Source organism: Bos taurus, chromosome 12 (assembly GCF_002263795.3).
Source record: "Bos taurus isolate L1 Dominette 01449 registration number 42190680 breed Hereford chromosome 12, ARS-UCD2.0, whole genome shotgun sequence".
Taxonomy (NCBI): Eukaryota; Metazoa; Chordata; class Mammalia; order Artiodactyla; family Bovidae; genus Bos; species Bos taurus.
In genome coordinates this window covers 15,804,967-15,917,493 of record NC_037339.1, presented here as the reverse complement: position 1 = coordinate 15,917,493, position 112,527 = coordinate 15,804,967, and the positions used below count along the sequence as shown (strand labels likewise).

The window sequence follows — 112,527 nt, the reverse complement described above, 5'->3', positions numbered from 1 at the left end:
ATCAGGGAGTTTCGGTAGAGGAGGCATTTGTTATTGGCTGTCTCTGCACCTCAAGGATAACATTTCTGTCCTTTTGATTGGCCGCCTCACTGCTGCAAGATTCTAACCGTCTTATTTTGATGATGAATATGAAGGCATGCTAAGCCGGGCTGGAGCGAGTGTCTCAGAGGCTGCGCGCCTTCCAGAGCCCAAGGACTTAACGGCTTCCTCCGCCACCTTCCTGTGCCAATCATCACCCAAAAAAAGTTGTGATGCTTTTCTTCACCCAGTGCTTTGGGGCTGTGTTAGATCTCATTCACCTCCGCTTTCAGCACAACAAGGCTAAACGGGTGTTCTCCGCCGCCGGGCAACTTGTCTGCGTTGTAAACCCCACGCACGACCTAAAGGTGAGTGGCTGGCTACCGTTTGATGTTCCCGTGGCCCGTGGCTCGGGTTCAAGTCCTTCCTCGGCAGGGGAGGGGGGCGGGGGCGGGGGAGTGGCGTCAGGGACCCTCCCACGGAGCCCGGGGCGCTCCAGGCAAAGGTCATCCCTCTGCTACATAAGACGGTGTTGGGCACCCGGAGCCCGCGCTGGGCTCCTTCTCCCTCTCTGGGTGTGTGGATGCTCTCGCGACGGCGTATTTCCCTGCCTGGCGGGGGAGACTAGAGTCAGCGTCTATTTCTTTTACCCCACGCTGTCAGCCTAGGAGTCGGAGGTGGGGGTGTGTGTGTGTCAGAAGTGAGGGTGTTGGAGGGAGTAGGGGGCGTCCCCCTCCCTCTCCCAAATACTTGTGAGCAAGTGTTTAGGAGAGGGTTTGAAAAGTTACCCACATTGCAGGCTGTCCCGTGTGCTGGAAAGGCAGGCAGGAAGCACACGGATTTCTGAAGCCCCCTCTGCTCCTGAAGTAGCTGGGCTGGGCGGTCGCGAGACGGGACCCAACCCTCCCACACCAGACAGGGGTCTGGGAGCTGGGGAGGGGGCGCTTTCTGCAAAGTGTGTTTTCCCTGTGCTCAGACTCAGCCTGGGGGGCGCGGGGCGGGGGTGTCGGTAGGAGCTCGTCTTCTTTGCATCCTGAGAGCTGGATGCGCGATGCGCCTGGTGTATCGAGGACCGGAGCAGGCAGATTGTTTCAGTAGCATTGTAATGAACCCCGCTCGGAGCCGCCACTGCTGGGATCACTGCAGGCGCTGCAGCCCTCTCATCTCTTTAGGTCAGCCTCAACACGGGCTCGAGGGACCGCTCTGCATCCCCAGCCAAGATGACGGGGAAATGAACCGAGAGCCGCTTGGCTAGGGGAGGAGGGAAGATGGGCAGTGGGGGCGGTAGGGGGCAGTGCGAGGATGCAGCTGAACTCCCCCGCACCCCAGTGTGAAAGTCGCAGCCGCCTGGGCTCCGTCCCAGAATAAACGATGGACTCGTTTGGGAGTTGCTCTCATTATCGGGGCTGAGAGAAGAAGGGGAGGTGGGGGGAAAGGGCATCTGTGCCGCTAAGCAAAGGAACAGTCTCTGCGAGCATAGATCTGTCATTCTGACCACTGCTGTGGGGCAGGTCTTATTGCTTGTTGCTCATCACTTTATATACTCCTGCAGTCAGACTCTCTTCAACTAGAGCCCTGCAGGCCAGTGCTAATGGGTACCTCCTCGCACCCCTACCCCAACAATTCCTGGAAGTCCCCAGGAGGGCCAGCGGCCTGGAGCCCCTGGGGCCATATGCCAAGGCCCTTCCTGGATGGAAGGGTGATGGCCTACCTTGAGAGCACCATGGTGCTCCGGACCTAGGAAGTGATTTTCTGCAGGATCCAAGCTGTGATGAACACCATCTCAACTGCTCTGCCTGTCTCCTGCTCTGTCTCTCCCCATCTCTCGCTCCACCCTCCCCTCTCCCCCTCATTCCCCTGTTTCTTTTTCCCTTCATGGCTTACTTTTATAAATGGGAATTCATCCCCAGTCATCCTTGGCAAAGTGAGTGTATGATGTACGTATTAAAATATGATTCTGAATTCCATTTTATGACTACTTTTGAGACCGCCTTCAAATTCCCATTATTTTGTCACTTTACATTTGTTTCTTCCCTGTGGCAAGAAATTCTGTTTATTCCTGCTTTGCATTTTAAAACTTTTACAAATTGTTTATGAGAGTGTTTCCAAAGTTTCGATTTATATGGTTCGTTGGCTACAGCTGATGATGGAGGGGAAACAGGGTGCTAAGATCTTGGTAGGGGGTGGACTGAAAGTCATCTGTGCTTGTTTCTGTGATGTCAGCCTGGATTTTGACAGGCAGTCCTGCTGCCCAAACCCAGGAGTCCAGAGTCAGGGTTGGAGACCTTAGGTCAGTGCTGACCAGCTCTGTGACCTTGAATGACTCAGTGTCTCTGAGCCTTCCCTTCTTCATCTTCAGAATGAACCAATGAATCTCTAGCCTGCCTCCTCTGTGGCTCTGTGAGGCTGTGAAGGGATACTCAGGGTAGATGAGCTTTATTAACACTCCCCTCCACCCCCCAAATTATATTATTGCATGTCATTTGTAGGGTTCCATTAGGAATTTCAAAAGTTATTACTTAAAGCCTTCAGCCAGCTTAGAAACTATATAAGCATGAATATAAAAATAGGTGACACGTGCTTTTAGAAGCTGTTTTCCATGGCTCACTTTGTCATGTACATACTCATTTGACTTTTTATTTCCCATAAAAAGCCACTTAGAGATTCTGCTCAGATGAGTGTCCTCACAGATAAACAAATCAAACTGAGGGATGCTTATGTTACCAGGGGGTACGACAGGACACACAGCATTTACAGAGGCTGTGCCAGGTACAGACAGACCTCTGCAGCCCAGGATGCCTCTGTGAAAGTCTCATCCATGCTCCAGGTGGCCCAGCAGGTAAGTTCTACCTGCTTCTCCAACCTGAGAGCTAACAGCTTGGAGCTTTTTTTGGAGCTTTTAAAGGCACAATTCTCTAGGAACACTGCTGCTCCATCATGAATATTAAGAAGTGTATAAAACCTCAAAAGAAAGTGCTCCTTCCAACCATTCCTTTCCAAAGACAGGCCACGGAAATATGCCTTGGATGTAAAAAGCTGCAATCCACATAGGAAGAAAAAGTCTTTTTTTAAAGAAAAAAAAAATAGTTGTGGCCATGTTAAACCAGAATGGCTATTGATCTGCGGTGCTTCCCTGCACTTTGTACGACAGGCCGGCACATGATGTGGTGACCACGGACACAGAGACCGCAGTCCCGCTTTCAAGTTTCTAGGTTGTGTGTTGCTTCCAAGAGGAACTGGGAAGCCTGTGTTTTTCTTTGTGGAAGCATTTTTGCACTTTGTCCTTTCCTATTCTTTCCTGAGAATGCTAGCAGTACTTCGGGATCTGAGGCAAGTGCTGAGTTATAATCAAAAATCACTTACTGAGCAGAGAAAACCGTGTATTTACCATGCTTCTATAGGTCACCTTCATTCTCAATCTCATTATGGCGCTTTACTCAGCAACCTGGGATTCCTTCAAGCAAGCTTGTTCTAGAAGCTTGCTTCTAAGTGGAGGCAAAGGCCTTCCCAGGGAATGCAGACAACCCAGTTAAACCCATTACACTCCTTAAGCCCACCCTTCTTAAAAGGGGTGTTTAGAGTTGCTGGCCTGAAATAAGAGGTTCTCCTTCTTCAAGAAGAATCCACTGCAGAGCTGGCTCCATGGACTGCAGACGGCATCCTGTGTTGTCCTGTGTCTGTCTGTCTCTGCCTGTAGAAGTGGCTCCTTGAAGGGATCAGGCCCCCCAGTTCCCCGTCCCAGCCTGTGGAAAGCGACCGCCAAGGAGCTGGTGATCTTGCCTGGCTGCCGTCTGCTTCCTTGCTCATGGAGGTCACTGAAATGTGGCCCAGGGGCTGCACCGAGCAGGGTGCAGGCTCATGTCCTGATTTAGCACCACTTTCTCCCTCCTGTCCTTCGCTTGTTTACAAACCAAGAAAGCCTTTCTCTCCCGGCTCCTCTCCCATCCACACTCGCTGCTTGGACAATGCCCTGCCCCGGCAGCCCTCTCTGCTCCTGCCCCATCTCCAGCGGTGCCCTTTGAAGAGTGGACTGGCCAGTCTGTGCACCCCGGCCTCTCCAGGGAAGGGTCTGCAGTGTCCGCTGGAGCCCCTCTGGGGTCAGAGCTCAGCACTTCCCAAGCAGACTGGCGCTGAGCCGGGGCTGGCTAGGAGACTTCCTCCCTGTAACCACAGCGCTTGATAAACCAGGTTCTGAAACAAGTCTTGCAAAAGGCTTTCTGGCAAACTTCCCAAAGGCCCTAACCTCCCTACCGCTCCTGGGAGGCCATTCATGCCTCCATCCAGTGGGTCCAATCCCCAGAGCCCTTTTCTGTTGTAACCCGTTAACCTTGAGTCTATAGACAGACACACACATACACACACTCAGAGCCATGCGCACACACACAGTGGGCGGGACATGCGGGACAGTGTGGGCTTTAAGTGCCCATGCATGCTAAGCTGCTTCAGTTGTGTCCAACTCTTTTGTGACCCCACCAGGCTCCTCTGCCCATGGAATTCTCCAGACAAGAATACTGGAGTGGGTTGCCATGCCCTCCTCCAGGGTCTCTTCCCGACCCAGGGATCAAACCCAGATCTCTTGCATCTCCTGCACAGGCAGGTGGATCCTTTACCACTGGCACCACCTGGGAAGCCTAGCAGACACTAAACCCAAAATGAGGGCATTTTAGTACCAGGACTTGCAGCATCCACCTGCCTCTCATTCTGAGACCAAGCCATCTGGATGGATGTGTGCTGAGTGACGGTGGGGATGGGGTAGGGGCTGCATGGAGTTGGGGGAGGGGATGATTAAGGGAGAACCAAGGCAAACCTCACCTCAAGCGCCTCCACTGTTCAGGAAACCTTTGGAAATCCCATTCCAGCCTCAGGGCTTTCACTAACTGACACAGCACGGCAGGCAGCCGAAGGGAAGCTAAAGACCTGGATGTTGTTTTTAGAGATGTAAAGGCGGCCTTGGAGTGTTCAGCCTGAATGCCTAGTTTCCGGCAGTTCAAGATGGTTTAGTAGCCGGCGTGTCAGCTCTTCCTGACACAGCCACCTCTGAGGGTCCCATCCCCCATTCCCTGGACATGTCAGCATCTTCCTTTGCTGTCCAGGCTGGAGGCTCTATTAGCGCCTTAGATGGGGGTGGTAGGGAGGGAATGGGGGTGGGGGATGGGGAGACCAGTGGAGGAGGATAAGGGGGGCTGAAGATGGTCCCTGAGTCACTCTCTGAGCTTCAGTCTAAAGGCTTTCCCGTGTCGCCGCCTCCAGCCCTTTGGTTTCTGTGAATACTGTATGACACTTGGCTCTGCAGGCACAGAGCAGTCATGCGGCTTTTCTGGTTAATGGTGATTGTAAATGAGGCTCCCGAGTCACATAACTGGAGGCTCCGGGCGGCCATTCGGGTAGCGGTGTGCTGTGATGGGGAGGGCAGAGGAGGCTGAAGCCGGTGTGGAGGTGAGGTAAGCCCACGACCTCGGCACTGCCTTTCTCTGGTAGCCCCCTGAAGCAAATTTTGTGGCCCTCCCTTCACCACGGTCCCTCAAGCAGCAGGGACTGTTTGGAAGCAAGGAGAAAACAGGGACTGAACGCTTTCTTTGAAATCCACAGAGAGGTCAGAATTATTTTGATGGCTTCCCTGAGGTTAAGGCAGAATATTTTTCTAGCAATTGACAATAAGAGAAAAATGAACTGTCTTGGGGTGGTATTTGACTCTTGGCAAAGTCACAGAGGATGAGATGGTTGGATGGCATCACCGATTCAATGGACATGAACTTGGGCAAAATTCCCAGAGATGGTGAGGGATTGGGAGTGCTGCAGTCCTTGGGGTCGCAAAGAGTCGGACACGACTTGGCGGCTGAGCAACAACAAAAAAGTCATCTGGATTCAACCAGCTGTGCTCCCCAGAGGGAAAAGCCGGCCTGTTTAGACACAAGGTGTCACGTGGAAAGGGTCCCACCCCAGAGAATGGAGCCCCACCCTCCCACGGGGATCGCCAGCTCAGAGAATGATGGGGAGAATGTCAGAACTGGGAGGCTGAATCTTCTTAGTCTACAGTCAAGGAAACTGAGGTGAGAGAGGGAAATGACTTGTATTTCCTACAGCTGCTGTAACAAATTACCACAAATGGGGAGGCACAAAATCAGAGAAATCTATTTCTCAAAGAAATCAGGAGGCTGTAGGTCCAAAATCAAGGTGCCAACAAGGCCAGGCTCCCTCCAAAGTTCCAGGAAAGAATCTGTTCCTTGCTCATCCGGCTTCTGAGGGTTCCCTATGTTCCTTGGCTTGTGGCCTCATCTCTCCACCTCTGCCTCTGGGGTCACATGGGCTCCTTCTCACCTCTGTGTGTCCATATCATAAGGACACAGGTGACTGTATTGAGGGCCTATCTGGATTATCCCTACCTGGACAATCCAGGATTAGTTTTCATTGCAAGATCCTTAATTTAATCACACTTTGAAAGCTTTAGTCCCTCAGTCATGTCCAACTCTGGAACCCCATGGACTGTAGCCTGCCATGCTCCTCTGTCCATGGAATTCCCCAGGCAAGAATACTGAAATGGGTTGCCATTTCCTTCTTTAGGGAATCTTTCCTGACCCAGGGATCAAACCTGGGTCTCCTATATTGCAGGCGGATTCTTTGCCATCTGAGCCACAAGGCAAGGCTAATCACACCTTTGGTCATATAATATTCACTCTGTTGCTCTTTAAGGTAATTCAGAAGTTCCAGGCACTAAGATGTGAATATCTTTATTCAACCCACTACTTCCCTCTTGCAGACTCAATCTATTTTGTGACAGAATTGGAACTGGAAGTTAGGTCGCCAAAGGTCAGACCTAGATCCCCGGCTGCCCCAGGCTGCCTTCCAGTTAGTCCAAACTAAACACCCCTTGCTTGAGTGCGTGCTGTGGGAGCAGGAAATTGCGGGGACCCCCTTCCTGCACCCCATCAGCCCTAGACCAGCCAGTGTGACCCTATGGGCTGCACCACACACCCTGTCATCTCTCCTTTATCAGAGCCACATTTCCTTAGCAAATCAGGCCCTCTTCATCACCGCACGGAGTGCTAAGTCAATTCATTTGTGTTTGACTCTCTGCAACCCCATGGACTGCAGCCCACCAGGCTCCTCTGTCCATAAGATTCTCCGGGCAAGAATACTGGAGAGGATTGCCATTCCCTTCCCTAGGAGATCTTCCTGACCCAGGGATCAAATCCACATCTCATTATGTTTCCTGCATCGGCAGGCAGGTTCTTTACCACTAGCACCAGCTGGGAAGTCCTCTTTATCACCATCCTTCCTTATTCTCCTATCCCTTCCATAAATTTTCTTTCCCGTTTCAAATTCTTTTAAAAATAATATAATCTATGTGGATGCCTGCACATCAGACTTTAAAAATCAAATGATAAAGAGATACACTGTCAGAAGCATAGAGCATTAGATCTTGCCCTTGGCACACAGTTTGTAAATCTACCAGATCAATACGGGGGTGAAGCAGTGGGTGTAGCGAAAACACACAGGCTTTGGGGCAGAAAGAGCTGAGCTCAAATCCAGACTGTTCCAGTGGCCGATGGGTGACTTTGAACAAATGACTTCGCCTCTCAGAGGCTTCATTTCCTTCTCTATAAAAAGCAGGAAAGAACGCCCACCTTCGATGGGGCTGCAAGGAGTAAATGAGCTCACAGAAGGAAAACGTCTGCCGTGGAGGAGAGAGTCGGTAAACAGCAGCCGTTATTGTCAACACGGGTCATTATGATAAAAGCTAAAAGCCGCTCCTCGGAAGCTGGAGTCAGTCTCCCCACCACTCCACCTTCTGTCTTCCTCCACCGCCCCTCCCTTCCTTCGAGCCTCGGGCCTGCTGTTCCTTAGTACTTGTGAATTGCCCTTGGCCTTCAAGAGAGTTTGGAATAGAACAATTTCTTGCCCTAGGTAAAAGTCAGATTTGTCCTTATTGCCTAACTTCATAGAAAACCCTGAGCCCTGCTTGAGTTCCGAGCCTGGAAGTGCAGTGGGCGAGGGGCTGGATTGGGGGAGGATGAGCGTGCCAGGTGGGACACGGGCTGGCACGTGTGCCCTGGTGCCCAACATCCGCAGAGCCAGGAGCCCTGCCACAAGGTCCCCTCTCCTCCTGCCAGAGAAGGGTCCTCATGATGTATGCATGCTTTCTTTTCATTAGCGGCAGCCGAGTAAGCACAAGGGCCAGCGGGTCTGTGAGGGACATCTGATCGGGGTGAGGGTGTGAGGCTGAGTGACACCATTGAGAGACGCAACAGGGCGGGGAGAGGTAAGCGGGCAAAACCTGCAGGCTCCCTGGGAAACTGGACATTCATTTTCTCTCTGCCTGCAGTTCATTTTGCCCTGAGGAAGTCCCTTGCCTCTGAGCTAGTTGGGATGGTTGATGCTTAACGGAAGCTTGGTGTTCTTATTGAGCTGCTAAGTCGTGTCCGGCTCTTTGAGACCCTGTGGACTTGTAGGCCGCCAGACTCCTCTGTCCATGGGGTTCTCCAGGCAAGGATACTGGAGTGGGTTGCCATTTCCTCCTCCAGGGGATCTTCCTGACCCAGGGATGGAAACTGAGTCTCCTGCATTGGCAGGCTGAGCCACCAGCCACCATAGAGCCACCACTGGCAAGCTGATTTACCACTGAGCCACCTGTAGCCCCTGAAATCAAGGGAGAGAGAGGCTCTGGCCTTTCTAAGCCAAGAAAGAATTTCCTGGATCCTATGTTCAGGCAAGTCTATAAAAAGCACCGAGAAAGGCCACAGGGCTGGGCTCTTCCTTACTCTACCTGAGTTTCTACACACACACAGACACACACACACACACACACACACACACACAGACACACACACACACAGACACACACACACACAGACACACACACACACACACAGGGTCCATGGCGATTCTGAGATGCCAGACTTTTTGGACCCTGAGTGGTCTCTGAATAGCAGTGCAAGATCAGAGGGTGTAAAGCCCAGTGGATGGGGTCCCCAGCACCCCCGTGGAGGAAAGAAGGGATCTTTCTTCCCCACCCAAACTGTCACTGACCTCCAGCCTCAGGAAAGAGGTAAAGGGAGAGATGGGAGAGAAAAGAGGAACATTCTAGTTGAGGCTTTAGACTCAGACCTAGCTGGGTTTGGATCCAGTGATGTCAGTTCCCTTGAGTAACCTCTTTGACCTCCCAGAACCCGCATTTCCTCAACTATTAAAATGCTTGTCATGAAGGTGAAATATAATGTAGATAAACTGCTTAGTACAGCACCCAGCACCTTGTACATACTCCATAAATGGTAGCTGTCATCACTAGCAAGTGGAGCTCCTTAGAGATGTTCCTGATGCGCAAGATGTACCAAGATTCTTCTGCCCAACTTGGACAAGTGATCAAACTTCTCAGACTGGATGTTGGGGGAGAGAGAGGGAAGGGTCAGCAGTAAAAGGACCTGACCAAGATTTTGAAGCATAGTAGGTTCAAGCTCGGGCTTCCCAGGTGGCTCAGTGGTAAAGAATCCGCCTGCCAATGCAGGAGACGTGGTTTGACCCCTGGGTTGGGAAGATACCCTGGAGAAGGGAATGGCAGCCCACCCCAGCATTCTTGCCTGGAGAATCCGATGGACAGAGGAGCCTGGTGGGCTACAGTCCATGGAGTCGAAGAGAGTCAGACACGACTTAGTGACTAAACGACAACAGGTTCAAGCTCAGGGAACCAGACAGAGTCCAGGTCCTGGTTCAAACAGATGAGACCCAAAGGGGTGATGCCCAGGGTCACAACTGAGGCAGGGCAGGGCCCGCTGCTCTATCTATGCTACCACACTGCTGGGGGCTGGGGCGTTGGATAAAGATGCTGCCTCTCTAATGTGAGCCACACATGCTGGGCATCTTCCCAGGGGGTCCTTGTCCTTAGGACCTTGGCAAGGTAACAACTAGCCAGGAAAACATGGGGCATTAAAAAGGCAGTGTTCCTCGCATCTCTACTGTTGGCATAAATACATAGCAAAGGACTGGGATGAGGCTGCAAGTGAAATCACCCAAGACACAAAGCCATAACCCCAGACTTTCAGATAGCAGGGTGGGTCAAGTTCTGCTACAAAAGGTGACGTTTTCATCTTGACCTGGGGCCCGGGATGAAAGCACCATCAGAAACCAATCTGTGATCAGCCCGATGTTTTTAGCAGACGAATAGGGTCCCTGTGGATCATTTAGAATTGTGGTCTAACTGGAAATGTCAGTTTTACTTGCAAGACGCTGTATCTCTTAATCATTTCTCGGTCCTTTAATGTATTTTTAATCACGAACCTGTGATTAGGAGGGAGCTGTGTGCTGCAGGGCTGTCTCCAGGCAGTACCAGGAACTCCAGCTGGAAGAAACTGGACTGTGGAAGGGGCAGGGCCCCCCAGGACAAAACTGGAGAGTGTCCTCTATGGAGGGGAAAGGCCACTGCGACCATTTTGGGGAGGGTGAGCATGGCATTAGGAAGGCTCCACAGAGACTGAACCGAATCCAGATCAATACAAGATTTTACAAAAGATGGGCCAGCTAGTCTAGCCATCTGCCCAGCTTTGTAGCCAGACGCCACGGTCCCTCAGATCTAATTCCTACGACTTCGCCAAGGATGTACCAGGAAGTCCAAGGCAGAAAGCCACTGAGAACCTTGTGTTCCCTTTCTATAAATTACAGGTATATTGTGACTTAGGCTAAGCTGGCTGCATATCCTGAAACCCACAGGCTGTGCTTTTCTGCTGTCCCAGTTATGCATACAATAATAACAATAATGATCAGAACAACCACAAAATAGCTACCATTTATGGCAGGCATGCTATGTCCAGGAACTGTGTTAAATGCTATGCATTTAAGAGGAAAGGAAAAAAGCTTGCTCAGTGATACACAACTCTGTGCAGTGAAACCATTTAAAATTAAAATCCTGTGCTTGGGGGCTTCCCTGGTGGTTCAGTGGTAAAGAATCCACCTGCCAAAGCAGGAGGTTCAGGTTTGATTCCTGATCAGGGAAGATCCGACATGTCATGGAGCAGCTAAGCCCGTGCACCACAGCTATTGATCCTGTGCTCTAGAGCCTGGGAGCCACAACCACTGAGCCCATGCGCTGCAGCTGCTGAAGCTACGAGCCCCAGAGCCATGCTCTGCAGCAAGAGAAGCCACCGTGATGAGAACCCTCGCACGTCAACTGGAGAGTAGCCCCCGGTCACTGCAACTGGAGAGAAGCCTGCGCGACAACTAAGACCCAGCTCACTCCAAAATAAATTATAAAAAAAGGAATCCTTTAAAAAAATCCTGTGCTTTAAAAAATTTCTTCGTATGTCATCCCTCAGCATTCCTATTTCACAACAAACAACTGGCCATAAGACTAATGTTGAGTGTATTATATTTCATTTAAAAATACTGAGCTGAGATCCTGGCTCATTCACTCTGTATGTACAGACATTAAACACACACAGATGCCCCAGCTCTTGGGGGACGATCCTGGGAGGCTTGCTCTAGGATTCCCTGGGCTGCCCCATGGGATGGACCCTGTGGCCAATGGCAGCGACTTTGTCCCTTCCTCCTGCCTCCTGGAATCTCTTCCCAAAGAAACCACTGTATGAAGTCCTTCTCTCAGGCTCTTCTTTGGGGAACCCAAGTTAAAACTACATATGTGTGTAGTAGTAGTGTTAGTCGCTCAGTCATGTCCTACTCTTTGTGACCCCATGGACTGTAGCCTGCCAGGGTCCTCTGTCCATGGGATTCTCCAGGCAAGAATACTGCAATGGGTTGACATTCCGTTCTCCAGGGGATCTTTCCAACCCCAGGGATCAAACCCAGATCTCCTGCATTGCAGGCAGATTCTCTACTGTCTGAGCCGCAGGGAAGTCCACATATGTGTATATGTTTCCTAATTAACATGTATTTATTGAGCATTTCCTAAGTGCCAAGTGCCATGCTAAGTGATTTACCGAAATTGCCTTTTTAAAAATTCTCAGAACAATGCCGACAGTCTATCTCCAAATCACGTGGGGGGAAGCTAAGGTACAGAGAAATTAAGTAATTTGGCCAAGGGTGCATCCAATGAGTGGTAGAGTTTAACTGGTGCTTTTAACCTCTGTGTTAAGCTGTCTCTCCGGCTCCATCACAGACCACCTACTTGGAAGCTTCTACAAAGAGCCTAGCCTTCCAAATCAGGCTTGATAACAACTATGATTTTGGGGGACTTCCCTAGTGGTCCAGTGGTTAAGAATCTGCCTTCCAATGCAGGAGATGCAGGTTCGATCCCTGGTCAGGAAACTAAGATCCCGCATGCCGAGGAATAACTAAGCCCCAGCCCCTTCAACTACTGAAGCCCGAGCACCACAACTAGAGAGCCCATGTGCTGCCTCAAAAGATTCCACATGACGCAGTGAAGATCCAGCACGCTGCAGCTAAGACTCCACGTGGCCAAATAAATAATAAATATACACAGATTTTAAAAAATTACGATTTGCATAAAATACTTGAAGGAAATCTTGGCAACAACTTTACCTGAGTGCTTGACTCAAAATTATCTGCAGAAAAGGAAGTTCGTGTCCCATGATCATTTTTTTCAAATGGATTACATGATTGGAGGAGGACAGAGTGTCTAAAACTGGCATGCGTGCTCAGTGGCTCAGTCTTGTCCGACTCTTCCTGACCCTATGGACTATTTGATATTAGGTCAGACAAACCAGGATAGCAATTTGAGTCTCACGAAACAATGACTATGCTTTCTTTGTTATGTGTGTGTGTTTGTGTGCTCAGTCACTAAGCCGTGTCCGACTCTGCAATCCCATAGACTGTAGCCCGCCAGGCTCCTCTGTCCATGGGATTTTCCAGGCAAGAATACTGGAGTTGATTGCCATTTCCTTCTCCAGGGGATCCTCTCTGACACAGGGACTGAACCCGTGTCTCCTGCATTGGCAGGCCCTAGCACTGACCCCTAAATCCAGGCCACGTGATTGTCTTGTCAATACCTCAATTGCTTCTCAATGACAATGGGAACTACTTGACCGCGTCAGAATGCAAACACTCCTTAAGCACTCGGATATCATTAAACAGGGCACTTTTTCTCTGAGAAGAAAGGAAAGAAAGCTTTTTATTCAAAATCAAAAACATACTTCAAGAGAATGAGGCTCTTACCCTGTCACACCTGCTCTCTCAGAGATCCACAGAACTTTGAAATTTTCTTTCCCATTAGCAGCCATACTTTATTATCAAATTTATTTTTTTAAACTCAAATCAAAGAGGAGCGAACTTTTAATGACCATTTTCTACCTAATTTAACTCAGCCTCTACCTTGACTTCTGGTCAGCCCTTTTCCTGATGCTCTTCAAACGTTTCTTCTTTCCAAAGCTGCTGTGAGAAGAACTGAGTTGAGGGAGGCATCGGGTTAGAGGTGGGCTTATGGCAGAAGGGCGGAGTGATGCTTGCGGTCTTTGTTCCCAGTATACAAGCTGGAGCCGTGCAGGGCAGCGTCTATACTGACTTCTGAGGAAAACGCTCAGCCAGGCACCGTGGAGGGAGGTCACCAAGGTAGTCAACCCCAGAGTCACCTCAAGCAGCAGCCCTGACATCTGGGGAAACTCACAGAGGCTGCAGAGGGCTCACGGGGGAAGCTGACATGAAGGAGCTAAAGGAATTCTGGGAGGAAAGTGCCTCGGACTGGAGCCATGTGCCATCACCGCCATTCCCAGCCCCCGTGATGCCTATGCATCTCTGTGGCCCTCGGGCTGACCACCTGGAGGACCACAGTGCGCAGGGGCCTGGCCCTGAAGCACCTCTGCTGCCCCCAGCCCTGCACACCCCCACCCCCACCCCCATCCCCCCGTAAGCAGGAGGGCTGATGAGCACGTGAAGAAGCTGCCCCACTGAAAAGTCAGCTCTCTTCAAGACTTCCCCTGTGGTCCAGTGGTTAAGACTCTGCACCTCTACTGCAGGGCACAGGTTTGATCCCTGGTCGGAGAACTGAGATCCCACAAGCTGCACAGTGGAGCCAAAAAAAAGACAGTCTCTTTACCAAGTGATGCTGGGAAACCTAGACAACCTCATGTAGCCCAATGAAGTTAGAATAACCCACATACTATACACACAAATAAACTCAACGTGGCTTACATTTAACCATGACGTCTTAAAAGTCCTAGAACACAAAGCTTTCTCTGACATAAATTGTACCAATATTTTCTTACATAAGTCTCTTTTTACTTGCAAAAGTAAAAGCAACAAATGAGACCTAATCACACTTAAAAGCTTTTGCATAGCAAAAGAAACCATCCACAAAACAAAAAGACAACTCATGGATGGGGAGAAAATATTTGCAAACAGTGTAACTGACAAGCGCTTAATTCCTAAAATATATGAACAGTTCATACAACTGTATCAAAAAAACAAACAACCCAATCAAAAAATAGGCAGATGACCTAAATAGACATTTCTCCAAAAAAGACATACAGATGGCCAAGAGGCACATGAAAAGATGGTCCACAATGCTAGTCATTAGAGAAACGGAATTCAAAACTACCATGAGGTACGATGTCACACCAGTCAGAATGGCCATCATGGGAAAGTCTAGATCAATAAATACCAGATAGGGTGTGGAAAAAAGGGAACTCTCTTACACTGTTGGTAGGAATGTAAATTGGTACAACTACTATAGAAAATAGTATGGAAGTTCCTTAAAAAACTAAAACTAGAATTGCCATAGAATCCAGCAATCCCACTCCTGAATATATAGTATCTGGAAAAGACAAAAACTCTAATTTGAAAAGATATACACACCCCAATGTTCAGAGCAGCACTGTTTACAGGATCCAAGACATGTAAGCAACCTAAGTGTCCATCAACAGATGAGTGGATAAAGTAGATGTGGTATATATAGGCAATAGAATATTCAGTTAGTTCAGTTTCTCAGTCATGTCTGACTCTTTGTGACCCCATGAATCGCAGCACGCCAGGCCTCCCTGTCCATCACCAACTCCCGGAATTCACTCAGACTCACGTCCATCGAGTCAGTGATGCCATCCAGCCATCTCATCCTCTGTCGTCCCCCTTTCCTCCTGCCCCCAATCCCTCCCAGCATCAGAGTCTTTTCCAATGAGTCAACTCTTCGCATGAGGTGGCCAAAGTACTGGAGTTTCAGCTTTAGCATCATTCCTTCCAAAGAACACCCAGGGCTGATCTCCTTTAGAATGGACTGGTTGGATCTCCTTGCAGTCCGTGGGACTCTCAAGACTCTTCTCCAACACCACAGCTCAAAAGCATCATTACTCAGCCATAAAAAAACAATGAAATACTACCATTTACAGCAACATGGATGGACCTAGAGGTGGTCATACTGAATGCCAAGTCAGACAAAGACAATATTACTATTATATGATATCATTTATGTGTGGGATCTAGCAAACACCCTGTTCCAACAAAACCAGAGAAGATTCTATACATGGACATCACCGATGGTCAATACCGAAATCAGATGGATTATATTCTTTGCAGCCAAAGATGGAGAAGCTCTACACAGTCAGCAAAAACAAGACTGGGAGCTGACAGTGGCTCAGATCATGAACTCCTTATTGCCAAATTCAGACTTAAATTGAAGAAAGTAGGGAAAACCACTAGACCATTCAGGTATGACCTAAATCAAATCCCTATGATTATAAAGTGGAAGTGGGAAATAGAGTCAAGGGATTAGGCTTGATAGACAGAGTGCCAGAAGAACTATGGACAGAGGTTCATGACATTGTACAGAAGGCAGGGACCAAGACCATCCCCAAGAAAAAGAAATGCAAAAAGGCAAAATGGTTGTCTGAGGAGGCCTTACAAATAGCTGTGAAAAGAAGAGAAGGGAAAAGCAAAGGAGAAAAGGAAAGGTATACCCATTTGAATGCAGAGTTCCAAAGGACAGCAAGGAGAGATAAGAAAGCCTTCCTCAGTGATCAATGCAAAGAAATAGAGGAAAACAATAGAATGGGAAAGATAGAGATCTCTTCAAGAAAATTAGAGACACCAAGGGAAAATTTCATGTACAGATGGGCACAATAAAGGACAGAAATGGTATGGACCTAACAGAAGGAGAAGATATTAAGAGGAGGTGGCAAGAATACACAGAAGAACTATACAAAAAAGATCTTCATGACCCAGATAATCATGATGGTGTGATCATCAACCTAGAGCCAGACATTCTGGAATGCGAGGTCAAGTGGGCCTTAGGAAGCATCACTACGAACAAAGCTAGTGGAGGTCATGGAATTCCAGATGAGCTATTTCAAATCCTGAAAGATGATGCTGTGAAAGTGCTGCACTCAATACGCCAGCAAATGTGGAAAACTCAGCAGTGGCCACAGGGCTGGAAAAGGTCAGTTTTCATTCCAATCCCAAAGAAAGGCAATGCCAGAGAATGCTCAAACTACTGCACAATTGCACTCATCTCACATGCTAGTAAAGTAATGCTCAAAATTCTCCAAGCCAGGCTTCAGCAATATGTGAACCGTGAACTTCCAGATGTTCAAGCTGGTTTTAGAAAAGGCAGAGGAACCAGAGATCAAATTGCCAACATCTGTTGTATCATCAAAAAAGCAAGAGAGTTCCAGAAAAATATCTACTTCTGCTTTATTGACTATGCCAAAGCCTTTGATTGTGTGGACCACAACAAACTCTGGAAAATTCTTAAAGAGATAGGAATACCAGACCACCTGACCTGCACCTGTTCTTGAGAAATCTGTATGCAGGTCAGGAAGCAACAGTTAGAACTGGACATGGAAAAACAAACTGGTTCCAAACAGGGAAAGGAGTACGTCAAGGCTGTATATTGTCACCCTGCTTATTTAACTTATATGCAGAGTACATCATGAGAAACGCTGGGCTCAGATATGCAGATGACACCACCCTTATGGCAGAAAGTGAAGAAGAACTAAAGAGCCTCTTGATAAAAGTGGAAGAGGAGAGTGAAAACTTGGCTTAACACTCAACATTCAGAAAACTAAGATCATGGCATCTTATCCCACCACTTCATGGCAAATAGATGGGGAAACAGTGGAAACAGTGGCTGACTTTATTTTTGGGGGGCTCCAAAATCACTGCAGATGGTGATTGTAGCCATGAAATTAAAAGACGCTTGTTCCTTGGAAGAAAAGTTATGACCAACCTAGACAGCATATTAAAAAGCAGAGACATTACTTTGCCAACAAAGGTCCATGTAATCAAAGCTAAGGTTTTTCCAGTAGTCATGTATGGATGTGAGAGTTGGACTATAAAGAAAGCTGAGTGCCGAAGATTTGATGCTTTTGAACTGTGGTGTTGGAGAAGACTCTTGAGACTCTCTTGGACTGCAAGGAGATCCAACTAGTCCATCCTAAAGGAGATCAGTCCTGAATAGTCATTGGAAGGACTGATGCTGAAGCTGAAACTCCAGTACTTTGGCCACCTGATTCGAAGAATTGAGTCGTTTGAAAAGATCCTGATGCTGGGAAAGATTGAAGGCAGGAGGAGAAGGGGACGACAGAGGATGAGATGGTTGGATGGCATCACCAATGCAATGGACATGAGTTTGGGTAAACTCTGGGAGTTGGCAATGGACAGGGAGGCCTGGTGTGCTGCAGTCCATGGGGTCACAAAGAGTCAGACATGACTGAGTGACTGAACTGGACTGAAATGTGGAATCTAAAAAGTAATAGAAACAAATGTATTTATAAAATGGCAATAGACTCAGACATAGAAAACAAGCAAATTTATGGTAACCAAAGGGGAAAGGAGATGGATAGGGATAAATTAGGGGTATGGGAATAACAGGGCTTCCCAGGCAGCACCAGTGGTAAAGAACCTGCCTGCCAATGCAGGAGACATAAGAGACACAAACTGGATCCCTGGGTCAGGAATGTCCCCTGGAGGAGGGCATGGCAGCTCACCCCAGTATTCTTGCCTGGAGGATCCTCATGGACTGGATTCCTGGATTCCTTCCAGAGAAGCCTGGCAGGCTACAGTCCATGGGGTCGAAGAGAGTCGATCATGACTGAATGGACTTAGCACACAAGCATGCATGGGATTAACACAACTGTATATAAAATAGATAAAGAACAAGGATTTACTGTATAGCACAGGGAACTATACGCATTACCTTGTAATAAGCTATAATTGAAAAAGAATTTGAAAAAGAATATATATATATATGTAACTGAGTCACTTTGCTGTATACCTGAAGCTAACACAATACTGTAAATCAACTACAGTTCAGTTAAAATAAACAAATAAATAATAAAAGACAAAAAAAAGCCAGAAGCTGCCTCTTGAGGCCCAAGTGCTACATCTGTTTATGGTAATTAAAGAAATGCCAATTGGACCCTTCTCGGTGCACCTGCCGAAGCCAGTGCTAGACACCTGAGGCCCTCCAAGAACCCACAAGAAATGAGAGTACAAAGGGGCGCTCCCAGGCACTCACCAGGGCTCCTGAAAATGCTCGGCCGAGGAGGTTTCCTCAGAGCTGAGAAGCTGCGCCAGTGGTCGGGCTCCGTGACCATGGGGTCTTGCACGAGTCACTTAACCTTGGTGTTGCCATCTGGCAGGTGAGAGGTGACACTTGCCCAGTGCCTCCCTGCTGGGCAGCCCTGGTGTGCAGAGACGGTTCTGTACCGCTGACCTCATCCACACGTGGCCTCTTTTCCAAGGGGTTTGAGACAGTTTAAGCCAAATGGTGGCATGAACAGGTGAATAAGACAGAAGTAAAATGGAGGATGTGAATAGTTAACCGTACAAGCTTAACCCATTTATCGTGAGTGACGGAAATTTAGTAGAAAAGTGAAATTCTACCGATGTGTCTTAAGCACCTCTCAGTGTACTAGAAAGATCGTGGCCTTTGGACTCAGATATGGCTTCAAATTTAGTTCCAATATTCATACCTAAGTGACTCTAGGCAAGTGACTATTAGAAGACAAACAATGTGAAGCTGGTGGAGGATTAAATGTGTCGAAAACACGCAAAAGCACCTAGATCAGTGCCCAACACATAGGAGTATCCTCTTGGAGGTTGATTTCTTTTGCCTTCTTCCCTTCCTCTTTTCATGTTTTTCTATGTATTTAACATGGAAATAGTTCATATTTGAATAATAGGTTAGAGGGAACTCTCTAGGATTGAGAAAGAGCTTGAGATTATGAAAGGGAGAGACTTGTCCTGCAGGAAAGGCAGAAATTTTCAAGATGGGAATGACTCAGCTAACTTATCCAAAGTCAACGGATGAGTCCTTCACATTCTCTGCGTCTCCATTTTGTTATCTGGGTATGGAATTATTATGATGGGTTCTCTGACACCTGAGAGCTCCCAAGGGTTTGTGGGCACAGAACAGGGAATGCTAGGAGGATGTTTTTTGCACATTGAAGCGAGAAGACCCCAGGCAGAGCCACTATTAGGAGGGCAAGGGGCACAGCTCCACACAGACACGAAGCTTTGCAACATCAGGATGCCTGGGTGGTCCAGGGGGCACTAGAATCTGCTGTTCCTCTGTTCCTGAAGCAGGCATTGGGACAGCAGTGTGTGTGTGTGTGTGTGTGTGTGTGTGTGTGTGTGTGCGTGTGCTTAGTCATGTCTGGCTCTTTGTGACCCCACAGACTGTAGCCCACCAGGCTCCTCTATCCACGGGATTTTCCAGGCAAGAATACTGGAGTGGGTTGCCATGCCCTTCTCCAGGGGATCTTCCCGACCCAGTGATCAAACCTGCATCTCTTGCATCTCCTGCATTGGCTGGAGGATTCTTTACCACTGTAGCAACTGGGAAGACCCTTGGAATAGCAGCTGTCTGCACATTTTCTACTAAACAATTAAAAAGGAAAGATGACAAATGCAATTTTTTCTTGCTCTCTGAGGTCATGTGGGTATATGTGGGCAGGCAAAGAGACAACCAGCAAAATTCCAGGCAACTGGCTGGTATCAGGGACACACAGCAGCAGGGAGCAGCCCACACCACCTCTCCCCAGGGAGAATCAAACCTGCCTCCCCCACCTCACTGATATACAATGGAATATTACTCAGCCATACAAAGGAATGAAATTGGGTTAGTTGTAGAGATATGGATGGACCTAGAGTCTGTCATACAGAGTGAAGTAAGTCAGGAAAAGAAAAAGAAATACCGTGTATTAACGCATATATGTGGAATCTAGAAAAAAAAGGGTATAGATGAACCTATTTGCAGGGCAGGAATAGAGATGTAGATGCAGAAAAGAGACTTGTGGACATGGCAGGGAAGGGGAGGGTGGGACGGAGTGGGAGGGTATCACCGACATATATACATATCGTGTGTAAGACAGCTAGTAGGAGCCTGAGATACAGCACAGGGAGCGCAGCGCAGTGCTCTGTGAGGACCCAGATGGGTGGGGCAGGGAGGTCCCTGAGGGAGGGGATGTCTGTATACATATAACTGATGCACTTCGTTGTACAGCAGAAACTAATACAACTTTGTATTACACTCCAATTGAAAAAAAAAAAAGACCATAAGTTTAGGGTTGGTTTGTTGGTGCATTCAAATGCAACCAGTGGGCCTTGTGGTTTAGGCTGTCTGTCTTTATATTCTGTCTAAAGAGGACAAAAGAACATTAAAAATCTCCTTTAGATGTTAAAGGAAAATTCCTTTTTGTTTTTAAATGCACACTTAATAGCTATTTACTATGAGCCAGGCATGCTGTTCTAATGACAAATATTAACTCACTTAACCTGCAAAATTTCCCTGTGAAATACAGTGATAACCATCACTGCTTAACAGATGAGGAATGAGGCAGGGAGAGGGTAAGCAGTGTGCCCACAGTCATGCAGCAGTGAGGGGTGGAGCCAGGAGCATGACCTCAGAACCCGGCCCCAGGGCTGCCCCAGTGTCTCCCATCACGCCACCCTCCAGAATACCTAAGTGTGGGTCAGTGCACAGGAAGGTAAGCAGGCCTCTCCCAGTCCAGGGTGGGCTGAGCTCCCTGATGGTCCCAGTATAGCTCTGTCTGTCCTACTGGACAGGGGAATCCCACAGACCCCATCAGACTCCCAGGTTGACTCCAAGTGGCCCAGCTTTAGAAGGCAAGCTTCCTCAGAAAAGAATCTGAGAACCCAAGCAGACAGTCCCCACGAGCTCTAGGACACTGTCTACCGGCCATGGGCCCTGAGTTCCCACATAACCTGAGAGCATAGCCCTGTAACCTGAGACCTCAGAGGTAGACCACCTCTCCCCCTTGGTTTTCTGTTACCTCTCAGATGGGCCCAGACTCAGGCACAGGGCCTAGGGCCTGAGGGGCTTCCTCCTGCATCTGAGCAAGTGAAGGGAGCTGCACAGATACCGGTAAACAGGTCTATGTGATTGCCAGAACTTCGTAACTGGACAGCCTTCCCTTTCCCCTGATAGAGATAAATGTTGATAACTCAATGATGATGAAAACATTGTAAAGTGCCAAGCACAGCATGTTGAGTTACAAAAGCCAGGAATAATTGCTTCTGCCTTGCTGCTAAGAAAACTAGTTGTTGAGTCCAGGATAATTCTAGTAAGAAACTGGCATTCAGGGATTAATTGTTTAGGATGTAATGACCACTACAACCCAAACTAATGAGAACAGAAGGCAGTTTCCAATTTGAATCTCAGAAATGAAATAGGCCTTGCCAGGCTGGCTGGTGCAGAAAAAGAGAATGGAAGGGCCTTTTTTTTTTTTAAAACCTCACTACTGATTGGGCGAAAAATCAGAAAGCATTTTGTGAGAACAGCTTCTGAGAAGACTAGCCAAAAGTCTGTGTGGATGCCTCAGGAAAACTCTTGATTGATTATTAAAAGCCTGGCTGAGCTCCTTCCTGAAGCCCTGAGCAGGTTGAGGGCAGCAAGGCAGGGGAGAGTCACCACCGTGTGGGGGAAGAGGGAGCGGGCGCCTGGCCTGGAGACAGGCCATCCCTGGTGCTTCAGCTTGACCTTCAGCGGGTCTCTTTTTTCTCAATCTGTCCCTTCCTGCAAATCTTGGGATGGACTGCAGTACTCACCCCGCCAAACTCAATGGCTTAGGTGAGGAGCAAACAAGAAAATACCTGGCAAAGGGTTTTTTGATCTTTAAATCACAATGTGGGTGGACAGTATTATTGGGATGAATTAGCCCCGTCCTCATCCTTTTATTTGTCTGCTTAGCTCTCTTTGTTTTAAACAGGACTCAAGGCAACCTACCTATCTTGTCCTAATTTCTCGCAGAGCTATAAGCACCCTGTAGAATCATGGTCATGGCAGGCAATGTTCAGTTCCAGAAAAGACCCAGGATGGTTTGCTGGACCCACTGGACAAGAGCCTGAGGGCCCTGGTGGGAGTGGAACCCTTGGCAGGTCTTCAGAGCCTCGAACGCACTCCCTACTCCCTCCTTCATCTCTAGCTCATGATTCATCATCCACAGCACTTAAGTCTGTCTGAAATAATTTGAAGTATTTATTTCTTTATGTATCTATGGTATCCATACCTTCTTGTTAGAATGTAAACCCCTTGAGAGCAGAGACTATTTCTGCCTTGTCCATTGCTGTTGTGCTATGCTTAGTCCCTCAGTCATGTCCAACTCTTTGCGACCCCATAGACTGTAGCCTGCCAGGCTCCTCTGTCCATGAGGATTCTCCAGGCAAGAATACTAGAGTGGGTTGTCATGCCCTCCTCCAAGGGATTGTCCCAACCCAGGGATCGAACCCAGGTATCCTGCATTGCAAGTAGATTCTTTGCTGTCTGAGCCACCAGGGAAGCCCGAGAATACTGGAGTGGGTAGCCGATCCCTTCTCCAGGGGTTCTTCCCAACCCAGGATCAAACTGGGGTCTCCTGCATTGCAGGCAGATTCTTTACCAGCTGAGCCACCAGGGAAGCCCTTGTCCACAGTGCCTGCTATCGATATCCATTTCAAGGACTTCCCTGGTGGTCCAGTGGCTAAAAACCCAACTATTCAGAGTGAATTTGAGAAGGACAAGAACTATTTCTTGATTGAGACAAATGGCCTTGATTTTGTAGAACCACCCTGGGACTAGACAAAAGGGCATTTTAAGCTCTGAGTTCTGCAGGTTCCACCTGGCCCTCCCCAGGCTGTGTCCAGACCTGTGGGGGTGAGGGAGTTGCAGCCCCAAATGAATGCTCCTCCTTGAAGCTCGTATCTTCCCTTCCAGGCCTCTCTCTGGACGTCCAGAGCTGGTCTCTCACAGACTGTCTTTCCAAAGATGCCCCATGCCACCAGCATGCTTGAGGGTAGGCCAGGTGGCCCGGTCAAGGCTTCCTTTTTGTGCACAGAACTTAGGTGGACCGGCTGGGTGGCCACATACATACATCAGATATGGGATAGAGCCAGAAATAGGAAAAGAGCTGGCAGGCTGCCCAGCCTAGTCACAGCTGACACTCTACTGCCACGTTTCAGAATTCCAAGGAGTCTGGGTGCTCTAAATTCAAGCCTGGTGTTATGAAAAGTTTTACTTATTAAGATGGGGGGAGGGGAGTACTCTAACAGGCTTAGCTGTAACTCTGAAACATCTAGTCAAATGACTGGGACTTCCCTGGTGGTGCAGTGGTTAAGAATCCACCTTGAAATGCAGGGGATTCGGGTTTGATCCCTGGTTGGAGAACTAGATGTCACATGCTGCAGGGCAACTAAGCCTGCACGCTGAAACTACCGAGCCCAAGCTGCAACTAAGCCCCAACACAGCCGAAAACGAAAGGTCTGGGGGCCTCTCCTTGACCCTTGCCCAGGGTCTCCCTGATGTCAAGGGTAGGCCTGTGCCTCAGCAAGACAGGAAGGAAGTCCTTACCACCGGGATATGGGCATCATGAAGTGCGGGGCTCTGACTTGGATACAGAAGCCTCTAGAAATACAAGGTACTTTTTTACTCTGGGGATTTTACATATAACTGAATACATGTGACCCTGAGTCAGGAAGATCCCCTGGAGAAGAGAATGGCAACCCACTCCAATATTCTTGCCTGGAGAATCCCATGGACAGAGGAATCTGGAGGGCTACAGTCCATAGGGTCGCAGAGTCAGACACGATTGAAGTGGCTTAGCACGAACACATATGATAACATATGGATTTTATTAGCAGGGCTAAGAGACAGAAGCACCTCTTGCTTCTCTGAGGACCAAATGCAGGCAAAGTAACCAGCAAGACTGTTTTGCCTCCAACTAATTTATATCAGAGGAGGAATTACTGGGAGCAGTGGGGGTGAGGGGTATTGACAGAAGCTTCCAGAATGCTGGAAGTGTTCCACATCTTGATTAGAATGGCGGTTACTGGGTCCTGCGCATATTAACATTCCCCAAGCTTCACACTTGAGATGAATGTACTTCACACAGGAGCAGTTGGGGAGTCAGGCAGCCTGGGGCTAGCCGGCTCCATGCCCTCCGGCAATTTACTTATCCTCTTAAATCTGAGTTTACTGGGGCTTCCCTGGTGGCTTAGATGGTAAAGCGTCTGCCTACAATGCAGGAGACTCAGGTTCAATCCCTGGGTCGGGAAGATCCCCTGGAGAAGGAAATGGTAACCCACTCCAGTATTCTTGCCTGGAAAATCCCATGGATGGAAGAGCCTGGTAGGCTACAGTCCATGGGGTCGCAAAGAGTCAGACACGACTGAGCGACTTTTCTTTCTTTCCCTGGTAGTCCAGAGGTTAAGACTGTATGCCCCCACTGCAGGGGGCATGGGTTCGATCCCTGGTTGGGGAACTAAGATCCTGCTTGTTATGCAGCCAAAAAGAGGAAAAGAAAATGTGTTGACTAAAAATCAAAATAAGGCATATCAACTTTCAAAAACTTAAATGGGAAAAGTAACACATACAAAAACAAAAACCTTAATTCACTCACTGCGTAGTGGGTAAGGTCAACTCCTTACCTCACAACGCTGTGGGGGAGGGCAGAGGTGCGCCTCAAGAGAGCTTCATCGCTGGTGGTTATCAAATTATATCAACTCCATTAACTGCTTGTGCATCAGCTATGTCAGCTGGTGCTTATTAAAATGCTTAAAACTTTAAACAGATTTGTTGAAGGTATATTTTTTCTAAATGCAACAAAATGTGTTATCTCTGTCCAAAACTCTCCTTCGTCTAACTAGTCTGTCAATACCACTCATTTTCACTGACTGATTTCTTGGAAACCACACTTGCGGCTAGGTGCCGACTCTTCTGCCTGGCAAGCAGGTTGCCCCTTGGCCATCAGGCATCTGGGACACGACTGGAATTCAATCCTCAGGGAAACTAGAGCCCGCTATGGAAACGGGATTATTGACAAAGACCTTCATTGCTCTTGTGGTGGAACTCACCCCGGCCCGAAAGAGGCCTGGTCCTGGCCGCATTTCATTCCTTGTGGTAATGTCTCAGCTCTGATCTAATTCCACTCGGAAGCTCAGAGGAGGTAGAGAGGAGATTCTGACTGTTTTATATTAGGTCAGCCAAGCGAGGACAGCAGTTGGAGTCTCACAAAATACCAACTATGCCTTCTTTGTTGTGTGTGTGTGTGTGTGTGTGCTCAGTCACTAAGTCGTGTCCAAATCTGTGATCCCACAGACGGTAGCCTGCCAGGCTCCTCTGTTCCTGGAATTCCCCAAGCAAGAATACTGGAGTGGGTTGACATTTCTCTCTTCAGGGTATCTTCCCAACCCAGAGACTGAACCCACGTCTCCTCCATTGGCATGTGGGTTCTTTACCACTGAGCCACCGGAGAAGCCACTTCTTTGTAATACTGCTGTTAAATTCTGCTCTTCTCTAAATTCAACTTCTAAAGGAGAAGTAGGCTTCTCCTAGAGTCCTAGAAGCTTCCAGAACAGCACCTATACATCATCAAAACCTTACCAGGTGATGCCAAGGACAAGGGACCATCCCAGGTGCCATGGAGGAAATAAAGAGGGTCTCAACCCTCAAAGAGCTTACCTGGCATCAAACTCCTAAATGACGAACCCGGAAAGTGAACTTCAGCATTGGAGACGGACACGGGTGCAATCAACCCCAGTAGGAACTACAACCCCAGTAGTTCCTCAGGCAGACGAGGAACTAGAACAGGGCACTTGAGCAGGCCAGGCATGGTGGAGCTGCTCCACTAATGTCTCATAAAGTCCACCAACAACCAGGCAAAGGAGTGAGGATTATTCTCATTGTACAGATGAGGAAAATGAGGCTCAGAGAGCTAAGACATGGCCCAAAGTCGAAGACTGTAAGCGGAGGCAGGACTGGTTACATCACGTTCGAGACACAGATCTAAGTCAAAATCTAGAACCCTATGTTAAAAAATTAAGAATTTCTATTTTTTACATTTTATTATTGGAGTGTAGTTGCTTTACCATGTTCTGTTAGTTTCTGCTGTACAACAAAGTGAATCAGCTCTAGGTGTACATACAGTCCCTCTCTCCTGTGCCTCCCTCCCACACAAGCAACAAAGATTCATAAGAGGGGGGAATTATTGCCATTATCTTGCAATAAATTTTAATCAAGTATAATCTGTAAATAAAAAAAATACTGGAGCACCATGCACTACACCTGAAACCAATATTATATTGTAAATAAACCGTACTTTAAAAATAAATATTAATAGAATAAAAAAAATTTAATTTAAGAATTCACAGTAGTGACAGTAGTGCATTAAATCAAGGCCGAGACCATTTTAAGTGCAGAGCCCTGTGTACCTGGACATTTCTGATGCCCATGAAGCCAGCCTTGAGTGAAGGGGTGGCAAAGAACTGTGGAAGGAAAGAGGGCTTTATCACGGTTGGGAAGACTGATAAAACAAAAAGTTGTATTTACAGAGGTGGCAATGAGTTGGAAGGGGAATATCACTTTGGTTTCAGGTAGTCAGACCCGAGAGCACCCTACTGGTGCTTTTTAACCAGAGCAAGATGTAGCCAGGAGCTTAGGTATCTCCTGAAGCCAACGGGACTTGGGTATCTGTCCCAGGAGCAAGCTGCCAGTTCTTGGCTTCATCCTCTGCTGTCTAGTACTTTCCCCAATCCCTCTGAGAATTCCGTGACCTTCTGGATCATCTCCAGGCCTGGACTAGACATGTCTGTATAGTTCCCTACCCATTAACAAATAACAGAATAATTAAACATCAGTAAGTAGCCTGACTGGTTTGATCATCTTGCAGTCCAGGGGACTCTCAAACCAGTCAATTGTAAAGGCAATCAGTCCTGAATATTCATTGGAAGGACTGATGCTGAAGCTGAAGCTCTAGTACTTTGGCCACCTGATGCGAAGAACTGACTCATTGGAAAAACCCTGATGCTGGGAAAGATTGAAGGCAGGAGGAGAAGCGGGGTGACAGAGGATGAGATGGTTGGATGGCATCACTGACTCGATGGACATGAGTTTGAGCAGGCTCCGGGAGTTGGTGATGGACAGGGAAGCCTGGTGTGCTGCAGCCCATGGGGTCACAAACAGTCAGACACAACTGAGCGACTGAACTGAACTGAAGTAGCTTGAAGAAATATAGGTCTATTTTTCTCACAAAACAAAGCCTAAGAGTAGGTAGTTTGCAGGATTAGTTTTGGTTCTCAAATGTCAGTTTTGGTCTCTCTGTGATTCTCTTGCCCTTTGTCTCAGGGTATCGCCTCATAGTTGCAATATGCTTGCTGTAGCTCCAGCCATCTTGACTTCACTCAAGACAAATAGAAGAAGGGGTAACAGTGCACCCAGAAGGGAAAGCGAAAGCTTTCTCAGAATGCCCCCCTCCAAACAGCGGCCCTTGAATTTCATTGACCAGAGCTGGTCACACAGCCGCCCAGAACTGCCAGGGCATGGAGACAAGAACAGTACTTGGCTCCGAGCTGTAAATGGCCATTCAGCTGCCATGAATTGCTATTAACCATGAAGAAAACAAACTAGTATTATGTCTTAAGGCTGCTGGTTACTCCATGGACAAATCTAGTGCCCGGAGTTCATCCCAGTCCACATGTATGTCTCCCAGAAACAGTTTGAGGGAACCTTGAGACTATGGTTGGCCTGGGTATCAATCTGGGGGCGTCCGTTACCCCAGGACTGTGGGCAGCTAGACAGACTTTGAAGCCCAGGCATGGCCTGTGGCCCTGTGTCCCCTCACCTCTTCCCTTTAGGGCACTTACAACTCACACAGTGGACTGAGGTCTTTCTGAGGATGCCTCTCCCCTCCTGTGGGACGGTAAACTCCTGGAAGGCAAATCCATTGTTCCGATTTGAGCAAGTGTATTTAAGGATGTCAATGGCTAAGAACTCTGATTTTGGTACAGTCCACTAATGGCTAATAAAGGCTGCAACACAGACAGGAGGAGAGTGATAAGAGAAAGCATAGAGTTCCTGTAATAACATAACTTGGAGAGCCAAGGAGGGCTTGCAGAGAAGGCGGTTGATTGAGCCATCCATCCATCCATCCATTAAAATATTTATTTAACACATAGAATGTACCAAGCATTGTCCTAGGCTCTGGGGACATATTAATGAATAAGATAAACAGGTTCTTGATCTCACGAGGCTGATCTCAATCTAGTCCAGGGAGGAAGAAAAATAAAATTCAAGTAAATAAACAAATGTATTAACTTGAGCAGCAAGGAGATCAAACCAGTCCATCCTAGAGGAAATCAACCCTGAATACTCATTGGAAGGACTGATGCTGAAGCTGAAGCTCCAATACTTTAGCCACCTGATTTGGAGAGTTGACTCATTGGAAAAGACCTTGATGCTGGGAAAGATTAAGGGCAAGAACAGAAGTGGGTGACAGAGGATAAGATGGTAGGATGGCATCATCAACTCAGTGAACATGAGTCTGAACAAACTCCAGGAGAGATGAAGAACAGGGAAGCCTGGTGTGCCGCAGTCCATGGGGTCACAGAGTCAGACACGACTTAGAGATTGAACAACAACAATGAACTGAGTCACCCCTTCTTTAAACAAATAGCTGCTGCTGCTGCTGCTAAGTCGCTTCAGTCATGTCCGACTCTTAGCAACCCCATGGACTGTAGCCCACCAGGCTCCTCCATCCATGGGATTTTCCAGGCAAGGGTACTGGAGTCGGGTGCCATTGCCTTTTCTGAAACAAATAGCATGTGTGTTCAAATTTAAATGAAGAGCAAGTTTCCAGAACCAGCTCTGCAAGGCTTGGGGGAAAACATCTTTGGGGGAAAGACTGAGATGAAACCAAGCAAGAAAGCTTCAGGGCTGGGGTGTTGGGAGCCTGAGCGAGGAAGGCAGGGACCCCTGAGTGTCCTGGGTCTTGTCTGCGTGTGTGGGGAGCCTCTGGAGGAAAGCTGGGTCTTAGAGGATGAGTCCAGAAGTGAGGAGGGAGCAGCGGGGAGGGCCATCCTATGAACAAACCAGGATAATGACAAAGCCCAGAGGCTGTGTGTGGCTGGGGCAGGTGTGACCTGGGGGAAGAAGAAGGTTCTCCAATAACTGTCTCTGGGTGGGGGGCCAGGAGTGGAAAGAGATGTCTTCAACTCAGGAAAGAGAATGCTGGCAGAAGGCCCTCTAGAAGCATCAAAAATATCCAGAAAAGAAATGTTGAGGATACACACTTGGGAAGGGGCTGGGTGGTGGGAAACTCAGTCTACCTGGGAAATAAGTAGGATCTTCAGATGCTCCGCAGGGTCTACCTGGTACTTCACCTGTGACAGGTGTGCATTGATGGTAGTGGAATGAATGGACAGGTGATGAGAGGCTGAGAAGCTCCAGAAAGCAGCAACAGGGAAAGTTATTGCCCCAACAGAAAGGGCTGCCTCCTAAGTCACTTACTGTTCACCAAGATGTTTCACAAAAGACACTGACTTTTTCTTTTCCCCCTACCATTACCTTCCCAGGTGGTGCTAGTGATAAAGACCCTGCCTGAAAATGCAGGAGACATCAGAGACTAGGGTTCGATAGCTGGGTTGGGAAGATCCCCTGGAAGAGGGCGTGGTAACCCACTCCAGTAGTCTTGCCTGGAGAATCCCATGGACAGAGGAGCCTGGTGGGCTACAGTCCATAGGGTTGCACAGAGTCGGACATAACTGAAGTGATTTAGCACGCACACACCATAACCTTCAGTAGGAAAGTGAACTGGGAGAAGCGAGTCAGCTAGAGCACTAATTTACAAAGGTGTGAAAAGGTCAGTTCAGATTTAGCGCTAAGCACATCACTGTGACTTGGCTGGGAGCGAGGCTACGGGCTTTGGTGAAATCAGTTCCCCTTCCTGTGTTTAATGATGAGCAGTGTGATGTGAGGCTCTGTTATGGAGGCTGCAATCCCTTCTCTGCCTTTCTCCATCATCTTCCTTCCCATTTATTAATGTGATGCTCCTAGAGTTGAGATAATGATTTAAAAGCTCTAATTTTGTTACATTCTGAAGCCTGTCTGCCATCAAGGCTGATTGTAATGAGATTTGGGAAGGAGCTGGGCTCTTAGCTGGGGTCAATTCATCTCTGGGAGAAAGTGCTACCATCAAAACGCCCAGGAATTATTAGCACTTAGACGACAGCAGAAGAGACCTATTAATGCGAGCTGCCTGGGGAGTCCTGAAGTGTGAGACGCAATTATATTTCTTATTTATTTCTCCTGGCTTCATCTTTAAGGGTGAAGAATAGATGGGTAGGCAAGATCTTGTGAAATCACTAAATAGTTAGTGATGCTATCCTAGCGCCCAACCGGGTACCACATACTGGCACTCAAGGATGTGAGCACACCTGCATGGGCTAAGTCTCCCAGTTTCTCAGCCCAGCCCTACAGACACGAGAGGACAGCCTGTTTTCTATTTTTGTTTTTTTAAATTGAGGAATCTGAGGCTCAGAGAGAATAAGTCCTTTTCTCTAATAAGTGGTAGAGCAGGATTTAAAACTGGATTTTCCAGTTCCAGTGTACTATTTTTACAAATCCACAACCCCACTTTCTTTACATTCCAGGCTCTGTGTGATGTAGTCTAGGGGTCCAGAGAGATTTTATCAAGTGGTTTCCAACCCTGCCTGCATGGTAGACTCAGCTAGCAACCTTTAAAAGAAGGGGGGAAACATGCCCAAACCTGGGCACCACCCCCAGAGATTCTGCTTTAATTAGATGACATCAGGCCCAGAACCTTTGACAATATAGAGATGAGAGAGAAGGAAGGTGTGGGAAAGACAATGCATGGCGTGGGGCCATGGTCACTGTTGATCTTTTTATTAATAACAATGCTTTAGTGACTGCAAGAAGGGCCAGGTGCCTTGCCTGCTCCTGGGTCTTATCACACTCAATCCCACTGACAACCCTCGGGGGCGGAGAACATAATTGACGTGTTCAGGGAACTTAATATGGCACAGTGAGATGAATTAAGGGCTTGGAACTAATAGGAATTGACTTCAAAACCAAGTTCTGCCGGTTTCTATTTGTGTGATTTTGAACAAGTCACTTAAACCTCTTTAAGTCAAATTTGCCTGGTTCGTAAAACGGGATGTAAAAATTGTCCTAAGTTACAGCGAGCGGAGATGAAACGGAACAAAACGTGTCTTTGAACTTTGTAGGGTCTTCTATGTAGGCCGGCAAAACAACATCCTGATGACATTTCAGAGGGATAGACTGAGGCTCAGAGCAAGAAGCGAGGCACCCAAGATGACAGGTGGGGCGGACACACTCCTGATACAAACCAGTGTCACACACCCCTCTCCCCTCGCCACTGTGGGTCGATGGGATTAAACCACCAGACGAACATTTTCATGGTATCTGCTTGTGCTGAAGGCATGTGCATCTGAGGACCTCTTGTCTTAAGGGTAGGGAAGGATAATGTGGGTGGAGGGGAGTAGGAAAAGCTTCCTGGTGTCTTTGGATAGTAAAAGTTGTAGTTCAGTTGCTTAGTCATGTCTGACTCTCTGTGATCCCATGGACTGCAGCACGCCAGGCTTCCTTGTCCTTCACTATCTCCCGGAGTTTGCTCAAATTCATGTTCACTGAGTTGGTGATGCCATCCAACCATGTCATCCTCTGTTGCCCCCTTCTCCTCCCTCCTTAAGTCTTTCCCAGCATCAGGGTCTTTTCCCGTGAGCCAGTTCTTCGCATCAGGTGGCCAAAGTTTTGGAGCTTCAACTTCAGCATCAGTCCTTCCAATGAATATTCAGGGTTGATTCCCTTTAGGATGGACTGGTTGGATCTCCTTGCAGTACAAGGGACTCTCAAGAGTCTTCTCCAGCACCACAATTTGAAAACATCTTCACTCAGCCTTCTTTATAGTCCAACTCTAACATCTGTACATGACTATTGGAAAAACCACCTTTGTTGGCAAAGTGATGTCTCTGCTTTTGAATATGTTATCTAGGTTTGTCATAGCTTTTCTTCCAAGGAGCAAGTATCTTTTAATTTCATGGACAGTAAAAGACTGAGGCTAAATTCTTGCCAGTGCTTGAGGGGAATCACAGAACAGACCAAGCTCTCTAGAGCTGAGAGTTAACATTCAGGTAATTGGAGTATTTTAAAGCTGAAGGCATATCAGCCGTAGGTTTCACAAAAGAAAAAAAAAAAATTGGAAAAACTCCAGAGGTAGAACACGAGACTTAAGGTTTCTAAAGTAGTGGCTATAAAAAGACTTACCTCAGAAACTAGGGCAGACTTGCCTTGCCTCTAGCGGTTCTGAGGATCAGCTAAAATAGTAGACCAGTGTTTTAAAAACTTGGAGGCAGCACTTCTTAGCACTGGCTGTCTATCAGAATCACCTAGGGAGCCTTCACAAGCCTCCAGAAGTGGGGGGGGGGCCACCCCAGACTGATTAAGTCAGCAGGCGGGGGTGGGTGGGGCAGTAAAAGCTCCCCAGGCAAATCATCTGAGCAAAGAGAAACCGCCACTCAGAAGCTTCCTGCAAATATGAGTTGTGATTCTGTTATTATGCAAGTAGACCCAACACTATTACGGACTATGGTGCCCACCTTCAACTGAGCTTCAAAGAAGAGCTAATAGCTTGAAGCTACAGCAGCAGGGCTTCTTTGGTGGCTCTGTGGTAAAGAATCCACCCGCTGATGCAGGAGATGAGGGTTTAATCCCTGAGTCAGGAAGACCCCCTGGAAGAAGAAATGGCAGCCCAGTCCAGTATTCTTGCCTGGGGAATCCCATGGACAGAGGAGCCTGGTGGGCTACAGTCCATAGGGTCACAAAGAGTTGGACACAAGTCAGCGACTGAACATCAACAGCAGAAGGGACCAGTTAAACCAAAGGAGAAGCTGTCTGCCCTGAGGATTAAAAGAATCCCTCAGGCTTCTCGAGCATAGACGTCCACGAGGACCAGGTGACCTGCAGCCTCCATATGCTCTTTAATAAAGCAAATAAACAGAACTGCACGGAGGTAATATTTAAGGCTGGGATAGAGGCCATGGGGGCAGGAGGTGGAGAGCACAGTAGCTTTCAGAGCAGCTCCTCTTGTTTCAGAGTAAGGATGAGTGTCCATCCCCCATGTCTGTGCATACCCCGCTCTCACACAACAAATATGTGTCAACTGTACTGAGGATACTGACTCTTCTAAAAATAACATTTTCCTGATTGTATGAAAAATACACGTTCATTTTCAAAATCTGGCAATAAAAATATTAAAAATTTAAATGGCCCATAACCTTACATCCCAGAGGCAATTCTTATAAATGTTAATTAATAAATTTTGCTCCCCCCCATTCTCTCTCTTTCTTTCTGTGTGCACACTTGATAATGAAAACTTTAGCTCACTTTTCCATGGCATTAATCACTCTTGAGTAATAATTCAGATTTAAAGCTTAGATCAGAAAAGATTCAAGTTCAAATGCAGTTTATTTAGTTATAAGACAAACCCATTTAACTCAGGGTGTTTCCATGTGATCTAATATGCTGCCTACTATACAGGCATGCCTCGTTTTAGTATGCTGCACAAATATTGTGTTGTTTACAAATGGAAGGTTTGAAGCTTTGTGGCAACCCTGAATTATCAGAGGATGGTTGGTACTTTTTAGGCAATAAATCACTTTTTAAATTAAGGTATGTACATTGCTTTTTTAGATATAATGCTAATGCACACTTAATAGACTACAGTATAGTGTAAACTTTTATGTGCACTAGGAAATTTAAAACTGTGTGTGACTTGCTTTATTGCAATATTCTCTTTATCATGCCTGCCTGGAACTGAACTTGCAATCTCTCTGAGGTCTGCCTACACTTTGAAAAAGTAATGAGTGATTATGGGGTAATATATTTAAAAAATCTCTGGGCTTCCCAGGTGGTGTTATTGGCAAAGAACCCATCTGCCAATGCAGGAGACTTAAGAGACGTGGGTTTGATCCCTGGGTTGGGAAGATCCCCCAGAGGAGGGCATGGCAACCCACTCCAGTAATCCTGCCTGGAGAATCCCAGGGACATAGGAGCCTGGTGGGCCACAGTCCATAGGGTTGCAAAGAGTCAGACATGACTGAAGCGACTTAGCACAAATACACATATTCCCCTCTAAGAAATTTACAACAGAGTTGAAAAACAAGTCCCCAAATCACATTCCGAAAAGACTGCAATTTTTCCGCCCATGGTTCCCCAATTACAGGAGCAGGATAATAGATCTGAGTCAAGACCTCAGTGTCTTCAGAAAGTAGTGAGTAGCTGGAAGGCTCTTAGGACTAACGCCGGGGAGCCTGGACTGGCAACTCCAGGACCCAGACTGCTCCAAGATGCCCTGGGTCCCACACGTCCCCTGTAGCTGGGGACAGATGCTCCAAGAGCAGAAGCAGGTAGTCCCAGCAAAGAGCACACAGGTATGATGCATTCCCTGTAACCACTGCTGATGGCCCCCATAAATCACTCTGCCCCCTCCCCAGGCCCTCAGCCCGGCATCCTGGAGGGTGGTGCTGAAAGATAAGAACCAGACATCAATCTAGCACGTGAAGAAGAACCTCCAGGCATCTCACAGGGCACATTTGTTCTGCTCTCTCTTCTACCCAGCTTGCTGAGCTGCAAATCCTCCCCTTCGTTGCCTTTCTGCCCCACTTCATTGATTATGAACCGAATCATCACAAACAGGTATTTCCTGGGGGTCCTATCTAGGTGATGATAAAATTAAGAGGGCTATGGAGCCACTAAAATAAGGCATGCTTGTAATTTGCATCTTTGTGTCATTAATTAGAGGGCTTCCCTGGTGGCTCATGGTAGAGAATCCGCCTGCCAATGCAGAAGAAGAGAGTTTGATCCCTGAGCCAGGAAAATCCCCTGGAGGAGGACAAGGCAACCCATTCCAGTATTCTTGCCTGGAGAATCCCCATGGACAGAGGAGCCTGGAGGGCTACAGTCCATGGGGTCACAAAGCGGTAGAATATGACTGAGCGACTGAACGCGCATGCACGCATCTGTGTACAAGGCACAGAGGGGAACACACAGGAGGAGCAACAGAGCCTGGCTGGGAGAGTTTGGGGATGAGAGGACTTTCCAGGAAGACAGGATATGTGGTGCAAAGGCCCAGGGGGCAGGGATGGGCCCCCCAGGAAACAGGATAGGCAGCAGCATGTTAGGAGAAAGCCCCACAGCTGGCTATTCCCCAGTGAGGCTGCTCTAAGGACCCCAGGATCTGGGAAAGAAGGGGAAAGAGAAGCTTCAGGGAACTCAGAGACTCACAGAAGCGGCCCTGGTGGAGAGTCTGTTCTCCCCAGGTTACTCAGGGAAAGAGGTGAGAAGTAGGGAAGTGGCTATGCGGAAGGACTTGAGAATCACTAGGCACCATCGCCATTGAGCAGACCTGCCCCTAATATCTGTGGGCCTGGGGCAGGTGGAAGCCCACATCCCATACCTCTATGCTTTGAGGAGAGCAGCCCCATGAGCCTTCAGCATCTCGGTGAGGTGAGGCAAGCAAAGGTGAGGAGGTGCTCCGTGACTGCTCAGAGCAAGAGTAATCAGAGGGTGCACCCCAGAGGGCTGCTGTCCTGGGGGTTTTGTTGAAATTTACATCCGGATGAATGCTGTTCCTGCAGGGCTTTTATGACTCGGCTGTTCTAATTTATAACACTTAAAAAAAATAGATGCATACACATAATTTCCCACTCCACATGTTAGTGGAAATACGGGGCTCCCTTCCTTCTGCTGGGATATGAACACTAGATAAGCCTCACTTCACTGTCTTTATGCCAGTCTTGTCTGGTCACCAGGATCCTGAGATAAAGAGGCTGGTGGAACCAGGGGCCGGCAGGTTGCCAGACCTCAGGGCACCCTTCCTTTGGCCTTTCTTTCCCCTGGAGCAGAGTGATGGGACGGTGCAGAATAGACACAAACCAGAGGGGGCTTCCCAGGTGGTGTAGTGGTAAAGAACCCGCCTGCCAGTGCAGGAGACATAAGAGACTCGGGTTCGATTCCTGGGTCGGGAAGTTCCAATGGAGAAAGGACAGGCTACCCACTCCAGTATTCTCGGGTTTCCCTGGTGGCTCAGATGGCAAAGAATCCGCCTGCAATGTGGGAGACCTGGGTTTGATCCCTGGGTTGGGAAGATCCCTTGGAAGAGGGCATGGCAACCCACTCCAGTATTCTGGCCTGGAGAATCCCATGGACAGAAGAGCCTGGCGGGCTATGATCCGTGACTGAAGTGACCTAACATGCACAGACGGGGTTCCAACCGCGGTCCTTGGTCTCAATGCAGGTCTAGCAGGAAGGTCTAGCTGGGCTTCACTCCTGCCTCCAACCTCCTGTGTGAACCTGGGCGATGCAGCTACATTTCTCTGTGCCCCAGTTTCCTCATCTCTAGAACGGGGTTGATGATGATTCCTAACCTGTGGCTTTGTTGTGAGAATGAAATGAGAGGATGCATATGGCATGCTTCATGGGAGGCCTGGCTCCTGGAAAGAGTTCTCTTAAGTAGTACCTGTTTTCGTTCTTATTATGAAACTCCTTGAGCTGCCATGGCACCTTAACTGCTGATGTCAGCTATGTGACAGATGAAGACACTGATTCCCAGGAAGTTAATTGACTTGTCTAGACTCTAGAAACTCAGCGGGCTGGGGCAGGCATGGAATTCAGGGCTGTACTTTTTATTCCTACCAAGCCCTCTGGGATCATACTGTGAGCACCTGTGATCAACAGAAAAAGCCAGAACACATGGTGTTTCCTGGTAGATAAGATGTAACACTTTCAAATGAACCTAAAGATAATGATATTTTATCATTATAAAAATACACCACATATATTAATCAGGGTTCTCCAGAGAACAGAACCAATCAGTTTTGTTCAGTTGCTCAGTCATGTCTGACTCTTTGCAACCCCATGGACTGCAGCATAGGCTTCCCTGTCCATCACCAAACTCATCTCCATCAAGTCAGTGATGCCATCCACCCATCTCATCCTCTGTCGTCCCCTTCTCCTCCCTCCTTCAATCTTTCCCAGCACTGGGGTCTTTTTCAGTGAGTCAGTTCTTTGCATCCAGTGACCAAAGTACTGGAGTTTCAGCTTCAGCATCAGTCCTTCCAATGAACATTCAGGACTGATTTCCTTTAGGATTGACTGGTTGGATCTCCTTGAAGAATCAACAGGACCTACCTATCTATGTATCGATACATCTATACATATACGGGGGCTTCCCAGGTGGCACCAGTGGTAAAGAATCTGCCTGCCAATGCAGGAGATGTAAGAGACACAGGCTCGATGCCCGGGTCGGGAAGATCCCCTGGAGGAGGGGAAGGCAACTCATTCCAGTCTTCTTGCCTGGAGAGTCCCATGGACAGAGGAGCTTGGACTGTATGGGCTACAGTCCATAGGGCCACAAAGAGTAGGATACAACTGAGCAGCTTAGCACGCACGCATGCATACATATACATACACACACTTGTGCCCCCAATACGTGCCACAGAAAAGTATGGCAGTAATGCCGCAGGTTCCCGGAGATTCTATGTCAGGATAATGATCATTATAATCATGTAATATTAGCCACCCACTGCTCCAGAATGACTGTGAAGAGTAATGGGATGCGGTTAACAAAGTCCTTGAGGAATTCATCAGCAGGCACTGTTTTTAACCTCTTTCAGGTGAAAAAAAAAAAGGATGAACTAGGAATGGGACCATCACTGTGCCCTGTCCAGGTTGTGTAAAATGGGCTCGGGGGTTGTCCGTCCTCTTTTCTGGGGTGTTACTGTTATTCAGTTGCTCAGTCATGTCTGACTCTTCACAACCCCTTGGGCTGCAGCATGCCAGGCTTCCTGGTCCTCCACTATCTCCCAGAATTTGCTCAAACTCATGTCCATTGAATCAACAATCCTGGGGCATAGGTGAGGACAAAAAGAGATCCTGAAAGTGAACGTCCTGGGAAAACTAGCGAGCTTGGGACCCATCTCCAGCCTGGCCTGCACGATCAACCTCAGGTCACGCTTCTGCACTGAGCAGCTTGGGAGCCCATTGGCAGCTCCTCCTCAAAGTCCTTGGTCTGCTCGATGTGGCCCACTTGCTTCTTCTCATCTCCACCTGTGCTGGGAGCTGTGCTCTGGTTGACTCCAGGCTAAAAAGAGCGCACAGCATGAGCCTGGCTCCTGTTCTCTGAATGTGTCCCTGGCATCCATGCCCAGATGATCCATCTCTCCCAGGAGATCTAGCCCTTCCCAGGTGAGCTGTCCCTCTCCAAATGATCTCTCTCTCCCAAACTGACAGCTGAGGAATCTCTGAAAGTCCAGACAGAGCCTTCCCATAGGATCCCAATGCAGAGCCATCCTCACAGCAGGACCAGCTTAGACCTTCCCTGGTTCCCCAGAGACAGAGCACCTTCCATTTGCATGATCTTCCCCTAAACGACCTCCGAGTCCTACGTAAGTAGAGGCTGATGGACATGAGAAACGGAAGTTAAACCAAGAACAGCAAGCTCGAGGATAGGATGGCCCAGGGAACCCTTGGAAGGAGAAATTGGAGCAGGTGACAACAGAAGCAGTTATTTCCTGTCTGCAAGGAACGTCAGGACAGGGAGTATGCCAGGACCACAGTTTCATAGCCCTAAGACTCTGATAGTGGTTTCCTGAAATTAAGAAAAGTCACCCATAGGAGGTGTCATTTAGAAGGCTCTAAAAATACTTCCAGAACATCTATTTGTCCTATAAACAAAGCACAATTACAGAGTTTTCAAAATCTAGTTAGGCTGAAAACATTAATTTCTCTCCTGTTCATTGCCTCCCTCCTGGCCAGAGTACCCCCTACCACCACCCTTCACCCCCTCCAATTAGTCCTGCCTTTAAGTTCCAAAAACCTTCACCACAAGCACCATCGCTATCATCATCACCACTACCAATACTGACTAGCAACTCTTCTGTCCCAGATAATGTGCTATGGTACAGGACTTTCTCTTTTTCTTAAAATCACCCTATGACAGAATTCTCTTACTGTCTTGGTTTTACATAGGAAGCTCAGAGAGGTTAAGTAACTTTCCCTAGGTTGCACAGCAAATGAACAGCTAAACCAGGACTCAAATCCGTGTCTCCAAAATTCATGCTTTTAACTTCCTTCCCTATTTTACTGCCCCTAAGCATAATAGAATAGTTCCTCACTGTATTCCTGCAAAAGCCAAGCAGAAAGATACGGACAAGTGAGCTGCTGGTTTTCTTTCTTTCTGACTCTGTGCCTGGTTTCCAGAGAGTCTGTTCTAGGCTCTTTCAGGCTGTACATGCAGACCCTCACCTAAAGACAATGAACCAGGGAGCCCAGGGAAGTTTGTAAAGTTTGTTGCTTCACATCTCCAGAGATGCCTGTAAGTGATTCAGTAGTGACAACTCACAGTCAAATTTTAGCAGAAGAATCTGTTCAAAATAATCATTTTGGAAGAGCATCAACTCTAGATTTCTATCATCCACATGAATAGAGCAGCACATAGTTCTCTAAATGTTGGCCTCCGACTCTGAGCCTAGAAGTAAGAAATTGACAGGCTCCATGCAAACGCTGGGCTAAAATTCCAGTCCTTCATGGGTTTCAGTACTTTTCTATTTTCTGAGAGCGATTTACTCTGATTCCAGGACACATCAATACCCCGTGTCTGAGCCCCCAAATACCAGCCACTGGAAGCAGAGTTTGAAAAATGCCTCCTGGATTTTAAGTATCCAGAGTGGTTTGCAGCAGCAGTACATCAGCCCGACAACACGTGCAAGAGCCAAGATATATGTGCAATTCTGGTGCAAACCATTCCTCACCCACGCCCTGAGTGGAAGCAGTCTCCTCTCCTGTGCAAAACAGAAGTGCATCCACCCATTCAGCCAGCTAGCCTCGGCAGAGCATCCCTAATGGACATGGGACACGGCTGAAGCTGGTGGTCTCTTTCTTTCGTTGAAAGGAGGGTGTTGAGTTGAGCAACCGGAGGGGCTGGCATCTCTACCAGCTATTCTTGTAGAGCCTGGTCTCCTGGGAGGTCTAGAACGCTGGCTGTGGGCCACTGTGATGCAAGCTGATGGCTTCTTAGTCACCCTTGTGAATTGCGCCTTCAGTCATCACCCCAGGACTTTGCAGTGGTTTAGGAACTTTGGGCTATGGGTCAGAACTGGCTCCAACAGGGGGCTCACAGCTAAGTGACTGCCCTGGACCTAGCTGCTGAAAGGAGTTCTAAATGGATGCGGGTTTGTTTTTTTTTTTCCTGTTTATGTTTTGTTTCATTTCTCTCCCTCTTTTTCTCTTTCTCCTTCTTTCCCTGCGACATACATTTTTTAAAAAATAGCATTTATTTTTCTAATGACAAAACCAGCACATGCTCTGTAAGGATGCTTATAAAATATAGAAAACCACCAAGAGAAAAAAAATTGCCTATAGTCAATCCCACCCAGTGATCACCACAATTCTATTATTTGTGCTTCCAGTAAAATATTAATGCAACATGTTTGACTGTATTTTTACAAGAAGAGCATTAAATAGCATTATCCATATATGGTCTTACCTTGCTTTTTAAAAAATTAATATATTTTAAACATTTTACAAGGTCAGTATGAAGGTAGGACTCTTTCAGGGAAGCCCCTTGGGCACTTTTAAGTCCAGTGTCTCCCAACTTGAGTCTCACCCAGGGTAGAGGAACATGGCCCAAAAGGACTGATGCTCTTGGCTGAGACTTTCCTTGCAGTCTTGAAGCAGCTGAACTGCCCACAATCAGGAGTCATGCCTGGCAAAACCCCTGAGAGACATGGCTCTCCGTCTCTACTGGGCACATCTGATTTATCTAGGGCATTTGTTAGAACATTCAGAGATGTTCATTCCACTGATCTGCAGGCACAAAAAAACATGTCCAGTACTTGTAATGATTTCCAAACCATAGTCTATAAATTTCCAGGGCAGCCTTAAGTGTGGAATGGAAATTATGGAGTCCATTTAAAGGTCTCGGTTCTATAGAGCCCCCAGCATCCCCAATTCCCTCCACCCTCACTCCCGACAACTCAGCCAATTACTTTAAGGCAGCAGCTGCTGAAAGTTCAAGGGTTATATGAGGCAGCCTCGGGATTTATGTCCGCTTCAGGACTCACTGACCCTCATCGACTTCTCTTATGTATCAGGACCGAGAGTAGACCATCAATATTGTTCCAACGGGGTTGGAAGCCAGCTCATCCCCCGTATGGGGACATGCCACTGAAGGCAGAAACTCAGGGCACTGCAGCCTCAGAAGCTTCTTAATCAACTAAGACCTTTGAGATGAGAAATAGGTCCAAATTGTAAACATGTTCATAATTTGAGAAGTGTAAGAAATACAACATTCTTTTCTCTATAACTGAATTTACGTCTTGGCTTCCCATTCCACCAAGAGTGGAAACAATCTTAGCCAAGTTGAAGATTCCCCACTTTTGCCCAGAGTTTTGTCCACATTTTGAGGGGCCTAAGAAATGGTGTCCTTTTTTTCTTTTTTTGACCACATAGAATGGCTTGTAACATCTTAGATCCCTGACCAGGGATTGAACCGTGCCCCCTGCAGGGGCTTCTAACCACTGGACTGCCATGGAATTCCCTGACATGATGTTCTGATCAAAGTTTAGCAATCAGCTCTCTGGGGTAAAAAGTATATATACACACATACATAAGTTTACTATAAACTTTACTGATATGAACTACCTGCGACCAGTCTAAAAAAATAGTAAAATACACAATATTCTTAATCTTAAATTCCATATAGCCACACAGAATGCCTTCATAGGTTTTGCTGGACTCTTATACCCATAGCCAACTTATAGTTACAATTTGAGCATCACTTGACAAGACCAGGTCATCATGAGACATCGCCACTGAGCTGATGAATGTGTGTGATTTCCCTGTGAGTGCTGGTCGAGAGTTTCTTTCATGTTAACAAGATGAAAGTGAACCAGCAAAGGTACATGTCAGAGTATCACTCACACTTCAGTGTGTGAATGACCCCTTGGCTTAATCAGATAACAATCTTAGAACACACTAAAAGAGTGTTTCCTCAATTTTTTGCACTATTTAACACAAACGAACAGCTCTATATCCAATGAATTTTTAAATGTAATTTGCCTTATTAACATTTTCTTGGGAAAGAAAGGATGGGACAAACTGAGAGAGTGGCATTAACATATATACAGTATCATGTATAAAATAGCCAGCTAGTGGAAAGCTGCTGTACAGCACAGGGAACTCAGCTTGGTGCCCTGTGATGACCCAAGGGGGTGGGAGGGAGGCCCAAGAGAGAGGGGCTATATGGATACACAGAGCTGATTTATGTTATTGTACAGCAGGAACTAACACCACACTGTAAAGCAATTAATTTAAAAAGAAAAACATGTTCTCCATTATTTTCTTCAATCTCCTCTAGACAATCAAAAAATTTGAAAAACCGAAACAGAGAATCAAACCCTGATTTCTAGTACTTGAGAATTTCCTAAATACTCCTACCACGTGTCCTGATTTGTCTACACACGCTGTCTTCTCCAGGTCCATAGCTCTCTGCTCACTCCTGTGCCTCTATGGATGAACGTAGATGCAGAGTCTAAAACTTACGGGATTTCCCTGGTGGTCCAGTGGTTAAGAATCCACCTGCCAATGCAGGGGCCATGGGTTTGATTTCTGGTGAGGGAACTAAGATCCCACATGCCTCAGTGCAACTAAGCCTGCCCTTCATAACGAGACAGTCTGTGTGCCACCAACGAAGAGCCCACGTGCCACCAGATAAATAAATAACTCATTAGAAGAGTTGGGAGATCCTTATCTCTAAAGACACACAATGGTAACTTTCCGCTCAACTAAATCCACTAAAGCAATCCATATGTGTTTGGGTCATGTGGTTATTGTACGTTTAACGCTCTGAGGAGCAGCCAGAATGTTTTCTGGCTGTACCATTCTACATTTCCACCCACAGTGTATGAGGATTCCAGTTTCTCCACATCCTCAGCAATTCTTGTTACCTTTTTTGTTTGTTTTTTAATTTTAGCCATCTTAGGGGGTATGAAGAGGTATCTCATTGTGGTTTAGAACTGTATTTCCCTAAAAGCTCATGACATTGAACATCTTTTTACTTGCTTGTTGGCTATATAACTTCTTTTGAGAAATTCATCTTCAAAAGAAAGTGAAAGTGAAACATGTTAAGTTGTACCTGACTCTTTGCCACCCTATACAGTCCATTGAATTCTCCACGCCAGAATACTGGAGTGGGTAGCCTTTATCTTTTCCAGGGGATCTTCCCAGGGATCGAACCCAACTCTTCCACATGGCAGGCGGATTCTTTACCAGCCGAGCCACAAGGGAAGCCCTTCAAAGCCTTAACCCATTTCTTAGTTGGGTTACTTGTCTTCTTGTTACATTGTAAGAGTTCCTTATATATTCTGGATATAAGCCCCTTATTGGATATATGATTTGTAGATAGTGTCTCTCATTTTTTTTTGCTTTATCAAATATCTTTACAACATCAAGGAATATAGTTACATGATTCCTTTTGATCTACTTATATGGTAAATCATATTAATGGCTTTCTAATATTGCCATCAGTCTTGCATCCCTGGTATGAACCCTTCTTAGCCAAGGGTTATTATTCTTTCAATATGCTGCTGCCATACTCTAGTTGTATCATTTTATTACAATTTTACATCAGTATTCATAAGTGAGATTAGTCTAAGCTCTCTTTTTATGTTGTCTTAATTAAGTTTTATAATTAGTATTTTGGTGGGCTTTTAAAAAAAAATCAGATTTCTTTTTGGACTGCTTAACCATTTAGATATGCTGAGGATCATCTGTTTGGTACAGATTTGGCAGCAGTCGTGTGTGGAGCCGTCTGGGCCTGGGGGTTATATTTTTGGAGGGTGTGAGAGAGGAACAGCAGCTTCCTCTACTGCTTTTCAGATTTGCCATCTCTGAGGTTCACTTGTGTGAACTCATCTCTTCCAGGGAACGTACACATACATCGCTCAGTCGTGTCCGACTCTCTGTGACTCCCGTGGACTATAGCCCTCCAGGCTCCTCTGTCCATGGGATTTCCCAGGCAGAAATACTGGAGTGGGTTGCCATTTCCTCCTCCAGGGGATCTTCCTGACTCAGGGATCGAACCTGAATCTCCTGCTTGGCAGGCAGATTCTTAACCACAAGCCACCTGGAACTCCCCTATATTTGCATAGACTGAAGTAATTTTATAATTTTTACAAATTTCCTGAGTTTATTCTCATTTCATATTTGTACACGGTCCTTAGTAATGACTCACGGTGTTCCTGGGAGAAAGGAGAGCCCTCTGTGTGTCTCACCTTTGGACTCTAGCCCTGGTGGATCAATTTGAATGTGAAACAAGAAGTTAGACCCTGCTCGCTCAATCCAGGGTCTCCACACAGGACACGATCCGTGTCCCATCAAGTCAAGAGCCATTTTCCTCTCATTCTTGTGAATGTTCTTCTCATTTCCCCTCATTCCCTGTGAACAATTCCCTGAACAAACACATGGCAATCAAGACTTAGGAAGTATTAATAACGTATTCCTAAATTTGAAAAAGATCTGTAAGTGGTTAAGAGTATTGCACCAATTTTATTTGCCTGATTTTGATCACTGCAAGATGGTTGTATGAGTTGTTAGCAATAGATGAAGCTGCATTCATGTACATGGGAAATCTCTGAAATTTTTTTGCAACTTGGTTCTCTACATCTAGAGAAATGGTACTGATAAACCTAGCGGAGAATGGACTTGGGGACGTGGCAGAGGAAGGTGAAGTTCGGTGAACTGAGAAAGTGGCATTGACATATATACACTACCATGTGTGAAAATGATAACCAGTGGGAAGCTGCTATGCGGCACAGGGAGCTCAGCTCAGTGTTCCGTGATGACCTGTGCAGTGGGATGGCAGGAGGGGAGGGGTTCAGGAGGGAAGGGATATATATATATATATATATATATATAAATTATGACTGATTACACTGTTGTATGGCAGAAACCAACACAAATAATAAAGCAATTTTCCACCAATTAAAAAATAAAAATTTTTAAAAATGAGTTTAAAAGAAAAAAATGCACCACCTGGGAAGCCCACAAAAAATATTTTTAAAAAATAAAATGAGTTCAAAAGAAAAACTATAAAAAAATAATACCTGATATTGTACATAAAACTTAAATGTATGACATCACAGCCTTAGAGTATATGCAGTGGAAAAGCAGTCTTTGTATTTTAGAGATAGATTTGTTTTAATTCATATATACTTATAACAACATTAATATAGTAATATAGGAATGGTAATAATGAACTCACCTAAATAACATGTAAAGTGATTTTATTTTTAAAGATATAATATGTAAGACCATTCTATTTGTAAAAGTTTCAACCACAGTTTACTTTATAGGAATCCATCTGTTTTCAGTGTCCAACTATATGCATCTCCAAAAAGGGATTGTGTAACTGATAAAAATACACATTTTTAATTGCTACTAACCTTATATCCCTCTTCACATCCCAACCCACCCACCTGGCAAAGTTTTAGTAAGAAATTAGTTTATGTCAGCCTCTTCCCCTCTCTTTTAAAATCCTTTAGTGGCCCCACCAAAGCCTTCATGATGAGATCCAAACTCCTTAGCAGGGTACCCACGTGTTCCAAGGACTCTTCTGTGTCACTTCTCACCATCTCCAATCACCTTGACCACCTCCACCTCCCAGACTGGCGGAACTGTCTGTAGCCTTGAACTCTGTTGACATGTCCTAGCTTCTTGTCTACCTGAATGTCCTTGCTGTCTCCTCATAGCCTGCCCTTTGCCAGGACAGTCCCCACTTGTCAATCAAGGCTGGGCTCAGCTGTCACCTCCTCCATGAGACGTTCCCTGGCTGGACCTCTCTCCCTGTCTCCCCTCTGCTCCCACTCCTCCCTCGGCTTCTTTCTAACACAGCACTGCCCATGGATGTATTGCCATGTCTGTTTTCCAGCCTGTCCCTCCATCAAACTGTGCTCTCTTTAGGGGCAGACATAAATGATGATAGACATATCATCAGGATATATCACAACTCCTAGCTCATGGAAGATGGCTGATAAAGTGTGATGAATAAATGAAGAAAACAAAATCCATACACTCCAGCTTTAGGCAAACCAACAGACACTCTTTGATCACTTCTACATACCTTCTAGGAGAAGGCAATTGCACCCCACTCCAGTACTCTTGCCTGGAAAATCCCATGGATGGAGGAGCCTGGTGGGCTGCAGTCCATGGGGTCACTGAGGGTTGGGCACGACTGAGCGACTTCACTTTCACTTTTCACTTTCCTGCATTGGAGAAGGAAATGGCAACCCACTCCAGTGTTCTTGCCTGGAGAATCCCAGGGATGGGGGAGCCTAGCGGGCTGCCGTCTATGGGGTCACACAGAGTTTGGACACAACTGAAGTGACTTAGCATATACCTTCTACATGGCAAACACCCTCTTCCAACACAAGAGAAGACTCTACACATGGACATGATCAGATGGTCAACACCAAAATCAGACTGATTATGTTTTTGCAGCCAAAGATGGAAAAGCTCTATACAGTCAGCAAAAACAAGAAAAGAAGCTAACTGTGGCTCAGATCACAAACTCCTTATTGCCAAATTCAGACTTATATTGAAGAAAGTAGGGAAAAACCACTAGACCATTCAGGTATGACCTAAATCAAATCCCTTACACTTTTACAGTAAACATGACAAATAGATTCAAGGGATTAAACCTGATAGACACAGTGCCTAAAGAACTATGGACAAAGGTTCATGACATAGTAAAGGAGGCAATGATCAAGATGATCCCCAAGAAAAAGAAATGCAAAAAGGCAAAATGGCTGTCTGAGGAGGCCTTACAAATAGCTGTGAAAAGAAGAGGAGCTAAAGGCAAAGGAGAAAAGAAAAGATACACCCATTTGAATACAGAGTTCCAAAGAATAGCAAGGAGAGATAAGAAAGCCTTCCTCAGTGATCAATGCAAAGAAACAGAGGAAAACAATAGAATAGAAAAGACTAGAGATCTCTTCAAAAATTTTCGAGATACCAAGGGAACATTTCATGCAAAGATAGGCTCAATAAAGGACAGAAATGGCATGGACCTAACAGAAGCAGAAGATATTAAGAAGAGATGGCAAGAATACACAGAAGAACTATATGAAAGAGATCTTCATGATATAGACAACCACGATGATGTAATCACTCACCTAGAGCCAGACATCCTGGAATGAGAAGTCAAGTGGGCCTTAGAAAGCATCACTACGAACAAAGCTAGTGGAGGTGATGGAATTCAAGTTAAGGTATTTCAAATCCTAAAAGATGATGCTGTGAAAGTGCTGCACTCAATATGCCAGCAAATTTGGAAAACTCAGTAGTGGCCACAGGACTGGAAAAGGTCAGTTTTCATCCCAATCCCAAAGAAGGGCAATGCCAAAGAAAGTTGAAACTACTGCATGATCACACTCATCTCACACGCTGGCAAAGTAATGCTCAAAATTCTCCAAGCCAGGCTTCAGCAATATGTGAACCGTGAACTTCCTGATGTTCAAGCTGGATTTAGAAAAGGCAGAGGAACCAGAGATCAAATTGCCAACATCCGTTGGATCATACAAAAAGCAAAAGAGTTCCAGAAAAAGATCTACTTCTGCTTTATTGATTATGCCAAAACCTTTGATTGTGTAAATCACAACAAACTGTGGAAAATTCTGAGAGATGGGAATACCAGACCACCTGACCTGCTTCCTGAGAAATCTGTATGCAGGTCAAGAAGCAACAGTTAGAACCAGACATGGAACAACAGACTGGTTCCAAATTGGGAAAGGAGTACGTCAAGGCTGTATATTGTCACCCTATTTATTTAACTTATATGCAGAGTACATCATGAGAAATGCTGGACTGGAAGAAGCACAAGCTGGAATCAAGATTGCCGGGAGAAATATCAATAACCTCAGATATGCAGATGACACCACCCTTATGGCAGAAAGTGACGAGGAACTCAAAAGCCTGTTGATGAAAGTGAAAGAGGAGAGTGAAAAAGTTGGCTTAAAGCTCAACATTCAGAAAACGAAGATCATGGCATCCGGTCCCATCACTTCATGGGAAATAGATGGGGAAACAGTGGAAACAGTGTCAGACTTTATTTTTCTGGGCTCCAAAATCACTGCAGATGGTGACTGCAGCCATGAAATTAAAAGACGCTTACTCCTTGGAAGGAAAGTTATGACCAACCTAGATAGCATATTCAAAAGCAGAGACATTACTTTGCCAACAAAGGTCCGTCTAGTCAAGTTATGGTTTTTCCTGTGGTCATGTATGGATGTGAGAGTTGGACTGTGAAGAAGGCTGAGCACCGAAGAATTGATGCTTTTGAAGTGTGGTGTTGGAGAAGACTCTTGAGAGTCCCTTGGACTGCAAGGAGATCCAACAAATCCATTCTGAAAGAGATCAGCCCTGGGATTTCTTTGGAAGGAATGATGCTAAAGCTGAAACTCCAGTACTTTGGCCACCTCATGTGAAGAGTTGACTCATTGGAAAAGACTCTAATGCTGGGAGGGATTGGGGGCAGGAGGAGCAGGGGATGACAGAGGATGGGATGGCTGGATGGCATCACTGACTCGATGGACGTGAGTCTGAGTGAACTCCGGGAGTTGGTGATGGACAGGGAGGCCTGGTGTGCTGCGATTCATGGTGTCACAAAGAGTCAGACATGACTGAGAGACTGAACTGAACTGAACTGAAAATTCGACATTCAGAAAAGTAAGATCATGGCATCTGGTCCCATCACTTCGTGGGAAATAGATGGGGAAACAATGGAAACAGTGACAGACTTTATTTTCTTGGGCTCCAAAATCACTGCAGATGGTGACTACAACCATGAAATTAAAAGATGCTTGGTCCTTGGCAGAAAAGCTATGACCAAACTAGACAGCATATTACAAAGCAGAGACATTACTTTGCCAACAAAGGTCCATCTAGTCAAAGCTATGGTTTTTCCAGTAGTCATGCATGGAAAGAGAACTGGACCATAAAGAAAACTGAGTGCCGAAGAAGTGATGCTTTTGAACTGTGGCGTTGGAGAAGACTCTTGAGAGTCCCTTGGACTGCAAGGAAATCAAACCTATCAATCCTAAAGGAAATCAATCCTAAATATTCATTGGAAGGACTGATGCTGAAGCTGAAACTCCAATACTTTGGCCACCTGATGTGAAGAACTGAGTCATTTTAAAATACCCTGATGCTGGGAAAGATTGAAGGTGGGAGGAGAAGGGGATGACAGAGAATGAGATGGTTGGATGGCCTCATCAACTTGAGGGACATGAGTCTGAGTAAACTCTGGGAGTTGGTGATGGACAGGGAGGCCTGGCAGGCTGCAGTCCATGGGGTCGCAAAGAGTCTGAAACAACTGAGCGACTGAAATGCACCAAACTGAACATACCTATCAGTGACCCAAGCAAGTCAGAGTTGTATAAAGCACAGTCCCCACTTTCAAACTACTTAGGAGAGTACATTACTGTGGCTCACACGCTAGTGAGCAAGCTTTCTGGTGCAAGGCTGCTTCAACCCAGAACTCCTGGTTCTGTCTTCCTTCGCTTGCTTCGATGCAAACAATTGGGGACAGCACGCATGCTCAGTCATGTCCGACTCTTTGGGAGCCTATGGATTGTCACCCACCAGGAGCCTCTGTCCGTGGGATTTTCCAGGCAAGAATACTAGAATGGGTTGCCATGCCCTCTTCCAGGGGATCTTCCCAACCCGGGGATCGAACCCATGTCTCTTGCATCTCCTTCACTGCAGGTGGATTCTTTACCCACTGCACCATGTGGGACAGCATGTGTGAATGCACAACTAGAGCTAGCGTGGCACTTGCGTGAGGCTCACCGAGGCCACTGCTCTGTTCTAAAATAGTGCATCCTCCTAGAGCATCCCCACTCCCTCTCCTAAAGCACGAACGGTGGCAGCCAAAGTGACCCCTCAGTCTAGTGTATGGATATTTGGCTGAGAATTACCCTAATAATGCTGAAGATTTTCCCACCCTCCTTCTAGCTCAAGGACCATAATCCAAGAGGCAAAGTTCCTCAACAGTTCCTGCCCTGGCTCACCCCACTTCGCTCTGTAAACTCACCACCTGCGTCACTGGGCCATGGGAAAAAAACTATACCCCTGTCATTCTGCCACTTCATCGAACCTTAAACTCCTTGTGTTTTAAAACCCATTTTCTGGTTGATTCTTTTACATATCCCAATTTCCATTTAAAGCATCTTCCCCTCCCGCTCCCCGTCTCTTCCAGAGTCAGCATAAACTGGCAGAATCTCCACCAAAGCTCAGCCTCTCTGACACTTACTGTCGAGACCAATGCCTGGAACATACAGAATACCAGCAAATGTCATCAATGGGGTGACAAGTGCACCTGACCTTCCGTATATTCAGGACTGCATGAGACACTAAGTATGAAAACACTTTTAAAATGCGAAAGTGATGGTTCGGGGTGATAGTTCTTCACTGAAGAGACGGCAAAGCAATGCATAATGTAACACGTTATTAAATATCTGTTGAGCCCCTGCTGGGTGAAAAGCCCTACACACACAATTTATTTCCATCATGATTTCCAGTCACTTATAGTAGAAAGCATGCCACACTCAGTCTACCCTGTGTATCCTGATCATGTATCCAGGATACGGAACCAATCCAACGTGAACCCCCATGCCACCCCTCCCAACCCCCAACTTACTTCCAAAGCTCTTGGTAATGTTGTCACACCTTTATTTCTCATTATTCTGCTAAGGCCTCACCCGCCCATGAAAAGACTAGCTCCTCACTGAGCTCAAGCTGTTCCCTGGCCTCCAGGAGTTCTCTCTTCCCACCTCTCCACCACCCAGCTCTCACCTCTTGTTTCTGGCCCATTTTAAGGGTCACCCCCTGCACAAGGCTTTTCCTACAACTCAAGCCATTTGATCCTGCAGGGAAGGCAGCCTGCATCACTCCACGCTGTCTTATATTGTAGAAACATATGGCTTCACATATGGCTTGTGCTGGCGAACCCCCTGATGGTTGAAACAGCAACATCTCTGTCTACGTTCCATTCAACTCATCACACCGTGTCTAGCACACCCTACCTGTGCTGGCTGATAAGGACCCTGGGGGGAAATGGCCCTGAGCCTACAGGCAGAAGTGGGTACAGGCAGAGTCAGCCCTTCTCGTGGGATGGTTGCGGAAGCAAGGCCCGAGTTTCCCCACCCCACCCCCGCTGTGATCATGGCACTGGAAGAGGTCACCCACAAAGACAACGTTCTACCTCATTACCAATTCAGTCCCCGTGGAAACCCTTGCCAGGGCCCTTAATTTCTTGTGTTAAAACAACAAACGAGGTGACCCCAGCACAATCTCTAATAGGTAGCATGGGTCACCAATTATTCATTTTGTGCTGGAGCTTTTCGCATGACGGGCTGAGATGAAAATTTGTCCTCTTCCTGGCAAGAGCCATAAATTAGTTTTATGCTACTGTTAAACCCAGAGGCAAAAGGGGGGAAGGGAAAGGAGTAGGGGGAAGGGCAATGAATAAGGCCTGGCTGCTTCCAGGGACAGAGCTACTTCTTGGACTCTGTGGACAAGGACAGAGGGGACAACAGAGGACAAGCAGGTTGGGCCACAAAAGAGAAAGATCCAGAGACTCTGAGACAAGACAGTGAACTCTCAGAGGATCTGAACTGAATCTTAGTTTTCTTTTTATGCCAGGATCTACCAGGTCTGCTGAATGAATGACTCAGTCACGATTGAATACATGCAACTGTGTCTCTCTTAGCCAGATCTGTACGAAACCAATTATGCCACCTCCACATGAGTTCTCCATGAGTTCTCTGAGATCACTGGAGCCAGTAAAAATGATGGTGTCAATCAGCATATTTTGACATGTATCGTTCCATAAGCTCTCAAATGGGAAAAAAAAATGTGTACAAGATCATACACACAATACGTGCATGCTCTGTTGCTAAGTCATGTCCAACTCTTCAAGATCCAGTGAACTTTAGCCCACCAGGCATACATACAATGTTTAGGTATTTACGTTTAAAAGGCATTGAAAAAAAGCACCACCAAAATATTAATAGTGCTATTGACAGGACGGTGGTCTTCTGAGTTTTCTATTTTCTTCTTTATACTGTACAGAATTTTCTGAAATTTCTTTGACCAGGATACATTTCCTTTTCATCAGAAAAAAAAAATCCATTAAAAAAAAAAGATCCATGATCAACCCATAGTTATCTGGGCTAGAAAAAGAGGACAGTGGTGAGCCATGTAGATCATCTAGAAGATGGGAAAAAGCACCCAGGTTTGACTCTGGAATATGTTGCATACATTTTTTTCCCCAGAAGATTTATCTTCCTAATTAGGCTTTGCTCTTTACTTAATATTAGGATTACTTTTAAGTCCCTAAGCTCCCCTGCCAACTAATGAGCTGAACTGGATGGCGAGAAAGAGTCAGCTTGGAATAAAATGAAATATGAGCTGCAGATAATCCAGAGGCAGATAATTGAGCTTCAGTTGCACACCAAGAGGGCAGGAACCCCTGGGTGGGCTCAGTTCCCCTGCTCGGAAGCCGGATTCCCAAGGATCGAAACCCAGCTTCACTACTGCTAACCCCAGAGTCTTGAAAGATCCTTCTTTCTGCTGCTCTAGTTTCCCGGGATGCAAATTGCCATTGATAATGGTTCCCACGTCCTGGAGCCCAGAGGAGGATTCAGTGAGGTGATGCATGTAAGGCGCTTTATACAGGTCCTTGGCAGATGTCTGCCAGAATAATTAAGTGGGGGCACGCCCCTGCCTGATTTGCATTCATATAATACTTTCTTCCAAATGGATTTCACTGTTTAAAACACATTCTAACATAACATCTCCTTCACATCCTCCAGTTAAGGGGCAGGTGCCAACTTTCTCATTTTACAGTCATGGAAATGAAGGCCTGGAAAAAAAAAAACAAAAAGAGTTGCTTCTGGTTTCAGAAGGAGTGGAAGAGTTGGGACCACATCGCATTTCTGCAGGAGTCTTGATGGCTACCCACTCCCCATCACACATGGTGGGCAGAGGGGGTGGGGTGGGGTTTCCACTCTACACCTCGGTTCCTTTCTAAGCCCTCACAAGGACATTTAAGTTTCACTTCAAGATCTGTCTGCAAAGATTTGTGACGATTAGCCAGGAAATTACTGTTAACTGCTTGGCCAAGTTCAAATGCTGTGGATATGCCAAGTTCCGGTAATGGGGAGAAACTGAAGAGACTTTCGCTCACTCCGACTCTTCATCACGAGGCTGGCACGTTGGCAGGGCTAGGATCGAGGACTTGTCATTCCTATGTTTTATGAAGGAAGGCCTTCCTGCCATCATCAACTTATCTCCCTTCTGAAATATTCTTGGATGTTAGATTCGTGGAAGAATTTTTTGGCCATGGTGGTATAGGGAAAGGGCTGGGGAGGATAAAGTCCTTCCAAACCTGGCTTCCTGCAAGGAATTTATACAGAGATCAGACCTTAGAGTCTACATGGATTCTAGCTCCTTCCTCATCCCCACCCAAGCCACGTTCCTTGCCCTCTTTGCTTTTCTTACCCGCACCCCCATTCTCTCAGCGTGTGCATGCTCAATAGCTCAGTGGTGTCTGACTCTTTGCGACCCCATGGAATGTAGCCCACCAGGCTTGTCTGTCCATGGGATTCTCCAGGCAAGAATACTGGAGTGGGTTGTCATGCCTTCCTCCAGGGAATCTTCCCCACCCAGGGATCGAACCCAAGTTTCTTGCATTTTCTGCATTGCAGGGAGATTCTTTACTGCTTGAGCCATCAGGGAAGCACCCCACCCCCACCATTGGGTTTGACATTAACAGAGGAGGACGCAGAAAGGACAGAGCAGTTTGCCCTCAGCTTCTGTCTACAAGACACCACACAGAGCACACCCTGATCATTCTACAAATCCCTGCCTGACACCTATGAGCACGTGGTCCCATTGCTCAGAAAGTCAGCTCTGAGAAGATGGGGACTCATTGCCCTGTGCACCTCCCACGGCACATACTAATTGCTTAATATAGATTTGCTGAATGACTGAGTGAATAAATGAATTCACTATGTGACAGCAGCAAGCTCTGGGAATTGGTGATGGACAGGGAAGCCTGGCGTGTTGCAGCTTATGAGGCTGCAAAGAGTCAGACACGACTTAGCAACTGAACAACAAGAAATGTGACAGCAGAACAGCATGGAAATCAACGGACGCTGCTGGAGAGGGTGATATTTGTTTGTTTATGTTTTACTACTTTAAACTCGGAGGAGGAAGCTGCTTCTAAATTCCGAACATGAAAACCCAATTAAATTAAATAGTGGGAAATTACAGGCAGCTATAAAAAAAATGAAGAATTTATTAATTAAAGCTAAACTCGCTCCTAAAAAATGAATTTAAATACTGTGAAAATAAAGAAGATAAACCAACTTCCCACTCTGTGCTTAAAAAGTCCCTCAGTGCTCTGCCTTCCCTTCTTCCCCCTCTGCCCCTCCTGGGAAGCAAGTCCATGTTACCAGGCTCTGCCTGGATACCGGGGACCCCACACGACTGACAGATCAAGTCGTTATCCTGCAGAAGAGGGGAGCCTGTTATGAAGGTGCCCTTGAAGTTTGTTAAAGAACCAGAGAGTTAAGAGAAATGTCTGAGACCATTGAGAACCATCTATTTGAGTCCAGGAGATGCCCAGTAGGATCTAAGCTGACAGGAAGAGTGCGTCTAGCCCCTTGCTCCTCAAACTGTGGTCCATGACCCAGCAGCTTTGAAATCCAGGAATCTCAGTCCCACACATGCTGGCTGAGTCAGAGTCTGCTTTTTCACAAGATGCCCAGGTCATTCGCATGCACGCTGCGGTGTTTGAGCTAGACAGGTCTAGCCCCCTCTCAGTGGATTAGTGAAAGGGGAGTTTTTCTGCTGATGGAACTGCTGGGGATGCTATGGAAGATTCACATGAGTGCAGGGCATGCGCTTGCCCTTCTAGAATATCCCCTAAGAGCGAGGGGAATGATGGGGTGATAGAAAGCCAGCCTAGCCCCCTTCCTGGGGTGACCCTAGAGGGGACCCACACTGCAGGTGCTGTGCAGGGTTCAACCAGCATAGCCTGCAGAGGGCCCAGCTGGAGTCTGGGGCCCCATGATCATCTTCCCTTTAGGAGATGGAGTGTTTGGGACTCTGGGAGGAAGTGAAGGAAATGGGACCAAAACGGGACCAATGTTGAAATGCAGCCACAGTGAATTCTAGAAAGAAATACAATTATGGGGATGCTTTCAACCGCCTTGAAGTATATTGGACTAATTATCTTAGTGGACACTAATAATCATGTTCCTTAGAGACGCATGGTGACCGTAATAACTCAGAGATGAATATTGGATGAAGGAGTTATTAGGGACTGGCTGGACTGCTCACCCTCCAAGCCCAGCAGGCAGCAATTCTCCTTCCTGCCTTCCCAAGTCGCCCCCTTAAGCCTGAAATTTTTATTAAATATGTACCCAGCGACTGGGAGAGCTTTAGAGTCAATAAAACACCTGCCCCTACCTTGCTCAAGGGGATTGAGTCTGAGCCGTCAGCAGGGGTGAGGGGGGCCTTGCCCCAGAGAGAGGAGACACACAGCTCTCGTCCCACAGCCAGAGGCGGGTCTCCTCTAGTTCTCGGTCCTGCCCTGGTGTTAGTCTCAGTCCTTAGCCCCTCATCTAGACTCAAAAAAGTGTCTTCTGCTCCCACGACCAAAGGGCTGGCCCTGCCCCATTCCAGGCATGGCTGTGCATCCCTTCAATCCTTTCCTCAAATTTCCAGTCTCCCCGGAAGTGTCAGTCTGACCCCATCTTCCAAGCCCAAGGGACTCTCACTCTCCGTGGATGCCCAGTGCCTGGCCCTTCTCTAACTCCCACCCTTGTCCTCCAGTCACCCTAGTTACTAGCATCACAGGGCACCAAGATCCACAGAGGAGCAAATGAACACATGGGAACATAAAAAAAAAAGTTTTCTGCCTTAAGGACCGTACAGTATGCCCATTTAACAGTGACCTGGAGACAAGAGCCATCCACCCCCATTCCCCCAGTCTCCTTCTTTATTCTTTTTTAATACGGATTAAAAATCCGTATTAAAAATCTTAACGGTAAGATTCTTTTTTTAAAAACTGTATTAATTTATTTATTTCTGGCTGAGCTGGGTCTTCATTGCTGCGCACGGGCTTTCTCTAGCGGCAGCGAGCGAGGGCTACTCTCCAGTTGCGGTGGGCGGGCTTCTCTTGCTGCAGAGCTTGGGCTCCAGGGCGCAGGCTCAGGAGTTGTGGCGCCACGGGCTTAGTTGCTCTGCAGCGTGTGGGATCTTCCTGGACCGGAGATGGAACCCATGGCCCCTGTGTTGGCAGGCGGATTCTCAACCACTGGACTACCAGGGAAGTCCTTCTTTCTTCTTTTCTATGTGTTGTTTGGTTTATGTTTTTTCATGTATAGCGTGCAGTAAAGTACACAAATCTCTAGTACATAACAGATTTTGATCCACCTAACTACTAACGGAGAAGGCAATGGCACCCCACTCCAGTACTCTTGCCTGGAAAATCCCATGGGCGGAGGAGCCTGGTAGGCTGCAGTCCATGGGGTCACAAAGAGTCGGACACGAATGAGCGACTTCACTTTCACTTTCCTGCATTGGAGAAGGAAATGGCAACCCACTCTAGTGTTCTTGCCTGGAGAATCCCAGGGACAGAGGAGCCTGGTGGGCTGCCGTCTATGGGGTCGCACAGAGTCGGACACGACTGAAGCGACTTAGCAGCAGCAGCAGCAACTGCTGAAACATTTCCAGCCCCGCCCCCTCGCAGAGATTCCCTCACGTCTCTTCCTAGTCGATGCGCCCCCACACAAACCTCTCACCATAGGTCAACTGTACGTGTTTTTCAACTTCATACACATGGCATCGTTCAGGATGTACTCCTCTGTGTCTAGCTTCTGTTAACCAAGACGTTTCTGAAATGGATCCATATGTGTAGCAGTCGTTCACTCTCCTGTGACAGCCAGATAGCATCCCAGCTTAGACAGTAGTGTATCCATTGAAAGCACACTTAGTGGTTTTTAGATTTCTAGCTACTGTGAATTAATCCTTCTATAAATATCTGTGTGTATGTTTGCTGATCTTACTTTGCTCACTTCTGTCAGGGGCTCAATGTAACCAAAAGGAGTCTGAGATTTTACTCAACTGGTTGGCTCACAAAGTAGCCTACCTGTTTCACTGAAGCTGGCAGAAGACACAACACTCCTGGCTCAGAGAGGTCAGGCAATTTCCCACTCACAGCAACAGCAGCAGCCAGAATATTTGCATTTTTGCACCAGTTCCTTGAGACTCAATCCTCAAAGAGTAATTAACACAGAGAAGGCCAAATGACACCCACCCACAGTAGGGTGCCTTACAAATGCTCGGGGAGTTCTAATTTTTAAAAAAAATAATTATTTTTATTGATTTATTTGGCTGTAGCAGGACTTTGTTGTGGCACGTGGGATCTCTGATTGTTGCAGATGCAAGATCTTTAGTTGCGGCACGTGAACTCTCAGTTGTGGCACGTGGGATCTAGTTCCCTGACCAGGGATCAAACCCAGGCCCCCTGCATTGGATGAGCACAGAGTCTTTCTGGACCACCAGGAAGTATTCCCAACCAATTTTTTATAATGGACAGTAAGTATGCTTGCCCTTAGTTCTAGAGGGAGATACAATATCTGAGTCCCAAAGAACGTGAAAGTTGCTCAGTGGTGTCTGACTTTTTGTGACCCCATATACTATACAGTCCATGGAATTCTCCAGGCCAGAATACTGGAGTGGGTAGCCTTTCCCTTTTCCAGGGAATCTTCCCAACCCAGGGATCGAACCCAGGTCTCCCACGTTGTAGGTGGATTCTTTACCAACTGAGCTATCAGGGAAGCCCCATCTGAGTCCCAAGGCTGTAAGCAAATCTTTCTTTTGCTCCAGAGTGAAACAGTATCTCTCTATCTCAAGGCTGTTCAATATGCAAACATCCTTGAAAACATAATCTGAAACAACAGACATTGAATGCCTGGCTTGCCAGGTGTACAGAAATGCAAGAGTTGAACAGAGAACTGTTTCCCAACAGATGAATGCTGAGGGATCAAGGTGCTGAGTCAAAGTGGCTGGCTTGTATTTAGCTGCAGCAGATATTGCCCCAAAAGTGGCCCAACATGACTGTACCAATTTATACTCCCATTAGCAGTGTCTGAGGTTTTACCCGCTCCACTTCCTTGCCCACACATGGTACTGTTGATCTGTTTCATTTAAGCCATCCCAGTGTGGGCATGCCTTTGTTTATTCAGGAACTCTTCCACATAGCAGATGCTTAGAGGTCATTTAAAATGATGGTTCAGATCAACATGAATATTATTGCCTTTACCAAATTTTCATTTGTCAACTATATATTAATAGCCATATACCAGGTAAGCCGTGGGTAGTGTAGGCATGAGGCTCCAGGAAGCAGACACACAGGGCAATCTTCTCTCAGGAAACATATTTTAAAGACGTAGAAAGGGACTTCCTTGGCAGTCCAGTAGTTAAGATTCCACGCTTCTGATGTAGGGGTTGTGGGTTTGATCCCTGGTCGAGGGACTAAGATCCCACATGCCTCATGGTGCAGCCAAAAAAAAAAAGACACAGAAAGGGCGGAAGAGGCTCTCTTAAGCAGGGAGAGCCTGTCTTAGGGGAGGGCACTGCATTACGTAATGCCACTTAGGCCTGGCCACCATGGGTAAGAGGCCCTAGGAGAAATGCTCGATCAATGGAGGAGAAAGGGATGAGCTTCTAAGAAGCTGGGGGGACCAATGCACACCTGCTCATAGAATTGCCTGAACTTTCCAGCAGCTTTGCAGTGCCCAAAATGCTAGTAGATGATGATGTTCAGTCGCTCAGTCATGTCGGGCTCTTTGCAAACCCATGGACCAGAGCACACCAGGCTTCCCTGTCCTTCCCCATCTCCCAGAGTCTACTCAAACTCATGTCCACTGAGTCAGTGATGCCATCCAACCATCTCATCTTCTGTCGCCCCCTTCTCCTCCTACCCTCAATCTTTTCCAGCATCAGGGTCTTTTCCAATGAGTCAGCTCTTCGCATCAGGTGGCCAAAGTATTGGAGCTTCAGCTTCAGCATCAGGCCTTCTAATGAATATTCAGGGTGGATTTCCTTTAGATGGACTGGTTTGATCTCCTTACTGTCCAAGTAGATGATGATAATGAAGATAATAACGATCAGTTATTGAGTACCTCCTATGTTTCAGGCACTAAACTAGGCTCTCTACATGGATTAAGTTACTCTGTACCTTGCAGCCAGCATCCATTGGCTAGTGACGAGATGAAAATATTGAGTAAAAGGCTTTCTACGAGTGCAAACACTGGTCTGGAGTGAGAGCTATCAGGGAGGTTTGAGGGGGTGTCTGGAAAGGTTTTGGTGTTTTTATGATTCCATCCAATTCAGTTATGAATCTAGAAATTATGTAGAGTGAATTTCCTTAGCTTATATCTTCAGCAGCTAGCTATTCAATAACCATGATAATAATAGTGATGATGGCAATAATGACAATAATATCTTCTTACTCTGGCTTAGGCACTATACAATGTGTTGAGTTGGCCAGAAAATTCACTTGGATTTTTCTGTAACAGCTTATGGAGAAAACCGAACGAACTTTTGGGCCAACCCAATATTTTGTATTTCATTCAGTCCTTACTCCAACCTTATGAGATATTACAATTCCCAACTTATAAAGGAAGAAACAAGAATGGAGAGGTTAATTAATGAGCCCACAGCCTCAGAGCTTTTAATAGCAAAGCCAGGATTCATACCCTGGCGGGTCTGCCTTCAAAAATGTTTTCTTTTTCCCCGCAGCACTATCTTCCCATCCACCCTTGGTCAAACGACACACTTCCTATTTTAGGGGCAGGCTTATCGGAAGGCCCAATTTGCTAAAATGATTATTGGGAATTAAGTGTGCTGTTGGAAGATGGATTTTTTTTTTTTTTGTATGTGAAATGACCTGGTTCTCTGCTCTAGATTTATGCAGCTCTGGTGTTAGCCCAGGGATACTGAGCTGACAATCATTCTGGGAAAGACTGGCTACATCCACGTCTGGCTGTAGACGTTTCCTGACAGCGAGGCCATTCCCTGTCCCAGTCATCCTAAAGCAAGCCTCAGGGAGGAAACCAGAATTTTGAGCAGAGGTCCTAAGCAGACAGAGAGGAAACCCTTGCTTCTATCATCTTGGACCTGGAAGATTCAGAGGAATGCAGATGTGTAGGCATGAATTCCTCAGTGCTGGGAGATTTGGAGACGGACTGGGAGCCAGGATGAGACAGGCCTGAAAGTCATCATTGTTGTTGTTTAGCCGGTCAGTTGTGTCTGACTCTTTTGTGATCCCACGGACTGTACACACCACTCCCCCAGGCTCCTCTGTCCATGTGATTCCCCAGGCAAGAATACTGGACTGGGTTGCCATTTCTCTCTCCAGGTGATCTTCCCAACCCAGATGGAAAAGTTTAAGACCCAAAGGAATGTAACCATTCATTCAAAAACAAACAAAAACAGTTATTGAGCTCTTTAAGGTACCTGATAATGTTCTAGAGATACAACAGTGAACACAGCCAAATTCCTAGTCCCAAGAAACTTACATTGCAGTAGGGAATACTGACAGTATACAAAAAAAAATGTATGACCTACATATACTATAATGTATAGTTGTATAGAACTGAAAAATACTAGGAATTGAACTAAAGCAGAGTAAGGGGATTGAGAGGGTTTCTTTAACAGTTAAGTGAAGGACAGCCTCAGAGTAGAGGCAGTTGTGGGACAGAGATGTGAATGAAGTGTGACAGTGAGCCACGTGGGTATGTGGGATTGTTTCAAGTAAGGGGAATAGACAAAAAACCCGGGGCAAGTGTGTGGATAGTGTGTTCAAAAAAACAGTAAGAGGTCAATGTGCTTAGGCTGAGTAGCAAATAGGATGCAGAGAAAAAAAAAAAGATGATGCAGAGAATATGGGATTTTGTTCTTTGAAGTATAGTTGATTTACAACTTTGTGTTAGTTTTAGGTTTACAGCAAAGTGATTGTGTTATGCATATAAGAATAATATATATATATATATATATATATTCTTTTTCACATTCTTTTCCATTGTAGATTATTGTGAGTATTGAATATAGTTCCTGTGCTCTATAGCAGGTCCTGGGTGTTTATCTATTTTATATACAGTAGTGTGTATCTGTTACTCCCAAAGTCCCAGTTTATCCCTCCTCCTCTCTTTCCTCTTTGGTAACCATAAGTTTGTCTTCTATGTCTGTGAGTCTATTTCTGTTTTATAAATAAGTGCATTTGTATCACATTTTTAGATTGTATATATATGTGATATCATATATTTGTCTGACTTCCCTTGGTATGGTAATATCCGGCTCCATCTATGTTGTTGTAGATGGCATTATTTCACTTTTTATGACTGAGTAATATTCCCCTATATATTTAATGTGTTTATATATATACCACATCTTTTTTATCCACTCATCTGTCTATAGACATTTAAGTTGCTTCCATGTCATGGCTATTGTAAACAGTGATGCTATGAACATTGGGCTACAGGTGTGTTTTTGAATTAGAGTTTTCATCTTTTCTGGATATATGCCCTGGAGCAAGATTGCTGAATCCTATGGTAGCTCTATTTTTAGTTTTTAAAGGAATCTCCATACTGTTTCCATAGTGGCTGCACCAATTTAAATTCTAAGAATGTAGGAGGCTCCCTTTTCTCCACACCCTCTCCAACATTTATTATTTGTAGACTTTTTTGATGATGGCCATTCTGACCAATGTGATTTCACTGATTATCATTTCTCTAAGAATTCGTGAGGCTGAACATTTTTGCACATGCTTACTGGCCACCTGTACATCTTCTAGAGTATGCTGGTTCTTGATGGCACACGTAGGAGTTTGTGTTTCATCCTGACAGTGATGGAAGACCATTAAAAGATTCTGTGACAAAAGTTACGGTCTGTATGAGGCCAAGAATGGATGCAGGAAGACTTGCGTATTCATTTCCTAGGGCTGCCCTGCAAATTACCACAAATTTGGTGGCTCAAAATACTAGAACTTTATTTTCAATGGTTCCAGAGGCCAAAATGCTAGAATCAAGTTGTCAACAGGTCCACGCTCCCTCTGCAGGCTCTAGGAGAGAACCTTTCCTTGCCTCTTCTGGTTCTGATGCTCCAGGTGTTCCCTGGCTTGTGGCAGCCGCACTCCAACCTCCACCTCCATTCTCACATGGCTTCCTCTTCTGTGTCTATGTCGTCTTCTCTTCTGTCTCTCCCAAGAACACTTATCATTGGATTTAGGGCCTCTCTGGATAATCCAGGGTGATCTCCTCTTGAAATCCTTCATTTATTTAGATCTGCAAAGACCCTTTTCTCACAGAAAGTCACATTTACAGTTCCAGGGGTTAGGATGTAGACCTATCTTTTGGGGGTCACCTTTCAACTCAATACAACTAGTTAAGAGGCTGCCACATTAGCCCAGAAAGGCAGTGAGGCTGACTTGCCTTAGATTGGCAGCAGCCAGATAGTGAGTGGCTGGACTGTATTAGGGTGAGAGCTCAATGGGGAAGAGTCACTCATTCAGCATCTCCAGGAATATTTCTTGGGTACCAACCATGTTCCAAGTTCTGCCAGCACTGAGGATACAGCAGGGAAGAAAAGATGCAATGTTCAGGAACCTGAGTTCACATCACAGTCCCGCAGCAAAATTGGATGTTCAGTGTATCCTGTGTCACAAAGGAACACAGGGCAGACAGACCTGCACTGGTCAGCACAGAACACTGGAAGGAGGAATACAACTTAGCCAGGCCATAGCGTGTATTGTCGGAGAAGGCAATGGCAACCCACTCCAGTACTCTTGCCTGGAAAATCCCATGGACAGAGGAGCCTGGTAGGCTGCAGTCCATGGGGTCGCTAGGAGTCGGACACGACTGAGCGATTTCACTTTCACTTTTCGCTTTCAGGTATTGGAGAAGGAAATGGCAACCCACTCCAGTGTCCTTGCCTGGAGAATCCCAGGGACGGCAGAGCCTGGTGGGCTGCTGTCTGTGGGGTCGCACAGAGTTGGACACGACTGAAGCGACTTAGTAGTAGTAGTAGCGTGCATTGTAGGTGGGCGATGGGGAGGGTAGCGAGTCCAGCTGGAGAGAGCTGAACTTATGGAATGTCTGGTCAAGATGTCTTTAAAGAACCACACAAACAAGGGTGGCATGAGGTCTTGGGGCAGCCTGGCCATCAGCATGTCTCAGACCACCCAGGACTAACTGCCACCCACTCACAGCCTGCCAACACTGGTGCTGCTGAAGTTTGCTTTCGCGTGTGTAACTGTTTTTAGCAACCCACCCCCAGCCCTGATCCTACCTATTGCAACACCAGGCACACGAGCAAAACCGTTGCCCACAACCTGCAGTTGTTCAGATTGGCTGAGATTGTGTTCCTAGCAGGCTAGGCCCTGCCCTTGAGTCACCCCGGGGTCCTGAAGTCATCCGATGCAGATGCTTACAGTCTTTAGGTAATTAAATCTTAACCTATCAACGGCTCCCTAGAGGCCCTGGGATTTACTTGCTGGCTGCAGATATAAAAGTCTGATGACTCAAAAAGTTGCTTTTAAGGAAAGGTCTTTCATCTATAAGACTCATAAAACTCATTAGTATGCTCAAAAGCCCACGGATGAAAGGCGGAGTCGGGGAAGAAATAGTGATCCCTCCGCCACTGGTGCGGGATTCCTCCGCGGCGCGGTTTGACGGCAGACCCGCCCCTAACGTTCGCGGGGGCTGGAGGCCAAAGAGCCGGCGGAGGCCCACACGCTGCCTATCTGGATACCTCGAGGCTAAAAATCAAGGGAAGCGACTCTTCGAATACCCTCCTGCTTTAATAATTAGCCCTTTGAGATGATCCGGAGACTGCAGTCACCGGCCAGCAGCCTGTCTCACTTTCTTTTTACTGAGGCTTCGTCTTGCATTGCGATGAGTCCCAAGGCAGAGGCAAGTGCACACCCGCGGCCCACCCATCCAAGCTCCAGCTAGTTCCCCACTGGCCACACCTCACGTCTGCCGTTGCCCGCCTTCTGGGTACTGGATCCTAGAAGTAGCTCAGGCTCCTGGAAGCTGAGGCAAGAGTCCTTGGGTAGGGAATTCTAGGACCCCTGTTATCTGGAGTGCGGCCTAGAAGGCCAGTTCAGGGTGCGAAGGCACAACCCAGTAGGCCCTCATCTTAAAGGGGAGGGAGCAGCGGGGGGCGGGCCTGTAATCTTGGGTTGAAGTTGCTTCCTGGTGATTGTTGACAGAAAACGAAGAGGCGGTATGGGGGCATCCAGCCTTCTGTTAGGTCACTGGTCCTAGTGGGGAAAGTGGGTCCAGATCAGTCTAACAGGTGGGCGTCGGTCCACCAGACCGTCCTTCCCAGATGGTAAGAAATCATCTGCTAAGAATAAAGAGGATGCTGAGACTCGGGAAGTAATCGCTGTAAAAAGTAAAAGCAAAGAGAGTGCCTAACTGGCAGGAAAAGTTGCTTCTTTAACACTGTTATTACACTTCCTGTAATGGCGGCTGGACACGAACCAGTGCCTGGACGTGAATCAGGTCCCAGTGTCCCGTCACTCTCGAATTCTGGGGGAGGAACCACCAGGAGACCACCATGGAACCACCATGAGCCCACAGCTATCAACTCATGCTCACCCATGTGCACACACATACACACCCACGTATTTCTACAGGAAGGAAGGGTAGAGGACAGAGCCTCTGACTGAAGGCCAGTGGCCTTTGCATGGATACGCTCCAGGACACCTGCTGGGCGGCCATGGGCCAGGATCCAGGAACTCAAGAAAGGCCCAGGGTGCTTGAGGACTGAATTATATTTTTGCTTTCACAGTGTTGTCCACATATTTCTTCCCAGCCTCTCACACAGCCAGGGTCTGGATTTATAAGACGATCAGCTTGGTCAGGAGATTTTTGAGACCATAGGAACAGTACCTGTATAGACACCTGTATGGATACCTTTCACCCCTTTTCACCCACAGACCTTGGGTTTTAAAATCGATCCACCCAAATTTTTATCTTCCTCTTTTCACAATAATAACTCGTTTCCCTCTTCTCTAATTAGTTATGGCATATATGGGGCTTCCTGGGTGGTACTAGTAGTAAAGAACCCATCTGCCGATGTAAGAGATGCAAGTTCAGTCCCTGGGTTGGGAAGATCCCCTGGAGAAGAGCATGGCAACCCACTCCACGATTCTTGCCTGGAGAATCCCATGGACAGAGGGCTGCAGTCTGTGGAGTTGCAAAGAGTCGGACATGACTGAAGTGACTTAGCACACACTCACACATGGCATATATAGCTCAGGACTCAAAGTTTCTGTGTATTTGCTAACCAATGTCTCCTTGCTCAATTTATAAATTTTGACTGCCAGCAAGAAAAGTTTGTATGTATGTAGTGATCTAACAAGAAAAAGATTCTGATATTCTTAGAGACGGCATCAGACCATGGAAAGTCCTTGACTCAGTGGCTAGATTCAGAAATAGTTATGGAACAAACTCCTGGGTTCATCCTTAAAGTACAGAATTATTCTGAAATGTTTTAAACAATCTTAGTACATCTATTATGCTGATTAACAAACTACTAATTTCACCAATGGAAACCTCTGTGGAAATGTTAATTAGCAACATCTGGTGTAGATCAGAAATATGGATACTAAGCGAGGCAACTGTAGTCATTATCTCTGAAGTGTGGCCTTTCGGATAAAATGTTAGGTGATCACCTCGAAGTGTGAATTCCTGATTAGGGAATTGACAGCCCCTGGAGTGTAGGTTAAAAATGTACACATTTCTATCACAATCTCTCAACTGAAGCATTTTAAAGAAAATTACAGACATTATCATGCTGCCCACATGAAGATCTCATTCATTCCGTGTTCTAAGTACAACAGTCTGGGGAAAAGCAGCATAAGACACATTTTTGAAGGAAGACAGTCTAGTGGAAATAAAAGCCCCATCGTTGTTTTCTATCTCAGCGTAACTCATTTCTTGACTGTTTGGCGGAAGCTTTTCCAGAGTCCTCCTGGGTTTCGTGTGCACATGCACACTCATGTTAGGTTTTGAGGTGGGGGGGAGGTGAGAAAATGGAATGGGAAACACTAAACCTTCAGCCTTGACCATCCTTCCCAGAAACAGAGGGGATTTTTAAACACTACAGAGTGGGACCTGAAGCAGATACAATTACTCTTCCATCTTTGCAGACCTGATGCCCGGCTAGGTTCTGGCCATGACTGTTTTCCAACGTTGTGGTTGTTGCTGTTGTTCAGTCTCGAGGTCATGTCCGACTCTGTGACCTGATGGACTGCAGCCCACCAGGCTTCTCTGTCCTCCACTATCTTCCGGAGTTTGCTTAAATTCATGTTCATTGAGCTGGCGATACTACCTAGCCATCTCATCCTCTGCCACCCCCTCCCTCCTTTTGCTTACACTCTTTCCCAGCATCAGGGTCTTTTCCAATGTTCTGATACCTGCCCTGAAATATAACTCCTCCCCATCTTCCCTCCTGTGTGTGAAATACATCGATAGCATTGCTGAAAGTACTAAAAGCTTCACTTCATTAACTCTCATAAATAAGGACATGAGCAAACTCAAAACCCATGACTGTCATTTGAAATTGGGTGCAAAACCCACCTTCAGCTGAAATGCCTCCATTAGCATGGCACTGTTCCTGGAATCAGGCAGAAGGACAGAGCAGTCCTCCAAATGAGCTCACAGATCAGAGGGAGCAGAGGCTGGAGAAAGGGTCACATGGTGTTTCCAGGGGCAGGTTTCCTCTTTGGACACCAGGATTTGGAGGGATAGCCATTACCAACCATGGGAGTGTGGCTGATGAAATTAAGGAAGATGTCTTTAAATTCAATTACACCCTCAGTGGAAATGGTCTCACTAATGCTTGCGGAGAGAATTATACCCAGTCCATAAAGCCTAACATTTCTAAACCCAATTTTGCGAATTATTCTAAAGGTTAATTCAAGATCTCTCTTCCAAATGGCAAGTTAAGGACAGCCAATGGAAGGAAGGCGATCTTGGACTGACTGAGGGGTTTATCAGCCTGGAAGAGTTCATTAGTTTTAATTAGTGTAATCACTAATGTTGCATTAACAGTTTAGTGAAGGAAAGTAATTACTCACACATCCACTGTATGAGATGGGAAGATTAGAATTCATTTTCCAAAACGATTAGCATTTTGCCAATTAAAAGAATCCCTTCTCCCAGCCAGCGGCCCTGTGACCTCGCTCACCCCAAAGATCGTGTATATAAATGAAACATATTTTGCATCAGGAGAAGGAGCATGAAGAAATAAAGGATTAAGGCTGTGTTTATTCTCAGCGCCTTCCCAGGGCAGAGCAAGCAAGCACAAGAGTCTCTGTGAGTTTACGATGTATTTGCATAGTCATTCACTCTGGAATACATCCCTGACGGCTTTGTTACCCTGCAGCAATTAAACAATGGGAAGGCCAGGAGAAGATGAGGCCAGAAGGAAGGAAGGGGAGAGTCTCCCTGGAATGATCCTGGCTCGAGTCCAGGGGTTGGACAAGTGCCAGGACTCCACTGTGGTCCCATCTTGAGTGCGAGCTCTACTGCTGGGCTTGGGGCGTCGCACTGCCTGAGGGGGTTCCCTAAAGCCTTTGGGCCCTCCTACCGATTGCCCCTAGGGCTGGGTGCTACCTCTGTGCCCACTCTTTGGCAACATGGTCCGACTGCTCTCTGGCCCTGCTCCTCGCCATCTCTGCCAGATCCCCTAGCAACAGCCACTTGGAACGTCTCATTTCTTAAACATCCCATGTTCTTTCAGATCCGGCTCCTTGGAACCTGTTACAAACCTTTTGCCCATTTTGTTAGAGCATCGCCCTTCCTGCTTCACCGAGGGTAGACAGCGCTTTGCATTGACCAGAACAGCTACCGCCCCTAATCTGCACGCTCAGAGTTCCTCCCGGCATCCTACATCCTTGCACTGTGTTATGTTACACTAATCACAGTGAGCCGCTGAGACGGGAGCAGGGATGGTACCCTGTTCAGTATTCTCAGCCCATGCCCAGGCGGTGCATGTGTCAGCTGGTATATACATTTTCATCAGACGGCTTAATGATTGTGGACAGGTATCAGCCCTCCCTACCTCCCCCTCACCAGCCTTATCAAAGCCTGGCCGAGGAAGCCCAGCATGGTGGGATCAAGGAACATCACAAAGGAGAGAACTGAGACATCTGCATGCAGGTGGACATTCCCTCTTCACAAGCACATTTCCAAGGGGAGCTGACCCTGGCTGAGTGCATCTCCCGGGCTTCCTTCTGCTTGCATTCAGCCAACAGGAGGCACCGGCAGGAGGCTGGAGGGAGGGGAGAAAGGGAGGCTATGGTGTTTCTTCCTAACTCCCTCCTTCCTTTGATTTTATATCAATACTGCGTGTGTGCTTGCTAAGTCGCTTCAGTCGTGTCCAACTCTTTGTAACCTTATGGACAGTAGCACACCAGGCTCTGTCCATGGGATTCTCCAGGCAAGAATACTGGAGTGGGTGGCCATGCCCTTCTCCAGGGGATCTTCCCAACCCAGTGATTGAATCTGCATCTCTTAACGTGTCCCTGCATCGGCAGGTGGGTTCTTTACCACTAGTGCCACCTAGGAAGCCTGGTGGTGAGCCCCTGGTAAGTTGTTCTTTAACAATGAGTCTAAAGCAGGTCAGAAGTGTGCCTGGTAGAGCCAAGTCCCAGGAGTCACAGCTGAGACTCCCGCCCTGGGGACCACAGTCCAGTGGCACACAGTCAGCTCTGCGTGCCATGGTTGTTTTACAACCCAGAAGGGCACCCCAGATAGTACCAATCCCTGGCAGCACTGGAAGGACAAACCGGTATTTACCGAAATTTTGTTCTAAAAATATCAGTAATGATAAAATGGGGGGGGGGGGATCCATTGACCTCCAGTCCCTGCACAAAAATATCAACAATATCAAAAAAGAACAGAAAAATTGATTTCTTTGTTACTTATGACCATCATAATGCATGCTATTCAAAGGGGAAAATTGCCTGTTTGAGTATCTTATTAAAGAATCAGAAAGGCATAAATATTGCATTTTCTTCGACTGAGTTTTCAGAATCTCAACCACCCAAGACATCCACCATGTCCCTCATTTTTTTTAAGGTTTTTTTTTTTTTTTTTTTTGTAATACTCTAATACATTTGGAAAGTCTCTTCTTGCAGGAGGAATCTTTTGAAGGAGGTTCTGTTTTCAATTGGGTAAATTTACATTGTCTCCTGAAATGACACGCAAATGTACAGATGTTTCAGCATCTAAATTTGGCAAAACATTCAAAACAATTAATTCGGTCTCATTAACCTATTTGTCAAAACACATAATAACAAGTGTTGACAAGGACATGGAGAAATCAGAACCCTCTTACTTGGCTGATGGGAATGTAAAATGTGCTGCCATTTCAGAAAACAGTCTAGAGGTTCTCTTTTTGTTTTTTCCACAAAATAAAGCTTTTGTCTACCTGTATCGGTTGGAGAGGGAAAGGGCAACCCACTCCAGTATTGTTGCCTGGAAAATCCCAGGGACATAGGAGCCTGGTGGGCTACAGTCCACGGGGTCTCAAAGAGTCAGATGGAGCAACTGCACGTCATCACCTGTACTGGAGCGTTTGCTTTCCACACTCTGAACCTAGGGGTTGGTGGAGGGGGTGGCGGTAGGTGGTCCTCAGCCAGAGAGGCTGATCTCACAGCCACGAACCCACTAAGGCTCTTCTCCTTCTCTTACAGTATGTGTCCAGCAGACACGCCGTCACTCAGAGCGCCCCGGAGCCCAGCAGCTACCCGCCTCCGCACGCCCCCCACCACCACTGCCACCGCCACTGCCCCCTCCAGCCCCGTCACCGCCTCTGCCACCACGCCCGGCCCCACCACCTGCACCACCAGGAGGTGGGGCCGCCCGCCACGCAGGTGATGCCCTGCCTGTGCCCCTTGTTCTCCTGCCAGTGGGAGGGCCACCTGGAGGTGGTGGTGCCCCACCTACAGCAGATGCACAGGGTGGACATCCTCCAGGGGGCCGACATTGTCTTCCTGGCCACGGACATGCACCTCCCGGCGCCGGCCGACTGGCTCATCATCCACTCCTGCTTTGGCCACCACTTCCTGCTGGTGCTCAGGAAACAGGAGAGGCACGCAGGGCACCCCCAGTTCTTCGCCACCATGATGCTGATCGGGACCCCCACCCAGGCCGACAGCTTCACCTATCGCCTGGAGCTCAACAGAAACCACCGGTGTCTCAAGTGGGAGGCCACGCCCCGGTCTGTCCTGGAGTGCGTGGACTCGGTCATCACCAATGGGGACTGCCTCGTCATCAACACCTCGCTGGCCCAGCACTTCTCCGACAACGGCAGCCTGGCCATCGGGATTGCCATCTCTGCAGCCGCGGAGATCTGCTCTTCAGAGGCTGAGATGTGACACAGAGGCCGCCGGACACTCACGTGCGGCCACCCCTCTACCAAGAAACTGCCTGGGCCCTCAGATCTCTGCGTACCAGGACTCCGGGCTCCTTTCCATTCTTTTCCCTCCTCCCCTCCTTCCTTCCTTTCTGTTTTTTTGTCTCAGGTACTTTGTGGTATTTGGTATCTGTCTGCCATGGGCATTATATTATGTAAACATCCTGTGATGCAAGACCTTGGTGTGACGTTTGTCCTGATTTGTTGGTGTAGTTTTACAGAATGAGTTTTACATTCCATCAGAATGGTGATTGCTCGCCACCCGCAGTTCCCTTCCCTCCTGCTTCTCAAACGAGCAACAGTCACCGAGGTCACGAGGCAGACTCTTGGGGTTGAAAGGAGACTGAGTGTCCACATCATTTCCCCCTCCTCCTTTTAGTCTATTTCAGACTGAGCTAACTCCTAAGGGTGTGGAGACAGCAGATTACGGAAGGGGGCCTGGCCAGCTCGGGGGTGTGTATTGCAGACCAGCTAGACACAGCTCTGCCACTTTCCCAGGAACCTCTGGGGCCACACTGCCTGGACACTAGACGGCGTCTCCTCCAGGGTGCGGGGCTGGAGGTACCATCATGCCATGTGTCCTCTGGGTTGATCCTGGGGTTCAGGGGAGCAGGCAAGAGGTTGAACCCTCTTTTGGCAGGCTGCTGTGAGCTTGCCCTCAGCCCGGGCCATTTTTTTCCTGCTCTGAAATCAAAGGCCTCAAGGGTTTGGTGCTTTCTAGAAAACCGCTTTGCCCTTCGTTGAGCAAGTCATAGAAAAGAATGGGTAAGACACAGGGGAAGAGAAGCAGCCAAAAAAAGCAAAAGATAAAATTAATCTCCTACCTCTGGGAGGGCATTCTCCCCAGAGAGAGCTTTATTATCAAGTTATAAAATCCATCAGTGTTTTCCCTCGGGGTGGAGTGCTTTTGTATCCAGCAAGGATTCCTCTGCTCTGGACAGTTCAGAACCATGATTCAGCAGCAGACACAAGAAACTCGGAGGGTGCAGCTGGCCCTCTGGCCCGGAGGCCTGGCCCCATCACTCAGACACCTGGGAGAGTCCTCCTTCCTTTCCTTACTTCTAAAATGCCCCGGTGGTCCAGCGGTTAAGACTCTGTGCTTCCAATGCCAGAAGCATGGGTTCGATTCCTGCTCGGGAAACTAAGATGCCCACAAGCCACACGATGCAGCTGAAAAAATAAATACATAAAACATGCCGAGGGCCCCATTCAGCACACAGATGCTATCACTGGTCAGTCTGCATCCACCACTCTGCTGCAGGGTGAATGAAGAGGCCACAAAAATCCACACTGCCTGTGGGTACAGTGGCTTTCTCTTAATTCGGCCGTCAGAACAATATGCCAACGTCTTGTTGTGGAAGTCTCTCGGGTTTCTGAATAAAGTAAGCGTGTTTAGTCAATGTCGTCTCTTCTAACGAAAGCTGAACACCTGTAAGTCTTCCCAGGAGGTCCTCTCCTACCTCCTCCTGTCATTTTCGTTCTCTCCTTGGCCACTCCCCATCCGCACCAGAAGCGTGGGCCCCCCGAGCCCCACATGACGCTCACTCGAGGACCTTTCGCCAACCAGACATTGCTCTCAGCCCCGTTCCCTCACCTCGGCCATCTCGGCTGGGTCCTGGCAGGCCTCCCACTGAGGACAGTTTCAGGCAGCATGCCCTGGCTGGGCATCAGCCATCTTTTCTCAGCCAAAAATAACTGATGTTGAAACACAAGAGCAACCTTCCCCCAACAACCCTGTGGTCACCTGTGCTGTTAACCTGCAGCTCCAGCTCCAGAAGGGCGGTGCCAGTCCATAGAGGAGTGCAGAACACAGCCCCCTCTACTTACACAGTAACTGCTGGGGCCTGGGAGCTGGAGTTTTATTCTCTAAGAGCCCTAAGGAGGCTAATAAACATCGTGTTACTGATGGAGGCAGACACCAGCTCTGCAGCCCCAAGGAAAGAGTCCTTTTTCTCAGCACCGTCACAGCATCCTACAAGGCGCCAGCATCTCCCGCCAAGAACAGAACAAGCCAAGACCGGTTGGCTCATGTGGGGAGAAACTGGCTCCTTCCTTTACCCTCAGGCCCTTCCCCAGAACCTAAGACCCTCCCCACTTGGCTGTAAGTCTGTTGCCTCCGGAAGTTGCATTCCTCCTCTGGTTCCTGGTCCTCCACCACTTTGAAACATTTGTGTAGCATCACAGGTGCCCAAGATAAACAAATCAAACCTCAGCAAGAGTCTAATTACTGTCCACAGGGCCTTAGGGCTCCTGCAGACATCATCTCTGCCTTCCTGTAGTGCCAAGTTACGTGAGCCAAACTGAGAATAACATTAGGTTATTATTAGTGCACACAAGACTGTATTATGAATAAGTGAGCCCAGACAGGAACTGATATTTTTGGTTCCCAGAAATGGTTTAGACTACAGGGTAGAGATGGGTTATTGTCACCCATCTACGATGGTCCCCAGAAGGCCTTTGTCTCGATAGCCATGCGTTAAGAATGGAAGAAAAAGGAGCAAACTAAAAACAACAGGGATTCCCACCGCATCTGTGGACTGTGGGCCCCAGGGTCCACTGGGTCTTGGTTCCAGGACCTGGGGGAGCAGGGACACAGAGTGTGAAGTGGCTTTGATTTTAGAGGCATCTCAGCTCAAAAAACTGGTCGACCTGGAAGTGTGGGGAGGGACATGGCAGGGATGGGGAACCAAAGAGTGGGGTCCTCAGTGATCTCAGGCCCTACTCCGTATCCCATCACCCACTTCAGGCTCCTCGTTTTTAGATTCCCAGGAGGCAGCTCAATGTAGAGCCCTGGGATCTGACTGCCACTCGCACATCTAGGTGCAAACTTATTACCCACTTTCTAAACAGTACAGTCAGCCCTCTATATCTTCAGGGGTCTGTGTCAGGATAAGCCCCCCACCCGCCACCAACCTCCAGATATCAAAATCAATGGATGCTCAAGTCCCTCATATAAAAAGGCTCAGTACAGTCAAGTCAGAAACCACAGATGTGGGGGACCAGTTTTATTTGCATTTTAAAGTAGGCCTAGGAAGACAGCAGCCCTTCACAGCAAGAAATGAGTTACCAGCATGTGATCTTCAAGCAGGAAGTGTGGTGAGAAGGACATCCCAGCCTAGAGGCTGAGCTTACATAAATGGTCCGTGTACAATGGAATCAGACCATGCAAGGAAGAAGATTGCCTTAATTATCCTTCTCTGCATGAACTTGCATCTAGGGTAGATCCCATCACCACCTGTGGAGACTGTGGATCTTTTAGAAATTGATCAGGTTAATCACAATGGTACTCATGGCTACCATTTATTGAGGGTTTATTATGTAACTTAGTGGGCTAAGTACTTTGAGCATATTGCCTTATTTAATCTCCATTACAACTGTATGAGGGCTTCCCAGGTGGCACTATGGTAAAGAACCCACCTGCCAATGCAGAAGATGTAAGAGATGCCAGTTTAATCCCTGGGTCAGGAAGATCCCCTGGAGAAGGAAATGGCAGCCCACTCCAGTATTCTTGTCTGGAGAAACCCATGGACAGAGGAGCCTAGCGTGCTACAGTCCGTAGGGTCGCAAAGGGTCAGACATGACTGAAGCTACTTAGCACGGACACACACAACCTTATAAAGCAGGTACTATTATTTCACCCATGAGAAACCTAAGCAAAGAGGGATTAGGCACTGTTTAAGGTCACAGAGCTAGCAAATGGTACAGCGGAGACTGGAATTCAGTGTGTCTTGCTCCAAAGTCCCGGCTTCGGACCAATACCAACTATGTCATTTCTAGGAATTTATGGACCCATGGCTCAGAAGGGCCATGCATAAAGTCTGAATGGCATGGAGGCCTTTTAGTACTTTAGTATTAAATACACCCTTTCATCTCTCCCTTTACTCCATCTTTTCCCAGACCAAGACAGAGTGGTATGTTAGAGCTGGCTTGTGTAACAGTTGTTAAATTTTTTAGGAATTTTACAAACTGTTAAGCATAGCCATGATTAAAAATTAAATTATATAAATTTACAGTTAAGTTCTATTAAAACAAGAGTAATAAATACTTGAAACTCATCACTTCCTAATTATTTCACTACTCTTATTTTCCATGCTCTTGAGATTGTTTACCTTGATCACATACGTATGGTGAACATTCTATATAATGCTGTGCTACCATCCCCATGTTTGGTGATCTCATGGGAACAGCTTGAAATTGGCCGTGGTGGCAGCGTTTACACCATGGAAATTGGCAGTGCGATAAGCCAAGGTGTTTCCCATTTGAAGAACTAATCATTAAACATTTACCAGCATTATCACTGCATGGACAGTTCTGATGCATACATCAGGATGGGGAAAGGGGATTTTGGAAGGAGAAATAAGATCCCAGTGGCCACAGTGACAGGACAGAAATGACAGCCAAGCCAGCCAAATAGCAAATTATTGGGAAGGCGCAAATTGTTTTGGAGAAGGGAGTCTGAGGCTTTAAAGCAGCTTCCAGGGCATTCCTTTCCCTATTCCAGATGCTTCCCTATTGTAGTTAGTGTGGAAAGTTCTATCTGATGACTTTCATGGAAAAATTATGCCTCACAAAACCAGCCTGTTGGCAATTCCTGTCCAAAAGAGAAGACCAAACTCTACAAAAGTACAGCTTCTCGTTACTTGTTCTCATTGGTCATCTGTCTCACTCCACATGTAGACCAAACCCTAAAGAAATATTTCACTTTGCAACAAGAGACTGGAAATATCCAACAGTGGGCAGTGACTATAACATGGCATAACGTGTGAATGCAAAAACAGGACCCTCAACCATGAAGCTGAGGGACTGAGAGGGAACAGGTCAGGGGATGTTACACGAAGAAAGTAGCCCAGCACTAATCTAGCTTAATCCGGCTACTTAACTGCAACCCAACAAGTATCCCGTTCACCCAGGCCAGCACACTTTTCACATTAAGGCCTGGTTCCCACAAGGATAAAAGTCACAGAGAAACTCCAGGCTGAGTACCTGGTAAGAGGCAGAATCTCCAAGGCCAATAGTGAATCAGTGACTCTGATCCCAGTGGCTTCAGTGTAAGGGAAAGAAGTGAGGCTTGTTGAAGCTTCCACTTGGATGCAGTTTCTGGTGGAAGGGGAAGGGATCATGGTTGCGACATCAAAGAATTACGCTTTGATTAAAGTTCAGCTACAAATAGCATCCAGAGCAGAGTCTCCCAGTAGATTGTTAGACCTTCAGATGATTTGTTCTGAAGATTTCCTTAAGAATTGCTGAGCTCTCTATTGTGTTAACCTGGAGAACAGCCAGCCAAGAAAAACTTCACTGTTACAAGACCCAAACAATCTGTTGTAGATAAGCATTTATTTTTCCCCCCAAATCAGATTACTACATAGGTTACCTACATGGCTTAGAGTTTGCCTTTTCTAATATAGTATAGTATATAGAATACTATACTATAAATATTCCTCTCCCCTTTTTAACCTCTTTTTGGGGTACTGAGATGAGAGAGACAGAAAGGAAATCAAGGATCATTTTACTTGACTTAAATTGATGTTTATGTTATTTTCTAGGCTTTCTTATGATGTTAGAAGAAGCAGGCTTAGAATATCACTTTATCTCTACCCTGTCTCCCATGAAAAATGTCATTAAATTGCATTTGATATTGTTTCCTTGAACCCTTCAGAGTTGCTTGTTGTTATTGTTTGTTGCTGGAGTTTTTTCCTCCCCACAGGGTTCTGTGAGACTTCAGGGAATAGAAATGAAATGCTATACGGGAAAGTGCAATTATCAGAAATTCACCAGCTGCCACATTTGACCTATGTTTCATTATCTTTCTCCCTGTTTCATTTTTCTGCCTCCATTTCAAAGTCATAGTTGGATGCAAGGAGGAAAGTATTTCTGAAGGTGAATAAAAGCCCTGGCAACTAATGTGCCCCCAGGACTATTTCAGCCTCTGGTGCTGCCTTGAGAAGAGGGACCACAGCCTTCCCCGATGGCCATCACTGCCCACCCCCTTCCTACCAGCACCCCTTATCTGAGCTCTTCCCTGCCTCTGTCTGACAGCAGGGTCCCTGAAATTTACTTCTGGGCCTATCAGATCAGTTGTCAAGGGAGCCTTCATGGTTTAATTCTTTAATTTCAGGCCACTGTTAGTTACTCGCAAGATCAGGATTGAGCAAGAATTTTAATCCTATTGCCTGTCAATTCTTAACCTCCATCTTCTTCCTTATGTCCTTCTTCCCAGAACCTACTTCCTGCTCTCACAGAGGCTTATAGAGAGTGCCTTGAATTGAGCTGAGTGATCAAAACTGACCACAGGACCAGCATGAATATTCATGAACCAAGTTAGTTGTCAGGCCATGGCCTCTCTTGGAACAGTTCTGCACCCTGTGGTGTCCCAAATACTTTCCATTGCCCTCAAAATACGCTAAAGATGTGCAGTAAGGTTGCTGAGTGCCAGAGAGAGACTCCACTGAAAGAAGGGGGACACTCACCCATCGAGAAATTCAGCCAGGGAGGGAGGTCCAGCCCAGAACCCTCCCTGGGATGCAGAGCTTTATTTCCCAAACTTCAGTGTGCTTAAGAATGTGCTTAAGAATGATCAACAGGGCTTCCTTGGTGGTATAGATTCCGCCTGGCCTGCACAGAACACGGGTTTGATCTCTGGTCTGTGAAGTTCCCACATGCTGCCGAACAACTAAGCCAGCACGCCACAATTACCGAAACTTTCACGCCTGGAGCCCATGCTCCACAAAAGAGAAGCCACAGCAATGATAAGCCCATGAACCGCAACTAGAGAGAAGCCCCCGATCGCTGCAACTAGAGAAAAGCCTGAGCAGCAACGAAGACCTGACAGAGTCAAAAATAAGTAAATTAAGTGTATATGTGTGTGTGTGTGTGTGTGCGTGTGTATGTACATAAAGAGTGATCAACAGAACTTGATTTCTGAGATCCAGAAACCAGAGATTCTCATTCAGGAGACTCAGAGTGGAACCCAAGATTCTGATTTTAACACTCTTTCCCCCAGGATTCTGCAAGGGTTATGTGACCAATGATTGGATTCTCAAATCCAGAGCTGAGCACACTGGTGGTAACAGGGGCCACAGAAAACAAAGGCGCAGATAAAACCTCCTGAAGAAGCAAGCCGGTCCTTCCTGAGAGGGAGGAAGGCAGGAAAGAAGCTGACGGGAAGGGACCGGTTACATTCGGATGGGGGAGCAGGAAACTAACAGAGTCCAGAGAGGAGAGGAGTCAGGCGGGGGTTCCCTAGAGCAACAGAGGAGGGAACTCTGTTCTCCTGTCCCTTGGAGGCAGAGGTGGTGGGTGACAGGCACAGAGGAGGGAGAGAAGAGAGCTGGGCAGGCAGGACACTGGAGGTCACCAGCCGTGATGCCGGAGCCGTGGCCGGGGCTGGCAGACGGAAGCCAGCATGGAAGGGCCCCCAGTGCCGAGTGCCACGTGGTCACAACTCTGGCAGCCTGGTGCCGATGAAGGGACTGTGTAAATCTTCCCCATGAGCACATAAGCGGCTCATCCTATAAACCCCTGCCAGGCTGGGATGGTAATTCATATTTAAATCTCTGCCCCTAGCCCTGACAGGGAGTTACCTCTCAAATCCCCAGGGAGTCATTTATTTATCCTGCAAATCTCCCCCAGGACGCATGAGCAGGTGTCACTGTTCCAGGGCCGTCCGTGGGGGATGTGAATTATCAGGCCACTTTCAGCAGCGGCTCAGAGCTAAGCCCCACATAAGTCTTGCCTATGGGGCGAGAGGAAAGGAAATCACTGAACTAGTTTCTTATTAGCCTAGAGGTAGACAAGGTATACTCTGTACACCCTCTGCAAGGGGGCCCATGGAAAAAGCATCTATTAAGGATCAAAGCTGGGGACGTGGATTATCACCCATCCAGGAGGTAATTCCATCTTCCCCTCTCTCTGCCTCTTCCTAGGTTCTGTATCAACTTTTGTTAACACACAGAGATAGACATTTCTTGATTTCTATAATCCTGGCAATTACAGATTTAAAAAACAAAACACAATCAACAGGAAATCAAGCACCTCAATACATTGAAATGTTAGAGAACTGTTGAGTGAAACTGGCCGCCTTGGCTGGGCATGAAAATAAACTGCTTGCCTGAGTTGTCTCACAACAGGAGGTCCCGATAAAGAATGCGATGCTACAGCCAAAACTCACCAGAGAACTGGAGAGGGTCGAAAGGAGAAGGGAGGAGATGGTACATCCTACCAACCTCCCAGAAACTCACACACTGGAATCCACCTTGGCTGAGAAGGACTCTGATTCAGACCACACATGGGCAATAAGCAAAATGATTGGCCAGAGACGACCCGGAAGCCAACTGCATTACCATAAAGCCCAAGACTGTGAGCCATGTGACAGCTGGATTCCCTTGCCCTGCTGCTCTCCACCGGGGCGCCCCTTCCCAATAAAGTCTTTTGCTTTGTCAGCACATGTGTCTCCTCTGATCATTCATTTCTGAGTGTTTGATCCCACCCTCAGGCCCTGGAAGGGGTCCCCCTTCTTGCAATGGAAACGCTTCCAGATCATTCAAAAGCCAAGCCCACCACCTACCTGGTGATCCTGCTTCCTGCAAACAATGACAGAAGATCAAGGCAGCCAGCAAAACTCAGGGAAGGTCTCCTGGAAGTCTAGGTCCACCCTCTAAACTTTCAGATCTACATCTTCACCAGCCCAGGTGCGAGGCTCTGTGAAAAATGAGAATCAGGAAAACCATTATCACTGGGTCTGCTTTAGTGATGTGGCCACACCCCGAGGGCAAGGCTCAGTTGGGGAATGGGCTCTAGAGGGGAGAGTGCAGAGAGTAGGACCACTTAGTAAAATCAAAGTATTAGGGTATTTGCTAAATCTGGCAAACCTAAGAGGAACAAGTCCATAAAGTGCATTTGTCCTATTGTGGGTGTGGGTTACCAGCCACAGCAAGCCCTAATTGGCAGTGTTGCCCTTTGCTTATTCTGCTCCTAATCTGGGGAGCCATGTGTATGGCCAGCTCTCTGGCTGCAGGGCTGGTGGGGCTATTCCCTAGACTCTGCTCCTGCATTCACAGTGGGCTGCCCTCTGGGTGGGCACTGATGGGACTGGAACTCACCTCCATTGTTTAACAAAGCCTGGGGTGTTTTGAGAGCCCAGAGTCTTGAGTCAACTGGGCACATGGAAGCCATGGCAATTTATAAACAGTCCCACATCTTCAGGCAACCATCAAGAAGAGCACTTCAGGACAGGATGTATGAGAGCCTACAGCAAGAGCAACAAAATAGTAGTGTTTACATGTGTTGGGCTTACTGGAGGATACAAAGGGAAGAACAGTTTGGTCCCTGCCCTCAGGAACCTCATAGTGAACTCAACGAGACAAAATAAATACATTTACATGTGCATCAAGCAACTGTCTAATGGCCCAGCAGTTTCTAAGCAGCAGCCCAGTGGCATTTGGTTGATTTAGATGACATGCATCCATAATTCTGGTCAGAAGAAGACAATGAGCCCAGATGGACTGGGACATTTTTCTTTGGCTGCATTGGGTCTTGGTTGCCACGTGCGGGATCTTACGTTGCAGTGCGTGGGGTTCTCTCTAGCTGTGGCGCACTGACTTAGTTGCCCCGAGGCAGGTGGGAGCTTAGTTCTCTGAAGAGGAATCAAACCCGTGTCCCTATCATTGGAAGGCGGATTCCTAACCACTGGACCACCAGGGAAGTCCCTAGACAATTTATTATTTACAACAAGAATAATATTTGAGTCTAGGTTTCCTGAGCCCCAGTTCCAATAGGACAATGAACAGATGCTACCTGAGCACAGAGTTGGGGAGCATTAGGGAGAGGGACCCTGAGATTAGGAGACTCTGATCTTAGGTAGGGTTGCTAGGAAGTCTGCCCATCTTCCTTTCTGAAGAGATTATTTTTTTATTACCCTGTGTGTTTCAGTCATGCCCAACTCTTTGCAAGCCTAAGGACTGTAGCCCCCAGCCAGGCACCTCTGTCTATGGGATTCTCCAGGCAAGAATACTGGAGTGGATTGAAATTCCCTTCTCCAGGGGATCTTTCCAATCCAGGGATTGAACCTGTCCCACTACCATCACTGACTCAATGGATGTATAACAGCCTTGAAGAATAAAGAGCTAACGAAATGATGAAATGATGAAGACTTTAACTGACATGGTTTGAGGAGGAACTTGATGGAAGCTATTATGATTAAAAAATGCTTCATGGAGAAATAACTTGGCATTGTCCCTGCAGAACTTGTAAATAATGTCCAAGATTCCAGCCCATTCTATCTGCTAGGACAAGAGCCAGATAGTAAATACTAGAGATTTTGCAGACCATATGTTCTCTCGGGCAACTATTTAGTTCTGCCATTGTGGTGTGAAAGCTGCCTTAGACCTCACCTGAATGAATGAGCATGGCTGTCCTCCAATAAAACTCGATTTACAAAACAGGCAGCAGACTGGATTTGTCCGACGGGCTGTAGTTCATCAACTTCGGCACTAGAATACACAACAATTCACTTAAACACACATGCAATGGCATGATCAAATGGATGGGTCACTGACCATCAGAAATGGCAGAAGGGATTCATTCAACAGGAAGAGGGTTTGATGAAGAATCACTGAATAGGGACTTCCTTGGTGGTCAGTGATTAAGAATCTACCTTCCAACGCAGGGGACATGGGTTCGATCCCTATGGGGAACTAAGATCCCCATGCCGTGGGGCAACTAAGCCTGTGAGCCACAACTAGTGAGTCTGTGTATCATTAGGAGCCCACATGCCACAGTGAAAACCCAGTGCAGTCGAAAAATAAATAAGCAAGCACTGAATGATGAAGAGAGTCACAGAGGAGGAATCTAGGTAATTCCTAGGTTCCTTTATCACTCTAAGATTCTGTAATTGTTTAGAGACTTGGTAGAGTAACTATAAATTCTACAGGTGTTTTGAGCTTTCTTCCAGATGTGCAATCCTATTAGAGTCTTAATCTACACATTCACCTCCAAAATTCTAGAAGAGCTAGAGATTCTAGAAGGTCACAGAGAGCCTTACTCATGTTAGTTCTTAGGTTCTCTGAAATAAACGATAAGGGAGACTTCGCGTCTGATGGTCAGTGACTCAACAATGAGAGGGAATGCACTGATGGGGAATCCTTCATGTAACTTCGCTGAGGCAGAAGAAATCAAAATACAAGGGTTCTGTCTTGAGGAGTCCAGTTCATCATAAGAAATAAAGACTTTGGAATATGATACTGTGCGTGTAGGCTCAGTCATGTCATACTCTTTGCAACGCTATGGACTGTAGCCCACCAGGCTCCTCTCTCTATGGAATTTTCCAGGCAAAAACACTGAAGTGGGTTGCCATTTCCTCCTCCAAGGGACCTTCCAGACCCAGGAATCGCACCCATGTCTCTTTCATCTCAGCTTCCCTGATAGCTCAGTTGGTAAAGAATCCGCCTGCAGTGCAGGAGACCCAGGTTCGATCCCTGGGTTGGGAAGATCCCCTGGAGAAGGGAAAGGCTACCCACGCCAGTCTTCTGGCCTGGAGAATTCCATGGACTGTACAGTCCATGGTGTCGCAAAGCGTCAGACACGACCAAGCGACGTTCAGTCACGCACTCTCGCCTCTCCTGATTGCAGATGGAGTCCTTCCCACTGAGCCACTTGGGAAGCCTGTGATACTATGTAGCACTGCTCAAATAGTTTCTTTCCCAGTGTTTTCAATTGGCCAGGATTTGTTTTAATCAGATATGATAAGATGTAGACACAGGGACAAATACCTGTGAGTGAAAAGTTTATTATGTAAAAATTTCCAAGAGGAGGGGGGGTCCCCGTGCTACCCAGAGCCACACAAGGAAACATCAGGGCAGACAGGAGACAGGAATGAGGGTGAAGCAACATGGCAAAAGCCACCGTTGTGCTTTTCCTGAGAAGGGCTGGGTGAGGCGGAGGAGGCAGCTGAGCGGGTTGAGGATTGGGTATTTGAATCTCAGTGGCCTCCTCAAGGTTATTGCCCCCTGAGGTGATTTAGAGCAGGTGCCTGATAAAAGGAGGAAGGTTGTTGTTCAGTCGCTCAGTCATGTTGGACTCTCTGCGGCCCCATGGACTGCAGCACGCCAGGCCTCCCTGTCCTTCACCATCTCCCAGAGTTTGCTCAAACTCATGTCCATCAAGTCAGTGATGCCATCCAACCATCTCATCCTCTGCTGCCCCCTCTCCTCCTGCCCTAAATCTTTCCCAGTGTCTAGTCCAATGAGTCAGCTCTTCACATCAGGTGGCCAAAGTATTGTGGATTCAGGATTGGTTGATTTACACATCAAAGGCATGCTCTCAGGGACGTTGTCTACTCTCTTGAGGAATGACTCATCTAACCTTCAGAGGGGCTGTCCCTCTCTGGGGTCCTCAAGTCCCCAACATGTCAAAACATCATAAAATATTGAAAACAAAACTCATGATTAATGCACCCAGCCCCTGGAATATTTTGTCCTAAGTGTCTGGACAGAAGAAACTATAGCCTTAAAGAGTTTTAATCCCTTGGAGAATGTCATGAGAGCTGATAGAGTTGTCATCTCTGTAGAAAATTTTCCCTTCATGCTTGGGTGGCTACAGTACAAGCCGTGGAGTGAGGCCCAAACTAAGGCAGCAGGAGCAGCAGAGCTGAGACACCGATGAGAGGCTTGCAAGACCAGAGCAGTTCATGAGGGAAAGGGTTCAGCCCATGTGAATGGTGTCCTCTGGAGCTGAGCAGTGCACCATAGCCCAGAGTGCGAACCACCCAGGACACACAGGAATCGGGGAGTGTGTCAGTAAAGCTTTCTGGTTGTGGCCAATAAATCTGCTGTAGCTAGTTTAAGCAGAAAATATATGAGGTAGTTCACAGGAGGGCCAGAGAGTCATAGAGTCGGGGACAGAGCAGACAACGAAAACTACCTAGCTATATATAGCACCAAATTCTTCTGGCAGAAATACCACTGTGTCGACTTCTGCTTCTCAACACTTTGATACCAGGACGCTGGATGCTGGGGTCAGAGACTTGGCCATGGCTGCCTCCAGGGTAGCAGAATATGGCTCCCCAAAATATGACTGTGGGAGTTCAGGACGCAGCACCCCAAAACATGCCACTTTGACATATTGATTATATTGAGCCCTAGGCACTTGGAAAATAGCAAATACACGGAGAAGGCTTTTTCTGAACGCCCCATATCTACCTAAAGAGATTTTCCAGAAGGAAGTCCACTGTCATAAACCATCTCCCTAGGAATTTCACCAACCAGGGAAGATGGACTGTATCACAGGAGAGAAGAGAAGTCAGTACCTCACTCAGACAAACTTCATCACAAACTATCATCTCTCCTATCTGTTCGTCTAAGGGTCCATTCAACTTTCCTGGAAGTCAATTCTTCCTCCCATTAACAGGAGGACTTCATCCTCCTCTCCTGCCCTTGTTAAGATGATATTTAAGCCTGAATTCTTTTTTTAATTAATTAATTAATTTTTGGCTGTGTTGGGTCTTCATTGCCACATGGGCTTTCTCTAGTTGCGGCGAACAGGGGCTCCTCTCTAGTTGCAGTGCATGGGCCACTCTTGTCGTGGAGCATGGGCTTTGGGGCTTGAGGGCTTTGGGAGTTGCAGCGCATGGGCTCAGTTGCCCCCACAGCATGCGGAATCTTCCCGGACCAGGGATCGAACCCATGTCCCTGCATCGGCAGGCAGATTCTTAACTGCTGGATTAGCAGGGAAGTCCAAGCCTGAATTCTAAGCCACTTCTTTGAGTTACTCATTTTCTCCAGGTGTCTCTCACATATACATGAGGTGGACATGTTAATAAACTCCTGTTTGTTTCTTGTGTGCATCTGTGTTTTATTACAGGAGTCTTAGCCAAGAACTCAGAAGCCAAGAACTCAGTAGTTCTTGAGTTGCTAAGTTGTTTCCGACTCTTTGCAACCCTGTGGACTGCAGCACACCAGGCTTCCCTGTCCTTCACCATCTCCTAGAGTTTGCTCAAACTCACATCCATTGAGTCAGTGATGGTAGTGGGACAGTATTTTCCTTCCCTACTAGGGTCAGACATCCCTACTACTGTACTTGCCAGGAGATCTAATTCCTAAATCATAGGAGAAGGTCTTAACGCCAGGGAAACTGGGCAGAATTGGTCTTAGCTTTCAGAATCTCTAGCTCCACAAAGCAAACTAAAAGCAATTAGAATCTGTACTACATGAGCCAACTTATAGGACCTGTCACCATAAAGGATGAGAGGCTTAGAGTTCTAGGATCAAACCTGTGGATTCAAAGCAGCTACCGCTAGGATGATCTCCTGAGTTCTGGCTTGTCCCGATGCTGCTGTGGGTTGGGAAGCAAGGGGTGAATCATCTTAAGTAAGAAACACCAAAATCCCAGAAGTAGAGTGCATTGTGCCAGTAGACCTCTTCCTGAAATGATGAACTAAATCACAAGCTAAGCACCCCATATAATATTTACAACTTAAAGAATTCCATTGTAGATCCTTCTGCAAAGTGAATAACCATCCTCCTATATTTCTCTCCAGTGAAGCTGGATTAATATACTGAGCTTTCTTAAATCAAGGTGTACTATCCCCTTGGAGCCTTTAAAAGAATGGAACGTCACAAATCTCATGAAAAGAGGCCATAAAGAGTCATGGTTTTGACATAACAGGCATGACATAACTGCAAGACGGAAACTGGCAACTGGCGTTAAGCCCCCTGCCTTCCATATTAAGAGCTGGAACTCATCAGTTTGGACACGGAGGGAAAGCTTGTGATCTGAATACCTGGCTGTGTCCACTTAGTAGCTAATGTCCTCAGAGTATCCCAACTCAAATGCAGATCATGGATCCCACGTTTGCATATGAGCTATAAATACTCACTCAGGTGCTGGACAGGAGGCACGGGTACTTAACGCTCTCATAAAAAAGCAGCATGCAGATGGTAATTAACGCCTCACTGTCCCCAGCGCTCAGAGAGGATTTGCTACAGTGGCAGCAACTTTGATTTTTTTTTTTCTAATTTTTGCTCAGAGAGCCGGAGGCCAAAAGCTGTACATTATGAAAGATTTCTCTGCCCGTTCCCTCAAATCTCAGCGCATAATGGAGATTGGTTCCCCTTAATAGATTCATGTACTTCTTCCCCGGTGCCTTGTCAAATAATAGCACAATCCAAGCAATAAGACAGGAGTCCAGGCACACACCCGGCTCACAAGGCCAACAGTGGGGAGGGGGCTTGTTTATTACCCTGTCTGGAGCAGAATCAAATTACTTATGGACCATTTAGATGCAAATGCATCATTCATTTAGCAAACATGCTGCATATGCAGACAATTTAGCCAAACAATGGATCTATAAGGACATCCCCTGCTCATCTTCGAATATCAACTGTGCGTTTTCAAAGGGGATTTGGATTTTCTCTGAATTGATCAAACTTGACAAGTAATTTCTACCTAATGTTCTGGCTAGCCTCGTCTCTCTTCTCCATCTGTAGGTGAGAAATCCTATTTTCTGCTAGTGACAGGGTAATGCAAAAGGCTACAGACGCAGGAAGAGGAGGCAATTCTTGTGCCCGGGACTAGCTTGCCACATTCTGAAGGATCTGTTTTGTTAGGTTGCCTTGAAATTATAAAACCTTTCCATTCGACACACGCCCCATCCCCCACCCCATTTACACTTTCTGAGCTGCCGCGGGAAAAGAAGCTGTGAAGAAATCTAAGCCATCTTTGTACAAAGGGAGACAGCGTTCTCACACGGCAGCTCCCAAGACCGTCTCAGTCCCTGCCTGGGAATTATAAACCAGCCACTGCTGTTCCAGCCACGCTCGGAATCAAAGAAAAGCACATTAGGGAAGAAGATACCAAATTTGAAAACTCGCCTCATCCTGGAGTTTATTGTCAAAAAGACAGCTTGATTCAGTTGTAGGAAACAATTGGGTGAATAGGAACCATTGGGAGAAAAGCCAGGGAATCAGCCCAGTAAGTCAGAGATGTCAAAGGGAGTTATAAGAATTTTCCTACCGAGGGGCTCACTGAACTCAAAGATCAGCCTCTACATATTCTAATCAAATGACTAAAACCTACACTGGCATTTTTCCTTGTACAAGGCAAATGACCTTTAAAAAAAAAATCACTTTTTTTTCTTTTTGGTCCATGTCCAAATGGAAAATTACCTGTGATCTGCCTCCTTAAGGAGCCTTAGCCCAACAGATCTCCTACCAATTCCAGGAGGTGCCTTGGCCTGGTCATTTGCTATTGTTGTTTAGTCACTAAGTCATGTCCAACTCCGTGCCATCCCATGGACTGTAGCCCACCTGGCTCCTCTGTCCATGGAAATTTCCAGGCAAGAATACCGGAGTAGGTTGCCAATTCCTTCTCCAGGGGATCTTCCTGACCCAGGGACTGAACCCAAGCTTCCCGCATTGGCAGGCAGGTTCTTTACTGCTGAGCCACCAGGGTAGCACTTGGCCTGGTCATTAGAAAACCATAATTGAATTGCCAATGTGTTCTTTAACCAGGTACCTCTGTTTTACTGGAAAGCCAGTCAATGCCTAGATTTAACTGACAGTGATAAAGTGGCAGTGATATGCACCAGAAACACTGGGCCAGATGCCTTTGAAATTTCTTAAGGGAAAAAAAGCTTTGATATTGTATTTTATTAATCCAACAAATTTTATAAAATGTTGGCTAGGGTATAATTCTCCACATGCTAAATATGACACATGCCAAATCAATAGTAAGTCACCTTATCTATCCCTATCTCTCTTTCCCCACCCATTTCTAAACTCCATACACACAACACATACATTCTGTATCCAAGCTACTTTCCCACTCTCCACTCGTCGCAACAGTTCTTAAAACCTGCAGCTGCTACTTCTTTAACCACTAATGTCATCCTTTCTGTGTGTTCTGGCTTCATCCCTCACTACTGTACTATCTCAGCTTGCTCTCATCACAAACTACCTCTATTGCCAAACGCAGCCGCCTCTTGTTTTATTCAAACTCTCTGCCACAGTTGGTGTCGTGGATGGGTGGCTCGTGGATTTCTGGGAAATTCCTGAGCCCTACACAGAGAAATCCACTCAGCGTCTCACACCTCGCTTTTACCCAACGTCGATGCTGACCCGCTTTTTCTACCTGCACAGGAGCACGGTCATTGAACCTTCCATTCCCAAGTTTCTAACCTCTCTCTCTCAGTCACCTGACTAGAAACCCAGCGGCGTCTTCACAACTTCCCTTATCCTCCCCTGACTTTTTCAGTCCACCTTGGTGTCCACTTGATTCTTCCCCTACATCACTGGCTCTCTAAGAACTGTCCTGCATTTCCTGCATTCCCTCAAGGGATTCAAATCACACATAAAGAGTCAAGGGATCAAATCGCACATAAAGAGGTCCAACTTTATGTTGTATCTGCAATTGGCAACATCAGTTACCTCTGCAGTGATGTTAGTGTGGGTGAGAATATTGGACTACTTCACACTGAAATACATGTTATTTGATATAAATGACTATCGTGGTGTTTCTCCCATATATTACACTTGTGTGTGTGTGTGTTTAGTCAGTCTGTTGTCTCAGATTCTTTGCGACCCCATGGACTGTAGCCCACCAGGCTCCTCTGTCAATGGGATTCTCCAGGCAAGAATACTGCAGTGGGTTGGCATTTCCTTCTCCAGGGGATCCTCCAGACCTAGGGATTGAACCCACATCTCTTGCGTCTCCGGCTCTGCAGGCAGATTCTTTACTTATGAGCCATCAGGGATGCTCATACTACACTTAGTGTGTTAAAATTTCTGAAATTAAGAAAGTAGCTTGGTTAGACTATTTATGAGCTTCATTTCAGGTGGGTTGATAAACGCTGCTCTCTTGTAGAGCAAGTGTTTAATCTTTCCCTTCTAGTCCTACTGATCCTTTCCAATTGCCTACCTAAATAGCATATTCAAAAGCAGAGACATTACTTTGCCAACAAAGGTTCATCTAGTCAAGGCTATGGTTTTTCCTGTGGTCATGTATGGATGTGAGAGTTGGACTGTGAAGAAGGCTGAGCGCCGAAGAATTGATGCGCTTTTGAACTGTGGTGTTGGAGAAAACTCTTGAGAGTGCCTCAAAATAACCATCTTATGTGGTCTGGATGCCAGGTTCTTTTATAGATCAGAGATGGGGGGAGGTTAGGAAGCAAAGTAGAAAGGTCATTAATCTAGCAAATATCTCCTAAAATGGCAGGGAGTGTGTTAATCTCTTCCTTCCTGCCATCTACAGGTGGACAGAGTTCTAAACAAAGGCACATTAGTTTACAGTCAGGCAGAGGGGCAGGGTTCGCTGAGGCAGGCCGTCATGTATGATTATAATAACAAAAGCAAAGAAAAGCAAATCCAAGAAGCAGTTCCAACATGGAGTCAGAATTGGCTTCTTCTCTGCAACAGGCTGACTCCTCTGGGCCTTCGCTTATGCGGTTCCCTCCGCTTCAACTGCCTGTCCCTCCCCCAAGCACCAGCGTGGGATTCACCCCTCAAGACATCCTTCCCTGCCCCCAGGCCCCCCGACTCCTTTAAGCACTTTATGCCAACCCATCAGAGCACCCAGTTCCTCCCCGCTGACCACAGTTCAAAGGTGTGGTCCCCTGGGCCAGGACAGTCTCATTTACTGATATGTTGGTATCCTCCCTTTGACATAGTGCGTGCTCGAGAACTCAAAACACTTCTTGAGTTCAGCTGAAATAGCCAAATCTTGCCAGAACTCAAAGCATTCCTGGACAAAGACCATCTGTTGGGAGAGACCCAAGGTAGAGAGGGACGTGTCCGTAGCCCTGTTAACAAGGCTAACTGCGGGGCTTAGCGAAAAGCCTCAGACATTTCTGTCCTGCTATTCTAACTGAAAGTAAAGGCAAATAGCAGTAAAACAAAGAGAAATAAATGCAGCACTTTCTTAAAAGGTTATGTTACCGAGTCCAAGAGCGCTCTGCTTGCCTCGCGAGAAAAGCCGATAAATCTGAGACAAAAGTGTCAGGATGAGGAAGGGACTTTATCTGGGAGCCAGCTGACCAAGAAGATGGCAGGCTAGCGCCTCAAAATAACCATCTTGTCGGGGCCTGGTTGCCAGATTCTTTTATGGATCAGAATTGGAGGGAGTGGTGAGGGGAGGAAACAAAGTAAAAAGACTTTTCGATCCTTGCAAATGTCCCCTAGAATGGCAAGCCTCAGGCAGGGGGACGCGTTAGTTTCACAGGCCAGTATGTATGCTCACAATAATAAAAGAGGAAAAGGAGGGTTAAAGTCCCAGTAGCAGGTTCAGCATAAATTCAAAATTAACCCTTCCCAGTTACAGGCAGACTGGCAGGCCGCTTCAGCTTGCAGGGCTCTGCTCCTCAGCGACCCACCACCACCACTGTTCCCGCCCCAGAAGCCCCTCCCGGTGGTGGTCCTGTGGAGTCAGGGTGATTCTCCCGTCAGGGCTCTTCCAGCCAAGTGGCCAAGCATGGAATCCACACTCGTCACTCCACGGTGAGCTTCAGGCCCCCCGGGGAAACACGCCTGCAGTCAGGTCTAAGCAACATTGCAACTGGAGCACCTGTAGTGCCCGGAACGCAGTGCCAGGTGCCCCCAGGCGGGCCTCCGAGGTCACCCAGCCCTGGTCCCCACCCTTCCCCTGCCTGCTTTCCCCTCTGTCTCGGTTGGCTCTGTCCCCCTTGTCCCCCCTTGCCCCCTCCTCATGTCACCCCTCTCCCCCAACCCCCGCCGTCCTCCAGCAGCTCTGAGCATCTTCTCTGCTCTAGAACCTGCACGGTGCTCCCTCTCTTCTTAGTCTCCTCCCTGTCGCCTCTGCCTGGAAAGCTCTCCCTCCTGCCCACTCGTCTCCAGTTACCTGGGTAATTCTCGCTCCTCTCGGAGCCTCAGGGACGCCTCCCCTGGCACCTCTGATGGAATGTAAGGCTCACACTACATCAAACTCCTCCGCTAGCACAGCCTGTGATCTGTCGCTCCCTAACCCTCACCACACTTGTGGTGCTTTGCTTTGTATTTGTCTTCCCCGGTCTGTGTCTGTTCACCAAAGCATCCCCAGGGCCCAAGACGGGGTCTGGCACATAGCAGAAAATCAATACTCACTTACAGGAGTGAAACGAGCTGACTGACCGCATGGATAGGTCTGCAGATTTCATGGGAATATCTACCATGGGAATATCTACCATGGAGAAAAAGGTGGGCAGAATCTCTGTTGTCACAAGTCTTCCACTGCAGTGGGAGGAGATGGATTTTTTAAAGAGCTGAAAAAGGAATATGATTATTGCCAACAGTGATGATTCTGAACAAGTTAAAATCCTCCCTTTCCTATAACTTGCTCAGGTTGCCAGTTACCTAAGTTCCAACTCCCTTAAAGGCCATGATCACCCCATACCTGCACAATATTAGCATGATGTTAGCGGGGAAGAAGCAAGACAGATGGCCTAGGGGTTGAGAGCCAGGGTGTGGCCACCTTTCCCCACGTCGGCCTCACTTCTCCTGTCGTCTCTGTGTCTACATCACAGCTCCAACTCGGGTCCTCTTTGATTCCAGCTATTCACAAATGTCTCTGTCTCCATTTGTGAACAGGAAGGCAAGGACTAACCTTTCCTCAAGTCTGCACATGGCTCAGCATATAGCAGGAGCTCAGTTAAGATGTGCTACCTTTGAAAAAGCTGGACCTAGAGACTGTCACACTGAGTGAAGTAAGTCATACAGAGAAAGAGAAATAATGTGTGATATCCTGTATATGTGGAATCCAAAAAGAAAAGATACAAATGAACTTATTTACAGAAACAGTCTCACAGAGAATTTATGGTTACCAGAGGGAAGGAAGAAGGGAAAAGACAGGGAGTTTTGGGTGGTCATGTACACACTGCTATATTTAAAATGGATAACCAACAGGTACTTACTGGATAGCACAGAAACTCTACTCAATGTTATGTGGTAGCCTGGATGGGAGGGGAGTTCAGAGGCTTACATCATTTGTCCCAAGTCACTCACCTTGAAGAAGGAAATGGCAACCCGCTCCAGTACTCTTGCCTGGAAAATCCCATGGACAGAGGAGTCTGGTGGGCTCCAGTCCATGGGGTTGCAAAGAGTCAGACATGACTGAGCAACTGAGCGCACACACACACACACACATCCACTTTGAAAATGGCCAAATTAGATTTTAGATGCAGTAGGACTCAGTCCAGAACTACAATCACTATGATCTGCAATCACTTTGCCATAGTCAGGTGACACATTTAAGTGAGGACTCCATCTCCTCCTGGCTGCGTTCTCTTGAGTACACAGTAAGGGCTTGATAACAGTGTCTATTATTATCATTATCATACTTAGTGCATGTGCACTCAGTTGCTCAGTTGTGACCAACGCTTTATGACCCCATGAACTGTCACCTGCCAGGCTCCTCTGTCCATTGGATTCTCCAGGTAAGAAAACTGAAGTGGGTCACCATTTCCTTCTCCAGGGGATCTTCCCTTCTCAGGGATTGAACTCACATCTCCTGCATTGATAGGCAAATTCTTTACCACTGAGCCAACGGGGAAGCCCACCATTAAATAATTGAGACTATGGGGCAGGATGCCTGAGGATTTAGAAAGCAGGGGAAGGAAGGGAGAATGACTGGAAAGCGTCTGAGCCTTCTGGCCAGCATTAAACCTCGGCTCACGGGAAGCCTGGAATGGAGAAGCATGGCTCTCGTTCTCTTGCCCTGAATCATTCTTCCTCCTGAACCAGCAGACACCCACGAGGGAAGCGTGGGTCAAAGATGACCTCAACCTTAGAGCCATCGTTTTCATCACCTCCATCCATGAGGGACGAGACACACTGACAGCTGCAGATAGAGACCCAGAGAGGCACAGCTAACTGCTCAGCTGCTGGGCAGCTCACGGAGGACCGCACGATCAAGACCCTCCACTGCAGGCAGCAGTGTGTTAGAGAAGACCCTGAAAGCCGGCACAGGGGAGGAATAGGGTGAGGAGAGTGAGGCATTCACTGTGGGACCAAAACTCAAGGGAGTGCCAGAAATTAATAATCGAGATAATATTTTAATGCAATATTTTTTTTAAAAAATCAAAATTGAAGCCCCCAGATTCCATGCTGAAAAGTATCAGTACCGTAAATAAAGACCAAGTGTGACTTGACACTTTGTACAGCCCTGAGACTGAGTTCCTCACCTGGCCCAGCTTTGATTACCTAAACATGGACAAGAGACCTAGTCACCGCATCTGGTGTAAGGACCAAAGGAGGAGGTGTGGTTTCCACCCTTTAGGAACTTATAGGCTTATCCTGGTGAACTAGGGAGCAGTTGTAACCATACAACTTCTTACTAGGCCAAAGGAAATTCGAACAATATTTATGGAGAATGAAATGTCAATATTACTCAAAACTCTCCAAAATATGCACTTTAACTCAGCAATTCTGCTTCTAAGAAGTTACCTTAAGGAAATAATAATAGATTATTATTATTTATATATATATAATATATATAATAATATATAACGTGCAAAGACATTCATCAGTGCACAGTTTATTATGAGAGAAATCTTAGAAGCCTCTAAAATGATTCAAAACATGGAACTGATTTTACTAATAAAACAGTAACAAGATATCCATATAATAAAATACTATTCTGCCACTTTGGAGAAGGCAATGGCAACCCACTCCAGTACTCTTGCCTGGAGAATCCCATGGACGGAGGAGCTGCAGGAGCCTGGTGGGCTGCCGTCTATGGGGTTGCACAGAGTTGGATGCGACTGAAGCGACTTAGCAGCAGCATTCTGCCACTTAAAACAATGCTGTAGAAAAACTTAATGACGTGAAGAAAAGCTCATGGGACACTGTCAAGTGAGGAAAATAACTGAATATGTATATATGAAAATCTTTGCTTAAGGAGCTAAAAAAGATCAACTTTGAGGCCAGCGAGCTATATGGTGGATTATATTATATTCTATGTTATCAGCATTTTCTAAAATGAATTAGGATTCCCAGGTGGCTCAGAAGGTAAAGAATCTGCCTGCAATGCGGGAGACCAGAGTTTGATCCCTGGGTCAGGAAGATCCCCTGGAGAAGGAAATGGCAACCCACTCCAGTATTCTTGCCTGGAGGATCCCATGGACAGAGGAGCCTGGTGGGCTACAGTCCATGGGATCACAAAGAGTTGGACATGATTAAGCACACATATACACAAAATGAATTGCTCTTATAATCAGATCTCAACATACTCTACTTTTTTTAAGAAGCATGGATCTATTGACAGATTAATAGTAGCCTGACAGGGAGGAGATACATCACTGCAGGAAGAGGATGGACACAGGCTGTAAGGGCAGCCAGGCTGGCTGGAGCAGCTGAGGCACCCAGCTAAGTACGGTGTTCTCCGCCACACTCATGGAGGGACACGGGGCACAGAACCTGGAGTGGAGGAAAGGTTCATCGGACTCAGAGCCAGAAACAGCTGACCACAGGGCTGCCAATTCCAAAAGCCCTTGATAATCCTAGATCCTGAGCACAAAAGATCCAGTGACCTGTTCCATCAAAGAGGGAAGGAGCCACAGGCATGTCTCAGAAACCGTGAGGAAAAGTTCCAGCAGCTCCTCTGATTAAAATTTCAAATCCACAACCCTGCCCCTAATCCCTTGGTGAAAAGGGAAGATTAGCACAAGTCTGCAGCCCTGACAACTCCCACCACCCTTTCAGTCCCATGTAAAATTTCAGGCATCTCCCTGGAGACCCCAAACTGGGCTACTGCCGTTGCTTTCCCACTAATTGGAAAACTGTAATAAGAAAGTAAACAGTGCCGATTCCATAATAACCTGAAAATAGAGCAGCCTGCCTTGTGTTCCCTGATTACTCTATTCATTTACTAAATACACTAGCAGGAGGGCTTGAAAGGATGAAAGATGGGGGCTATTGTGAGCCCTTGATGTCACTGCATTTTTCATTGTATTAAAACAATAACCTCTGTACTGGGGGAGATCACTTGGTTAGGGAAAACCTTCGGACTCCCGAGGGCTGGGACAGAGGCTTTGCAAATCTGAATGACTCCGTTTGGGGACATAAAGAATGCCGCTTGCTCTGCCAGCCACTGCGGGAGGAGGAGGAGGAGGTAGGAGCACAGGTGACTCAGTGAGGCTGTCACGTCTTCCTCCCTTTTTGTTCCAAACCGCTTCACACCTGGTGTCTTAAAGAAAGAGGAGGCAAGGGGGAGCCCAAGGGGCAGGGAGGGGATGGAGTGTAGGGGAGTGTATAACGTCCCCCCGGCTTCCAACCTGGTCACAGAGTCCTGAGAACTGCAGTGGCTGCAGCCCGCTTGCAGCTCCTGGGGAAGTAACCCATCCACCACCACGCCATCGAAGAAACTGCATCCCCAGCTCTGGGTGGTCCTTATCAGTCAGATGACAACCCAGGGGCCCAAGGACCCCTACTGCAGAATCCACTGACTTCCTATTTGCCCAGCATGTTCTCGAAGGCTGTCCTGCTGTTATTGCTGAGTTCTAGCCTGGAAAATCCCATAGATAGAAGAGCCCGGTGGACTGCAATCCATGGGGTCACTAGGAGTCGGACACGACTGAGCGACTTCACTTTCACTTTTCACTTTCATGCATTGGAGAAGGAAACGGCAACTCACTCCAGTGTTCTTGCCTGGAGAATCTCAGGGACAGGAGAACCTAGTGGGCTGCCGTCTATGGGGTCACACAGAGTCGGACACGACTGAGGTGACTTAGCAGCAGCAGCAGAGAGTTAGGGCTTCCCTGGTGGCTCACCTGGTAAAGACTCTGCCTGCAATGCAGGAGAACTGGATTTGATCCCTGGACAGGGAAGATCCCCTGGAGAAGGGAATGGCTGCTAGGGAAATTAAATAAATGACCTTGTTTAGGCTTCAGAGACAAAGCAGAGCAGCCTCTGGCCTTGCTTCTAACCTGTCTGGACGCTGCCCTGACTGCCTGTTGTGAGTGCAAGACTTGAAAGTGAAAGTGCAAGTCACTCAGTCGAGTGCCGACTCTTTGTGACCCCACAATACGGTCCATGGAATTCTCCAGGCCAGAATACTGGAGTGACTAGCCTTTCCTTTCTCCAGGGGATCTTCCCAACCCAGGGATCGAACCCAGGTCTCCCGCATTGCAGGCGGATTCTTTACCAGCTTAGCCACAAGGGCACCGCAAATAAGATAGGGGACAAATTTTGAAACTGTTGAGCCCCTGGAGGGGCCCTGGCCAACCAACCAAGCCCCGGGCTTAACAACATTCCAAGTTTTACAAGACAAAACAAACATCATTAACATGAAACCAGAGCTGCCATTTTCTCACAGATTGATAGGGATATCAGTTTAAATCCTGGGATTATACGCAGGAACCCGAACTGCCATCTCTGAAGTCTCACCCACAGAGCAAATACGTTGCCTGGGACCTTTCCCAACTGGGCCTCCAATGCGTGGTGTCACAGGACTCCCCAGGGCTGTCTGAGTCTAGATGTTGGTCAAAACCCAGTTTGGTGATATATCCTCTGCTGTTCCTATTTCTCTTTTCTTTTAATGTTAGTATATTGAAAGTAAACTAGATAATTCTTTAATAAATATTGATATTATTTATTTGTATAGAATGAGCAGCTTATTTTGTTAACAAATCCTTTGAACCTGAGACGAAAGAGAAAACTTTCAGCAAAACACTACCTACTCCAGTATTCTTGCCTGGAGAATTCCATGGACAGAGAAGCAGGGCTACAGTCCGTGGGATCACAAAGAGTTGGACATGACTGAGCAACTAACATAACAGAGAGTTAATGAAGTGTGGAAGTGGGACAAGGTGGTGCAAAATACGAGAATATTTACTCTCAGTCATTCAACATCAATGATTTTTTTCAATAATTTATCTGTTTCTTTGGCTGCTCCGGGTCTTCGTTTTGGCCTGAGATCTTCAGTCTTATTGTGGCACGCAGGATCTTTAGTTGCAGCATGTGGGATCTAGTTCTCCGACCAGGGATTGAACCCAGGCCCCCTGCATGGGGAGCGAGGAGTCTTAGCCGCTGGACTACCAGGGAAATCTCCATTGCTGCTTCTTGCATTCACTGCACAAAGGTATTACAACATTCCAGGGCAACTAAACTAGTAGACAATATTAATGGAAATACAATAGAGGATACGCTTTCAAAAGTATCTGATTCAACAGACGCACGAAAGGCATTAACCAAGTTTTAATGAGAAGTGAGCCTGCAGTAATTTTACAAGAAATGATTATCTTCATTCTAAAAAAAATTGTGTGAATAACTGTCTCCACGGCAATGCAGGTAGTCAGAGACGTATGTGTTACTAAAAGAACCAGTTCACAAATAGGCCACGATCACTATTTTTGCCCAAGAGTGGCAGACATGTTAACTGCGAGACTGTCTAAAGTGAAAGTGAAGTCACTCAGTTGTGTCCGATTCTTTGCAACCCCATGGATTGCAGCCTGCCACGTTCCTCCATCCATGGGGTTTTCCAAGCAAGAGTACTGGAGTAGGTTGCCATTTCCTTCTCCAGAGGATCTTCCCGACTCAGGGAATCAAACCCAGGTCTCCTGCATTGTAGGCAGACTCTTTACCATCTGAGCCACCAGGGAAGCCTTGCCAGGAGGCTCCTGGTTTCTTCCTGGGTCTGATTCCTCTCTGAGGTTCAAGTGTGGTTTATTGACCAGCGCTTGTTCCAGGTAGAGGGAAATGGTGCCATGCGCCTTACGGCTTTACACAAAGCAATACATTTTTTAATGGGTTGCTGGTTTAAGATAAAATTATAGGTGCGCTTATGCTTGTAACATAAGACTTTGTAACATCATGCTCCGATACTTTGGCCACCTGATGTGAAGAACTGACTCCTTGGAAAAGACCCTGATGCTGGGAAAGATTGAAGGTGGGAGGAGAAGGGGATGACAGAGGATGAGATATTGGATGGGATCACCGACTTGATGGACATGAGTTTGAGCAAGCTCTGGGAGTTGGTGATGAACAGGGAAGCCTGGCATGCTGCGGTCCATGGGGTCTCAAAGAGTCGGACAATGACTGAGCAACTGAACTGAACTGAAATGATGCTTGTAACAAAGGAGGATACCTCTGACAGTGTAAATGTCCATGACATGTGATAAGGTGCGTGACACCATTTCCCTCTACCTGGAACAAGCACTGGGCAATGGACCACACTTGAACCTCAGAGAGGAATCAGACCCAGGAAGAAACCAGGAGCCACCTGGCAAGATGTGCACTGGCCTGGGAGCCAGAAGAGGAAATGCTGAAGGACGGAGCATAGCGGGAGGGGGCGGTGGAGAAGCCGATGCTGAACCAGTGTGCGGCAGCCCTTGGCATTGCCCTACACCTGGTCTAATCCCCAGCGCCCTGCAGGTTGCGGCAGCCCACAGTTTTTAGGAAGATGGTTTCCCTATGCATGCCGATTCTTTTCCACACCACAATAATAGCTAACACTTACCCAAGCAGTCTTTCTCAAGTTTTAACAGGCACATGAATCATCGGGAGATTTTGTTAAAATGCAGATTCTGATTTGATTGGTCTGTGTGGAGGTCCGAGATTCCCACGTTTCTATTAATAACTAGCTCATAGATGTTGTGGATTTGCCTGGTCCATGGACTACATACTTTGTGATGATTACATTGTTACTGTGAGCCAGCCAGGCCTTGTGCACAGTATGTATTCACCATAGCAAACCTCCTAGGCAGGAAACCACTTTGCAGGTGGAGAAACGTAGGCACAGGGAGGTTCTGCAACTCAGCTAAGGTCACACAGCTAATGAGGAATAGAACCAGAATTTGTTCCCTGGCAGTCAAGTGCTAGAGTTTGACTTTTAAAAATCAGTTTTAATTCTTGGAATTATAATTCTTCATACACTTCCATCCTACATTGAAACCATATATAAAGGTTCTGCCTATATTTATTTCTTCAATACATTTACCTGCCAACACTTATGAGCAAGTGGGCTTCCCCGTTAGCTCAGTTGGTAAAGAATCTGCCTGCAATGCAGGAGACCCCCAGTTCGATTCCTGCGTTAGGAAGATCCCCTGGAGAAAGGAAAGGCTACCCACTACAGTCTTCTGGCCTGGAGAATTGCGTGGACCGTATAGTCCATGGGGTCACAAAGAGTCGGACACGACTGAGTGACTTTCACTTTCATGGAGCAAGTATCTGAGCCAAGCTCTGGGCTAGCTTATGTTCGTAAAGAGCAAGCCCTGCCTAAAGGAGCTGGAGAAGGTAGACAGGGTGGGGGACAAGTGATCTGACAGCTCTAATGCAGAGAGACCCACCCTGTATCACAATATGCATTGAATAACCTCGCATTGCCAACACAGGCAAAGCTAGGTCTCACTGTTTCATTCTGCCCCTGGTGGAAGGGAAGGGAGAAGGAAACTAAGATTTTTTTTTTTTTTCCAAAAGCCTAATACATGAGAGGCATTATACATGTGTTACCTCATTTAATCCTCACATCAGCCTGAAATATAGGTGATCTTCTCCCCACTTTAAAACTGTGTCAAAGGGAGGTGGTCCCAGGTGATCCAGTGGCTAAGACTCTGAGCTCCCCATGCAGGGGGACTCAGGTTCTCTCTCTTGTCGGGGAACTAGATCCCACATGCCATAACTAAGAGCTCCCAAGCCGCAACTAAAGATCCCGCATGCTGCAACTAAGACCCAGCAGAGCCAAAAAAATAAAGCTGTATCAGACCCTGTCCAAGGTCACAAAGCTAGGCGAGTAGGAGCGGGCATTTGAACTTACGTATAACTGACTCCAAAGCTGTTATTTCGCCCATATGCTGTTGTTCCTGTTATGTATGTATTGCTGTGAAACGATCCCCAAACTTTAAACATCATGTGATTACGCTCAAGGATTCTATACGACAGGAATTCAGAAAGGTCACAGCACAGAAGGTCCTCTGCAGCCTGATGTCTGGAGGACCCACTTTTGGGGGGCTTCTTGGCTCACAGGTCTGGGGCCTGGTCAGGAAGACCTGAGGACGAGTTTGTCCCCTGTGTGGCCGCTCCGGTGTGGCAGTCTCAAGCTAGCCAGACTCTACACAATGGCCCGGGCTTCCCAGGCTTCCCCGGTGGTGCAAGTGGTAAAAAATCCAGTTGCCAATGCTGGAGATAAACTAGTTTGATCCCTGGGTCAGGAAGATCCCCTGAAGAAAGAACTGGCAACTCACTCCAGTATTCTTCCCTGGGAAATCCCATGGACAGAGGAGCCTAGTGGGCTACAGTCCACTGGGTCCCAGAAGAGTCAGATACAACTCAGTGACTGAGCATGCACACACACACACACACGTACACACACACACACACACACACACACACACGTACACACACAGTGGCCCAGGGCTCCAAGAGTGAGTGTTTTCACGAACAAGGTGGAAGCTGCATGACAGTTAACAGTCTAACTCTGGAAGTCACGGGGCACGTCTTCACCTTTAGCTGCTAGTATGCTGCAGTCACAGAGCTCCCCCAGACTCAAGGGAGAGGACACAGACCCCCACCTCCCATTGGGGGACTCTATCGACCTGTGACTGTGCTGTGAAACCACCACAATCACTTTCAACCAGAGGGACCACCCTCACATGTGGCCCTTGCCCTTTGGAACCACACTGAAGACTTTTAGTAACTTTTATTAAAAGTCTTTTAATAACTTTTATCGGTCTTTTAAAAAGACTTTTAATAACTCAGCCCATTTGGATGTCATGGCTTCCAGCACCACATGGCTCTACTTGGACCCCAGCCAAAAGAGTGAGTTACTGATGGTGGAAGAGCTCAGTGGGATCTGTTCACCTTTAATCACCCTGTAAGAGACCTTGAAGGACCATTTTCATAGGAAACCACGGGCCTGGTAATGACAGACTCTCTCCCATGAACATCCAGCACTGCTGTTGAATGCTAATACAGGACGTGGCTGATGAGCTGTGACAGCTTCCCAGCCACCCACATCTTCTTGAATCTGTCTCCTCACCACAGGCAGCAGTGACTCCCAGGTCAGGCATGATGGGTTAAAAGCTTCTACATCGTGTTAGCATCATTCAGTACCTGTAAGAAGTCCTTGGCTTCCAGGGGACACTTACAGTGGGGACCCTTGGCCACCAGTAAGGAGACTGTCTCAACTTCTATAGGATACGGTCTTCCATCCTCCCTGGAACTCCATGTCCCCAGACCCATGGCTCTGAAAGCCTGACAAGCAGCCAGAGGGAGGGGCGTACCATTCACTATGGTGGACAGGCGAGAACACAGCAGGTAACTGATGGGGAGCTGATTGGACAGGAAGCCATTTAATCAATCTGAGCAGTCGCTGCAGACCGCTCATGCAGAGCTCAATCAGAAACAACCAGAGTGCGAGACATACCTCCTTTACCGATAACTTGGTGCTTCTCCCCACGCAATGTGGACTTATATTGATTTCGGCTTAACAACCCTGATCTAATATTTAGGCCTTCTAAGAAAATGGAATCTGTTCTTCTTTCCTTCCTTCCTTCCTCTCTTCCCTCCTCAACAATTTACTAGATAATCTAAGCACTATGTCAGTGACTGAAACAGGCAAAAATCCCTGCCCAGCTTTCATTAATGGTGGAAAAAGGTAAGACCCACGAGTCCAAAAAAAAAGTGAAAGTGACAATCGCTCAGCTGTGTCTGACTCTCTGAGACCCATGGACTGTAGCCTGCCAGGCTCCTCTGTCCGTGGACTTCTCCAGGTAAGAATACTGGGGTGAGTTGCCATTTCCTTTTCCAGTGGATATTCCCGACCCAGGGATCAAACCTGAGTCTCCCACACTGGCTTTACCAAGGCAGGTTCTTTACCACTGAGCCACCAGGGCAGCCCAGACAGTTTATAGATAATGCTAAAATGAGGTAAACACTATGGGAAAATTAAGATTGCAAGCAAGTGCTGGTGGGATGGTAAAGTGTTACCCTGAGGGGTGAGGGAGGGAATCACCGTGAAGATGAATGTGAAGGAAGCAAAGAAGTGATCCATGGGGCACAAAGGCACTCCAGGCAGAGAGAACCACCACCTCTGGGGTGGGGGGCCAGGGTAGGGGGCCGACATGACTGTAGAACAGCAAGGAGGCCAGCGTCATGGGAGAAGATTGAGCAAGAACTGAAAATGGTCACAGAGGTATAAAAGGGCCCACTTAGGGATTCTAGCTTTTATTCTGGGTGAAATAGGAAAGCAAGGAATTGTAGGGTTTTAGTAGCAGAGTCAGACAATTAACTTCAGTTGTCATACTGTCACCTTGGCCACTGTATCGAGAGTGGAGTACGGAGAATGGACTGGAGGGAGTGAGGGTGGAATCAAGGAAACCATTCATGAGGCCACTGCAGAGACAAGACAGTGGCCAAGACCAGAGTGCTTTCTGGGCAGGGGCTGAGATGCGGTCAGATTCTGGATGCATTTTGTTGAATGAACAGAATGTACTGCAGATGGGGATGAGATACAAGAAGAGTGGCATAGAAGAGGGCTCCTAAATTCTGGACCGGAGCCTCTGGAAGCATGGGGTTTTCATTACCCAAGACAGGGAGAACAAGAACGGAGCAGAATGGAGAGCAGATGAGGAGCTCTGTTTGGGGCATGTGGAGTTAGAGATGCCCACTGCACACCCAAGAGGAGGTGGCAGGTAGGCAGCCAGATGGTGTTAACATTAACTTTCAGAGGAACCACCTTGGACACAGCCATTCCTAAATGCCTGAATGTTCACAGCTGGCTGCCAGCAGGAGCAGCTTTTCCTAAAGATATGAAGGTACCGATCAAAACAAGATAGCAGGTCTAAAGTCAATCCATCAATCCATCAGCATGGCCGCCTGCCATGCAGCAGTTCTGTTTCAGGCATGGGATGGATGGAGCAGGAGACTCAGATGTGGATATTTCCTTCAAGGCATCCTTAACACCTTAGCCAACCCGACACCCGAGTTGAACCCCAATCAAGGAATTCATAGATCTCCGCAGAGTACAGATTATGTGCTGGGCAGTGGAGTAAACACCAAGAACTGCCAAGGCACAGCCAAGAGCATCAGTCTTCCACAATTAGGGGTAAAGACATAAGCCTATGAAAATTTAAGGAGAAATCTATGAAAAGTCACTCAAAAAGTAAATGAACTAATGTAACCTGAAGGTAGAAAATCTTTAACAAATGGCTTGTTATTCAGGATGCTTATTGGAGTTCTGAGCATAAATGAGGAGGAAGTGGGTACCAGCTGGAACTTCAGGAAGCTCTCTGTTCATGGTCAAGCTCTAGAACACTCCACCTCTGGTTTTCATAAGCCTTCAAAGGTGTCATGGTTCTCTTTGCTGAAAATGGAGTTTAGGAATGATTTCTTATGTGGACTCCATGTCAATGGTTTTCAAACATCAGTGCTTGGGGAACTTATAAAAATTCAGAGTCCCGGATCACATTTCCAGGGAGTTTGATTCATTGAATTATCTTTAGTCAGGGAGTTCCAGACTCTAATAACTCATCACTGTAGCCACAGATGGGAATGAGCAGGGAAGCCACCAGGTCCCCAGGATTAGACATGGAGAGCAGTCAACAGAATTTAAGAGAAAGCCTTTGCTTTGATATTCGTTTATGATACTAGTGATTTGTGATCTACTCAGAACTCATGAGTTCTATTCCAACCACATATTGCTATACTTTTCACTCTAATGAAACAGAAAACAACAAACATGGTTTAAATTCATTTTCTGGAAAATGCAACAGAATATATTCACCTAGTACTGCATCAATAATGAAGGAATAAAAGCAGTCAATTTGGTTGGACTTTCCTACTTTTCCTACTTTTTCCCAGATGGGCTTCCCTTGTGGCTCAGCTGGTAAAGAATCCACCTGCAATGCAGGAGACCCGGGTTCAATCCCTGGGTTGGGAAGATCCCCTGGAGAAGGGAACGGCTACCCACTTCAGTATTCTGGCCTGGAGAATTCCATGAACGGTACAGCCCATGGGGTCACAGAGTCGGACACGACTGAGTGGCTTTCACTTTCACTACTCTTTTCTTTCCTACTTTTGATACATTCAGATGCTCTAAGTTTTTTAATCAGGCTGCTTATGCTTAATAACCTGATAAAATCAGTTCCCACCCCACCCCAGATGACTTTCACATCTCTCTCCTAGAAAGATCTTTTTACTAGAGAGCTCTATTTTTTCTCACCTCCTAAATACGAACCATATGTTGAAATATGTTAACTATGGTTCTTTGAAGGGATGGGGTGACAATTTCATGTAAACTTATGTCTCCTGGACCTAGGCAGAACCCTATGACTGTAACAACCCTACAGTCCCTGAAAGTCAAAGTAGCTTAGTTGTGTCTGACTCTTTGCCACCCCATGGACTGTAGACCCTCAGGCTCCTCTGTTCATGGAGTTCTCCAGCCAAGAGTACTGGAGTGGGTTGCCATTTCCTTCTCCAGGGGATCTTCCTGATCCAGGGGTCAAACCCAGGTCTCCCACATTGCAGGTGGATCCTTTACCGTCTGAGCCACAACCCTATAGTCCCTAAAGTGTCAGAATCAGAGACAAGGTCATAGCAGCCTCCTGCCTTCATCCTTTCATGCCTGATTAAAGAGATTGGTTGACACTGAGTTTTTTTAAGGGTGAAGAAGCAAATCTGCCTGAGATCACAGACTAATAAGTGAAACCACTGAAATCTGAACCCAGGTTTGTGTGACTCCAAAATCCATCCCCTCTCTCCTCTCTTTCCTTGTGGAGAACACACCCAGATCAACCGCCTTTGCAACCAGTATTTCTCCCACAATCAGTCAAACTGAGAAGCCATGACAGGCCTCTCACTTCCTCTGCTCCAGGTCAATCCAGAATCAAATGTGATGGCAAGTTTCCATGTGCGGAAGCATGCTTATCTTACACACACCAAAAATAGTGCAGAAGAAATGAAATGACTCTATCTCATGAGGGGAAGGGAGGGAGCCCCACAGAGCTGCCTCTGGTGAGCGTTTAGTCAACGGAGGGCACAGACAGCGTTTACAAATATATCCTTATTCTTCACCCTCTGCAATCATGGTTTCATGCAACCCTTTAAATCACTATGAATTAAATCTGCCCTGAAGCCTTGCCTCGGGCCAACTGGACAGCATCACTGGTATAATCTTGGAACCTGGCAGGTGGATGGGGGAGGAGGTGGGGAGGAAAGCAGAGAAAAATGGATGGAACAGTCACGGAAGTCAAGAAAACAACTGGCTAAATTGAATGCTTTCTAATCTAATGTATTTAAGTCAGACTCAGTAAAGCTTGGCACCGATCCCTGTTCACTGTGCTACCAAGATCTAGGCAGATTCTGATTAGGGTATGGGTGGCTTTCTGAAATCCTCTTTCTCACAGTGGTTGAGACCGAGCCTCATGGAGGTCATTAATGCTGTTTGCCAATGATAGCTTGCTCTCTGCGCCCTCCTTCAGCACATATAGGAATTGCACTGTCTGGTCTCCTGTGGTTGGTGGGGCCATGAGACCAGTTCCAGCCCATGAATATGTTTCTTCCAGGCAGAAACTGTAATTGCAGATGCAAGAACTTCCAGGGCATTCTTTTCCTCTGGTGTGGAAAAAGTGAAAGTGAAACTGTTGGTCACTCAGTCGTATCTGACTCTGCAACCTCATGGACTGTAGCCCACCAGACTCTTCTGTCTATGTGATTCTCCAGGCAAGAACACTGGAGTGGTTGCCATTTCCTTCTCCTGGGGATTGAACCCAGGTCTCCTGCACTGCAGGCAGATTCTTTACTGCCTGAGGCACCAGGAAAGCATTCCTCCGGTGTGGCAACTGTCAACTTCAACTGCTCTTGACATCCTGAGTTCCTGAATAGCTGCAGAGACCCCTTGGCAACCTGCATTAGGCATTCGAGTATCTAACTACACGCCCATGCCCATAGGTCATGCATGAAAAATAAACCTTTATTGGTTAAAGCCACTGAGATTTGGAAGTTTTGTTACCTCAGCATACTCTAGCTTATTCTGATTAACTCAGCAACCAAGCTTTTGAGTCAGGAACAAGCAAGGGAACTGGGAACTTTGAGATGGTAGGAAAGCTTTGCTGGTATTGCCTTTAAGGAATTATGGACCTCTAAGACTTTTGGTGTCCCCAGATAAACCTCTATTCATAGAATGCTGAAATATGATGATCTTAAAGCCTTGCTGAAGCCTATTTGAGTTTACAGACCCTCTCAGGATTCTAGAAGGCATGACTTTCAATACGTGATATACACAACAGCTCTCTGCAGAGATACTCATTAAACATCAATTCAGACTGTGGGTCAAAGGTGGACCTGCCCTTCCCTCTGTGCCCCCCTACTTTAACACAGGGTCAGGGCCGCAAAAACGCACTCAGGATCAACTGCTTGGGTTCAGAGCCCAACCCCACCTCATTTACAGGCCGTGGGCAAATCGCGTAATCTTAGTAGTTTTCATCCACAAAGAGAAAATCATACTACTATCCACTAATAGGATTGGTGCAAGGAATTCATGAATCGGTAGAAGTGAAGGGTTTGGAAGAATAACTGGCACACAGTAAGTACCGTATCTACCTATCGATAATATATGTGTATTATACAGATAGATAATATATATATTATCAACTTCTTGTTAATATTATCATTAGTCCATTTTTCCCTGCCATTAGTGAATATTTTATGAGAAAGATAAATCTGAGGAAGCATATAAAGGCTTTTTCCCAACTATAAAACACGTTTTTAAGCGAAAACACAGATTTTAAACATATTTTTCTCAGTCCCTAAGAATTTGCTAGCCATTCCACTATAATCCTTTAGGTGGCAAGGCCTTGGCAGGCCTCCCTGTAAGCACTGTGCAACCATCAGCAATACACATGTACCAGCCTGGGGGTTTCCACGATTCACAATGTCGGTGTTCACTATTGGGCTGTTGGCCACAAGAGGCTATTGTTTTTGGCTCCAGTGACCATCATTTGAAGAGTTCTCCTTGCTGCCTAGCATTCACAGGCCCCCATGAATATTGGGACAGATTGAAAAGTTCAGACCCTTTGAGATGGAGGCTGCATGTTTAACTTCTAATTGGACTCAAGGCTCCATTTTGTTGAATGATAATGGGTTTAAGAGTTGTAGGGAAGGAAACTCAAGAGAGAAGCAAATGGTGCACTGACATTTTTCAGGTAATGCTCAGTCCCACTTGACTTTCCAAGTAGCTGTCACCAAACACCAAAGCATCTAATACGCTTGGAGGAACTCCCAGAGCTTGGTGTGCTCACCAACATAAGCGCTGGGAGAACACTGAGCTTCTCTCGCTGGCCCTCCAGCTGCTCTCGGAGGGACTAAGGACCCATGACTCGGCTCTGAGCATGTGGAGGCCTGGCAGCCAGAACTGTGCCAAGGAAGCTTTGGCAGACAACCATGCCTGCACCCTCGGTTCCACTCAACTCCTCCAATCCTCTTGCCCAAATGTGAATCTGCTCTACAGGTTACACTGAAAAAGGAAGAAAATACACTAACCTTTATTTTGTGCCTGGAAAGTCTGGAGGACTCTGCTTACTTATTTTAAGTCAGAGGGATTGAGGTGAAATGTACATTCAACAAGGCTTCCCAGGTGGCGCTAGTGGTAAGGAACCTGCTTGCCACCGCAGGCGATGTAAGAGACGTGGGTTCAATCCCTGGGTCAGGAAGATCCCCTGGAGGAGGGCACGGCCATGCACTCCAGTATTCTAGTTTGGAGAATCTCATGGACAGAGGAGCCTGGTGGGCTACAATCCATAGGGTCGCAAAGAGTCGGACACGATCGCAGAGACTTAGCACACATCCACGTACATCCAATAACATTTCCCCTCTTCAGGGGAACACAACTCTGTTGCTTTTAATCCAAAGATTCAGAAAATTCTTCCCAAGATCCTCCTGGGAATGCCAGGGAATTCACTTCAGTGGCTCAGATGCACGAATACAGTTCAGGTCTCTCACCTCCAGACTCGCATTCTCACTCTTTAATCCCCCAGATGAGTGATAAAAACCACTTTTGAAAACTTACAAGGAAAGGGTATATAAGCTCCAGTTTTCTATTAGACCCTGAGAGACTAAAATGGCACTTTCAACTCCGCCGAATCATTTATGTATGTATTCATCGTGTCTTTTTATTTTCTGTATTTCTGATGCTTTGACATCTGGGGTCTTGCTGACCCTAAAGTGACCACCCATCCCAGGGCTAGTCAGTTCCCAGAGATAATAAAAACACTTGCTTGCAAGTGTGCCTTTTATATGCAAACCAGCAAATCCAGGGACTTCCCTGCTAAGTCCAGTGGCTAAGACTCCATGTTCCCCAATGCATGGGTCCTGAGTTCACTCCCTGGTCAAGGAACTAGATCCTACATGCCATAACTATAAATACAAGTTAGCCACAACTAAAGATCCCGCGGGCTGCGACAAAGATTGAAGATGTCGCAAGTCACAACTAAGACCCGGTGTGGCCAAATAACTATTTTAATATAAATGTTAAAATAGTAACAGTGGGGAAGAATCTGCCTTCAATGCAGGAGCCCCAGGTTCAATCCCTAGGTTGGGAAGATTCCCTGGAGAAGGGAATGGCAACCCACTCCAGTATTCTTGCCTGCAGAATCCCATGGACAGAGGACCCTGGAGGGCTACAGCCCATGGGATCACAAAGAGTCGGACATGACTGAGCGACTAACACACACATAATAACAAACTAACCAATCCAGAGCCCACACTCCCACCATCTCTATTGGGCTGTCACACACTAAGCCTTAACCCCCCGGGATCAGGTACCAGACAAATAAAGACAGTACTTGCCTGCCAGACTCAATGAAATCATCTGAACTAGCCAACACTAACCTGCTTACTCTGCCAGCATTTCCAGCAAAAACCCCAGTAAGGGCTCTTGCCCACATACCCCCTCACTCCTTCTGCTGTTTCCCCCCTCGCCCTGCATAGCACAGCAGGTCCCCCTCCTCCTGGGAACTGTGAGTAATTAGCTATCTTTTCATTAGTAACTGTCCCCCAAGCTGCTGGCCTCACCATACCTGAATAGTAATGAAAATCTACAATTAAAGTAATATACATCTTATTAATGCGTGTATATATACAGCATCTATATAAATAGGTTCTGATGAACCTATTGACAGAGCAGGAATAGAATCACAGATGTAGAGAACAGACTTGTGGGCACAGGCAGGGAAGAAGGGGGTGGAACAAACTGAGAGAGTAGAATTGACCTAAACACACGACCATGTGTAAGCGGGAAGCTGCCCGTGTGTGGCGGGAAGCTGCCGAACTGCGCAGGGCGCTCAGCTCGTGATTGGTGACGACCTAGATGGGTGGGATGCGGGCGGAGGGAGGCTTAGGAGGGAAGGGGCGTATGTATATGTAGAGCTGATTCACACTGGTATACAGCAGAAACACAACATTGCAAAGCAATTATACTCCAATTTAAAAATAAACAAGTTTTTTTAAATAAAGCAACATTCATCTACATATTATAGACATTTTACATGTTCATCTGCCTACTTGAAAGACTCTCAAGGAAAGGCCATGCCAATGACTACCTGCATGTTCTTCAATAACACCTGCACGGCTGACAGGAGGGCCAATTCTGACTCCCATTCACTTAATTCACTCCCATTCATTTAATGGTGCCATTAAAAATATAAATATCTCAGAAAATGGTTTTGTGAAAGTTAACATAAAATTCATTCATTCGGATATGTATTGAGCATCTATAATGTAGCACGCAGTACTAGAGATTCAATAATAAGTCATGGTCCAGACCTCTAAGAGCCTCTAGTATAAAAAAAAAAAAATTGGTATCCATATATCACCCCATATTATGTAGAATATAGCAGGCAGTCAACCTGTTCCTGCCTCCTCCTTGTGGTGGGGGTGGGATGCTTGGGGGCACCAGCAACAATGTAGCCAAAAAGGAAGTTAAAGTACTGGCAAACTTAAAGGATGAAAAGATCCTTTTGGTCCATGAATACCTTCCCTTGCTTCATAAAACTCTGGCCTCTGGCCCGCCCAATTACCTCCATTTTTAGTATGCAGGTTAAGGTTGGCTAGTTGGGATGATTTCACTGGGTTCTAAGCTTCTAAGAATTTCTTACATTAAAAAAAAAAAAAAATTGTGATCCTGGTGATATCTTCTGGGTCATCTGCAAGATTTGGCATATCTGCCTTCCATTCCTTGGCCAACCAAGAAATGGAGTCAAGCCAAAACAGAGTGCTGGCCCAGAAGACATTCATACCAGAGCAGGCACCACCCAGTGGGACGGCCCAATGAAGGATGGTGGTGGCCGAGGTAGGCTTGCTGGTTATAACTGCTATGTCAAATATTCCCACTCCTTTGTGTTAAGGGGTAGGGAAGGCGTGTCACATGGAGCCATGTGACAAGTTTTACCCAATGGGTTAGAAGCAGAAGAATGTGCATTGGTCACTTCTAGACCAAGAGTCTAATCACTAGAGTGAAACCCTGAAGCTGCACTGCCCAATATGGCAGCCACCAGCCAAGTGTGCTTACTGAGCACTGGAAATGTGGCTGGTCCCAACTGAGATGTGCTGTAAGCATAAAATACTTACAGGGAAATTATAACATGGGGCTAAATAACATTATCAAAATTAATTTCATCTGAATCACCTTCATTTTGCCTTTTTAATATGGCTTCTAAATATACATATATATATCCAGCTCAAATTACGGAGAAGGCAATGGCACCCTACTCCAGTACTCTTGCCAGGAAACTCCCATGGACGGAGAAGCCTGGTGGGCTGCAGTCCATGGGGTCACGAAGAGTCGGACACGACTGAGCGACTTCACTTTCACTTTTTCACTTTCCTGCATTGGAGAAGGAAATGGCAACCCACTCCAGTGTTCTTGCCTGGAGAATCCCAGGGATGGGGAAGCCTGGTGGGTTGCCATCTATGGGGTCACACAGAGTCGGACACAACTGAAGCGACTTAGCTTAGCTCGAATTATATTTCTCTTGAACAGCACCACCTTAGAGTTTTTCTCTCCTCTTCTATGGTGACTGGGACTTTGCCAGATAAGGTTACTCCTGATGACCAGGGTCCTGAGGTGGGAATGACAATGATGGCGAGAGAGCCCTCCAGCCACCCTCAAAGCACATGCAACATAAGCAAGAAATAAACCTTTTTTCAGTCTAAGCAACTAAGATTGGCTTTGCTCAGTACTGCAGCATGACCCAGTCTATTCTGACGGATACAAGAAGGATGAAGATGCTGGGAGTCAGTCGGGGTGGAGGTGGGGTTAGGACAAGCCGTAGGAAAGGGACACAGGGGAGATGTTTCTCATGCCACATCTTGACTGTACTCATCTTTGCACATGTGTAAAAACATGTGCACGTGCACACACACACACACCTGATTATTTTCTACAGAAGAGGAGTTAGGACATGAAACACTCGTTTTGCCCAGTGACACTTCAGACCCACCAGTGTCAGATGAGTTGCATGGATCTTATATGGGCTTCCCTGATAGCTCAGTTGATAAAGAATCTGCCTGCAATGCAGGAGACCCCAGTTCGATTCCTGGGTCAGGAAGATCCCCTGGAGAAGGGATAGGCTACCCACTCCAGTATTCTTGGGCTTTCCTTGTGGCTTAGCTGGTAAAGAATCCACCTGCAATGCAGGAGACCTGGGTTTGATCCCTGGGTTGGGAAGATCCCCTGGAGAAGGGAAAGGCTACCCACTCCAGTAATCTGGCCTAGAGAATATTATGGAATGTGCAACCCATGGAGTCTCAGAGTCAGACTCAACTGAGCAACTTTCCCTTTCACTTTTCTGTAGGGATTGTTAACATTTGGGTTGTTGGCTTCTCTGTGTAGCATCCACCTGTGCTGGCATGCTTTTAGCTCCTCCCTGCCCATGGAACCACCCCTGATATTTTACTTCCAGGGCAGACCATCACCAGAAGGCCACATTCAACCTGTATCCTTGGTTCATTCAGGACCCACAGTGATAGTGCAGGGAAGCATGATCCTGAGATGAACAACTGAAGGGAATTCTGAGGAGGGTGCCATGCCACCTCAGGGTGAACTTCTGGTCTTCAGTGAACATGCAGAAGAGGGATCACAAAGTCCTGTTGTACAAAGACAAACTTGCCAAGAGTCAGAAGTCTAGATTCCCTTACCATTCACCTACCTGCTACTGCCCTCATTCCCTGCTTCCATGACAGCTGTCTTAGCTACAACAGAATATTTAATTAACAGTGCTTCAAAATAGGAAAGTTCTTTTTCACATAGAAAGAGGCTCAGGGATAGTGAGTCCAGGGCTAATATAGTGATTCAACAATGGCATTAAGGACCCAACCTCCACTCATCTCTCCTTTCACCTTCCAAAGCAAGTTGGCACACTGCCTCATGGTTGTAAGATGGCTGCTTTAGCTCCAGCATCACGTCTACCTTCAAGATGGGAAGAAGAAAAGGGTAGGAACTAGCTTCAGTTTCATCCCTGTGGTACAAAATGTGGAACAGATGCCCATTCCTCACACCTGGGGAAGAAGGGTCATACTTCAGAGAGGTGGGTACCTTCTCCTAAATCCACAGGCCTTGATTCAGGGCTTCATCAGCTGGGCACCTTTCTGAAATTTTTCTCTTGAGAGGGGTCTTTTTTGTAATATACACAGAAGCACTATTTATGCTGATGGACTTGGACCTAGGAGCCTTGATTGAAGGACCTCTGCTTCACACCCTCCAAGGTGCCCCAGGCAGCTGTAATG

At 46.9% G+C, this 112,527-nt stretch overlaps 1 protein-coding gene and 1 long non-coding RNA gene across 3 annotated transcripts; one reads left to right on the top strand and one right to left on the bottom strand.

Moving 5' to 3' along the window:
- The first annotated feature begins 251 nt into the window (after positions 1-251).
- Positions 252-71,014, top strand: SIAH3 (siah E3 ubiquitin protein ligase family member 3). 2 transcript variants are annotated; one of them, NM_001205421.2, is made up of 2 exons: positions 252-386; positions 70,116-70,799. In NM_001205421.2, the coding sequence occupies exons 1-2, from the start codon at positions 252-254 to the stop codon at positions 70,797-70,799; spliced, it is 819 nt and encodes a 272-aa protein (NP_001192350.2). The 2 variants fall into 2 exon arrangements, with proteins under 2 accessions (NP_001192350.2, XP_059748131.1); XM_059892148.1 differs by lacking the exon at positions 252-386 and adding an exon at positions 64,070-64,314 and having other exon boundaries at positions 70,116-71,014.
- A 211-nt stretch (positions 71,015-71,225) lies between these two features.
- LOC101902486 (uncharacterized) lies at positions 71,226-91,077 on the bottom strand. The gene is made up of 5 exons (XR_003037615.2): positions 90,926-91,077; positions 81,226-81,324; positions 79,936-80,081; positions 79,401-79,534; positions 71,226-72,007 (listed from the first exon to the last, which is right to left on the bottom strand). It is a non-coding gene; the product is annotated as an uncharacterized lncRNA (long non-coding RNA).
- Between the last annotated feature and the right edge of the window lie 21,450 nt (positions 91,078-112,527).

Coding starts and splice junctions, on each gene's coding strand:
- SIAH3 (NM_001205421.2), top strand. CDS start 252: ATGCTTTTCTTCACCCAGTGCTTTGGGGCTGTGTTAGATCTCATTCAC. Junction 387..70,115: donor ACCCCACGCACGACCTAAAG/GTGAGTGGCTGG, acceptor CTTCTCTTACAG/TATGTGTCCAGCAGACACGC.